Source organism: Phodopus roborovskii, unplaced genomic scaffold (genome assembly GCF_943737965.1).
Source record: "Phodopus roborovskii unplaced genomic scaffold, PHOROB, whole genome shotgun sequence".
NCBI classification, from domain to species: domain Eukaryota; kingdom Metazoa; phylum Chordata; class Mammalia; order Rodentia; family Cricetidae; genus Phodopus; species Phodopus roborovskii.
This window is the reverse complement of record NW_026126547.1, coordinates 13,171,785-13,315,963: the sequence shown is the minus strand read 5'-3', so window position 1 is coordinate 13,315,963 and position 144,179 is coordinate 13,171,785. Positions and strand designations below refer to the sequence as shown.

Sequence of the window (144,179 nt, the reverse complement as noted above, 5' to 3'; positions counted from 1 at the left end):
AGGAATGGAACCCAGCAATCTGCACTCTAGCTTTCTCCCTCCTGTGATGTTTGAGATTCACTGAGGGTATTGTTTTTCTTCTCCACAGTGAAGTGTGGACATGGATTTGTTGTGGGTTTTTGTTTGCATGTTTGTTTATTTTTCCTCCCTTCAGCAGGGTTCATCCAAAATGATGCATTAAATTATTATTTTGTTTCTTCTAGGTGGAGATTCTTTGCGAGCACCCACGTTTCAGAGTGTTTGTGGATGGACACCAACTTTTTGATTTTTACCATCGTATTCAAACATTATCTGCAATTGATACCATAAAGATCAATGGGGACCTCCAGATCACCAAGCTGGGCTGATGTTTCAAACTCTATTTCTAATATGATCAGGTGCCACAACTCCATGACTGTCTGAAAGAAGTGTTCTAGCAAGATCTGCAGACTTACAAAGAAAACAAAAGCAACAGGCAAACGTCACTATCTCTTTCTCTGCAGTTTAAGTCCAGAATGACAACTTCATCTGTGGTTTGCCCAGAGGCAGAAAGCTCACAAGAAAGACACCGAGCCATTATGCCCACAACAAAATAGTACATTTATGCTGGATTTTATTCAGACTACACTAAAATGGATTTGTGATTTGGTAACAATTATTCATCATTTCAGAGCAAGATGGTATTTAGAAACAAAAGTGCTAAAGACCTTAAAAACAACAACGGTACATCAAATTGATACATTTCTGCACTACAGTGGAATTGTGTAGCACAACCGACATTTTAGTCAGGGTATTTACATAGAATGTAGATTGTGCAAGGTTTGGTTTTTAAATGTTTTCTTGGGGGTTGTTTTGTTTTTGTTTTGTTTTTAGCACAGCCTCATGTTAACTCAGACTTTTAAGCTTTCTCAGTTATTTATTTATATTCAGTGTATGTATTAATGTATTAGAGAATGAGCAATGTCTACAAATTATGAACTTAGGTCTGAGGGGGAATATTATGTATTCCAAGCATAAAACAAGTTTGAGCATATTCTCCATTCCCCTCAACTTTGACTTCTTAACATAAATTGCTATAAGTACTTTTGGGGAAATTTCACAACATTTATATAAAACTCAAGTTTCTGTCGATAATGTGAACTTTTGTTCGCAATGCTTTTTCTCCTTCCTGTGAGTTAGCATGGTATTGGCTTCCATAAGGCCAACTACTCCCTAGGTCTACATAATAGCTCATTAAGTTGTTATTAAATTAATGGAAATCATATAAGAGGTGATTGCTTAGACAACTTTTAAAATAACTATTATACCAGTTTTTAATAGTATACTATGAAATGATTCCAGAACACAGTGTAAGGCAGAAGCAAATTGCCCCAAATTACTTACTGGGAAATAATTTATATCAACTTAGGCTGTTAGCTCATTGTATAATTTTTCTTCTGAGACACTCCCCAGTTTTCCTCAGCAATGCCTTTGGAGCTTCCGAGTAGCTGATGCTGCCTCTGCCTCTGTGTTGTTCTGCAGGAAGTAGGATAAGGTGGGATCCAGTCAGATCGTCTGAGAAACTAAGTGTCAGGATTTCAGGTCGTTGAGTTCAGCCAGTATTGTCCGTGCTTCCTGCGAAACTTCTTCCCCACACTTGCAGAGCTGATGAGATAGAAGCCGTCTCTGGTGGTAGGCTGCAGATTAGTGATGTATCTGCAAGGGTAGGGATGGTTAGAGCCATAGGAGTGTGTTTGACACAGCATTGGTCCTGGAGAGAGGGGCCCTAGGCATTGCTTTGCCCAGGTAGTGGAGGAAGATAGGGGTGTGTTTATATATAATTTAGGTTTTGTTTGTACAGTGTGTGTATCTTATTAGAGCATCCCCTTGACCCACTTTGCTTTCAAGGTTTTTTATACAACATGCAGAGGCACTGGAGTGGCCATGTCATCTTCATGTGTCAAGAATGTAGACAGTGTTTCAGAACCAAAGTCAAAGATAAATAAAGCAAACTGAAATAATGAATTTTTTATAGATGATATATTTGGATCCTTCTCAACTTTGAAACTGTTTAGCACAGTTCCATGGTGTTATATACAAAGACTTGTCCACCGAGACCAGCTGCATCTTCCAAAGCTTTATGTACCCGCTGGCTTCTCAGCCATAGTCAGCCATGAGAGCTGTTTCAGAGCTCCAGGTATTTTTTTAAGCCTGTGATAAATTTCTCATGGTTTGAAAAGCCACTTTTGAGGAGTGTTTACCTTAAAAAGCAACCTGAAATATATTTGTAAGAGTTTGGATTCAACTCATGTAGTAAACACCCCCCCACCCTCCAGAGGGTACTTCTGAGTGGCCAAGCATGTGTAATTCGGGGGAGTGGGAGCGTAAGAGATTAGAAGTGAATTCTTTCTGCCTGTCAGCTAATTCATCAGCAGCCAATCCCTCAGACTGGGTGTGGTAAACAGTGTTAAACTATGGTCATACAGGTCAGAGGGGTCCTCTGACTAGCCTTCTAGGATTCCTCTACGTGGTGTGGTAGGTTCATTTTGGACTAGCTAAATAAATAGGGGACACACCTATTGGCTAGCTAGAAAGGAGGACAAGTTCACACTCTCCTCAGCCTGAGAGGGCTAGTGTGGGAATTTCAGGACGGAAAGTGCATTTTAAGCTTCAGGGGGAAAATATTTGCATACATAAGGAGTTATATCCACCCGGAGCCCTAGTTTTGCAATAACTAAAACCAAGGGATGATAGTCAGGCTCTGGGGAAATAAGCAGGCTTTAGACAATCTGCAGCAAAATTGGAATAAATGTGTCTATCAAGTTAATTGAAGTGACTTTACGAGAAAAATTTCCAAAAAGGATTGAGCCCTATTGCCTTGAGAAAACAACCTTGGCATTTTCTGGCATTAATGTAAAGGTAATGTTCCTAGGATGACATATTTTCAAAGAAACACTTTCTTATTTACTGCGTGGTGTAAAGTGTTGTTAAATGTGTTGTTATATTATGTCACTGCTGAAAGTTATTTGCACTATAATAAAGGAATTTTCTACAAGATAGCGTCTGGGTTATTACATGCTGCATTTGGCCCTAGATATAATGTACTTATCATAGACCATATGCTTAACAGTGGTCCCTCTATCTCACATACTACGAGACCACCTGTACATGTGTTTCCCATGTTGATAAAGGCAAGGAGAATATCTCAGTGACCTAAGGAGTTTATGTTGTGGATGTCTGGGTTCTGTTTTAATAAAATATAAGACATTCTGCATGCATTGATATTGTGATTTAATAAGAATCAGGAAAAACAAATAGGCTGAATATATGTTTATTCAGGTAACTTCCACCCGTCCCTATCCCCCCAATGGGCGTGGTCAGTGCCACAGGTCAGTGACAAAGTGAATTCTCACCACGCACTGACCTTACTATTTGGCACAGTTGTAAAGGTTAGTTTGTAACTATTTCATCAGGACACAGATTTATTGTTTCGTCCAGGAAAACTCACTTATATTAACTTTGGTCAGGCAGCCACTGATCTCTTTTGCTATAGCTTTGTATTTTCTGTAATATTGTAAATGGTGAAGTCACACAACATTCAGCATATAATCTTAGAGTTGGTTTCTTTGAATTTGCATGATGTGTTTGAGCTGTATTCATACTGTTTGGTTTTCTCCTTACATTGCTGAGCAGTATTCAACTACATGTACACCATGTAGTTTACTTCACTCTCCTTTAGGATTCGGTGGCTGTCCCTCCTCTCTTAATTTCCATCCTCCCCCACCCCCATAGCGTGGTCAGGTGTTGCTGTGTAGTTCAAACTATCCTCAAAACTTCAGTCCTCCTGCCTCAACATCTCAGGCTGTCCTCGGGTGTTCTGGCCACAGCATGCCAAGTGAAGAAACAACGGGCACTTTATATATCTTTCAAGCAACAAGACATTTTCTTTAGTGTTCTTTCCTGGGGTCTGAATGATTAGGGAAGGATTTGGATCATTTGGCTATTCAGCCTTGGAATGAAAATGGAAAGCTAATAGAAAAGCATGCTCAGCTTGGTTACCAACAGAGTGACAGACTCTCATGCTGAACTTAGGGTCTCACTCCTAAGTTAACAAAGCCCTTCCTTCACTTTTTCAGAAGGCAGAACCGTGAGACTTGCTGCTTGCTCTGTCCCAACTGACCAGCGCAGTTCAGTGCAGGCAGGAAGAGGGCTGCTAAGGTGACATGATTTGCTGAGGCTGCTGCAAAAACAGAGGGGCTTCCTCTGCCCCTCCTGCAACCCCTGCCAGTCTAGAAACGTCCTTGGGGGACATTTTACCAGTTTTGTGACCACATGTTAGATGGTCTAGCAGAGATCAGTAATTAGAGCCTCTAAAGTCTACAACCATTTAGGGCTGTCATTCATTCAACAGGTGTTTGTTGAGCTGTGTCAATTGCTGCTCTAGACTCTTAGATCCTTCAGTGAGTAAAAGAGACCCAGGTGGTTTTAAATGTTCCTGTGCTTAGTCACCCAGCATGTCTATCCTCACCTCCAGGAAACTATCTGTGGATCTGGTGGTGTCCAGGAGTTTGCATTTCCAGAACAGCATCTTCCAGGTGGGCGGTCTTATGCCCCTGAGGAACAGCTCTTCTGGAGCACCCAGACTCACCTAATCAGGCTGTTGGCCTTGAGTTCCCACCTGCAGCCTGTGGGCTGCCTTTCAACAGGCTCCCTGCTGTCAGCTCTGCCATGGGCATCATGTGGCAAGCCACATTCTTGCTATACCCTCTCATCGCCAGGGCTGCCTCTTCATCAAAAATGCACGGTAGTAAAAGGAAATTTGCCTTTCCTGAAGGAGTTGTCCTTCCTGTAAAAGACCTTCCTTGTTTGGGTTGGGTGAGGACCTAGGTTGATGCTGGCATCCACTTTAAGTAACGCACACCCTTGCAAGACTGAGACCCTGGAAGAGCCTCACCACCCTTAGAGTTTCAGTTATTCACCGTGAAGCCTGGATGTTCCATAAGGTGCTTGCAACCTGAAAAGAAGCTAAGGGCAGAGGCCCAAGTGCTTTTCATGGGACCTTGGAATCAATTCAAAGTCTTCATAAGAAAAGGCACCTGAGTGCACACTACTCCCAGCAAGACTGCCTCCAGCTGCTTGTGTCTTAATCACCATGCAATTTCACAATGATTTTCCCTTTAAAAAAAAAAAAAAAAAAAAAAAAAAAGTATCCTGTATAAAGCAGAAAACTGCCTTGCAAAACACACTTCATAATTAATTAAAACGGGTGTGTCTAAGATGCTGAAACAATACCAACCTAGAGAACAAGAGAAGAAATAGCCAGTGACTTGTTCTATTGCTTTGATACACCCTTCCAGTGCCCAGAAGGAGACAGTGGTCAGGCGAGCAAACCTGGGAAGGAGGCGCCATTGTTTGATAGGGTAACACAGACAGGCTCTAAATAATAGGCCCTGGGAAATAGCAAGCCAGCCACAGGCCTTAGGCATGATGTGCGGGTTTGAGACCTTTGAGGTCTTTCAAGTTTTCAGGACCTAGACCGATTGCAAACACTGGCTAATAACTCTGCACCTCCCTGTCTGCCAGTGTCTCTCCTCCTTTCTTCTCTCTCCACCCAGTTGCCCAGGCCACAGCACCCAGATGGTCTCAATTTTAAAGCATCAGAAGCAAACGATCAAAGCTAACCTAAACAGCTGTTCTGAGCAGAGGAGGAGGTGGTCAGTCTGTGGTCAGCTCTACCATTTGAGTATTCGCCTGAAATCATTTGAGACATGATTTCAGGCGAATACTTAAAATTAACAGTCTCCTCTTACCCGTGTGGGAGTGGGCACTGGCAATAACATGTTTGGTGAGCCAAAGGTGGCTGGAATAAAATGTTTCTGATAGATAAAACCAAAGTTTAAAATAATCATGACACCGATTTCTACATTAATCATATTTTTATAAAGAAACAATGTAACACATGTGATCATCATGACTTTTAATTTAGAAATTAGCCAAGGGCAGGCATGGAGGCACATACCTGTAATCCCAGTGCTTTGTGGGGTCGAACCAGTAATAAGGGTTCAAATCTGAGGCCAGCCTAGGCTATTTCTCATGGAAATAAAATACACAACAACAAAACCCAAATGTCACCAAGAATCCAACATAACCTAGCAATATTGGGTAATATTCAGGATGGTGCTTGAAAAACATAGGGATTTCTCTGTGCATGTAGAATGAGCATATATGTAGGTGCACATGTAAAGGCTGGAGGCTGACTTGCAAAGCAAAGACTTTACTCACTGAGCCACTTCCCTAGCCCCTATTTAGGAATTTTTTCAAATGTAAATTACTATAATTATTATACTACTAGAAAACAGGGATTTCTCCTAATGAAATAAAATAACCCGTAGCACAGTATTAAATAACATTTAATGTTGGAATAAAATGCTTAACCAGGAAGAGAGGCACAAAATAATGAGGTCCTGCTGAAGCTAAATTTTATTGAGTATCTTCATGTAGTTGTGTGATCTGTTATTATTCCAAGTAACCATTTGTTTATCACTGACTTGTTAAGTCTTCACACCAAGAAGGAATCCTGTGTGGTCTAAGTCCACGGTCTTCCACTGGAAAAGGTTGGAAGTTAGTTACTGAGGTTCCTTCAAAGGCTTGTTTAAAATACCTAGCACCATCTTTACTCTTGGAGGTATCTTGAGAATCCCCTTAAAATCCTTCAAAATAAGTATAAAAATTTGTAATGCACTCTACCAAATTGAAAGAGCAAATACTGAGCCGGGCGTTGGTGCACATGCCTTTAATCCCAGCACTTGGGAGGCAGAGGCAGGTGGATTTCTTTGAGTTCAAGACCAGCCTGGTCTACCAAGCTAGTTCCAGAACAGCATCCAAAGCCACAAAGAAACCCTGGCTTAAAAAAAAAAAATACTGGCCTTTTCTGTTGGTTGTGCTTTTAAAGTATGTCTGAATACTTAATTCGTACCTATGGTTCCTCTCTCGTGTAAGAGAATCATTTCTAACATATAAGTGAAGCCCTTGCATAAGAGGGCCCCATGTTAGACAGTATGGGTGATAAAAAGAGATAAAAGACAAACCCCATCTGCCCTTGAGGATGTGACTTAACTGGAAATGTGCGGTATAACATGTAAGTAAAGATTTATGACCACACACACTTAGAGCCAGAACAAACAGAACAATGCATGCTCTGAGGGTGTGGGGGAGGGAGGGCGGGACATAGAACTTTCTGCAGAGTGGGGTGATCCAAAAGGGCTTTGGGGTCTGAACAACTCTGGGGACTTCTGCAGTCACTGGAATATAGTAACCTACCACTTGATCTTTGGGGCCAATGGGTGGTGAAGTTTCCACTTCCCAAGAGAGATTTCAGGGAGGAACTGTATTGGTTTTGTTTTGGTTTGTGTTTTGGGAGGGACAGAATTTTACTTGGTATCCCAGGCTGATCTCAATTTTTGATCCTCCCCCTGCCTTAGGCTGTCCAGTACCAGGATTACAGATATACACCACCATGCCCAGATTGTATGTGTTTTTATTTTTTTGTTTTGTTTGTTTGGTTTTGTTTTCCTTTGTGTACTGTTTAAGTATAAAACACGTAAGTTCGGCTAGAAAGGTAACCCCTTCTTTGACTAAGCCTTGAGCTGACATCGTCTAGGAGGAATCACACTGTGGGTACATGTACCACGCTCATGAGTCTGTTCCACCTATTTAGTGTGAAAACGGCTCACCTAGAAAATGTACTGGCACCTGTGCACAGGTCACCTGTTGTTCCTCTAAAAGAGCTAAGAGTCTAAGAAAAGAGATGCAATTCAAACTGTGCTGGAGCAGTTGCTTCCTAGCTCTTATAGAGCAGCCCTCTGGCTTCCTTCAGGGTTATAGGAAAATTTGAAGGTACAATTTGTGTGTCTTACACATCACCCCTAACTGCAAATCAAGTCCATCAGTTTGTGTTCAACCAATGAAGCAAACTACTCTAAAGCTGGGGGGGGGGGACTGGAGCAAAAGCATAATACCAGATACCCTGAGAGCCAACTCCAGCTGGGATGTAGCTCAGTTGTGTAGAACTTGCCTAGCGTTTATAAGGTCATTGGTGTATGCCTTAGGGGAAGAAAGAGATTGAGGGGGCACTAGACTAAAACACACTTGCTAAATGACTATATATATTTGCTGTTTTGCCCTTAGTAGCTAATCAATGAATGGGACACACCTGCACCATTTATCCAACGAAGATAATTTTCTTATTTTATAGGAAATCTATTCTATGTGCTTGCTTCTATACAATTTCATCTTAACACCACTATGGTGACTGAGAAAATGTTCTATAATCCACCCAGCCTAATATAGTGGCCACTAAGCTTTTAAAATGTGGCTAGTGTGACAGAGTGACTGAGGAATTGAATTTTTATATTTTCCCCTGATGTTAGGCTTGCTAAGCTCATGTTTTGACTACTAGACCCTCTGCAGATAGCAGAGGAAGTTTGCATTTTGTACCTATAATGTTTAGTATTGGCTATTGACTTGATGACTTAGAAATCAAGGGCACAGACCTGGAGAGCACTTGCTGATCTTGCAAAGGACTTGAGTTCGGTTCCTGACATCCACATGGTGGCTCACAATTGCCTGTAACTTCAGTTCCAGGGGATCTGATGTCCTCTTTTGGCTTCTGTAGGCACCAGGCACACACATGATGTGCAGACCTTGATACATGCAGATAAAACACATACACTAAAAAAATTACATGTAAGTCATGTGGAAGAGACGTACCCGTGGTGTGCCTGGGAGACAGTTCTCAGCTCCAACCTAGTCACAGAATTCATTATATGACAGTGTTGTTAGAGGCAGTGGAGAGTGGGAGATGGGACCTTCAGAGGAATTTGGTCACTTAAGATGTTATCTTATGGGCTGTGGAGATGGCTCAGAGGTTAAGTGCATTGGCTGTTCTTCCAGAGGTCCTGAGTTCAATTCCCAGCAACCCCATGATGGCTCACGGTTATCTGTAATGAGATCTGGTGTCCTCTTGTGCATGTAGATGAACACGGAGGCAGAATGTTGTATACATAATAAGTAAACTCTTTAAAAAAATAAAAAGATGTTGCTATCTTACCTGGCCCTTCCTATACTGCCATTTCTCTGCCTCCTGGCTGCCCTGCTTTCTCTGCCCTTATGGAATGTCATATCTGCAAAGTGAATGACTCCTATCCTTTAAGTTGTGACAGTTAATGTTGGTTCTCAGCTTGACAGGATCTGGGCATGTCTGGGAGACATTACTTTAATCAAGTCAATAGAAATGGCACCATCCTGTGGACTGGGGTTCCAGACTACGTAAAAAGAAGAATGTAGCAGAACTCCAGCTTGTATCTGCCTCTGCCTCCAGACTGTGAATGCATTGTGACCAGCTACCCGCTGCTGCTGCTCACATGGACTGTGTTCCACACACCCATGAGTCAAAGTAAAGCCCTCCTCCCTTCAGATCTTCTGTCAGTTACTTTGTCCCAGGAAGGAGACAAAACCAGGACAATAGTTCTCCAGTATTCTGGTCATAGCAACACAAAAGTGTTGAAACAAACCTAAGCCCTGCTCCCCTTCAAACTAGGAGGTCTGTATACTTTATAACAGCCGATGGAGGCCTGTTCAGACAGACATCTTTGTGTTCCTGGAAGGAAGTCGCTTTCAGGGAAGAAGGAGAAGGAAGAACCCTTACTTGCTCTACTGAGGGGTCTGACGAGTCCCCAAGTCCCCAGGACCTTCTCAAGCTTGTCTTTCTCTGTGAATCCACCCCCTCCCCCTCCCCAGACAGCAGCAGCATGGGAAGCATTGGGTGTGCAGTTGCATGGCCGGCCACACCTCCCAAGCATCTCCTAAGTGTCAGGAAAGATGTCACCTTGGCAACTGTTTCAGTACCTTCCCAGTCTGTCATCAGCACCTCTCTGGAGCTGTCATCAGCAACACCATATCACCACCAAAACCCCAGAGTTGGGGGACAGAGACAATGGATCCCAGGAGGCTCGGGCCAGACAGCCGAGCCAAAATTCCAAGCTTTGGGTTCAGCGAGAGACCATGTCTCAAAGAAGTAAGGTAGAAAGTGATAAAGGAAGACATCTGAAATCCTCCTTTGCACACAGGTTTACACACACACACACACACACACACACACACACACAGAGAGAGAGAGAGAGAGAGAGAGAGAGTTCCAAGTATGCCCACACACCAACTGTCTGGTAATGTTTTAAGTAAATTTATGGGTTTTTTTGTTGGACTTCATTCATAGCTGTCTTGGGGTTGAACACACCTGGACTCTCTAAAGGATAAGTTACAAATCTTCTATAAACTACCCTGCATTTCCCTAAGACCAACCTTAAAGAAATATGCAATATTTGTGTCGAAAAGGCTAACCTATTCCCATCCCAGTTACATGAAACAAAAAAGTGTCACTGATCACTTTATAGAAAGAACATGCGTAATGACAACATGATGGAATAAAAATACTGGACATGGCTTGTCTTCCCTGAGTACCTCTGCAGTTCCTAATATCTATTAGTGTCCTGTCCCAGGCACCTCCAAACTTTGTCCCAGTGCCCTTGTATGTGGGCCCCTGTAGCCTGTACAAGCACTCCTAGGGATCTTTGTAAAGTATTTACATAAGACTCATTTTTCCCTACAGGAAGGGTGTCTGCCCTAAGAAAAGAAAGATGCCCCTGCCTTACCTTTGAGAAATTGCCTCTTCCTTTCTTAAAAATTTAAGGCATCAAAAGGTGATAAAGCCAGGACAGATGCCAAGGAGAAATTCCAGCGCCTTCTAGTACTTTCTGTCCTCATGCCCAGGTTAATGCTGTCCCTTACTTAGCAACATCTCAATTCAAAAGATGCTACCCTTCACTGTCAGTGTCCCCAGCCTCTTTGCTTGACTAATGTGGGTCTCTATCCCTAGACATTCATTTCTCTGAGAGCTGCATCCTGAGCACTTAGCAGGGTGCCAGATACTTACTAATGATTGAATGCTTGTTGAATGAATGAATGAATGAATGGCAGCCAATCCCAAATTTTAGCTTCTTAAAACAACAAGCATCAATTGTAGACATTCAGAGCAGCTCAGCTGGAGGTCTTACCCCAGAGGCTCTTGTGATGTTGCAGTGTAGCTGTCACCTTGGGCTGCAGCAGTCTACAGTTAGGCAGGCAAAGGTTACAGACTCACTTCTATGGCTATTGGCCACAGTCTTCTCTACAGTATTGCCTGAGTGACCATAGAGGTTGACCCAGGAGTCAACTGCGGGAGATGAGAAGATGGACCTTCAGAAGCCACACTGCTGTGATAGTCCATTACTTACTCAGGTCAGCAGTACCCGGCTGAGAGGACGCTACATCAGAGTGTGGGACCACGCGGCAGGCCTAGGAGCTGTCTTGGAAGCTGGCCACCATAGGTGTGGCTCAATTTTGACACATTCTTTACACACACTTGGAATTGCCAAAGGAAGCGTGCTTATGGCTGCTGTGCTTTCCTAGATACATCCAGCCTGCTGTTGCCTGGGAAACCAGCATCCTCTATAGAATGCAGTCCCTCTGGGGTGAGTATATCCAAACCCTCAGGGTATACTGAAAAAAGAGACAGAAATTCCCAATAGGCCTAATATGGTGTTTTATCAAAAACTATATCAAAATCTCAAAATTATCAGCAGAGGATAGAAACTGGATCCCTCCTGGGAACCTCAAATAAGCATAACTGTACTTTGGAAAAAATAACCTAGTTTTTTCAGGTTATCAAAATATATAAGTACTCTTGAGAAAATATGTAAAGTGAGCATTTCTCTGTCTTGAAGTTTAGTTTTTATTGTTCTAATGGAATTGAATGGAAAGGCCTAGAGCAGAGTCTATTACTAAAATGAGGCAGAAGTCACTCTAAATCAAATGTACACATGTGGCAAGCAAGTAGCACAATTAAGTGAAGTGGACATACTGGCAGCTGCCATCCAGACCTAGCCAGTGTTACAACATAAGAATGTGAGGCCTTTATTATTAAACGCACGCGCGCGCGCGTGCGCGCGCGCACACACACACACACACACACACACACACACACACACACAATGTTACAAAAAATGTTAACTATGTAGGTCATCATGGACCTGGATCTGGCCTATCAGCTGCCATTTTGCAACCTCTGCCATAGATGAAAGATCAGATGGAAAGCAACCAGATATTTGATTGGGTACTGGGTGCTGGGAGTAGGGGTGGGAGGGTCTTAATCTCCTCAGCCTGCTGAGAAAATCTTCCATGGTCCTTTCCACAGACTCTATCCCACAGCAGGCAGAAAGTGGGTAAACATGGCAAGAAAGGTAAGAGTCTGGCAATCAGAGGGCACAGAAGCTGGCAAAGACATCTTGACAAAGCCCCTGCCGTTGGACCTGCTTGTCACTTTCCGCAGCGGCCGCCCTTCCGTAGGTAAAACAGCAGGTTGTTACATGGCATCCCTCTACAGGCATAGTCACCCAGAACCAGGCCTGGTGTGGTGCCCTGCACCTTCGCCCTTAATCCCAGCACACAGGAGGCAGAAGCAGGCAAGAGAGTCCTGGGAATCTGAGGCCAACCTGGTCTACATAGTGAGTTCCACTTCAGTCAGAGCTATAAAATGAGATCTTGTCTCAAAAAAGTAAAATCTGGAATGTCTCATGCCATTGACTCGTCAAGTGGGGTACTTTATTTATATTTCAGTGTTTGTTGAGTGAAGTCATTGAGTACAAAAGAAAAACATGGTGACAGAGATTGTGATTTGACTCTTGCCACTTGTCAGCTGTGTGGCCACTGTTGATCAGTGTTGAGCAGTCTAGCGCTCTGGTTTTCTCATCTGCAATGTGGGGTTGCAAAACTCGTTACACAATGATTGCAAGGATGAAGCAAGTTATCTCCATACGACAACTCATCACAGGAGAGTTCAGTAAGGGGTCGCTGTCAGAACCACAGCAAGGTGACAATCTCCATGGTTTATAGTCTAGTCTGGTGTGTGCAGTGTGTGGGGGAGGGTGTGTGAGGGTAAAGTACTGCAACTGAATGCCAAGCCTCATACATGCTAAACAAGTGACCTGCGTTACATTACCAACCCCTGATATTTTCCACTCAGGACCTATACTTAACAGTTCTCAGTCTACCTGATAACTCCATGGGCTCTCACACTCACAGGAGAAAAAAAAAAATGGGTGTAGGGAACTTGAATGACATGTCTGTGCTGGAACTTTGTACTGTCTATCTGGGGACACTCTGGTGGGCACCAGTACCGGTAGGTGCTGGGTCTCCCAGACTCTCCAGTGGCATTGAATGGTGAGCTGGTTAATACTTTGATTTCTTGGGAGCCGTTTACGAGTCTGACCCCACCCCAGTGTTGGATAGAAGAGCTTAATTAGTGGCTGGGAAAAGAGCAGTGACAGGGTATCCTCATTCCAACAAGCCACCAGAGAGCATCGGCAGCCACAAGCAGATGGAAACAGCCACTTAGGCCCTAATGAGCTCATCGAGCTGTGATCCTAGGGATCTCATAGGGCCTTGCTAATTGCCACATTTGTTGTGTTGTTGTTGTTTGTTTTGCTTGGCTTCTCATTTGTTTCAAGTTTTTCTCACTGGGCAGGCTCCTTTGAAGAGCTTGTCTCCACTACCTGTAACCCCCACACATCCTTTCTGATGAGAGCTCAAGGCTCATTTGGAGATGTGAAATTAGGAGGCCGCCTCTGGATTTCCATACCTTTCGAAATCTACCAGAACAGCTTTCATCTGGACCCAGAGGCCTTTTTCAATCAATTCTCGAACCTATTAAAATCTATTTTGCTTCAGGGGAGAAAGGGGCCAGATTAGCACTCTTCTACAAAAAGTCACTCCCTAGTTAAGTAATGAGCAAAGCACAAGGCACTCTTAGATCAGGGGGTGTGAGGTACAGTGCCCTGCATATGAAATTTCATCTGATGCTCATGAAAATAAAACAGCAAATTGGCCCTGTTCACATGACAATGGGTTCAAGGCATATTCTATCCCATGTAACTCCATGGCCTAAAATACATAAAACTGTCTATTTACTCATTGTGTATGATGGATGTGTCTGCTGGATAGAGTCAAACACCAAATAGATAAGCCCTGGGTGACTGGCCATTTGCAGTGAGTAGAGACCCGTGTTTCAGCACACCACCACCCACAGCCAATGCAGGGCACAATGCTCCCTCCCAGTCAAGTCCTAGATGAGCTCTGTGTTCCACCTGTGCAGAGTACACAGGAAATATCTGGAAGGGCAACATATTACCCCTGAGGGACTGGGACACAGATCCAGGTCTGAAGCAAGGGACAGGCTGACAGGGCCATCAAGTCTACTCTGCAGCACATCTGACATTGTGATTTTACTGATGAGAAACATCCACGGAGATGAAGCTAACTGCTTCCAATCACATAGGTATCCAGAGCTGCAGAGGCCAGGGCAGGGGGAAAGCCAGAGGCAGGAGAGATAGGGTGATGTAAGGAGGGCTGGGGGAGAGGAGTTGGTCTTCCAAATATACAGTCTTTATCAAGACATCCCAGTTTAGAGGGTAGTGGTGATAACCCATCAAGAAAATGAATTTGTTTCAAAGACATAGGGCATGATTTCCATTGTCATCTCAACCATGAAAAAAAGAAAACAAAAAACTAAGGCATTGATGAGGTACAGCTTTGGCTTGCCCAGAAAGACTTGTGCAGAGATTAGCTAAAGTACCAGACTGAATAAAGAAGGAGGAGGAGGGCAATGGAGTGCTAACATTCCCTTTCCTCTGTCCCAGTAAGATGTGGGCAAACAACTGCCACACTCCCCACTGCCGCAGAGCCACCAGCCTCCACACCTGCAGATGCCATGTGACTGCCATGACGATTGCATGCTGTGTGTCAAAGCCAGCCTCTCTGCTAAGGTTACAGCCCTGAGAAAAGTAGCTAACCCTGAGGAAGACAGCCCACAGCGGCAAAGCGATGCCGAAAGGACGGCCCCATTCCACCTGGCTAAGATCCCTGCAGAAGAGAACAGCCGAGACACAGCAATGCAGAACGTGGAAGCCTTAGCAAGTGCCTTTTGGAGCATCTGGGTGCTTTAGGTGCTTCTGGTCTGCAGAGCTGCTTCTAGCAGAAGATCTACAGAAAGGAAGCAGGTCACATGTCATCCCTGGCACCTCACACTAGCATGACTATCACACTGGTTCTGTGACGGTTAAGCTTGACTGTCAACTTGATGGCGTTTTTGTTTTGCTTTGGTTTTTTGTTTTTTTGGGTTTTTTTGTTTGTTTGTTTTTTGTTTTGTTTTTTTGTTTTGTTTTTTTGTTTGTTTGTTTGTTTTTTGAGACAGGGTCTCTCTACATAGCCCTGGCTGCCCTGGTACTCACTCTGTAGACCAGGCTGATCTCAAATTCACAGAGGTCCTCCTGCCTCTGTCTCCCAAGTGCTGGGAAGAAAGGCATCCGCCACTACGCCAGCTGGATCAGATTTTTAATCACTGTGGATATAAATCTCTGGGCGTGTCTGTGAGGGGTTGTCTAGATCAGACTAAATGAGGTATGGCGATCTACCCAAACTGTAGACAGCACCATTCCATGGGCTGAGGTCCCAGACTGAATACAACATAGAAAGGGAGTTGACACCATCACTCTGCTCCCTGACTGCAGATACAGTGACCATCAGCCTCCCGCTCCTTGCCACTATGCCTTCCTACCCGTAGGCTGTATCCCCTCAGACTGTAAGCCCACATAATCCCTCCTTCCCTTAAGCTGTCCTTGTCAGGCATTGTGCCACATCAACAAGAAAAGAAACTACTACATGGCCAAAAGCAGGTGTACCCACTGCCTGTTCTGCAACAGGCCCTGACTTAAGATGATGGCTCACTCATGGGGCCTGGGGTTCTCTACATTATGAGGAAATATCCATCTATGACCGAGGAAGAGTGAAGGTCCCTAAGAAGCCTTCTAAATTAGTTCAGCAAATGTGACTATGGACCTGAAAAGGCATAGAGACCCTAAGGATGGGGTGCTGGGGTTTCCCCAAGTCTGCCAGGGATGGGACTCACATCCTGTGTGGGGTCCTGAGAGGTCTGTGTAGCAGGGGCCCAGTGCATGCGTTTGGCCCTGGTTGGCAGCAATGGGTCAAACAGCTGTGCCAACCACAGACTCACAGTCTGCTGCATCTGCTTGTGTCTCTGGGGCTGAGCAGAATGAATAGAAAGGACAGAATTCTGGGGCTTAGCTCTCCTACCCGGGTGGGATCTGTGACTCTTTAAGAATTGTGATATTTGTCCTCACAGCCAGACCATCCACTCTATGCTTTTCCTTGCTACTTACGCTCCCAGAAGGCTGGCTTTTCATTTCTTCCATTAGCTGAGTGGTAATTCATCGGTAAGAGTGCCAGATGGTAGTAGTCTCAAGGCCAGAGGTAGCCAAGAATGGCACAGCCCGCTTCTGGTAACTTTTCTCCCTCACCTCTGCCCAGCTCCCCTGCAAACTCATTATGGATGACATGCTACAGTTATAAACAACCATTGATGTCACAGAGACTTCAAAGAGCAAAGGCATTCCCTTGCAGCTTCCTGTCCATCTTGGGCCGGCAGATATGCTGGCTTACTATGCTCACTGGAATTTCCAGCATCTGCACAAGTTCCTGGTGCTGGGGACCCTTCGTGAACAAGTCTGGAGCTTTAGCCAGCAGTCGGTGTCACCCACGGTGCGATTCATGATGGTGGGGTGAGCTGGTATGGGAAGGAAGGGTAAGGCTATTCATCACAGGAAAGGTCAGAGGTGATGATTAGGAAACTGATGCTTAGTTTTCAAACTGCTAGTTTCAGGGGCTGGGAGAGATGGTCCAGCAGATATGAGCACAGGTTGTTCTTTCAGAGGACCTGAATTCAACTCAAACACCCACGTGGTGTCTCACTGAGGTCTGTAATTCTCATTCCAGAGGATTCCTCGCTGCTTTTCCAAACTCTGTAGTCACCAGGTACACACATAATGTACAGAAATACATGCAGACAAAACACCCATGTACATTAAACACACATACATGCACACACAGCACACACACACACACACACTGTTGGTTCCACACTATGAACTAAGGCAATTCATACATGCTGTGAATAGTTTCTGGCTTCAACTAAAAGAAGCAGCCTGGCTCTGGGTCATAGTGAATGTGCTCCGGTTCACTATGTGAATTGTGCACGAAGCACAATAATTTGATTTTCTTTCCAATGATGGTTGCCAACCACAGGCAACCTGGTCATCCAGGGCTTTGAACCAAGCAGGATGCAGATCCACCCTCCTCCCTAGCAGGAAGAAGCAAAGCAGTTGCCATCTATGGCTTCAGATTCACGTTTGCACTCCACTCCACAGAGCTTCCTGCAGCCATCGTGTCCTGAGGCCTTTGACCTCAAAGGCTGTGTAGAAAAGGTACTCTGCTTGTCAAACAATGCTTTGAGGGCTGAGAGGGTTGCAGGCCTTGAGTTTCCCTTTCTCCTGCTCCTCATCTGACCTACAAAGGGCAGCTTGTAGTTCTAAAAAGGCAACTTAGATGAAAAGTAGGCTAACCATGTGCCTACCAGCAGGCCTCCTCCTGGAGCACTAAGATTCTAGACAGGAGGCTCGCCAGGACACGAACTGACAAACTTCCTAAAAGCATTTGATGCAGTAGAAGAGAGCTTTTTTAAAAAGTCAGTTTTGAAAAGGTAAACTCCCCACCAGCCCTGCATCTCTGCAGCCATAGGGGGCTGAGGGATGCTTGAGTATGTGAAGCCCTGAGTAGATGAGGGTATATTGTTGACAGCGGAAAATCCAAGGCCTTGGTCCCATGGAAACTGGCCAAGCCATTAAGGCTTGAGACTGCTAGCCCACAGAGACCTCCACAGAAACTAGCTAAGCCTCCTGTGTGTCTTCATTCCCTCTCTGCCCCTTGTCAGGGTTCCAGGACCCAAGCCATGCAGGTGTCAGAAGGCCATGCTGAATGACCACCTGACTAAAGGTGTCACAGAGGCTGAAGATGTGGCTCAGTAGTTAAGAGTTTCAATTCCCAGCATCCTTTGCATCTGCAGCCAAAAAGAGAGTAATAAAAGCCCATGATAAGCTCACTTTCTCCTTTTTATTCTTACTTGCTAATTTTATTCGTGTGAGTGTTTTGTCAGCATGCATGTCTGCACCATGTGAGGGCCTGGTGCCTCTGAGGCCAGGAGAGGGTGTTAGATACCCTGGAACTGGAATTAAGACAGTTGTCAGCCACCATGTAGGTGCTAGAAACTGAACAAAGGTCCTCTGTAAGAAGGAACAGTGCTCTTAACCACGGAGCCATCTCCAGACCCTCTCCTTTTTACGTAGTCTGGGATCCCAGCCCAGGGAATAGCACCACCCACAGTAAGCTAGTTTCCCCACCTCAATTAACCTAATTAAGATGTCGTCCACAGGCAGGCCAGGGGCCCCTTTCCCAGGAAGTTCACAATCATTTCCAGGATCTAGAACCCTCTCTGGGTATTCTCTCTCCAGCCAGCAGAAAAATAAATATTGAACAACAGTGAGAACTTTCAGGAAGTTTCTGAAGGGCCAGACCTGAAGGTGGAAGCTCATTCCTGACCATTCCACAGGTTTAGTCCCATGGTACTACTCAACCATAAGAAGCTGGTGGAATAGTCTACTGACAAGTGGAAGAGGAAGGAGGAACGGGGCATATGGAGTCACCCTTGACACTGTGTGTCACAGCCCATTCCCTTGTTCCTGTTTTTACTTGCCTCTAGCCTGCTAGCATTTAACCAAAAAATATGGGACTGATAAGCAACACCTAGGGGCAAATCCAGGTCATGGTCTGGTTTTGTTGTTTGTCAATTTGTATATGTGTATTCATTTGTGTGTATGTATGGATGGGTTCAAATGCACATGTGTGCTCCAGCATGTGAAGACCAGATACTAATGCTGGATGTTTTTCTCTGTCATTCTCCACCTTAGTGTGTGGGGGGTGGGGGGTGGGGTCGAGTCTCACACTGATCCCAGAGCTCACTGATTCAGTAAGATTAGATGGCCAGAGAGCTCCAGGTGATCCCGAGGGTCATAGTATCATCCTTGTAACACTGCTTACAGAGACTTCCTGGACTTGGATAGGATGAAGCGTGACAGCCATCCTCACAATTGCAATCCCAGCACTAGAATGCCGAGAGTTTGAGGCCAGTCTGCATTACCTAATGAGACCTTGTCTCTAAATAAATAAATGCATTGTGTGAATCATGCTATCTTTGAAAATTCAGTAATTATATGTAACAGGACATTTAAAACAATTACTATATTGCTCATTGTTATAAATATAATGTTAGGGCTAAAGAGATGGTTAGGTTCACAACCAAAAATATAAATATAATGTTATAAACTTTGATATATAGTTAAGATATATCCTGGAGTCTTTTTTTTTTTAAAGGAAAGGGAGGGCTTGGGAAGAATAGACATGCCTCTTTTCACAGAGGTTCCCATGCCACATAACAATATCATCCAACTCCCAGTGGATTGAGAAGTTGCCAAGCCCTTCTGAGAGCATGATTTTGGTTTCTAAAAGAACTAACACCTCCCTGGCCCTCTTGGACTCTGAAAGTGAGTTTTCAACCTTCCAATTGCCTGAATTAGGCCATAGCCCAGGCCACTTGGCAGATATGCCTAGCACTATGAGGCAGTACAGCCACAGGAGACACCGGGGTTGGGGCTGCAACCACCACAGGTACCATTGGGGGCCACATCTGAAAGCGCAGTTCTCATCTCTGAAGCAGCTAACCTTTTGCTCCTGGCTTACCAACCCTATTCCTCCATGCTCCGCCATCCCCTGAGACCAGAGCTTACAGTTGCTCTGCCAGGACGGGAGTGTTCCCACCCTATTGCACTCACCTTAAAGAATGAAGTGTGAGCTTGTGGAAATGGGGCCTTTGTCTTCGTCACTCATGGGCCTAGAATAGTGTCAGGCTCTTAGCAAGGCTGTCTGTTGAATGACTCCTAGATGCTTATCTGTGTCTGCTTTTGCTTCAATATCCTGCACTTACTATGTCTTTGAGAAAGAGGTCTTCTTTTCATTTTTTAGACCAAAAAATAAAAAGGTCTTACTCCTCAAGTTGGTCCTTTATTTATTCCATTCTAGAGTTCTTACCTCATTTACCCTATTATGATGTCTTGTGTTCCCATAGTGTAGGCTCTGCTCGATCACAAACACTGTACACCACAGTGAGTCTAGAGCAAGGCCAATGAATAGGGATTAAAGTCTGAAGACCTGGACCATTCAAAGATGTGCTCACCGCCCATTACAGGTATATTGCTCAATGTAGAAGCTGGAGGAGGTGGTCTTGGATGAGGAGAAGCTTCTAGGCTTCAGGGAAAAGTTCAAGAAAACCCAGATAATGGGGCACACATGTCAAACATTTGCCTTGGATCCAATCTCCTCTTACAAGAACAGATGCCCCTTCCCACCCATGCAGTGAATGACCACTGACTTTCTTACACACAGAACCCCACCCATATTTGTGAACTAGCACAAATTCCATATCCAGTGGACAGCCAGCAGGTGACTCTTGGCTAGAGTCTTGGACATCTACTTACCTCACAAAATAGCAATAATGGAGACAATTAACTGTAATGCAGAGAACATGGACTAAATTCTAGAGCCAACTAAACAGCTATGCAGGGACTGGTGGCTCACATCTGTAATCCCAGCACTGGACAGGCTGTGGAAGGATGTGAGTTTTAGATCAGCCCATCGATGTTCTGCATCAAAGCTGGAGAAAGAAACATAAAATAAGTACAAGCTGTGGAGCTGGTTGATTAGTTCTAATACAGCAAACAGTACACAGGTTTGCAGGTCTGTACCTGGGGGCTAGCCTTTTCCTCCATGTCATTGGTAAGGTTAGGCTGTCAAGTGTTGAGACCAGGCTATACCCCCTACTCCAAGTTACTCCATACTGCATAAGACATTGTGCTTGCTTGCTTGCTTGCTTGCTTGCTTGCTTGCTTGCTTGCTTGCTTGCTTGCTTGCTTGCTTTTTCAGGCAGTGCCTTGCCCTGGGAGACTTTGATAAGCAGCATTGAGTCCATTTTTAAAAAGGAGAATAGCCCCACAAAATGCGCCGTCGGGCACCACCTAGGTTCAGACTAATAAATGACTTACTTATTCATGGAGGTAGAAAGGAAGCCACCTTATGAATTAATCAAGGTGAACTAAGATTCTGAGGATGCATAGTTGTATTAAAATTGTATCGCAGTAGCCAGGCCCCAAAATTTATCAGACACAGCAAGGAGAGGGTGTAACTTCCTTGCTCAGAACATAACATGAAAGATTATCTAACTGTAGGCAGAACTTTCCTGTCCTACAGTTGCTCTCAAATAAACACAGTGAGGCTTACATTAATTACAAATGCTCGGTCAATGGCTCAGGCTTGTTACTAACTAGCTCTTACAACTTAACCTATGTTTATTAATCTGTGTGCTACCCCGAGACTCGGGCTTTTACCTCTATCCCATTTTGTGTGTCCAACTCATTCTCTATCAGTCTGGTGATTCCTCTGACTCCGCATTTTCTCATCCCGTCATCCTCAGTTTGACTTTCCCAACTAGCTTCATCCTGTTCAGCTATTGACCAGCCAGCTTGTACCTATATTTGCATAGTGTACAGAAGGATCATTCCACAGCATCTAACACTGTGATGACATGGCCCACACCAAGTATCATCTGATACCTAGCGTCTATGTAGAGAATAGACAAGCAGAGAACTCCCTGACAGTCTGTGGCGCCTCTGCTCAGTTTGGGCTCTCGCTGTATCCACTGCCTGCCTACCTGCATTTCACATGCCTGGGCAGGGACCTGAACTCACTGTTCCCTGCTCTAGGACCCCAGTTCAGCCTTTTGCCTCATAGCTAGACCATGACTGGGACATCTCCATCCCAGCAGCTCCCTTCCAGCATTAGTCTGGCTCCTTGTTTTATCAATACAGAATCTCACAGCAGTTTTTTTTTTTAAGTATTTATTTTCCTTTTTATTTATGTGTCTATGGGAATGATGCCATAAGTGTGTGCATACCCATGGAAGACAGAAGAGAGCATTGGCCCCTCGGGATATGGAGTAAAGCCCTTTGTGAACTGCCTGTGGGTGTTGGGAACTGAACTCAGGCCCTCTGGAGAAGCAACAGTCACCTTTAACTAGTGAGCCATCTCTTCAGCTCCTTGGCCCTCTTCTAAAATATCTTAACCCTGACTCAACCTCTAACCTGTATTCATTCTGTAACCCACATATACACATGTAGATATGTAGATATATTCACTGTGTGCTGTGTGACATCATTAACATTGGAATAAAAGAACATGCCTTGCCTTGGCCAGATTACAAAGGTAAGTGGAATTATGGGCCGTCATTGAAATCACTGAATCTTGTGAATTTATTGTTATCCAATAAATTCTGGCATTGTGGGAAAGACACAAATATGCTTGTCTGTGTTTCTGGGATAGCACACTCATGATACCAAGAGAGACTCATTTCTTGTGAAGATTAATCAAGGCATTAGACATCGGGACCTGAGAACAGGGTCTAGACCCTGAACCCTGAATCACTAAATCACAGTTGAAAGCAATGCAAGTCTTAGATGAGAAACTGGTTTGAGTTTTATTTTATTTTCCTTTTCAAATCACTTTCTCTTGTGAAATTATGCTTATCACATATTCATTTTTGAGGTTGTAATTAGAAGGACTCCCTCTTGGGAAAAAACATTAGTCTTTAAAAACATATTGTCATTAAAGTTTAGATCTTTCTCTCTTTTCTCTCTCTCCTCTCTCTGTGTCTCTGTCTCTCTGTGTATTTCTGACTCTGTTTTTGTCTCTCTGTCCTCTCCATTCCCAAAAACACTTCCCTCAGTAGTTCAGCCATGGGCCATGACAGAAGAGAATTTCAGGGAAATTACTTTTCTTGTGCTCTGAAAGCAGGCCTCTACTTTGTCTAGTCTCTACAAGGCTAGGAACTGTCTGGCCATCTTGTTCATCTGCCTTGGTGAAGGGCTCAGAGCTGCAACTGCCAACACAGCCTCGCTGCTCATGAGCATCTCCATTGACATAGCAGAGGCAACCAAGCCTGGAGTTCCTGATTCTTGGTATAGAGCCAAGAGTTCTGGGCCTTCAAGTTCCTAGTCAGCATCCCCTCACCCCCTACCCCTGGCATAGGCCATGCTCCTCTATAATTGATGGCTGTCACAGGCTCTTGGGGAAGAGGGGGACTGAGACACAGAGAGCGAAGGATTCCTTCCTAAGAGACTTGTTCAGCTGATGTGAGGTTTGGGTAGAAATTATCTTTGGCATAGAAAGAAAAGCAGCAGGTAATCCGGTGAACGCTCAACGATTAAGCAGGTCAATTTGCACGGAGGCTTGAAGCCGAAGCCAGCCTCATGTGCTTTCGTCAGGGTTGATTATCGGATAAAAGCAATTACCTGCCTGCCGGGGCACACATACTATAATGGAATGAATGTGCTTTTCTTGCATCCCAGATCTGCCGCTTCCCAGAGAAGTGATCCTGAGCCAGGCATGTCGGCTGTTAGGCTCAGATTTCCTTTGTGAAGAAAAGGACTCATAAAACCAGACTTACTGGGTTTGGGGGAGTGATTAAATGAGATGAAATATGGAACAGGGTCTGAAAATTGCTAGGCATGGACTAGGTCCTTATTACCAGTTCATTAGCACAGTTCCCTTGTCGGTATGTTTCTCTTTCCTACTGCCTCTTAAGAAAGCTTGTGGAATGGGAAGGAAAGGGTACCAAGGAAAATCAGTGATGGACCCTGGTGGTGGGGGAGGGGCACAATGCCAGAAATCTGCTAGGGAGTGCTCACAACATTCAGAAACCAGAATCAGGTGGTATTTTGTGCTCCTGCAGCTTCTTTTTCTGTCTGCTCAATGTCTTTCTCCTAGAATTAATTTTCTGTTGCTGTATAATAAGCCACCCTAGAACACAGCAATTTCAAGCAATGTCCATACTCTCTCAGTTTTGTGGGTCAGGAATTTGGATGACACTGAGCTGAGTCATCCACCCCAGGGTCTCAGACAAGGCTGCGATTGTCACTCAGGGCATCCTTCAGCTCCCAAGTTGCCCCAGGTGGTTGGGGGTTGTTGGCAGGACTGTCAACACTTGTGGGGCACTGGATTGAGGGTCTCAGTTACTAGCTGGCTAATGTCTGAAGGCCCAGTCTCTTGTCAGGTGGGCCTTTCTCATCCCTAGCTCACAACACAGGAACCGGCTTCATCGGTATGAGCAAGATGAGGTTAGAGGTGTGGGGGAAGAACATTAGTTTTCAAAGATTAATCTCAAAGTGGTATGTCATCACGTTTCCTTTATTCTATTCATTAGAAGTGAGCCAGCAGGTCCAGCCCATGCTCAAAGGACCACATGGAAACCTGGATCCCAGGAGGTGGCAACCATTGAGGCCAGTCTTGAAAGGTTCACTGCCCAACTGTCCTTTCTGATGAATGCAGTGCTCCTGTAAAGTGACACGTGGCTCTGATGGGACTGCCCTCCCTAATGCCTGCCACCCTACCCCAGCCCCACCCTGGGATGGTGTGTGACCCAGGGCACACCAGCATCACACACCCTCTTGGCACCATAGATGTGACCCAGATGAGTAGCCACATGTTCCTAAGCTTGACCATTTGGAGCCTTTCCCTGAGGGTTTTAGAAGCAGAAACACGGACAGACAAGTTCACTCTTCAATCTGAAATCACTAACACTGAATAATTATACGCCTGTGGTTTCCTGTGGTTATGTCTTCCCCCAGCCATATAGATGAATTCCAGGAGCCATTCAGGCCATCGTGTTCTGAAACAGAGGTGGATTTAAGATAAAAGAGAGAACACAAATAACAATGAACAGTAGTTATTTTAGGGTTTTTTTTTTCTGGTCATAAAGATTTGTTCTACATTTCACCTAATATATCTCCCTTTTCATCTGAGGTAGTTTAGCATAGGTTCTATCAATTTTAATGGAGAAAAGGGTGTTTTTTTTTATTAATTTAGCCATAGTTTTGTACCATAAAGTCTAGGAGATAGACTAAATGATCATTGAGGTTGTTTTTCTTTCTAGGTTTCAAGTTCCAAGACTCTGATTTAAATGTCTAGTTCTTAGTAAGAACAGAATTCTCAAGACAGGCTCCAAAGCAATAAAGAGAAACCCTCGTCTCAAAAAAAAAAAAAAAAAAAAAAAAAAAGATTTCTCCCAAAATGAGGGAAGAACGAGTGTCTGAAGGATGAAGAACTCAGACACGAAGATGAAAAGTGCAGTTTTCTATGCACCTGACAGCATTTCCAGACTCCTTTCCATACCAGCTGTCAACTGTGAGACCTTAGGGAAGTGAGCGAGCCTCCCTATGCCTTTGTCCTATCACCCACACCGTAAGAGTAATATAAGCCCCCTTCCGCGGGGCCACTCTAAGGGCTGAGTGAGTCCATACAGCGAACGCACCAAGCGTGGCACCTGGTACGTTTTTCTTTAAATGTCTTTCCTTGCCTTTCACATGCAATTCAAATATCAACTCTTCTGAAAACCTTCCCCAAATGCCCTTTGTGTCTTCACTCCTGGTCCACTGAATCTCTTGTCCACCATTCCTGAGTCATCATATTTTGTCATTGGGTTTCTGGAGCCCAAAACCATGTCAAATAAGCTGAAGAGCGGACAGAGGAGGACACGCCACACCTATCAGTCTCACCACCTCTCTGAGCAGTAGGGATTTTGTCAGTCGAAACTCTGATGCACGATGGTGATGCTGCCTCTCAAAAGAAACCACCAGTTGCTCAAGCTAAAACTAACAATTCCATGCAACTGGAAGGGCGAGCCGTCAGCAGGCGAGTATAGAGCCTGTGCCTGTGTTAGCGGGTGCGGTGCTGCCGCTTTGGAAGCTGACCAGAGACAGTAAACAGGCCGGTTGCCTGGGTGCATAAACACAAAACTCAGTTCCTCCCCACCTCATCCTAAGACACTACAGTCATAGCGTCAGGGACACCACAAGTGACTACTTGTCAAGTACAATGGCGAGGCCCTACCAACCCCCAAACACAGAAGTAAAGAGTTAGAACGAAGGTTAATAGGAGGTTTCAAAGTGTAGCCTGTCGGTAGAGTGCTTGCCTCCTGTGCACGAGGCCCTCTCTGCACACAGCTAAACAGTACAGGCATTCAGAAAGGACACCTCAGGTGAATATACGCAAGGGCCTGTGTTAAAAGAGGAAACATTTCACCTCTTCTGAGACCACATTCAGCAGCTGAAGACTGGGTAACAGCCAGCTGCCACGCAGGACATCTAGAGGGCATTCTGCTAAGCTGTTTGCTGCCGGCTGACCATGTGACGATTCATTTCTTTTCCTTTTTAAAGAATTTTATTTATTTAATCTTTACCATGTTTTGTTAACATGTATGGCTATGCATCGTGTATGCAGTGTCCAGAGAGAGCAGAAGAGGGTGTCAGGTCCCTGGGACAAGAGTTACTGATGGTTGTGAGCTTCCATGTGGGGCCTGGGAAATTGAACCTGTGTCCTCTGGAAGAGCAGCCAGTGTGCTTAACCAGCCCCTGAACCTCATTTCTTTTTTTTCTCACCCCCCTTTGTTTTTTGGAGACAGGGTTTCTCAGTGTAGCCCTGGCTATGCTGGAACTTGCTCTATAGACCAGGCTAGTTTCAAACTCAGATCTGCCTGCTTCTGCCTCCTGAGTGATGAGATTAAAGGCATTCACCATCACTCTTGGTACATCTCATTTCTTAATAGTACAAATATTTATCATGGGGGCAGTGTAGAATGCTTTTGGAATCTAAAGAGAATGAAGAAAACAAGATGCATACCCGGCTAGGGCAGTATGAAGTTTTCAAAGTGAATAATAAAGGTTTTAAATGAAGTTTCTATTACCCTGTGTTGTTTATAATTCAGCTCTATAGCATGGTAAGACTTAGGGACACAACGAACAGTCTCTCCCAAATGACTAGAAATTAAAAAGCAAAATGTCCTTCTTCTAATCCCTCTTCCTTGCGCATTTGTTTCTCTTTCTCCTCCTTTTCCTCCTTCTTCACAAACTCCTGTGTGTGTGTGTGTGTGTGTGTGTGTGTGTGTGTGTGTGTGTGTGTGCTCGTGCACGCGGGCGCCTAGGTTGGCCTGGAATTCACTATGTAGCCCAGGCTTGTCTTGAATTTGAGATTCTCAGATGTTAGAATTATAGGTTTGTACCACCATGTGTAGCTGTTGGTGACATTTAAGCTAGGGACTCCCATGGTAAGGTGTGACCTCTAGATCGTTTAGGACCAATGTTGAAGGTAACATTAGAGAAAACAGAGGCATTGATGAGATAGAAGATAACTACAGTGTCATATTCTAATGACTATTGATAACAATGGCGCTATTAAAGAAGACTTGATTCTATGGGGGGAAACAGCATTCTATGGGGAGACGTAAGATAAAAAGCACAAGGAAGGACAGTATAGCGACCCTCAGACTCCAAACACTTGCCCAGTTGTCAGGGCGGGCCACAGAGTGGGACGCCAATGGGAGCCGTTGTTGCTCCCATGGCCTGCCATGGGTCAGTTTCCAGCTACATCACATAAAGTTGTGTGCATTGTAGCTTGTCCTTACATCAGTCTGATCTGATTTCTCCTACAAAACTCATTGGTCTCCCTCAGAGGCATCGGCCTCTTCCATACCAGGCAAGTTTCTTAGCCTGGAAGCCTGGAGAACACAGGGGTTGTCATCTTCTGGAGCTGTGTGCCCTGTCCTTGGGGGTCTGTCTGATTGTTTCACAAGCTGAAGGCTTTGACTCCATCTAAGAAAATTTTTCAGTTTGTTTGTTTGTGGCGATGGTGTTTGCTTTTTGAGACAGGGCCTCACTATGTAACCCCGGCTAGTCTGCAGACCAGCTTAGCCTCAAATTTAACAGTGATCCGTCTGCCCCTGCCCCACCCCTGTCCCTGCTCCTGCCTTTGCCCCTGTCCCCTGCCCCCTGTCCCCTGCCCCTGTCCCTGACCCTGCTTCTGCCTCCTGAGCATTTTTATTACAAGTATGCACATCAAGGCCAGCTTAGCTTGGGGGTTGTGTGTGTGTGTTGTGCATGTATTCACACCTTTCTTAGCAAAGGTTTGCAGTATTAAAAGATGTTTTGAGAATTCCTTCCCTGGAGAGACATAAACAACGTCTACCACTCTCTATGAGCTCCCACCAACAAACCAAAGTATAGTTCCACCAGATCTCACTAGAGAACCAGTGTATTTTCTGGGCTTCCTCACAGAGCATGGATGACAGACTACTGACAAGACCGGGGACATGCTTCTGGAAATCTTCCTTCATCGAGGATCATGGTTTCTCCGAATAGGTGGAGCTCTCTGCCACCCACCCCTACCTCACTTCACCAGTTTAGGGTAGAATTGCAACAGGAGGAAGCTATCAAAATCTCAGGCAATGACACCCCCCTCCTCAGAGGAACAGTCACCAGGTCAGCTCCCAGTGGTCTCTTATAAGCAGACACAACTTATCTGATGAAAGCTGAGGCTGTTTTGTTAGGAAGACAAGAATTCACACCACAAGATTGATTTATAATTGGGATTGGGATGCCTTCCTAAAACACCTGTGGTGCAAGAGTTCAGGCGCCCCCTGCTGGTTTGATTTTGACCCTGCAGCCTCTTGTCACAGAGGCTTGCGTCCCAGTGAATAGCATGCGGAATTTCACAGGGACAAAGTTGGGCTCACCCGATCCAGAAAATGCTCTTCCTTTCAAAACCAATAACGACTGTCCCTGTTAGGATGAGCATGTTCAAAGCTCACTCCATCACTTTCTGCCTTTCTCTTCCAGTAGATCTTTTGAAAATATACTAATATGTTCATTTGTGGAACATTGATTGGACCCTGCTACTCCAGTTCTGAGCCAAGAACCAACACTGGACGTGAATAAGCAACACTCACTGTGCTTTGGGAGGCCAGCATACATGGAGCTACCTTCTTGTAGGAGCTAACTCTACAGTTACACTGGCCGTAGACTAAGGCAGAACTAGGCTGACCCCTGCAGGCGGGAAGGTGTGCTGAGCATCCAGAAGGCTTCCCCTGGTTGGCATTGCTCTCCTGCCAGGCACAGGACAACCTGACCTGAAGACATCTGCATGTAACCTCCCGGTTGGGAGCATCTGCTTTCCCTGGGACCTTAACAAGAAAGAGCAAATTGTCAGAGCTAAAAGGAAACCCTGGGGTGGGCCCTGATGTCTGTGCTTTAGCAAGCCTCCTCAGAAGAGTTTGAGGCACCTTAACTTTGAGACCCTTCAGTGCATCGTGTCCTCCCGGCAGCCCTAATTGAACTTCACAATTGGGCTTCACAAGACAGCCTCCGTTAGATTGAAAGCACATTTCTGAATGTGCCGATTCTGTCCTCCTTACCGCTGCAAAGGAGAACATGAAGGTTTGCCCAAGGCAGTTTTCTCCCAATATTTCAAATCTGCTTCAGAGGAAAGTGGAAGCGAGGAAAAGAGACCTCGCTGTCCCCGGCTGCTGACGGTGGTTCTCAGCTCTGACCAGCTGCTCTGTCTGGGCGTCTGCTGCTCTCCCTTGGGCGGACAGCTAGATTACCACAGAACTGCAGGCCTGTCACTCTCTGGCTCTGTGGGCCCTTTGCCTAGTGTTCTTTCTGGGATTCATGTGACCTCCAACTTTTTCTTCTTTGTTCAGTCACCTGGCTGCCACTCACTCGGAGATGGAACATGGAAGGCCAGCTGTGAAAAGAACTTACCAGGGTTTGTTTTTAAAACCTATCTCCAGCATTTAAAATGCTGTCAATTGCAGAGAGCTAGGGAGTCACTAAAGACCAGAAGCCCTTGAGGATAGAAGTCTGTCCCTGGTGAGGATGAATGTCTGTCCCCGTAGCCCAGTCATAGGTGTTTTCGGGTAAGTACAGGGTCTATTCAGCAGGCTGCAATGAAGGGAATATTCTGACACCCACCACACCCATACACAGCATTCTTGACTTTCTAGCAGGAGAAAAGAATAGACCCTCTATTGATATCAGTGCCTTTGTGAACATCATCAAAGAACTGGACACCAAAAGTACGGTTGTACTTGGAAGACGAAGCTTCCAACAGAAGTGAGGACACACAGTAGGAGCTGTTCACAGAGCTGCACTGTGTGTGTTGCGTCGGCCACGGACAGGCTTTCCTCTTACAGGGTCAGTCACTCCTCCTTCCCTTCCTTAGCCATGGTGGGGGGAGCACAAGGGGGAAACCGTGCCTTCTCACTCAGCAAATTTCATCTGATGAGTGCACAGAGGAAGACGTGGGGGACAGGCTGTAGAAGAAGCCCCTTTCACATTTACTCTCCGAGAGCTCTTAGAGCCTGTCTCACTCATCCGAGCTTCAGCATGTAGGCACTGTGGCTCGATTTCAGGACTGGAATTGAAAAGGGAAAGAATCCCGCAGTTAGCGTGGGAACAGGAACCTGGGGTGTGACAGAAGTGGCCATCATGTACACACAATGCGTATACACAGAGTGAGCCCTGCCCTGTTTCTGGATATCCTTCCAACAAGAGTCCAGCTCATCCATCAGAAAGAATGAGAAGCGAATGTTTCTAGAAGATAAACTCCTTTTGGTCCTTAAACAAATGGCTATCCTACTGGGAATTAACCATCTAGGAGTGGGCTAGGTACAGGAGAAGGATGAGCTGAAGAAGGGAGGGATGTATAGGCTCCTAAGTAATTGGGATCTACACCTACACCTTGGCTCTCTCGGAACCCTAGGGATGTGTCAAGTCCTCTGAGGGGAGGGGCAGGGGAACATGTCTAAGGAAACTGGACCGAGTGTGGGGACACAAAGATAGCATAGGGGTGAGACCTGGAAGTGACCTTGTTTGATTGCTCTGTGGATTAGGGCTGTTTATTCATTCCATGAATATCCATTGTCCTGTAAGTGTCAAGGGTGCTCAAGGCTGAAGAGGCCACAACCAGACTAAAAGAGAAGCCCTCTTTTTAAAGCTTGTCTCTAGACAGGATGGGAAAACAAAACTACAATACCCCGTAGCAATGAAATCTCTGAGCTTCAAATGCCTGTTAGTATGCAAACCTAATGGCTCCATGTGCACAAGAGCAGGGGTGCCAAGGGGTCAAAAGTAGAGCGCAGAAAGCAGGAGCTGTGGGAATGAGGCACAGAGCGGGCCAACGTGGGTCCTGGTGAGAAGTTACTGTCTGAGCAGATCCGAAGATGAAGAACATTCGTTTCCTCAAAGAATGTTCTAGACCAAAGAGTAAAATAGTCTCATGCAAAACTACCTATGCAGAGCATTGCTGAGTTCCTAAAATTTTGAGAACGTTCCACAAACGTCATCTATTGTTAATTTTACACCCAAGTACAGCCCCGCAGCTGCATGGGCTAGGCAAATGGCCGTGTTTAACCAGCATGCTCTGAGCTGGGGTCTTCTCCAAATGTCTGGCTCTGGGTAAGGTGCATGGCTTTTGTTTGAACTTGAGCTAAAGGGAGGAACCTGGTAGTGACTGAGCCCTCTGCCCCGCCGCAATGTGGCTGCGATGAAACGCTGTGACCAAAAGACAAACCAGGGAGGAAAGGGTTTATTTGGCTTACACTTCAGCAGCACTCAAGAAGGAAGTCAGGACTCAAACAGGGAAAGATCCTGGAGCTGATGCAGAGGCCATGGAGGGGCTCTGCTTACTGAACTACTTCCCATGGCTTGTTCAGCCTACTTTTTTTTTTTTTTTTAATGTAGAAAGTTTATTGGGAGATGGGAAGGGAGTAAGAAAAGGGAAAGGAAGGGAGAGAAAGGAGAGAGAAGAAAAATAGGCGGGGGGGGGGAGAGCAGCCCACCTTCTTATAGAACCCAGGACCAGTAGCCCAGGGATGGTCCCACCATCTGGAGAGGTGGCTCAATAGTCAATAGCACCAGCCTGCTTTGCCAGAGCCGTGAGTTCTGCTCCCAGCACCTACATTTGTGATTCATTTACAACTCCTGTTCCAAAGGATCCAGCACCCTCTTCTGGCCTCCTTGGACACCAGGCATGCACATGGTGCACATACATACATGCTGGAAAAGCACACATGTACATAAAGATAAAACATATTCGAAGAAAATAAAGTGATATAGTTTTCTGACCTGAGCTAATAATGTAAAATTTCTACCAATACCTGAGAAAAACAGAAGGCAGAGACAGAAAGGCAGGAGAGAGGCCTGCAATGCAGAAAGACACAGAACGGTCTTCCTGACTATAGTGAGGCATACGTCAGGGTTAGGAGGAGACAAGTGGGAGACAAAAGGCCCTGGGGTCAAAGAGGAATCTGTACCAACAGGATGGCGCTGTAGAAGGTTTTGGAAGTTTCTACAAGTGAAATGCAAGTGGCTCTGCTAACGAGAATAGCCCCTAAGCATGTGGCAAGAACAACCAGCTCCAGTGGAGGTGGGGCAGCTGGCGCCATCAGTCAGGGTTGGCACACAAGGCAGAGCGTACTGTCTGTCGAGATGGCTGTAAAGAACTAGGTTCATTTCATTTCTTGTTTCCTTTAGGTGCATGCTCCATGGATTAGAATTCTAAAACGTTGGGGCTGGAGAGATGGGTAAGGGCACTGGCTGCTCTTCCAGAGGACCCAGGTCCAGTTCCCAGCTCCCGCATATGGCTCACACCATCCGTAACTCCAATTCCAGGGGATGTGACATTCTCTTCTGGTCTCTGTGAGCACTAGGCATAAGCGGTACACAAACACGCGTGCAAGCAAAGCACCTGCACACACACACAAATAGAATGAAAACTAAAAATTAAGAAAGAGCTCTCTCTTTCCCTCCTCCCTTCTCTCGCTCCCTTCTCTTCCCCCAGTAAACTTTTCACATGAAAATCTTGCCTGGAGCCACGTGGTACTGATGAGAATCTCATTCACAGGGACAGAAACACAGCCAGCTTACTAAGCCATGGGAGCTCCTGCCCTCAGGACTGTGAAGGCCAGGACTGGCCTGGCCGTGACCAAGCACGAGGCAGGCAGAAATGCACGCAGGAGCAAATCCAGGGTCTGTGTCAGGGATGGGAAAACACAGTCTGCTGCCAGTGTGTTCTGTGAAGGCACAGGCAGACAGCAACAGTCTGGGACCCATTGTGGTTCACTTCACAGAACAAAATAAATCGAACACTGACATTGTTGGAGGCAGGATATGGCTTGCAACTTTAAGTGCCATTTTCTCCCAATAACTGTTTAGTGTGGACACGGAACAGAATTTGTAAAGCAGTGGTGCGTACGTTGAATCAAGCTTTGTCTGACCCTCACAGAAAGATTCCTTTAAAATCATTTTCTTAAGGGATGCTTGTTGGGTTCTCACTGTGTCTGGCAGCACTCCTGGGTCACTTAGCATAACAACTCTGGACAAAACAGAGGGTCAGCCTCACCTCATACTCTATAGTAGTGGCCAGGACAATCAATACGTTTTTAAAGTCTATGATTTAACCTAATTTCATTATCTTTTTTTAAACAGGGCTTCCCTGTGAAACCCAGGATGGTTCTAAACTCAGGTTCCTCCCACCCCAGAGTCCAGGGTGGTGGGATGGCATCTGAAGTCTATTGTTTTTGACGATGATAAATTATGGAGAATAGAAACATCCAGAATCAGGAGCAAAGATGGCTGCGATGTGTGTATTAATAACTCAGAGTCCCCATATCAAATCTAGGTTTTCAGATTTCCTTGAAAACAGCATTTAGCTAGGATCTGGCAATGTTATCCCCAGATTATTTTAGGAAACAATGAACTAGGCCTGACTAGATCACAGCTCTTCCCCTGTAACGGGCCCTACATCTCCCACTCAGCAGGCCTCTCTACATCCCTGGCCTCTTGCCTTAGATTCACCACCAGTTACTTCCTTATTTAGGACCTGCAGACCTTCAAGGCCTTCTGCCTATGCAGGAGAGGCTAGGTTATATTCCACACCTCAGTGGTTTAATTTAGCAGATTTACTTCTACTCATACAAAATCCAGGAGCAGGTGGGTTTTCAGGCCACTCTCCTCCATGCAGAGACTCCTGGATGCAGGTTGTTTACCGCCTGCAGCTCTACCATTTCAACTTGTATACTAGCGAGGGAAGCCAGAGCTTGGGGGAAAGCACTTTGACCCCTACCTGCTTGACCTTGGACATGACGGCTCCCATCACTTCTGTTGGCTTTCTATTGACCAGAAGAGTTCTAATACAGTATATGTATAGTCTTCCTCTGCATTCAGAAGGACAACACTTGGGATAGAAATGAGTTACTTCAGTCTCTCACCTGCCTTTCTGGGATAAGTCTCGGAAGAGCCGCCTGGGTATGTCTCTATGTTATGATATCACTGAGAAACCTCCCAGAGAGCTGAGCTGCCCAGCATCCTGAGTAATTATATCCAGAGGATCAGACATCCTCCATTTCACTGTCTCTACCACTGCTAATAAGTATTCTTGGACCAAGTTTCTCAGCCCAAGTAAACCTGTTTCCTTGTCTTTAATTTTAAGATAAGCCCACCCATCACACAGGGTTAATATGAGGATTAGCAGGTGTTGTGCATACAAAGGGCTTTGAGGGTTACTTGGTAAGCTCTTGACACATATCCATTGTCCTCAACAAATAGCCTGGTCACAAGTAGCCTCGTCATTATGAGACGTTTTTAAACTTTACGTTATTCAGACTGAGCAAAAACAGTGCAAAGATTCCCAGATGGTTTTTTTTTTTTTTTTTTTTTTTTTTTTTTCCTGTCCTTTTTTGTTTTTTGAGCCCGAGTTTCTCTATGTAGTCCTGATATTATCCCATGGAATGAGAATAAAGACCTTTACCCAATTTCTTTTAATTGAATTAAGAAAGCTTTCTTTTCTGTCCCCAAAGCAGGGACAACAGCAGTGGACAGCAGAGACAGGGGGTTTTGTATAGTTTTAGAAAGAACTGCAAGACTAGGGTGTTTCCAAGGGCGGGGGAGTTTTCTTGGGGGGGGTTGTTTTATTTTGTTTGTTTGTTTGTTTTAGTTATATAGGAAATGGGCTGAACATTTCAAAAGTGGAGGGTGTGGAGCATGTCAAATTCCAAAAAATTGGCCAAGACCTGGTCAAATTTAAGTTTTACAGAAAACAGGAATGAACTTATTTTGACCTTGTAATAAAATGACTTCTAATCTTAACATGGAGTCAGGCTGGCCCATCACTGGCTGTCCAAGAACTCACTCTGTAGACCAGGCCAGCCTCATACTCAGAGATCTCCTGCCTCTGCCTCTTGAGTGCTGGGATTAAACCCGGCTTCCATATAGCCTTCTTAAATTCCCCAAATGTTAATATTTTACCACAATTACATAAAAAATTCTGATTCTTTCTGCCAGGCAGTGGTGGCACATGCTTTTAATCCCAGCACTCCGGAAGCAGAGGCAGGCAGACCTCTGTGAGTTCCAAGCCAGCCTGGACTACAGAACTAGTTCCAGGACAGCTAGAGCTGTTACACAGGAAACCCTGTCTAAAAAAAAAAAAACAGAAAAGAAAAGAAAATTCTGATTCTTTTTATGTATAGTTTTTCTGAAATTTTTAAGCATACGTGACAGACATGCTAGCCTTTACTTAATATTTGTTCTTCAAAAATAAGAACTTTCTTTTATATAACCATAGTGCAACTCAAGACAGTAACAATGAAGCCATGTATTATCTAATCTGAAGAGCTTTTTCAAATTTGGCCAAAATTGCTCACCTATATCCTTTCTAGTTGCCTAGAATCTGATATAATCTATGGTATGACACATTTAGTTGTAACATTTCTTTAAATCCCTTAATTTGATGCAATGTCTCCTTTTTGCTTTTTGTAATCTTAGCATTTTAAAATCACATTTATTCGTTCGAGTGCATGTGTGTGTGTATGTGTGTGTGTGTGTGTGTGTGTGTGTGTGTGTGTGTGTGTGTGTGTAAAGGGGCAAGTGTATGCCCTGACTCAAGTATGGGGGTGAGAGACTGATTTGTAAGAACTGGTCCATCTCTCCTTCCACCATGTGGGTCCCAGAAATGGAACTTAGGTCATCAAACTTGACAAGTCAAACCCACTGAACCATCTCACTGAAGCCCTACATGTTTTTGTTTTTTCTAAGAATAGGCACTTGTTGCTTTGTGTAATGTTCCTGTTTGATGAGTCTGCTGTTTCTTCATGGTCAGATTAAAGCTATACATTTTTGTCAGACATATATATCCCAGGTGTGATGCTGTATTCTTCTACAGTCTTAGTGTCAAGAAGCCATATGCTGTTTGTCCTGTTAATGCTGAGGTCTCCTTTGACAATTTGTTTAAGGTGACATCGGTCAGATAGTTCCACTATAAAATTCCTGTTTTGATCTTTTATGTTTTGTTTTGTTTTGTTGTTTTTTTAAAACAGGTTTCTCTGTGTAGTCTTAGCTCCTGACTGTTCTAGAACTCACTATATAGACCAGGCTGGCCTCGAACTCACAGAGACCTGTCTGCTGTTGTATCCTGAGTCTTTGGATTAAAGACATGAGCCACCACTGCTCAGCAATGTTGATCTTTCTAATCAGTACCCTACTTGGAGACACTTTGAAATTTTATGAATATCCATCTTCTCATCGTGCATTTGTCCTCTGTTTTTAATTAACTAATTTTTGCAATAGGAATCTCATTTAGGGTCTGGGCTCTGCAGATAAGCACTCTACAACTGAGGTGCACCTTCAGTCCTTTTTAGGGGTGTGTGTGTGAGAGAGAGGGGGGGGTATCACCTGTTTCTTTTTCTGTTGTTTTCTTTCTGACCTAGGGCCTCACTAACTCACCCAGGTTGGCTTCCAACTCACAATGCAGCTTGAGAATGACTTGGATGTTCCATCTTCCTACATCCTTATGCCAAGAGCTATGATTACAGATATGTACCACCACGCCTGCATGTGTCTATGTGAAGGCATGTGATCCATTGGAGGTAGAGTTATAGGCAGTTGTAGGCTGCCTTGTGGTTGCTGGAAATTGAACCCAGAGACCTGGAAGAACAGCCAGTGCTCTTACCCACTGAACCATTCTCCAGCCCTGATTTTTTGAGACAGAGTCTTGCTACATAGGCCTCAAACTGATGGCGTAGACCAGTCTGGCCTTGAACTCTCCTGGCAATCTTCTAGCCCTGCCTCCCAAATGCCAGCTAATTTTAGCTTTCATTGATCAGCCTTGCCTGAAGCAATTAAGACCATGACCACAGCCAGATGTGATCATTTCCCACAGCCGTCATTCCTTCCATGTGTATTTATAAGTACTCATTAATATTAATGTATCTTAAGCCTCTCGATGGAATAGGCCTTCTGGCGTGGGATCAGGAAACTTGCCCTTAACATAAAGATCAAGGAGGAAAGTTGAACAATGAAAGGATATGTCAATATCAGAAGACTTGTGGAATGGACAGTATTATTACTAGAGGAACTGATATTCTAGTGTGAATGAATGTAGTCACCATCACCACTCACGATTTCCAAACTGGTAAATTAGGGTAAGGCAGGAAGATACAGGCTTGCACAAATTTATCCAGATAAACCATGCCTTCTAAAAACCAGTACCCTGTAGTCACACCAAGAAATAGACAGTTTCATCCTGTCTTCAGAAAGCATAGCCAAGTGTGGAGGATCATGGAGAAATGGGGCTGAGAGAAGAGGAACCTGCCTGTAGAACCTTTCGATGTCTGACTTTGATGGGGACGCGCAAACCAGATGAGAATCCTGTGATGCTACACAGATCACAGCGAAAGTCTGAAAGGAAAATCACCTTTCCACTCCCCGATGTAGTTTTGATGTAAAATAATTTGGGGCAATGTCAGTGTGCTGGCTAATTTTATGTCAACTTGACACAAGGTAAAGAGATCTGAGAACAGGGAGCCTCAACTGAGAAATTGCCTCCATAAGATCAGGCTGTAAGCCATTTTCTCAATTAGTGATTGACGGGGGAGGGCCCAGTCCATTGTGGGTGGGGCCGTCCCTGGGCTGGTGGTCCTGGGTTCTATAAGAAAGCAGGCTGAGCAAGAAGGGGAAGCAAGCCAGTAAGCAGCTCCCCTCCATGGCCTCTACATCAGCTCCTGCCTCCAAGTTCCTGTCCTGACTTCCTTCAATGATGAACAGTTATAAGGAGGAGAAAGCCAAATAATCTCTTCCCTCCCCAGCTTATTTTTTGGTCATAGCATTTCATCGTAGCCATAGTAAGACAATTAGTAACAAGTAAATGGCTCAGAATACATGGCATATTTTAATGGGATACCTAACTGGAGCTACATTTTTGAGCATTAGCAATGTGCCTAGGCCTATGGAGTAAGGGCCTATGGAGTAAGGGAAATTCCCTGTATGGGCTCTAAGAAATTTCTCTAAGGCCTTTTCATAAGGGGGAAAACCCACATGGCCATCCATTCTCCCAGGCTCACTGATCTGATTCTAACAACAGAGGCTGAGAGCCAATTCTGCCCACTCCACCGGTAGCTGAGAGGAGCCATGACCACCTCCTGGTGTGTTGCACCCAGCTTTACTTCTTGGATGGCTATTTGTCAACGCTTCTCTTCTCCTGCAGAATCCATGTGTCTCCCACTTCTCAATCTTGCAGCTCCTGATTTATAAGCATATGCCACAGCCAAGAGTGCCACATGTTAGATAAATCAGCCAAGGTCAGGCAAGATAGTTCAGCAGATAAAGATGCCTGCTGCCAAGCCTGACAGCCTGAGTTCTATTCCTGGGACTCATGTAAAGATAGAAAGAGAAAACTGATCCCCACAAGCTCTCTGACCTATACATGTACATTCTAGTATGGACACTCACACACACACAAGCATGAGGACACACACTGACACATACATACACACACACACACATAGACATACACACACACACACAGAGACATACACAGACATGGACACACACACACACACACACACACACACACAATGTAAAAAGGTCTGGACCTAATGTTTAAGCAGTTCACTGATAACTCTTCAGGAGCTAGTTTCACTTGGTTTTAAAACTCTTTGCCTCGGGTGCCATGCATCCATACCACAGGCCCCCCTGGGTGTCACAAGGCCATTTCATGCTAAGTCAGGCTTATAGATTTTTACTGGAAAAAAGCACTCACGTGAAGGATTAGTTGTTCCAAGTATCTGTTGCCATTTTAGTTGTCTAAAGCATCCTAATATGAACTTGTTTATTTCTTTAAAATTCTCACTCCCTTGATACTGTAATCTAAAGGTTGAGCGAATATCAAATGATGATCTCTGATGACTTTTACTATTTTGTTATTTATTTAAATTAAGACCATATGTCTCTAACTTTAAGAAAGATTCTTTGGGAAACTACTAATCCTGAATCAGGAATTCTTGCTCAGCTGGACATTAGAACAATAACTAACATTATATGTAAAAACTAATTCTGTATTTTCCAAACTCAAACAGAGAAACTTCATTATAATCTTCAAGCCAATCCTTCCTTATGTATTGGGGAGATCTGTCCCCTGCCCCCATGCATATCGTGCTAGAATTGTTTTTAATGTGTTAGCTATTCTCATGGTACCTATGGACATTATCAAAGTGGTTTATTTGACTTTACCTCATAGCAGCTGTCTTAGTTAGGGTTCCTGTTGCTGGGATAAAGCACCATGACCAAAAAGTAAGTTGGGGAAGGAAGGGTTTATTTGGCCTCCACTCCCACATCACTTACTGGCCTGCTTCCCCTAGTTTGCTCGGCCTGCTTTCCTATAGACCGCCAGCCCAAGGATGGAACCATCCCCACAGGCTGGGCCCTCCCCCATCAATCACTAATTAAGACTATGCCATACAGCAGGATTTTCTGGAGGCATTTTCTCAGCTGAGGCTCCCTCCTTCAGATAACTCTAGTTTGTGTGTCAAGTTGACGTCAGACCAGCAAGCGCAGCTGCTATTTTTCCTGTTGCTCTCGTGTTTTAGTAAATAATTTAGTTTTTAAAAATATCTAGGGATTGAGAACAGATAATGCATGCAATACGTTTTCTCTAGTAACTATTACTCAAAAGTCATTAAACAAAATATCGTTTGTCTTGATGTCTAAGTTAAAAATTTGGTTAGAGAGAATCCCAATAAGTAAGATAGAACCCTATGTAGATAGAGATAATGGCACAAAAATGAACTACCCAGAATGTGGAGGTACTCTGTGTTTTGTAATGTTCACTTTAGGTAAATGCTTCTTCGCTGTAAATAAATGTATATCCTACATCCCCCTCTCAAAAAAAAAAAAAAAAAAAAAAAAAAGCCAGTTTCAGCAAACAATGTAATGGTTCCAGTTTTCAAGGGGTTGAAAAGCACATACCCTGTACCTTCCAGAAAGATTTGTAAAGAAAATGAGAGATAGGTTAGCAATCAGATAAAGAAACAGTCACAGGTTTGTGTCACAGGTTTCTAAGACTGGTAAGACTGGGTCATGAAGGTGTGCTTCAAGGCGCCAGGGAATGAGAACTTGAAGATGCCACAAGATGACCGCTCTAGAAGTAGGAATGAAAAGGGAAAGAAAAGGCAAAGAACCAATGATACTCCAGACAAAACTAAGCATGAGGATGAGCACCAAGGCTGGGATCTTGTCAGGAAACTGAGCGTGGAGGTCATCTCTGAAGAAGAGAGGAGAAGAATGAGGAGCAGGGCTTGGAATGGTCAAATTCAAAGATGGCTCAGAGAAATCACAGGGCTGCCGGAAACAGAACAACCTAAGGAATTGAAAAACAAACGTACCTGGGTGATGTGACAGTCCAGAAGATGCCTCAGAATCTCTGTCTGCTTGTAACAAGCTAAGTGTCTAAGTTCGATGGAAATCTTTAGCAGAATAACTAATAGCTTCGATAACCATTAGCACACACTTTGTAGAGAAAGGAAAACTTTCATTCCATCACGCTTTCATTCCTCTTAGCTTCAGAAGTTCATCCCTTTACAAAGGCAAGCGCACTTGCACGCGTGCGCGCGCACACTCACTCACACACACACACACACACAGTCACACACACAGTCACACACACAGTCACACACACAGTCACACACACCAAGCATGAGCTCTCTTGATCTCAGTTTCCCCATCCATCACCACACCCTGTTGCTCTTTGACACACTGACTTTCTTGTGACCCCATTATTGATTTTTTCTGAACAAAGTTGCCTTTCTACTCATTCCAGTGATAGCAGCCACAGGTCTTTATTAGAGGTATTTGTGTCAACTCCAAAGCACTTACTTGTGGTGATATTTTGTTTATGATATAACAATTAAAGCTTTCCTGAAGATCAGAGTGCAAACCTAGCCACAGCCATAGAGGCCAGGCACTGGCGGCACACATCTTTAATCCTAGCACTCAGGAGATAAAGGCAGATGGAGCTCTGTGAGTTCAAAGCCACCCTGGGCTACATGAGAGTGAATCAGTCTAAAAGAAAGACAGAGCTCACACCTATAATCCCAGCACTAGGGAGGTGGGGACAGGAGTGATAGGGCTGGGCAGAGAGAGGAATCTAAGATGGGAGGAGACAGGAACTCATTGCAATCTGCTGTCATGCTGAGGACAGGATTGTCCCTGTTGATCTGAGCCTTGGTAGAGGTAAGAACTTTCTAGTGGTTGTCTGCTTTGCTTTTCTAAAATCAGCTTGAATCCCAATATCTGTCTCTGGGTTTTTATTATTTATGCTGCTTTTACTCATACCTCCATGGCCTTCTCGGCCACAGTGTGGTCAGCTAGCAATGAAACACCAGTTCCTCCTTCCTGTGCTTCTGTGGAGAGACTTCAAAAGTCATTTCCTGAAGAACTGATGCCTGTGAGCCCTGACAAGAAAGGGCATGGTTAGCCATGGGAGTAGGAAATGATTGGCAGGGGAATGAGTTTAGGGTATTGATGTCAGAAATAAGGTACAGTTGTTGGGGGCACCTCTTTCTTTCTAGCTTCTAAACAGTTTCTATGGCTTCAAGTCTTTGACAAATGGCAGCAGCTAAGCTGGTAAGCAGTGAGGAGCATTCACCTGGCCAGGGGGAAAATGACTGGGTGATGTTACCCCAGAAATCCCAGGCATAGGAAAATCCTATGGCAAGCTGCTCGAAGGGGAACCGAGAACAGAAGAGGAGAGCCATGCTTTGAGCACCCAAGAGCCAAAGTAGAATAGACAGAATGAAAGCCCCATCTTCAGGCAACCCTTCACAGAGATGGGAATCCTTAAATTTAAAGAAACAGTTGCTCAGCAGTTCAGAATTTGCATTATTTTTGTTATCAGAGGCTGGTGCTTTTTAATAAACATCTATCTTATTACATTTTGCTGTGGATTATTAGTGATACATTGTTCTTTGCTAAGTGTACCTTTTTAAAAAAAATCTCCAATTAGTGATGCTTCAAAAATTGATTTATGCAAGGAAAAAAGTAATTGTAAGTTTATGCAATTAAGAGAAAGTCAGGCTTGAAGTCAAGCTGTGTTCATCTGTGGAGCCCTGCTGGACACTTCGAGTGTGCATTGAGTCCATGAATGGCAATCTGGGTGGGCGAAGACCGGCTGGATGCTCTGGGCACATAACCTGTCCACAGGTGAAGAGTACAGTGACTATGGAGTACATGAATCGAGTGGGATACTCCTGGGAAATTAAGGCAATTAGGCAGAAACACCGCCAGCAGGTTATATATTATGTCCTTTCCCAAGTTTGGCTTTTCTCTAATTGCACTGTTTGTCTCCAAAAAACACGTGAATGGCTGCAGAGCCAACTTCTGAGCTGGGGCTGGAAGTCTGAACCAAACGTGCAGGGACAGCTTCCCTGCTGCTGCAGACTCCTTGAGCTAGAACTAAAGACCCTCCCTAGTCGCTCTCAGAATAGCTTCCCAAAGGAAGACACAGGGGAGACAATGGTTCTAGTCTCTCAGCGGTCCTCTTCACACTCTCCTCTTGCAACTCCCAGCCCCTCCCCAGAGCCCAGCTGCACTCTGGGAGTGCTCTCTGACCACAGGCTTATCACAGCCAACACCAGGCTTTCCCCCATCCTGCCAGCAAAGCATTGCACAGACATTGCACTGTTACTTAGCATGGAAACCAGTGTTTCTTAAAGTTACAGAAGAGGAGGAGAAGGAAGGGAGTAGGGGCAAAAGCACTGTGAATGGATAGGAAGAAATGTCCATAATACATCGAGTTTTTAAAAGGGAAATTTCCCAAAGCTCTATCTGGAATAAAATGATACCATTTTTCAAAAGTAAAGAAAACAAAATCTCTGTGGTCGCTGTAAGTCAGCTTCCCATGAGTTTGCTTGAAGTGCAACAGGTAGGGTTCTTTGACTAAGGTCCAAGACCCAGTCCTTGCTGGGTGGGATAAGTGTAAACACTCAACAGGTATTGCTGTAGAAACACAGGAGGAGGGGGGGAGGGAAGGAGAGGGAGGAGGAGCAAGAGGCTAGAGTCAACCCTAAGCCAGAGAAGCCCAGAAGGGTAAAGGTTGCCCAAAGAGACCAGAAGCCACCACAAGAGGAACTGTCCCTTTGGGGACATGTTATCAGCAAAAGTCCCTGTGGGTTGTGGCATGGTCTTCTCTTACGACAGCCAGTTTCTCAGCTTGGAATGTTTTTGTGTCTTTTTTGTTTTGTTTTTAATATACTGTGGAAACAAAGCTCCTTGTTGGACTTTTGGTCTATAAACTGACAGAAGAACTTTTAAAATTATTTTGTTTTAATCCACTGCAGAAGGAAGATCACAGAGCACTAGTTTACTGCCTTGAACTCCAGAGACCTCACTGAATGGTCTGAAAAAGGGAGAAAATGCTTTGAATTCAATGCAAGCATTTTCATGCAGCAAATGAGTAGTTGGTAAACCAACACCATCAACGACAACTGTTTTCTTGCCTTCTATGACTGTCTAAGACTGTCACAAACTCTGTGTCCATACAGATGTTATGGATTTATATTTCACATGGGCAAGGCTCTATAGAAAAGACTTGACAATAATGACACACTTATCAATTTATAATGAACAAGGCCGAGAACTCAGTGCCCTAGTGGATATCAGTACACAAGTCTATAACAATGTGAGACTTTCCCACCATTCCAACAGGGAGCAACAAGGGCTTCTTGTTTAATTCAATGGGTCCTCACTTCAGCTTACTTATCAGCGAAGATCAGGACAAAGAAGATGCCCCAGATACAAGTAATTTACTTCATAGAGTCCCTTTTATATAAACCAATTCCCCTTTTAGGGGAAAATACATTTACTTTTGTGTATGTTAGGGGTGTTTTACCTGCATGTATGTCTGTGCATCACATGTGTTCCTGGTGCCCACAGAGGTCAGGAGGCACAGTGGATCCCCTGGAACTGGAGTTACAGATGATTGTGAGCTGCCATGTTCTGGAAATTAAACCATGGGTCCTCTAGAATAACAACTAGCCCTCCTAACCACTGAGCCATCTTCCAGGTCCCACTTATGATTTTTTCCTACTATTATTTCAAATGTAAGCATAGTCTTTTCTGTATTTTTCTAATTGTTTGGCTGTACTGGCTAGTTTCTTGTCAGCTTGACACAAGCTAGGGTCTCTGGGGGAGAAGGGACTGCAATTGAGAAAATGCCTCCATCAGATTGGCCTGTAGGCACGTCTGTGGGACATTTTTCTTGATTAATGACTGATGTGGGAGGACCCTGCCTACTGTGGCCAGTGTCACCCCTTGGCAGGTGGTCGCTTTGGACAGTCCTCTTCAATAGGTGGCTCACACTTGTAATGCAGAAGGATTGGCACAATTGAAAACCAACCTGGGCTGGCAAGATCTTGTCTCAAAAAAAAAAAAATATTGGGCTAGAGAGATGGTTCAGCAGTTAAGAGTTAAGAAGATTTTGCAGAGAACCCAGGTTCAGTCTCCAGCACCACATGGCAGCTCACAACCATTAGTTCCAGGGGATCCAATACTTATTCTGGCCTCCACAGACACCAGATATGCATGCAGTGCAAAGACATACATGCAGGCAAAGCACTCATACCAACATATCAATAATGATATTGATAGTAATAATAAATAAAACCATGTCTAATGAACCTTGTGCGTGCATGCATGTGTGTATGTGCACATGCAAGTGTGTGTGTGTGTGTGTCCTCATGCTAGTACACATGAAGCCCAAAAGTTAACAGCAAGTGGCTTCCTCTATCATACTTTGCTTTATTATTTTAGATTTATTTATTTAGGTGTATGTACATGCTGTGTGCAAGCATACACCATGACACACATATGGGAACTATAGGACAACTTTTGGGAGTTGGTTCTCTCTCTCTCTTAACCAGGGCCCCAGGGCTGCCTTCATCTTTTTCCACACCCTACACTTGATTGAGTGATTGGTTGGTTGATTGGTTGGTTGGTTGGTTGATTTTTGAGTCAGGATCTCTCGGTGAACCTGGAGCTTGCAGGCTGGCTAGCAAGCCCCAGGACCCTCCTGTTTGCCTTCCCAACCCTGGGGCTGCAGGCACACACTGCCAGGCCCAGTTTTTATGTGTGTACCAGGGAGCTGAACTCAGGTCTACAAGTTTCTGTGGCTGGCACTTTATCAAATGATTGACCTCCTCAGCCCCAAATTAAAAAATATAAAATAAAATTGCTACTATTAACAATATACATACTATACTTTCTCAATGTTGCTTATGTATAGTAAAGGGGAAAACATACATATTAATATTACTTGAGAAAATTTGATGAGCTCTAGTAACTTGTCTATAGGGAGTTTATGATTTGTGGTTTTATATTTGGCTATTCTTATTGTCTAGAGTTGTTGTGATGGTGGTTATGGTTGCTGTACTAGAGAGCAAATCCAGGGCCTTGGACATGCTAGGCAAGCAGCCTTCCACTGAGCTATCCTCCAGCCTTGTGCTTTCTTTCTCCAGGCATCAAATAAACATCTTTCTTACCTATCCATGCTAGCTGAGACCTCCAGTACAATGCGCAATAAGACAGTGATAGTAAGAACTTCTAAAACATCACCTAAGAACCCAGAGTGATGGCACGCTCAAGAAGCAGAGACAGGCAAACCTCTATGATTTTGAGGCCAGCCTGGTCTACATAGTGACACCCTGTCTTTTAAAAATGAACTACCTAAGCTGGGCCTGGGTAGTGCATGCCTTTAGTCCCAGCACTCCAGAGGCTGAGGCAGGCAAATCTCTGTGAGTTCGAGTCCAGCCTGGTCTACAGAGCAAGTTCCAGGACAGGCTCTAAAGCAACACAGAGAAACTTTGTCTTGAAAAACAAACAAAAAGAACTATTCAAATAATTAGAATTTAAAATAAAAGACAAAGTTTACTTTAAAATAAGATAAAACATCACCGACTTAGTATCTGCGGGATGTGTTCATGTTGACGCCATTCATGATCTTCGTCCCAGGAAACAGGCTCCGTGCTCTCATACCTGTTCGCGTGGACACCTGGACAGACTTCATCCACCTGACTCAATGCTGACCACACTTACCAAATATTTACTAGAATGCCAATCCATGGCTTTATAGCAAGTAAACATTAGGTGGTTCATAGGCTCGTGTTTCCTCCTCATCACTTTCTGTCCATGGGCAAGTTTTCTCAGAAGCCAGATTGCCCTGGAAAGGCAGCTGGGTGTGGAAGGCGGTCCCAGGGAGCTCGATTGGCTCCCATGGTTCAGAACCCAGGTTCCTCTCCTGCCGACAGGGTAACAGTGCTATGTTCCCTGTCCCCTTTGTTTAATAGGCATGTACTGCAGCCACCCCTTTCCTGAGTGGGAAAGCCTATGGCATGGTTAGTCATCTGAAGGCCGATTGTGACTCTTCTGAGAGTAACACCCATTTTTTTCAGCTTTGAGTCATAGTTTGACATTCATAAGTTTGTATCATCTAATTTTAACAAGTTGGGATAAGCATCATCTAATAGATGTACACCCTTTGACCTTGCAGTTATGGTTGCAGGAAGTATTGACACAAGCCCTTAAAGTTGCACCAAGGGAAGCTGACACTCAAATACACCCCAATGCAGAATGGCTGATTAATTGGATGCTTTCATGCAACAAAATGCAACACAGACACTGACTGGGACATTTGTTCATATACCTAAGTGGAAAAATGTACTGAACTGTACTGAACATACAGCCAATAGGAAATAAGCAGGTCACCAAACAATAAGTACAGTATTGTTAAAATGTGTTTGAATGGCCAAAATGCCTGTGGTCACACATATATTTATGTATGTATGTATGTATGTATGTATGTATGTATGTATGTTTTCAAGATATTGACATTGGTAATTGCCTGTGATAATGTGTGTGTGAAATTGTGGAGTTGGACACTTGCTTTTTATTATCTGAAAAAGGCTTAACTTTTTATATTTTAACTTTTATATCAAGTAATTTTAAGGTGCAATACACAACAAATAGATGTTAGACTAGATTGGGAATTTTAAAAATGAGCCTTTATTGTTCTTTTTAGAATTTTTTTGGTTTGATTTGGTTTATTGTTTGGTTTTTTGTTTTTTTTGGGGGGGTTGGTTTTGGTTTTGTTTCATGACAGGGTTTCTCTGTGTGGTCCTGGCTGTCCTGGAACTCACTCTATAGACCAGGCTGGCCTCAGACTCAGAGATCTGCCAGCCTCTGCCTCTCAAGTATTGAGATTAAAAGCACGTGCCACCACCTGAGTTAATTTTTAATTATGTTGTGTGTGTGTGTGAGTGTTTGATTGTATATGTCTGTGCACCATGTATGTGCCTGATGCCCACAGAACCTAGAAAAGGGAGCTGGGATCACCTGGGACTGAAGTCACAGAAGCTGTCAGCAGCCTGACATTAGAACTGGGAATTGTACCCAGGTTCTCTGGAAGAGCAGCCAGTTAACCACTGAACCATGTATCTAGGTTCCCCCCCACCACACACACACTTTTGCTATTCTTAAAACCCTCAAAATATAGAAAGGAAAGTATTTATTACCCAATCCACCTTCAACTATTTTGCAAACCACAGTGATGGGAGATGTTGTTGTTAATATGCTTCTCTTTTATTCTTAAAACCCTCAAAGTATAGAAAGGAAAGTATTTATTACCCAATCCACCCTCAACTATTTTGCAAACCACAGTGATGGGAGATGTCGTTCTGTTAATATGTTTCTCTTATTGGTTAATGAATAAAGCACTGTTGACCAATAGGAAAGCAAGATAGGTGGGATTAGGAGACAAGGAGGATTCCAGAAGTAGTAGGGAGTCAGCATGTAGAGACTAGAGAGAGCAGAATACGGGTCCTACTCTCCGGTAAGATGAGACCACGTGGAAACACTTAGATTAATAGAAATGGGTTAATATTTAAGACAGAGCTAGCCAATAAGAAACTAGTAACTGGCCAACAGAATTATATCTAATACAGCGTCTCTGTGTATTATTTGGGGCTGGCGCAGCTCTGGGCCCGGATCGACAGGGAAAAAACCTTACTCATAACACCACAGTGAAGAAAGAATGATATAAAACCTGACTCGAAGCACCTTCAGAGAAAGCCGGCAAATGCCCATCAAAAGCAGACAGTTGAAATGATTAAGATTCCTTCGTTACCCAGACTCAACATTAATGGAGAATGGGGGGATCAGTTAAATCATATATTAATAAACTATATTCCCTTTCCTTACCTCCCTTCCCAACCCCTCAACCTTTTGTTCCTTTCCAATGATCTCTGAAGTTTGCTATTTAAGATTTTCCATGCATATTTTTATATTGAAAAATGGCCTTGGCTGGGCATGTAGTTCAGTTAGTAGAGTGCCTTCTCAGTACACACAAGACCCTGGATTTTATCTCTATCGACACACAAACAGGTGTGGTGTACCCATGGTATACATGCTTGTAATCCCAGGACTCAAGAGGCAGAGACAGGAGGATCAGGAAGTTTAAGGTGATGCTCAACTGCACATTTAATTTCAGGCCAGCCTGGGATACATAAAACCCAATCTTTATTTTATTTTAGTTTTGGTTTTTCAAGACAAGGTTTCTCAGTGTAGCCCTGGCTATCCTGGAACTCACTCTGTAAACCAGGGTGACCTTGAACACAGAGCTTTGCCTGCCTCTGCATCCCAAGTGCTGGGATTAAAAGTGTGTGCACCACTGCCTGACACACATTTTTAATCCAGACCTTGAGGGTGAAGGCACGTCTTTAATCTGAGCCACACCTCCTTTTGGAATACTTTGTAAGGACAATGGCATAAGGAAGGTGCTATTCACCTGCTTGCCCTCGTCAGCCCATCCATTCCTTCTTTGAGATCCCAGCAGACCAGCTGAGACATTCGGCTTCATAGGTCTAAGCAACTACCAGATTCTTGGACTTTCCATTTATAACTAGCCATTGTTGGACTGCAGCATTTTAATTAATGCCAATAAATCCATATATATTTACATACATATGAGAATTTATGTATAGAAAGATTCATCCCATAATTTCTGTGACTCTAGAGAACCCTAATTGTGTAATTGAGTACATATGTAATTGATTAAAATAACACAATAGGAAGCCAACAGAACATTGTGGAAAACCTTGTTTCTAAGCAAAAGAGTTCTGTTTTTATTGTGCAGGCAAGCTGGGGAAAACGACTGAAGTGTTTTTTGTAATAGATGACACAGTCAGATTTCTAGTATAGATAATTACTCTGGAAAAACCCCCGAGGTTGGGTTTGGAGGTGGCTGGACCAGCAAAACAACAACCTCACCCAGATGGAAAGGTGGCTTGTAGATCCAGATGTGATATATATATGCAGTGTTTTGTAGGTTCAGATGTGGTGTATAATGCAGTGATGTGTAGGCTCCCACTTCTTAACAAAGGCCGTCTCAGGAAACACATCACTGGCTGCCATACTTAACTGAAGGAGCTGGAATCTATGTGACTGTGATCAAAATTGCAGATCTGTGATGGGACTGCCAAGGATGAGTATCAATAACACTGCTCTAGGCAGAGGGCTTCAATTTGTACATCACTTGTGTGTAGTGAGATATTCATCTTGTCCGCACCTGTGGCATAGACCACGCCCATTGGGGTGGAGACAGGGCCAGAAGTGACCTGGGGGAACTAAGGCTGAGGAGGGGGCTTGGAGAGCTCTCCCTTGCTTACAGCTCAGGGACAGGAGACATCCTGGAGGCATCCTTGGGACCAGGAACCTGCTGGTATTCATCTATCTATGTTATGAGTTATTTCTCCCTGAATAAACATCTATTCGGCCTATTTGTTTCTCCTGATCCTTATTAAACATCAATACTCATGTAAGCTGATTGTCCCTTTGTCCTTACCAAATGCATGCTTGATTTTGAGCATGCTAATGTCAAGATCTCTTAGCCCTTGGTGCTACCTTTATTTTCTCTCAAGAACCTTAACTACATGATTCTTCACTTAGAAACACTTGAACATGTGCCTGTGTTAAGATCAGTACTTGAATTTTTCATGATAGACATATTCCACAAATGACAACACAGGCAGAACACAGCCAGTGCTTTGTTTTTGGCCTATTTCATTGTTTTCTCGATAACCATTTGAACAGCATGTATGCCTGAAACAGGGGGAAGTGTAAAAGTATCCTGTGGTACCCAGAAGTGTTTCCCAGGGCTGGGATCACCAACCCTATCTCCTTGAGGCATGGGTTTTACAGGTTCTCTTTCATGTCGCCTTGGCTTCACTACCTCATAAGACTAAATGCACCACAAAGTATATCTGTCATCTCACTACTAAGATGAGTTTTCTTCCATAAGTCTTCTCAAATAATTAAGATACTCTAGGGAATATCACCTAATGGATTTTTCAAAGTCACACTTTCAACATTTTTTACATCAGAAGAAATGAAAGTAATTGTTATAATAACAATGAAAAGTTTTTTTTTTTTCTGGTATAAAAGGGGAACTAATACCAGGTTGAGGAAGAATCCACTAACATTATGAATAGGGGTAATTTCCAAAGAACTTATGGTTGATACTTTATAAAACTAGTTCTCTAAAATTTGGTCCATTTTATTTAGTAAACCCTCATGGGCATGATACTATAATAAGAATGTCAATGATTTTTAAAACTTTGAAATGATGCATATTTACATAACTGAGTACAATATTCTATAGATATTCTATAGATCCATTTGATCCATTCAGTTACTTCTCCAGCATATGTGTGATGCCAGCAAAACAGAGATAAGAAGGACTGTTCTTTCCTTTTAAGGAAAACCTCCAAGTTGTCAATGTAGTGGGGCAGACTGGGGAATGAGAAACTGTAATAGGTATAAGACCAACATTGTAGGTATGCACAGGTTACTGAAAGGCTTTAGAAAAGGAGCAACAGATGGAGAAGTCAGAAGTTTCAGGAAGGGGGACTGGAGCTGTGATGGTTTCTCCTTCCTTCCTTCCTTCCTTCCTTCCTTCTTTTCTTCTTCTTCCTTCTCCTCTTTTTTCCTCCTCCTTCTTCTTCGCTATTTATGTTCTCCCACCCCACCCCTGGAGACAAGCTTTCTCCATGCAGCTCTGGCTGTCCTGGAACTCTGGCTGTCCTCTGCCTTCCAAATGCTGGGATTAGAAGTGTATGCCACCACCACCCTGTTTGCTTGTTTCTTCTTTAGGAAAAAACAGGAAAGAACAAATTCGAGAGTATCTGTCAGAGTTCTTAGTTATAAGCAAAAGAGTTCCATATTAGCTGGTTAAACTGTATGTATCAAAAGTTTAGTCTGGATACTACTGAAGTGCCACTGGCCCTGGACATCAAATAGTACCCAGCTCTGGACCTCAGGACTTCAGTCTTGTTACAACTGCTGACATCACCATCAGAGGAAGTTTGTGCTTTTTACTGTGTATTACTAGCTCTGAAATCAAAGTCTGGGCTGGAGATGACATACCCGTACCAGCTCTCACATTCTTCCCACCGATTCCTCTGTAATGCTGCTCCCTGGAGGGAAGGTCTAAAAACTCTTGTTTAGGATTCAGCACTCCACCATCATTTATTCTGAGAAGCCATGAGTTTGAGAAGGTTTCTCTAAGGATGGATGTAACATTTCTCTATGTACATAAAAATAGGTATTTGGAAGGCACTTTGGTACTGTATCAATTTAAGTGGCAGTAGTAAATTTCTTGCTAAGGCCTATGTCTTACCCAATCATGTGCTTTGAGTAGATTTGCGGTACCAGGCATGGGTTTCTTCTTGTCCAGTGGGATAATTTCCTGTAGATGGGGGTGATTTTCTTGTGTAGAGTATGCCCCAAGTCTAAGCAGAGTAGTTGGTTGTCCCTATGGATTCTTTCCTGTGGAGTGGACCTCCTTATAACAGTCATATTACTATTAGACAAGTGGGCTCATCTTCCCTGGCAGGTTGGTAATGTAGAGTTCATTGTGTAAGGTTTTGACACCTCTTCTTCCCCTGCAGTCTGAACAGCATCTTCTAGCACCGTGAAAGCTAGCTAGCAAAGAGGACATTTCGAGTTCAGTTATAACTTGATTTCTCTACTGCCTTACAACTAAGATAAGTGGTTATCTTCAGCTACTGGGTCTTACCTAGTTCTGTTGGGTAATGAAGGGGACTGGGACTATGAGAGCCTGTATTGTTTTGGAGGTCTCTTGGGTCTCCCTGATCAACAACTACAGAAGAATCATGCCTGGAACTGGGATTTTTGTTTAGCAACCTACAGGTCTTGTGATCAATATTATCCAGTTATTCAGGGTATATCTCGCTTCCCTTTTCTTAAATCATGTTTTTAATTGGGTTACAAGGGTTCCATATGGCTCTTTCATATGCTCCCCTCTTCCCCTCATCTTCCGTATTCCCCCACTCCCTCATTGCTTCAACTTTTCCACCTCCAGTATTCCTGTTCTCTACTCTTGTTATATGTAAGTTCTGCTACCCCAGCATCCACCACAATGACCCCTTTCTACTTTCCTCATTTCACAATTACTCCAAGTTAAACACAAAAGCTAAAGAGTCAAAGCTGGAATCTACATATGAGAGAAAGTAGGTGGTGTTTGTCTTTCTAGGCCTAGCTTATTTTATTAGATTTTTTCCAGTTCCATCCATTCACCTGAAAGTTTCATAATTTCTTTTTAAACTATTATTATTTTTGTTGTTATATGTGTGAGCACATATGCCATGGCATGCATATGAAGATCAAGGGATAATTTGGGGGCTAAGGTCTCTCCTTCCACCTTTATGTGGGGTCCCCATGGAGGCCAGAAGAGGGTTTTAGATACCCTGGAGCTGCAGTTACAGGCAACTGGCAACAGTGAGCAGCCCGGTATGAGTGCTGAGAGCTGAACCCGGATCATCTGGAATAACTGCTAAGCCACTCTGCGGCCTTGATATTGAGGCGTTTTATTTCTGTGTATGTTTTAGGAACTAATCTCCTGTCAGATGTATAGCTGGCAAAGATTTTGACCATTCTGTATGTTGTCACTTCACTTCATTGACAGTGATTTTTGCTGTACAGAATTCTTTACTTTCATAAAATACCATTCATCAAGTGTTGGTCATATTTCCTGAGTGACCATAGTGCTGTTCAGAAAGTCCTTTCCTATGCCTATATGCTGAAGTGTACGCCACAGCTTTTCCCTCTAAGGGTTTCAGAATATCAGGTCTGATGTTGAGGTCCTTGATTCATTTATAGTTTTTACAGGGTGAGAGATAATTTCGTTCTTCTACTTGCTGATATCTAGGTTTCACAGAGCTGTTTATTGAAAATACTGCCTTTTCTACAGTTGCTACTTAAAATCAGGCATTAATTACATGTGTTATTATCCAATTTTTAATCTATATCTGTTGTGTGTCAGTAGCATAATGTTTCTATTATTATGGCTCTGTGGTATAACCTGAAATCAGGTATGATAGTACCTCCTGAAGTATTATTTTTGCCCAGGATTTCATTGCCTATCCTTGGTCTTTTGTGCTTCTGTATACATTTTAAGATTGTTTTTTCTATGTCTCTGAAGAGTGGCTCTAGAATTTTTATTTTAGCCGCATTGAATCTGTAGATTGTTTTGAGTAAGATGGACATTTTTATGATATTAGTTCTTCCAATTCATGAGCACTGGAGGGGTCTTTTTATCTTCTAATGTCCTGCTATTTCTTCAGTTTTCAATGTAAAGGTATTTCATTCCCGTCATTATATTTATTCCCAGGAATATGCGTTATAAATTGGATTGCTTCCCTGATTCCTTTTACAGAATTTTTGTCATTGTATATAGGAAGTCCAATTGGTACTTCCACTTAAGTGGTTTACCTCTCCTGATAAGTTCTGCTGTCCTCCTAATGAAAGTGTATTAGCACTGCTCCTTACTGAGCAGAGTAAAATCCCACTGTATTTGTACACATTAGACTGTTTAAACTAATTACAATCGATTCAAGGGTTCCAGTCATTATTTGTTTTCTCTTTTCTACATCTTTAAAATGCTTTTCAAGATCACTGTTCAAAAGTTCTGCTCCAGGATGGGAAACACATTATTTGACAATGATTGTCTAGGGAATGTAATAGTTTACAAACAACTAAATCCATGCCTCATCTGTATAGGTATTTTAAAATATTTTTTTCTTTACAAAAATAGTCTAGCAGAGAAATAGAAAGCACAGTATGATAGGCACTTGTGTATCTATCACCTAGAATCAACTCAATAGTAGCTAGCATTTTGCTATATTCATTTTATCTCTGTGTATACATGGGGTCTCCCTCCCTGAGACATTTAAAATTTAATTATAGATACAACATTTCAAACACTTAATGTGGGTATATCACTGTACAACTCCATAATTTTATTAATATACTTAAAGATTAACAATATGTTCTTGGCTATACTTAATGCCAGCACATATTCAGATTTCCTCAGTTGTCCAAGTACCTTTAATAACTAGCTAAAGGGCCTAAGAGTTAGGAATGCTAGAGGTTAGAATTACAGGAGGCATTATCAGCAGCCCGAGGATGTTCTATGGCAAGATTTCTCGAAGCTGTCAAGACTGACGTTCTGGATAATTCTTTGTTATAGGACTGGCATTTTCTCTGCATTGTAGGGTGCTTAGGCTGATCCCTAACTTCTACCCACTAGCTCCCAGCTGCACTTCCACACCAATTGTGATACTTGAAGATTTCTTCAGACATTGCTCAGTATCACCAGTTGAGGAGTGAGGGTGCAAGGTTGTGTTAAAATGACCCCTAGTTGAAAACCACTAATCTTGAGGAAGATACGACAATAAGGTTTTCCAGTTTGGGACAGATTCTCGAAATTTGTTGGGATATTTTACATACGTTATAATGTTCACCTCCTCTGGATAACAGGTCTGCAAGGTAGGGTCCCTTCTTTGATTTTTGAAGTTGGGGAAAGTTTTTAGTAAGGTTATATGCTATTGCTAAGGTTCAGGCTTGACCTATTCCATCTCAAAGATAATTCTTTGTTCATAGTCCAAGCTGTTTCTTCTTTTGATAACAAAACAAACAAAAATGCTGGAATAGCAGCATCCCCTGATTAAACGCAGAAGTATAAGGGGCATTATCAGCTCTGGGAGGGAAGAGGGTCAAAATGGTTAGACTATCCAGAGGGAACAAAGAACTTCGCCAGTAGTCTTTTGAGGTCTCTGGTGTCAGTGACTACTTAGAGAAGAGATGGCCATGAGAGAAGTTGAAAGAACATGCATTAGATTCCAGACACTAAGGAAAACATGGTAGGCCCTTAAGGTGCAACATTGGGGCAAATCTCCTTAATTAATTATTCTAATTCATGGACATTGAGTTTTCTACCTTCTAGTGTCTTCTATTTCTTTCTCTGGTGTCTTAAAGTTTTTATTATAGAGGTATTTGGTTTCCTTCATTAAATCTAAATATAGTTGGGAATGGTGAAAATATACCTATAACTACAGTACTTGGATGGTGGAGACAGGGGAATAAGATGTCAAGGTCCTCCTTGGTTAGCAAGTTGGAGGCCAGCCTGAGCTACATGAGACCCTGGTTCAAAATAAAAAGTAAAAAAACCAAAAACCCATCAATATGTGGTAACATTTCCTCAGGTTTTCAGGGTTTCTGTTTGCTTGCTTGCTTTGTGTGTGTGTGTGTGTGTGTGTGTGTGTGTGTGTGTGTGTGTGTTGTTTTGTGCAAGTGATGCAAGTTTTTCTACCTAAGGTATGATTCACAGAGTCTTGTCCCTGAATGAGCTTTCAAAAGCTAAAGAAATTTGAGTGACTGAGATGTTAAACAATCGTACCACAACATAACACTTGGCTTAACAGGCATATAGGTATGAAAATAACTATTTATGTTATGATGACTTTTTTTATAGTCTGAATGGGGGGGGGACAGAAATACAGTAAGTTGACCAGGCTCTTTTTTATTTTCTTGATGCCAAATGTAGGACAATGTAGTCATCATGTGTCTAAAAGATAAGCAAAAATGTTGTCACTGTCTCCAAATGCAACCAACTTTAAGAAGAAGATTCTCACAGACTAGCCATTTAAAACATTTAGTAGTAGCCAGAAAGTGGTGGCTCATGCCTTCAATATCAGCACTCTGAGCAGAGACAGGTGGATCTCTGTAAGTTTGAGGCCAGCCTGGTCTTCAGAGAAAGTTCCAGTACAGTCAAGGCTACACAAAGAAACCCTGTCTCAACCATGCTCCTCCTGCCCCTAACACACACACACACACACACACACACACACACACACACACACACAAGAAAAAAAATATTAGGCAGAATTTCCTTTTGAACTATAATGTCTAAGTATTGAGAACTACACATAATATTCAATTACTAATAGATTTATTGTGCTCCAAAGTCATTTGAACAAATAGCTACTCAACTTCCCTGGATTAAAAAAAAATAGGTATACAGAATTTGCATCTTCATTTACCTAACAAAAATAATCATTTGGTAATCATAGTCTGTGAAATCAGGGAGATGTTTTCCAAAAAGTATGACTATCTTTTAATGTTTAGATCCACTGTTTTAAACATTTTTGATTGGTTAAATTCTTTGAAATTCATCATTCAAACGTTTTCTTCGAATCTTACTTGTTGTTTGGTAGAGCTATCAAGTGAAAACAAACATGTTTGTCTGAAATCAACTGCCAGTTTTACGTGCAGTTTTTTGTTAACTTTCTCTGTCAAACATCTACAGTGACATACAATTTTTTTCAAACGTTTGCTAGAGCTATACCAGCAGGGGGCGAAATACAAAAGGAATATATTTGACAAGCAATATAGATTTTTCTGATTTCAGTGACTGGGAAATAACAAAAAAAAAAAAAAAAAAAAAAAAAAAAAAAAACCAGCATAATCACAAAGCACTTTGCAATTTAAAGTGATTCAGTCTCCGTTATCTTGCAATGACTGAACTATAAAGAGACAAATGCGGGTCTATTTTAGTTCTTCAAGTTAATTTGTGTAGAACATTGTAGGGGCAGGATAAACCATGATGAATTGCTATTGTCCTTATCTTTCCCGACATGTATAATTCCTCCACTCAAAGTCCTGGATAGGTCTCTGTGATGACGGGTGTTTTCCGTCCTTGTTTCTCTGGGTTACTGCTGAGCTTTGCGGTTTTGGAACTATTTTAAATAATTCAGCGTGGGCAGAAAAAGAACCCGGCAGGGCTCATGATTTATAGGGTAGATAGAGCCCAGGGTTCACTGTCTCAGACAGAAATAATAATCCTGCAGCCTTGTAGTCTGAATTTTACAGTGGCATGTGTTCTAACAGATTCATGATAAAGGGCGAGGAAAGGTTATAAAACGAAAGATCAACTTGCTCAGGACTGATGGAAACAAAATCTCTTATGAACTCTATTAATAGAGTCACCCAAACGCACAAGTAGATTTGAAAGATGTATGAAAAATGATCATCTTCTCCAAACACCGACACAATTCTGGACTGATTTTGTAGAAGACGATTTGCTAGTTTGCCTGCTGACTTCTCATCTTAAGTAGGACAATCCCTTCTCATTTGTTAAATAACAGCTTCCTCTTCTGTTGGCTTACAGAAAAAGAGGAAGAGAATGAAAAGGCCTTTTTTTCCGGGCTCAAAGGACGAGCTGATGCTTGTTGTCCAGCCGGTTTTTTAGTGGCGACCTGGTTCTGTGTTTCCATACGTCTGCAGTTTTATTCCAAGCCGCTCCCGGGCGCAACGGTAAAGTAACTGGGCTGAGAGGAGCTCGGATCGGGCGCTGGGAGCGCCGCCTCCGAGGGTCGGGCGGAGCGCGGACGTCCGCAGCCCACACTCCAGTGAGTCCACAAAAAGGCAGTCTGCCCGCACCCAAAATGGCGAACGTGGTTCCACGCACGGCGCCTGCGCACGAGTAAGAATTGTGTGACACCAATTCCCCTGGAGTGTCCTCCCCCACCCCGGCACCCACCAGCGCCCGGCCCCGACCTAGCCACCTGCGCCCGGAAGTGACGTACGACAGCAGCGGTTCCCCGCTGCATGATGGGAGAGTGTGTGGAGTGGGCGGGGGTCTCCGCGGAGGAGGAGGAGGCGGAGGCGGCGGCGGCGGAAGAGGGCGGAGGGTAGTGCGATGGGGGTCCCGCGGCCACGCTGAAACTCCGGGTGGGCGTCCATGGCGCCGCTGCGCTGACAGGGCCGGGAGCAGCCTGCCTTCCGCCCTCGCCAGCTCAGCGTCCGAGTAACCGGTCCTTCCCCGGGGAGCCAGTTCCTCCCCGGGCCGCCGAGCCATGCCCATCGCGACCGTCCGGGACGAGCCAGGTGAGTGCCGCCCCCGCGCTCCCCGGGCGCGGAGGAGCCGGCCGGCCCGGTCGCCCCGGCCTGGAGCACCTGCCAGCGCCGGCCCGGGTGCGGGCCTGCGAGCTCCGGCGCGGGCTCGGCTCTGCTCCGCGGATGCGGAACGCCGCTGGCAGCGCCCGGAGCAGTGGCACGGCGCTCGGCATCCCGGGCTCGGCCGACGACAGCCAGCCGTGCCCTCCCGGCCGCCGTGGCCCGCCCTGCCCCTCGGCGTCCACCTGGCCGAGCTGCGCGCCGGAGCTCCCTCCCGGCCGCTGTGGAGAAGTTTGGGGCTCCGCTCCGGCTTCCTCCTTCTCCCTCCTCCCTCGTGACAGGTGTAAACACTGTCTGCCTCGCGGAGGCCCGAGGCCGGCGGCTGCCGGACTGTGCCGCCTCGGGGGCGGGGGAGGGTGTCTGAATGCCCCGACCGGCAGACTCGGCTCGGCCCGAAGCTGTGTCCCTTGCGGAGAGGACCTTTTCGGCACTCCCCAGGAAATGAGCTGCGTCTTCGCCCTCATTGCTTTGGAAAGTTGAGCCATTATTCTTTAAGCGCTCGGTTTGGCAGGTGCTGCGGGGTGCAGGGGACAGAGGTTGAGCAGTGGTGGGTTCTTTCTCCCTTTGGAAACTGAGATGAGTTGGGCCTCCCACTGCCCCCCACCTTCTTGGTTTATTCAAGTTATAGCGTGATTCCCTTTTGAATCTGTTGCGGCCGAGGAAAGAACTGACTCATACATGTAAATATTAACGGGGGAGGGGGTGGCGTCAAAGGAGCGGTGGTTCTGTTTCAGAGTTTTCACTTGAAGTAAAACTTTTACCCATAAGCTTCTCGGCATAAATATCTTCCACGAGGCACATCCTCATACTCTGAGGTGGGTTTTTGTTTGAGGGTGGGTGGTGGTGGGGATGGGAGCTCGGGAACGGTTTAAATCCGATTTTATATTTTAACTGTTGCTTTCAGTTAAACTATTAGATAAATATATGCTAAACTCTAGGGGGAACTCTAATGCGTTGATCTAATGAGCCTAGTTTACCTACGGTTCATCAATTTCTAAATATTGACATTTGTAGTGATAATTTTTAACAGCTTCCAGGGGTCTATTTGTTAAAACAAAGTATCCTTAATGCATGGAGCTATCTCACACGAATAAAACGTTAGATCCAGATCAAAATTTCTAGTCTACCAAATGGCACCTACTAGATTATTAGATCTAGTCACTCTTCGTGTATGTGTCAGATTTAACCTTTGATGTTTAGAGACGTTATTTTAAACCACTAAAACCCCTGAAAGATGTTTAGTGGGACTCAGATAATACATAGGGTGCTTGAGCTTGAGTGTTACCTGATCTTTTGACCTGGAGGCTATAATGAAAACAATCCCATGTCAAGCAAAAATAAATCCATAATGCCATTGATAATTTTGCAACATCCTATTGCCTATGAAATCTCATAATCTAGGTGATTCCATTATAGAGCATTATTTTACATTTTAATTTGTTTATAATTAATAAAAGCTAGATGCAATAAATAGTGAAATTTGAATGCTGACGTTTTATTTTTTTCTGAAACTGAACACGCAAAAAAACTTATTAAATAGCATTTCATTGAAGAATTGTCTCCCCAACCCTCCCCTCAAGTCTTATAATAGTAGTCTATTACGTATTTAGATACTTAAAAGCCCTCAAGAATTACATAAATTAATGTTTATATTCCAATTTAATGTCACCAACAATTTGTTTTTGGTTTTTGAGTCAGAGTTTCATGTTACTCAGGCTAGCCTCGAACTTCTACTGCATCTCAAGTGCTTAGATTATACAGATATATCCCATCATGCCCAGCTTCCAAAAATTTGTAAATTAAAAATAAAGGACTTTTCTTTTTAAGCACTTTCAGATCCTCATTATGTAGGCCAGAAAGACTTTACTGCCTAAACATTTTTTTTTTTAACTGTAACTTTGAAAATATTCAGCAATTATGTATTTTACAAATGACATTTTGGTAACTTTTTTTCCGTGTGTGTGTGTGTGTGTGTGTGTGTGTGTGTGTGTGTGTGTGTACGTACGTACACAATCCCGGTCTTTTGGCAGCTTTGTATAATAATTTCTACACTGATAAGTGCGCTTTCTATGAGCTAAATACTTGCCCTTTTCTGTTTGTTTTGTGTTACTGAGGCATGAACCCAGAGCTCCATGCATTCTAGGCAGGCACTGTACCAGTGATCCCCATCCTTAGTCCAGCAAGATACTTAAGAAATGTTTTTGTGAGTCAATGAGATGGTTCAGTGGGTTAAAGGCACTTGCTGCCAAGCCTGGTATGACCTGAGTTTGATCCCCAAGACCCATATCATGGAAGGAGAGAACTAAGGCATGCAGATTGTTCTCTTGACTTCCACATGCATGCCATGGAAGACATATACATGTGCAGATGCACACGTAAATAAGTAAATGCAATTTTAAAATTCTAAATTCTTTCAGAGAATGCATTAAGTTTTTAATCCTCATGGGAACCCTATAAGGTAGTATATTGTGCTATCCCCATTTTTCAGAGGTAACTGGGGCACAAAGATGGTAATTTTCTTAAGGCAAATCACTGGTAATGACAAGGCAAGATACAATAGAATATTTATGTAGTTTTAAAAAATACAGTATACCACTGTTTTTCTAGAATTCATGAAGCATGTATTAACAAGTATAAAAATACATGGGCAGGGAGTGTTCTGCTCAGTGGTAGAACACCTGCTTAGCTTGTGTAAGATCCTGGGTTCAGAACTAGCATTGCACAAAAAGAAGTGGGTAATAAACTCCAAGTAAGTATAAAAGTTAACCTCTGGAGACCTGGAGAGTGCTAAAGGGTCAGAAGGCACCTTTGATGTTTCAGATGTATCGTTACTGTTTGACACATAACTTGGTTACAGTAAGTTAAGTAAGTTGTAACACATTTGTGTTAACAGTTGTGTAGTGGGTGTATAATCATTTCTTTTTCCTAAGCTTTATTTTATTGCTTGAAATGCTTTACAGTAAAATAAAAAGTTTAAATATTTCACTTCAAAACAAAGTGTCACTTTTTTCTTTCAGCAGGGTTTCAGAGGGAAATAGTGAAACAATGTTATTTTGTATTGACTTCATTTTAAAGAACAGGAGCTGTTGTTACCTTTAAAATGCTTAAACTAAAGCTTTTCCCAGTTTCCCTGCTATAACTTCAGGAAGAGTCCCGAAGAGGAGAACAGATGCAATATCCTGTCTTACTCTTGTTGACACTGCCACTCCTTGCAAATAGCTAACTTAAAGGCAAACCTTTCCAAGATAAACTGCTAAGACACTAAGAATCTGGATGTTCAGAGCTTAATTTACAAGAGTGATTAGTTCCCAGAGGAAAATAACATGGTAAATTAAGGTCAATTCTCTGTGTTTTTGTTTTTGTTTGTTTCTATTTAGGTAACTATAGCATCTTGTAAATAATCAACTAAATTATCTGCTGAAGCTCTTCGTGTGTTCTTAGAGTAGTCATCAAGTACCTACTCTGTGTCAGGCCCTTTTCCAGATCTTAGGGATGCTGAAATGGCAAACAACAATAGAATCTTGCACTCAGAACTTTGATTTCTTGTGTATGTGCATGTAAACACATTTGTGTTTAGGAAGGCAGATATAACAATAAGGTAGCAGACATAATGAAAAAGTTGGTTTATGGGGTAAAGGAGCATTACTTTTTACTTTAAGTCATGGACTAGATGGCAATTATAGGATATTGATGTGTCTTGCTATTTAATGTATGGTGGGGTTGAAAGCTTAAAGAGAACCAGGGGGAAGAATGGTAGATGCAAACGTGTACCCAGAATATTGAAAGGACAGCAGCAGGTAAGCACAGTGTTTCTGGAATAATGGGCAGTAATAAAGTTAAACAGGATGTCAGATCAGAGATAGATGATTGAGCAGTGTTGGAAACCTTTTGTAAAAATTCTAGAGACTAGCTTTTTACTGTGTGTAGTGGAAGCAATTGCAAAGTTGCCAAGGGAAAATGTCAGATAATATATGTTTTGCTTTATTTTGTTTATATTTTGTATGTGTACGCTGTGTGCCTGAGGATGCCAGGAAAGGGTGTCACATTCTTGCAAGTGCAGTTATGGATGGTGGTAAGCCATCATTTAGGTGCTGGGAATTGAACCCAGGTCCTCTTGCAAGGTCCTTGTTGCAAGAACAAGTGGCTTAAATCCCTGAGCTAACTTACCACCCATTTATGTTCTAAAAGAATGTTAGAACTAAGAATGCAATTCAGTGATAGAGTATCCTTGAGGATGTATAGTGTATGGGTTCACACACACACACAATCTGCCTTGAGACAAAAGGATGTATGTACCTGCTGTACAGGTAGGTACCATAGGAATGCAAAACTAGAAGCAGAAGCATTCATTGAAGAACTGGGTACAGTGATACAACTCAGATACAGTGTCCAGAACTGATAGTGTAGCGGTAATAAGAAGTGGCAAGACAGTGTTGGAGTTGAAACCCATAATTTGCTAAATTCAAAGAAGTTATGTAGCAATCCTCTTCTAAAAATTGAAGTTAATGCAACCAGTTAGCTTATTCTGACACTTCAACCATCCTACTTTCTAATCAAATTCTAGCACTCATCTTACGATGCCTGGACAGGGCCTCCATGTATTTTTCTTAATGGTAGCCATTTTCTCTCTAAAACCCTTCAGAAACTTTCTCACCTGGGCATGGTGCTGTACGCCATCTCAACACCCAGAAGGCCAGCCTGGTGTACATGTAGAGTCCCAGGCCAGCCAAGACTACATAGGAAGACCTGTCTTGAAGAAAGAAAATTCTTTTTATCCCCAGAGCATCTAATCATTTTCACCATTTCTTCTTTTTCCAATCAAGTGTGAGTTTTTCTTGGGACTCCTGTTCTCCACACTTTATCTCCGTTAACACACACACACACAGTTGTAAACTGATCACCCCTTCTCATATTAATCCCCTTTATTAGCCTTAAGTTTCATTAAGGTTATTGTTACTCCCTTCCTCTGTTCTAGCAGTTTTGTGTCTAATAGATACTCAGTGAATAGTTGGTTATATTTTTATGCTTAAAGCATACAAGAATAAAAAGGAGCCACATTAAAAATACAAACAAAAATACAAAAAAAAAAAGCAAACAAGGAAAAAAAAAAAAATAAACTGACCTCACAGTTTTGATTTGGTTTGGATTTTTGAAATGGGGTCATATTGTGAACCTCTGGCTGGCTTGGTACTTAACTGTGTGACCCAGTGTGGCAGGCCTCCTTCCTCCCCTCCCTTGTAAAGGAATTTACAGGCATGTGTCACCATACTTAGCTCCTGATCGCCCACTGTTAGTAACTTGTATATATCCTCCTGAACATACATATATGTGTGTGTGTGTGTGTGTGTATGTATGTATGTATGTATGTATGTTTATATGTCTGTGTATGTTTTTCACCAAAATGAAAAACAAAACAAAACAAAAAAAACTTTGCTTAGAGATCAGAGGATAACTTTGTAGATAGCTGAATTTTCTCCTTCCACCCTTTCATGGGTCCCAAGGATAAACTCAGGTCACCAGAGTTTCACAGCAGCCCCTTTACCTACTCAGCTGTTGTTGTGGCTCACTAAAGGGGAATTTGGTGCATACTGTTTAGATCATTTTGCTTTAAATCACCTATACCAATATTCAAGGCCATATTCAATTTCTTCCCCAGCTCATCCAAAAATATACAGCTGATTTGATGAGATAATTATTAACCTCATGTTATACTTATCTAGTTCTTAAAATTATGAAATTATAGAAAAATATGGAAAAGTAGAGGGGAAACTGGTATGCTTCATATGGCAGGAATCCATCTGTTTAATGTCTGTCACCAAAATAAGACTCAAGAATGTGATTAGAAGGAATACTGTAAAGGAAATGTGTCCTGGCCTCTGTGAGTGAGAGAGAGAGAGAGAGAGAGAGAGAGAGAGAGAGAGAGAGAGAGAGAGAGAGAGAGAGAGAGAGAGGAGAGAGAGAGAGAGTTTGGTTTTAAGGCAGACTCTCTCTAAACTGGAGCTCACTAAGCTGCAAACCTATCCTCTGTCTTCACATCATCTGGGCTGGGGTTAGAGTGGTTTGAACATGGCTCCAAATGGAGCTTCTCAGGCCTGTGCAGCGGGCACCTGACCCCTGTCCCTCTTCCCTGGCCACTTTGCTTCCAAAAGAAAGCTGCTAACATTTGGTTTCCCTCCAGTTTCTTGTTTGAATCACATTGATTTTTTTTTTTTTTTCCTTTTCTTTTGTTGTTGTTCTGTTTTGTTTTTGAGGCAGTCTCATGTAACTCAGGCTAACCTCTAACTTGCTTTGTAGCAAAGGTAACTTTGAACTTTGAATCCTTCTACCTCCATTTTGAGTGTGTGTCACCTGCTCAGTATATGTAGTGCTGGAGATCAAACACAGGGCCTCATTTGCTGAGCAAGCACTTTACCAAATAAACTATGCCCTGGCCTCTTTATTTACTAGCAGCTTTCCCCATGTTACTGGTATTTCTTAAAATATGATTTTTCAGTGGCAGTGTAGAATGCCATCAAGTGAGTTTTAAATTATTTTGCTATTTCTCAACAATTGAGTGTCCTGTTTTGTTGTTCTTTTTTGGGTTTCTCGCTCTCTTTGTTGTTGCTGAAGTTGTTAATTTGATACATGCTGGAGTTATTTGGGAAGAACTTCAGTTGAGCAAATGCCTGCATCAGACTACCTGTGGTAGGCAAGTCTGACTGGCATCTTGATTAGTGATTGATGTGGGAGGGCCCATCTCACCTTTTTGATGTCACCCCAGGCAAGTGGTCCTGAGTCATAAGAAAACAGACTGAGCAAACCTTTAGTAGCAGATCAATAAGCAACATTCTTTCATGGCCTCTACATGAGTTTCTACCCTGAGCTCCTGCCCTGACTTCCCTCAATGATGGACTGTAATCTTAAAGGTGAACTAAATTTTCTTCCCCCAAGTTGTTTTTGGTCATGGTGTTTATCACAATTGAAACTTCACTAGGACATTGGATTTTCTGTTCCTTGTGTTACAGAAGAGCATCTAGGTGAACAGGTTTGTACAGAGCTACTACCTTTTGTTATTTTTCATTAGATCAAGTCTTAGAAATAGTTACTAGTCCCTCTCTACAAGAAAAAGTGTATTGCTTCCAAAAGGTTATAATAAAACCAGTTCTACAAATGGTGGCTGAGTACCCTTCTCCTACAGGATGATCAATAAATGCACATTTTTTAAAAGTGTTTACCTGAGCTGGGTGAGGTGGCACAAGCCTGGGAAATAGAGGGAGAAGGGTCATGATCATCCTTGGCATCAGATTGAGTCTTTGGCAACATAGCCTACATGGGTCCTAAAAACAAATAATTTATCTGATATATTTCTTAGGCACTTTTGCAATATTGAGGAATGTTTGTGTAATTTAAAAAGATCTTTTTGAAGGGGACATGGCAGCTCACAAATAGAAATTTGGTCATTGTGCTACTGAGATGGCTTAGTGGGTAAGGGCACTTGCTGGTAAGCTTTATGGCCTGAGTTTGATCCTGGGACCCACAGAGTGGAAAGAGAGAATCAACTCCTGAGAATTGTCCTCAGCTTCAAATTATGCACCATAGCATGCATTCATGAGCACACATACATTAGATAAAGAACAAGCAAAGAAAAAGTGAAATAAAAAAGAGAAACTGGAAAAGAAGGAAAGAAAACATACTTTTTAATACTTTGGATTAGAAGCAATTTCTGTTTTGTAAAATCAATTTAGGGGTGATGCCCAACTTTTAAGAAAATGGGAAGTGTGGTATGGTACATGCCTATATGCTCGTGCTTGGGAGGCAGAGTCATAGAAGTTTAAGGCCTGGGCTACATGAGGCCCTGTCTCAGAAAAATAAAAACTAAAAAGAAGGAACAAGTGAAATAGAACTAAAAAAAAGTGTGTGCAGAGAGTGAATTCTGTTTTTTGTTCCAGGAATTAGCCCCTTGATTGGTTATCTAATACAAAGTGGCCAGCCCTGAAATCATATACACACAAGCAACAAAAATGGACTCAGCATATTGTATTTATATATTTTTGTATTTCTATTTCTGTAAATGTAATTATTTAAAGAAGGGCCATTAAAATTTGGGGGAGATCATTGAAAGGGTTTAAGGGAGGAAAGGACAAAGGGAATGGGGGATATAATTATATTTGATTAAAAAATATATTTTAAAAAACTTTCTTAGGTATCAGTGTAAGATGTACTCTGTGGGTCATCATTAGAAAATGCTGTGAAAAATCTTGTTTATATGGCAGACTAATTTCTCATTCACTTCTAAACGTAGATATTTGGTAGGATTCTAATAACTTTTCTCCTTTAGCCTTTGGTCCTTCTCCCTTTCTATCTCCAGCAAAAGCAAAACTTTTAAACAAATACATTTAAAAAAAAAAATCAACCAGTTAGAAATGTTTGCTGTAGAATTCTTTCCATAGTTTCCATGGAGTTCTTGGTACAGAGAGTCTGCCTGGCTGTTCTACACGCAGGTACTCTGATAAGCACTATTGGCAAAGCTTTGGTTTTGATAATCTCCCCTCAAGAATGTCATTGAAGTAGTGTTTCCATCTATGGATTATATATGTATAGTTTACTTATGGTTTATTGTATAGTATGTATGTATGTATGTATGTATAGTTTATTGTTTATAGTTTGTTTATAGTTTATTTCCTGCTTTCCTTCTGTACTGCATAAATGCTGTTGCTTCAATGGAGGAGGGCCAGAGAACAATTTAAAGTCAAGCTAGTATTAACCTGGAAAAGAATTTGTAAGATAAATCTGCTGTTACTTAGGTCATATTTTAAGGCCATATTTGTGAGTTTTAGATTATCTAGGTTATTGTCTACTTTCTTTACTGTTAGCTAAGCGAATAATCTTGTAGATATTTACTGTTGTGTGGAGAGCAGATTGTATGAGAAGGGGAACAGCCAAGGACTTGACAGTTTTCTTTAGTTATATACTGTAGTGATGTCTTTATTCTTGAAAGTCACAAAGTAGTTCATGATTTTGGGAAGTGTTAGAGGTTTTTTGTTTGTTTTTCTCACAGTATTCTAGTCTTGTGACGTTTAATGTATCAGTCTCTTGACTAAAATGTGAATTTAAAACATGCAGCAAGAAATTTCTTTCAAAGTTATGTCAGCCATTCCTGTCAGCTGGTTTCCGAGTTGTCTGTAGGAGATTTTTCATGAAGTACTAAAGAAAACTGCTAGAAGCAGAAAAAGCAAGACCATTAGTTGGCTTATCCAGTGTGGCATCATGCTTTGGTGACACTGGTTGACACCTCCGTGCATGCTGAGTAATTGCTTCAAATCAAATTCATGTTAGCAGTTCTGTTGAATAAAAACATGAGTCATTTTTGTCCTTTAGCAGTTTTCCTGTATAGCTAGCGTGTAAAGCACTACCCCTGACAAGATACTTGTTTCTTCAAACAGGCTACAGCACACCCTTTCTCATTCACCTCTTCTCAGGCCAGCATCCATCATCAGAATACACTTACCCCAATTAACCATGTGTGTTTTCTAACTTACTTGGTGGACCATTGACAGGCCAGAGGCCAGGTACTGAAATGTACTTCCTGTGAAAGCAGTCAGAGTGAATGACCCAGTAAGAACAACATGTATTCATTCCCTATTTTGAGGTAGACCATGAGGATGGAGAAACAACAACAGAGGACTGTGACCATGCAGCATTGTCGTGGCTGAAGCCAGCAATTGCTGTCTTGAGGACTTGAATGGAAAGTTTGGATGTAGAGGCAGTCTGAGAGGCCCCATCAAGAGGCTCTGTGACAGGGGAGGGGTTCAGAAAAGCACAGGGGCAGTGCTTTGTTGTGTTCTGATTTGTCTTCAGGATGGAAGAGTCTTGAATGTTTGTGAGCTAAAGAGAAAGCATCGGTAATGATGAGGAAATAAATTCAGTCCCTGAGCACAACTGGGAAGGAAAGCAGAAAGTTCCAGGATTGTTTATACACAGGATTGTGGATATAAGTAAGGTTTTAGTGAGGAGGCGTGGAATCGAGCTAGCACTCTGTCCTTTTTAAAATGTTTTGTCCTTGTAAAGATTCTGGGATTATGAGGGTAGAGAGAGTTTCAAGGTGAACTAGTTTGCAGAAAATAATAAATTCTCAAGTATGGTCAGTTAATATGACAATTTAAATGTAAAACAAGCCATACTATTTGTTTACCTTAATTATTATTTGAAGCCCATCCAGATACAAAGAAAATACATTATTGTGGGTGTACATGCATTTAGATGTTCAGTTAAAGGAATTTTTCCCCCGGTGCTGGAGATGGAACGTAGGGTCCATACGTCTCTAGCCCAAGTAAAATGTTTTAGAGGTTTTTTGAAAGCCAGATCTTATAAAGTGATGTTTAACTGGTATTTAACAAAGCAATTAGCAGTTCAGCAAATATATGTAGCTGCTCATGTTATAATTGGCATTGTCTAGTAATATTTGTACTTTTATGTGTTGCCTTTATTGATATTAAAAACAGGATGATCAAAACTTTATGGTTACTTTGAGAAGTCTTGCCTTTTCAGACTGATAGTCTAAAGATAATTTGTGCTTGCTTTCCCTAGAATCAATTTTGAAACTGGTTTGCTTCTTGGTATTTGTGTTGGTTATTCTTTGAATTTATGAGATCATCTTTCTCTTTCCAGATTAATGTGGATGTTTCCAGGAACTTTTTCTGAATGATTTTGATACCTTTTAAGAGGAATTCTTTTATTTTCTGTCGCTCATTTCTGAAATATTTTAAACCTCATCAAATATTTGATTAGTTAATTCAGTTAACTGAGATTATTTTTTTAAGCTTTTGTTTCTTCATATGTGAAATTAAGATAATTTCTCCCTCACAAGAGAACAAGGACTAAAATGATGCTATATGCCTATAGTCTCAGCTGCTCTAGAGGCTTTGTTGAGAGACTGTCAGTTTGAAGTCAGTCTAGAAAACACATAAGACCACATCTCCAAAAGAAAAAAAAAAAAGGTTAAAAGAGATAGTTTATGAATGTTTTCCACATAATATTAGAACATAGTAAACTCTTAAATACTAACTCAACACTGAACAGTCCGTAATCTCAGGGTTAGGTAACCTGATGCAGGAATATTGCTCCAAGTTTGAAACCAGTTTGAGCAAGATCCAAACTTGAAATACAGGCACACATACATACAAACACACATGAACACATATGCATGTGTGCACACATACAAACAGGAATGAAAAATACATGAAAGTAATAATAGCCAATACATCTTTTAAACTACTGCATTTTATTTTGCAGTTGATGACCTATCAACATGCCTGATATCTTAAATTCTTGGTTTTAAGTTGGTAGGCTAATTATGAGATCTTTAAAACACTTAGTTTGGCAGCACTCTGGAGGCAGAGGTAGGCGGATCTCTGTGAGTTCAAGGCCAGCCTGCTCTACAGAGCAAGTTCCAGGATAGGCTTCAAAGCAATACAGAGAAACCCTGTCTCGAAAAAAAACCAAATAAACAGGGTTAGGGTTTAGGGGTTAGGGTTAGTTTGGATGCTCAGTGGGTACTACAATGCTTCTGTGCAAGCATGAGTACCTGTATATGACTCTCTGGAACCCACATGAATGCCAGACTCATTATTGTGAATCTGTAACATGGGACTCCTACAAGTTTGCAGGCACACACAGTGGAAAAATAGCAAAGACACACATACACACATGTGTACTCTGATATTCATACATAAATGACACAGAGGTCTTTTGTTGTTTTTGTGTTTCTCAAGATAGGTCTCACTATGTATCTCTGGGCTACCATGGAACTTACTCTAGACCAGACTGGTTCTCAAAGATCCTCCTGCCTCTGCCTCCAGAGTGCTAGGAATAAGGGCATTCACCACCACCACCCTGCTGACAGAGGTTCTTTTCTTCATAGCTTGGTTTGGGGATTGTGAAATTTTGCTTGAATAGCATTAAAATTTGTACACTGTGTTGAAGAGAGTATATTTTTAGGTATCCTCTCTTGTTTTGCTAGGATACGTAAAGCTAATTGCCAATAACAAACCATCCAAAAAATAAAAACCATCATTTTATAGACAGTTAACATTAGACCCTTTTATTTATTTATTAATAAGCTTATGTGTATGGGTATTTTGCCGCGTATATGTCTACGCACCGTGTGCCTAGTGTTTGTGGAGGCCAAGAAAGGTTATTGGGTCCCCAGGAACTGGAGTTACAGACAGTTGTGTGCTGCTATGTAAGTACTAGAAATTGAACCTGAGTCCTCCAGAAGAACAGCCTGTGCTTCTAACTACTGAGCTATTTCTCCAGTCCCAATGTTAGAGCTGATAAAGTGTTGTGACATTGTGACCATCTAGATATATTGAAAACAGAACAATAAACTACAATTCAAATCTTCATGAGGTGCAGGGAAAGAAGGACTCTTCTCTGATTCTTAAGCAAAATGGAATGTAGATGGTACCGGTAAATTAAATAGCCTCTTCAGATTGCTGTAAGGATAGTGCAGTAATGATTTCAAGGAATTTGAGCTTCTGTAACACAAGGCAACATTTATAATGCAAATGTATTGTTAATTACTTATGATGAATTTTAATTCATTTTTGTGAAGAAAATACAGATTTGTATTGTTACCAACCAAATTATTTACCAGGTGACTGACTATAAACCTCAGTCACACCAGATGAAAGAAAGGCAGTGACTTTATGTATGGATGATCCACTAAATAATACTTGCGAGTATAACTTAGGCTATCACATAACTTGAGAAAAAGTGTTTTTATTTCTCTTTTTCCTATCACCATTCTTTAGACATTTTAGTTCCCACCATAGTGTCAGTAAAAGAAAATTTGGAATATAAGGCCCTGAGTAAAGCTGGCTTGCATAATATAGGTCTTGTGTGGTGGTTTGAGTAAGAAACATTACACCATAAGCTTGGATATTTCAACACTTGATCTGCAGTTGGTGACACTGTTTGGGGAGGCCTTTGGGAGGTGGAGCCTTGCTGGGTGTGGTGATATGAAAGAAAATGGCCTTCAAAGGGAGTGGCACTATTAGGAGGTGTGGCCTTATTTGAGGAAGTGTGTCATTGTGGTAACTGGCCTTGAGGTCTCTTTTGCTCAAGCTTCCCTTTGTGTGACTTTCAGTCAACTTCCTGTTGCTTGAAAGATGGAGGGCTCTCAGCTATTCTTCCAGCACCAGGTTGGCCTGCATGCCACCATGCTCCCCATCGTGATGATAATGGACTGAACTTCAGAACTACAAGTGAGCCACCCTCAATTAAATGTTTTCCTTATAAGAGTTTGCTGTGGTCATGGTGTCTCTCACAGCATTAGCAATCCTAACTAAGACACTAGGAGAAGTATCTTAACAGAGGTGAACTATGAGTGGCAATGGTCTTGCTCCATCTGTTTTTCCCCTCTGCTCTGTGCTTGCCTTTGAAGATGTGAGCTCTCAGCTTTCTGCTCTGCTCTGCCCGAACACTTGCCTCTAGCTGCTGTGACTGACTGCCTGCCTGCTGTGATGGACTCATCCCTCTGGAACCATAAGCCCAATACACCTTCTTCTATAAGTTGCTTTGGCCATGGTGTTTTATTGCAGCAACGGGAAAATAATGTACATGTGGACTTGAAAGGTGATGCCTATGTTGGTACAACTGGGTGGGTGCTCTGTAATGGATAGAGTTTCTCCTGGTGAGCAGTGTGGAATATATGCATTCAGCTTCTGGGGAGAAGGTGCTCAGCATTTAATTCTGGGGGATTTGTAGAGGCTGTCTTTAGAGATAACACTAACATTAAGTGTTAGCCCAAGTATGTTTAAGGAGACAATAATTGAATGTGGATGAGAAAGGAGCAGACTATGCAGAGTCTGTATCCTATGTATAAGAAATCCTTTCTATTCCAACCAGGTACCTTTTTATAAGCTTTTGTTCTTGTGGTCTTTCTTCTAAGTGGATAGGAGCTACATAGCCAGTTTACTTCAAGACACTCATGAAAACTTCTGGCTTGTGTTTGCCTAATCCTTTTCAAAACATCTGTTTTAACAAACTGTTACTTGTAAACATGTGAACTTCATCCTTTAACCTTGGTCTTCAAAATGGATTTTTCATCAGGCCTAACCAAGCTTAAGATATTGTATGGTTTACATATGTAAGCCAAAATCACATGTTTTTGAGGGACTGAGTATAAAAATTAGTAGTAAAGTCAACCTTCTTGTATCTTCAGTGTGGTTAAAAATATTTTTCTTAAGGTACTTGTTCTCTCAATGACCTTCCAAAATCTAGTCACATGAATGTTTTGCCAACTAAAAAACATGGACTTCTCTGTTTGTTTTTGTGATGATTATTTGAGAACACACTTGGTATAAATGTGATGCTAGTTGATAATTTACTGAGTACATAAAATCTGCCAGGTACTTAAAAATTGAGTATAGTTTTAGTAGGTTTTTTCAAATAACTTAAAAGTATAATGATTCCTTCCAAAGTGCTTATATGACCACAAGAATTTTAATTTGAGCCATTCTAGTTGATATGTAAAGGTATCTTGGTGTGGTTTTGTGCTTCTTTATTTGAGGCAGAATGTAGCTATGTTGCTTAGGCTGGTGTCAAATTCACCATGTAACCCAGGCTGGCCCTCAGCACATAATCTGTCTTCCTATCTTTGACTCCCACATGCTGGGAATGCAGGTAAATGCTGTCAGTCTAAGTGCTTGTTTGTTAATTGTATGTGTGTGATTGGGGTGGGGTGGGGGATACATATACTACACATGCATGTATAGAGAATCTCCTCCCTCCTTTATGTGGGTTCTAAGAACCAAACTCAGGTTGCAAATACCTTTACTTGCTGGGCTATCTCACAGGCCTCTCTTACTATGTTTTTTTTTTTTTTTTTTTTTTTTTTTTTTTTTTTTTTTGAGACAAACAGCCCTAACTGTCCTGGAACTCACTCTGTAGACCCAAACTGGCTTCAGACTCACAGAGATCCACTTGCCTCTGCCTCCTAAGTTCTGGAATTAAAGACATACTGATTTGTTGAGCTCATTGTTAACCTCATGTTATATATTTCTGGTTCTTAAATTATGAAATTATAGAAAAGTACAGAAAAGTAGAGGAGAAACGGGTATGCTTCATGTGACAGGAATGCATTTGTTTAATGTCTGTCACCAAAATAAGACCAAGAATGTGATTAGAAGGAATACTGTAAAGGAAATGTGTCCTGGCCTGTGTGTGTGTGTGTGTGTGTGTGTGTGTGTGTGTGTGTGTGTGTGTGTGGTTTTAAGGCAGACGCTCTCTGAACTGGAGCTTACTAAGCTGCAAACCTATACTCTGCCTTCACATCATCTGGGCTGGGGTTAGAGTGGTTTGAACATGGCTCCAAATGGAGCTTCTCAGGCCTGTGCAGCGGGCACCTGACCCCTGTCCCTCTTCCCTGGCCACTTTGCTTCCAAAAGAAAGCTGCTAACATTTGGTTTCCCTCCAGTTTCTTGTTTGAATCACATTGATTTTTTTTTCTTTTATTTATTTTATTTTATTTTATTTTTGAGGCAGGGTCTTGTGTAACCCAGGCTGACCTCAAACGTGCTGGGACCTTTAGAGTTATACATGCAGTTGCTGTAGCATTTTCTTTACAAAGTCAGTCTGTCCTCTGCTTACCACATTGTCATGGCAGTTTTGTGTTCTCATATGACCATTTGGCTTTAAATCAAGCCTTGCTACCTGGTAGTTTAATTGTTCGCCTAGAAAATCTTTTTAAATCACCAAATAATTTAAGCTAATTGTTGTCCGCTTTCTCTTTTCTTTCCTTTGTCTCCCAAAGCTCATTGTGCCTCTTAATGTTAGTTAAGGTCTCAGCTTACAGGTTCAGTAGCTCCCTTTTCCATCCCGTGTCTGACCTGAAGCCAGAAGCCCTTAAGCAAGTGCAGCTTCTCCTGGTGAGAGATTAATACCAAGATGTCTTCACACAGTATGCTTTGTTGCCCTGGCTGCCAGTCTGTGGCTGACTGCAGCTTGGACTTTGGGATCATTCCTCTGACTCCAAACCTTTAGGCCTTTCTGGTTTATATAGTCCAGGAGGTATTGTGCCTTTTTAAAAAAACAAAAACATAAAGGAACAATTTAATTTTGTCTGGTAAGTGGAAATGTCTTCACAGAGATATTGGTATATAAATTCAGATGAAAGGTTTTACTTAAGTCTTTTTTTGTTTGTTTTTATATTTATTGATTATTTGGAACTCTCCCATCATGTTCCCCATTGCACTCACCTCCCAGTCTTCCCATGTCCACCCTTCTGCCCCATGACCCTCCAAGAAAAAAGTCCATTTTGTGTTTGTTCATATATTCACTAGAGCACGGTCAAATTCCTAGTTTTGCCTTGCATTTTTAATTACTGTTCCTTCCCTCCATTAACCTCTAGCCTTAGAACATGTGGTTTCCTGAGAAAAACTTTTCTGCTGAGGTATCTTTCCCCCTGCTTTGACCACTGTTGGTATACTCCGTTTACTGCCCATAATGAGACTCTCGTTAGTGTGAGAGTCTCATATGTGTTATTGTGCTTCCACTGTCCCTGACTGCCAAGACAACACCCCGTGCGTTTACTTCCTTCTGAAATGTCTTGGAACAAGCAGGCATAACAATAGCAAGTGGAATGCCCCCATCCCCACCCCACTTACTTGCCCAGGCAATATATAGACATTAGACGGCTGGTTGGTAAATCATCTGTTAGGAAGGATGAAGAAACAGTGCTGTCTGCCAGGTACAGCATTGAAATAGCTCCTTTACCTTTCCATCCCTGCTAAGCGAAGCATGGGTTAAACCCCCCTATCATCAGCATTCAGAAGCAATGGATTATTTAATTCAAACATAGTTTTTACATTCATTGTACAATTGCTGCTTTAATTAATATAAAATTTCTTTTAACTATAGTTGACTTGGACTCAGCATAATTATGTGAGAATGTATGAATCTTCTCCACACTGCCTGGTGGCATGATCTTTCTGAAAGCTTCAGAAGGGCAATGAGCCAGAGCCCAGACCTGCTAGACAGGAAATGGAGCGATGCTTATTCTTTCAACAGGGTGACTCCGGGTTGAGAAGTATAGACATTTCTGTAATCTGGAAGGCCAGTCGAGTTTATAACACCTAGAAAACAGAATACCTTGCCAAGATGTGACAGGAAGAAAAACTACTATTTCCTGTGTTGTTACCTTGGTTACAAATGTCCTGGTTCAGATTTTTGTGTTTGTATTGACAACTTATTTTAAAATAGGCCTGAACCAATTAATGATTGCATTTTTAAGCAGTGAAAGATTCTGTAAAAAGCAATAGTTTGTCTATAAGCAGTTTCTGCTAGAAACATCATACATTGTTCTTTAAATATCAAGTGTTGCTGGGCATGGTGCCAGATGTCTGTATTCCCAGCATGTAGAAGAAGACTTAAGTAGGAGGATTGCCATGAATTGAGGCCAGCCTGAGCTACATAGCAAGGCAGTCTTCTTTAAAAGAAAGGAAGGAAGGGAGGGAGGGAGGGAGGGAGGGAGGGAGGGAGGGAGGGAAGAGGAGGAAGGAAGAAAGGAAAGGAAGAGGAGGAAGGAAGGAAGGAAGGAAGGAAGGAAGGAAGGAAGGAAGAAAGGTAGGTAGGTCCAGCTCAGCCTGGTCTGCTAGATCCAGGACAGCCTCCAAAGCCACAGAGAAACCCTGTCTCAAACAACAACAAAAAAGGGTCCAGCATAGGAAATGATACATTCACTTGTAATATCTTTGGCAGCTTTAAACAACCTAAATACACACTTAACCCTAATAGGTTCCAGTATCACACTCTTGGCATCTTACATTTCTAAAAGCACCTGTATACAGATGTTCTTAGCATCGTTATTATTATTCTGTTTATAATAGAAAATACTAGAAACTACCCAAATGTTCTTCAGCAGGTAGGTGGTTGCACAATAGTACACCTGTATAGTGAAATACTACTGACTTGTGGACAGATGCGGTAACAAGGGTGTGAGCCTCAAAAGTATTCTATGGAGTAAAAAAGAAGTCAACTCTAGTGGGTTTATGATGCCATTTACCTAACACTGTGGAGCTGGACCTGGTAGTGTGGTCTGAAATACTGGCTGCTCTTGAAGCTGAGGGAAGATGCTCTAAGCTCAAGACTTCTCTGGGCTACAGAGCAAATCCAAGCCCATCCTTGTCAACTTAGTGAGACCCTGTCTCAAAAGTGAGAGCTGAGTAAGTTCTGTTATAATGTTAAAATATGCTAACCAGGTCCTGATTTTGCTAATATATTAGAGATGTTCAAATGCCACCAGTGCTAACTTAAAAGGTACATAGGACTCCATACTATTTTTGCAACTTTTTAAAGTCTGTTATTATTTCATATAAAAACTTCTATATCATACATTCATGTTTATGGAAGCATTATTCACAATAACCAAAAAGACGTGGCCAACCCAACAACTGACTGACAAACCGTGGCATATACATACAGTGGAGGATTATTTAGCTGCAGAAAGGAATGAACCCTGAGGTGGACTCTGGACTCTGGAGACTTTGTAAAATAAACATGAAGAATTGCTGTTTGGTGGATACAAAGTTGTTTCGGGAGATTCTTGAAGGACCAGGTTTTTAGAGATATAGTAATGCATGTATTTAAATATGTCATCTTATTTTTTTTTAATATGTGTTTTGCCTGTGTGTATGCGTGTGCATCATGTGTGTGCCTGGTGCCTGAGGGAGTCAGAAGAGGAGGTGTCAGATCTGCTGGGACCGGAGCTGTGGATGGTTGTAAACCACTATGAGCGTTCTGGGAACTGAACCCAGAACTCTGCAAGGGCAGCCAGTGCTCTTAACTGTTGAGCCATCTCTCCAGCCACTTAATTTATTTTTAAAAAAGATTTATTTGTGTTTTATGTGTCTGTGTTTAATAGTATATATGTGCAGGTGCCTGAAGAGACTGGAAGAGGATGTCAGATCCCCTGGAGCTAACAAGTGATTGTGAGCTACCCAACTTTGGTACTGGGAACTGAACTAGCCAGAGCTCTTAAATGCTGAGTCAAGTCTCGAACCTCCAGTGTTTTTTATTTGTTCATTTTATTTATTTTCATTTTGAGAGCTGGGGAAATGGCACAATGTGTAAGACCTACTCTACAAATATGAGTGCCCAAGTTTGAATTTGTAGCACCCACATAAAAAGCCAGGCATGATTATGTGTACCTATAATCCCAGTATTGGGGTGCAGAGACAGGCAGATCCCATGAGCTCAATGGCCGGCCAGCTTAGCTAAGACGGTCAGCGTCCAAATCAGTGAAAGACATTGTCTTAAGGCAATAAAGTAGGGAGAAAGGAGGAAGAAGACACCACCCAGTGAAGTGCTCTGGACTTGTGAGCATGTGCAGGTACATGCACGTGGCACACTCGACAAGAAAACAGATTTATGTGTATCTTTTATGATTCCTTTCTTTTAAAACTAACAGAAGGCCGGGCAGTGGTGGTACACACCTTTAAAACTAGCATTCAAGTGCAAAGGCAGGCGAATCTCTGAGTTTGAGGCCAGCCTGATCCACAGAGTGAGTTCCAGGACAGCCAGGGTTACACAGAAAAGCCCTGTCTCAAAATACAAAAACAACACAACAAAAAAACTCCAACAGAATACCTCAGCTATTGTATTTTCTCCTTTATGGTGATCTCATAATGAAAATAATCTCGGATAAATATGCTACCATGGATCTTTTTTTCTGATTTGTACACTTCTATCATGTAAGGCTTAATGGCTGACTAGTCCCTGACCTGAAAGTCACTTTCAGTCTGTCTTTAATTGGAGGATTAAGGCCATTTATAGTCACAGTTATTGCTGAAAGATATATACTACTAACTCCTGTCATTTTGTTGTTTTCTTCTGGCTATTTTGAATAATCTGCACCCATTTCTTTTTCTCTAAATTCATATTAAAGGTTTGTTGGTTTATTGAATCAATCATGTTTAATTGTTTTTTCTAATTCTCAGCTTATTTTATTATTCTGGTGAGGATTATTATTTCTTTCATGATTCTATTTATCCTCCTCCTCTCTGTATATGGTTTAAAGGCCATGAATTTGGGTTAGGCTTATCTAGGGAGGTCTTTATCTCACCTTTGATTCTAAAAAATAACCTTGCTGAGTACAGTAATCTTAGTCAACTGTTACTTTCTTTCGGGACTTGAAATATAGCATTCTGTACCTTCTAACCTTTAGATTTTTTTGCTGATAATTTTGCTGTTTATTCTGTTGGACCTCCTTTTTTTATAAGTGACAACACTTCTGTAGCTTTGTTGTTGTTGTTGTTGTTGTTGTTGTTGTTGTTGTTTTGAGATGGTTTCCTTGTGTAACACCCCTGCTTGTCCTGGAACTCACTCTGTAGACCAGGCTGGCCTCAAACTCACAGAGATCCACGTACCTCTGTCTCCCCGGTCCTAGGTTTAAAGATGTGCACGACCATTGCCTGATTTATTATTTTAATTGTTCCTTAATTTATTGAACTGTTTTATTCTCTGTGAGTTCACTGATCATTTTTTAAATTAATCTTTTTAATTATTTTCCCATAATTACATTTATTTTATACAGTAGTTCATAGATTTAAATTTGGTTACTGGTGAAGTATGAATTTTTACAGAAACATTGTCTTTTTTATTCATAATTCTTAGTTTTTCTGTGTTGATATATGAGCATCTGTTGAAGAGACTATCTCTCACTTTTGTGTGAGGTCTCCTTCGTGAGAACGTCTCATGAGGGCTCAACCCCAGTACTGTGCAGAGGAGAAAGCAAGCTGCAGTAACAAGTTCTACTTGCTGTGCTAGATCCCCTTCCCCGTCCCTGAAGCCAGGGCTGTGGGCCTGCATTTCTGCTTCTTCTGTGTGCTTTTTAGTTTTCCTATTTCTTTTTCATTCATAGTCATATTCTCTTTCTCCTTCCCCACCCTCCCTCATCTTTTTTAGGCAGGATCTGGCTGTGGTCCCAGTGGGTCTGGAACTTCCTATGTAGTCCATTCTGTCCCCAAACTTGGAATCTCCTACAACTACATATATGCTTGGATTGCAGTTGTGGGTCAACAGGTCTGACACTGTTGGCTCTTTCTTGATTCCTAGAGTTCTTTCTTTCCCTAAAACATAGTTGCCCTTTCTCACTCACAGAACTGGGCAAAATAGTTTTATCATCTCCTCCCTGTCCAACCTTTGCTTTTAAAAAATGTATTCATTGTGTATTATGTATGAGTGGTTTGCCTCAATGTTTTGCTTGCATGCATGTGTTTGTGCTTGGTACCCCGGGGATGAACTGCATCAGATCCCCTGGAACTGTAATTATGGCTGGTTAAAAACTACCAGGAGGGTACTGGGAATCGAACCTAGTTCCCCTGCAAGAACAACAAATGATTTTAACTACTGAAGGTCTTCAGCCCCTAACCTTCGTTTTTAATGTTGGACCTCATTTGTTGGTATTCACACAAAGAATCAAAATAACCATGGCAGGTTTAGTTTAAAAATTAAGTGCATAAAGTACTATAAATTAATGAGTATGGGAAAGCATGTACAATAAATTTACTTAGATCTTTAAATTATACTACAAAATAAGTTTTTTTTTTTTCTTTTCTTTTTTTGAGACAGGGTTTCACTGTGTAGCTTTGGAGTCTGTCCTGGAACTTACTCTGTAGATCAGGCTGGCCTCAAACTCACAGAGATACGCCAGCCTCTTCCTCCCTAGTGCTGGGATTACAGGTGTATGCGACTACCACTTGGCTACAAAATAAGTTTTAAATTTGTTTCTTTTAATGTTCTTTAAATACAGAAGTAGAGGACAATAGAAGTGAATGTTCATAATTCTTAAACTTGTATGATAGCAAAATGAAGAAAATTGCAAATGAAAAGATTGCCTATTGATTTGTTATTATAAAAGTGAATTTGAGGAAATCATTTTTCAGATTTTTTTTTTAAAATAAACTTGAACAAAGCATATGACCCAGCATTCATATTACTGGATAGCTTAGAGAAGTGAAAACTGGGATTCTCAGAGCAATCTGCACATGTTACATGTATGTCCTGCTCATGATTTTTTTCAATCTATGGTAAGGTTTTGACAGTTTAACCATGATAAGTCAAGAAACATATGCACTGTGATTGTTGACTGCGTTATCATTGAGAGAACGTTGGTAAAGTGTACGTGTGAGAACCCTACAATTCTCACAACATCTACTTCAAAATTAAGTTATCCAAAGGTCAACTTGGGCCAGAAATACATTGAAAAGCAAAATGAAGCACATAGTTAATAGCAATTATTAGAGATAAAATAATTGTTTGTATGAATAATGTTTTGTACACATGAGCACACATATGCGTGTGTGTGTATGCATATATATATATACACATATATATATATGGAGGAAGAGAGAGAGAACTCACACATATTTATCTACTAGGCAAGCAACAGAGTCCTCAGGAAATTTAAACAAGAATTTTTTAGAAGATAGAGTACCTGAGAGAAAATTTTATAGGTGTACTTTTATAATTATATGCCCAAGATTTTCTGAAATCACAGCCAGGTAGTAGTGACACACATCTTTAATCCCAGCACTTGGGAGGTAGAGGCAGGAGGATCTGAGTTTAGGGCCAGCCTGGTCTACAGAGTGAATTTCAGGACAGCCAGGACTACACAGGGCTATCTTGGAAAAAAAAAAAAAGGGGGAAAAGATTCTCTGAACTTCGAAAATTTCATTGTTCTGCCAAATCAATAGATCATAACTGCAATTTCACCCAAGACAAAAATAGTGCTTGCCTAAATGTAAGAACCTGAGTTCTGTTACAGAACCCAATGGAGGTAAAGACAGGTGTTCCTGAGGCTAGCTAGCCTAGCTTACTTGCCAAATTCTAGACTGGTTAAAAAAAAAAAAAACCAAAAAGGTGGGTGGAGTCTGAGCAACAGTATGTGAATTGCACCCAAAGGCACTTGTGCACCTGTAATTACACACTCATATGCACACATACAGAACAGAGCAGTAGTTTTCATTGTTTGGTGGTGGTGGTTTGGTTTATCGTTTGATATTTCGAGAGTAATAATCAAGTTGACTAGCTATATATCTGAGGGTGACATTGATCAGCCTGCATGCACTTCCTAAGTTAGCATGCCCAGATAACTGTGTACTGTTTTAAAACAGCTTGAAAAACCTTGTCATGTATAATCTGTCTTCTCAACAACAAACGCTGTTTCTTTTTCTTTTTTAGGCATAAATTAATTATTGGAAACTGCTAAATAATGGAGCCAGACATCATTCGAATGTATTCTTCATCTCCCCCACCACTAGACAATGGAGCAGAGGATGACGATGAGGACGAATTTGGGGAATTTGGTGGATTTTCAGAAGTCAGCCCTTCTGGTGTAGGCTTTGTTGATTTTGATACACCAGATTATACTCGTCCTAAGGAAAACTTTGTACCTTCAAACCATTTTATGCCAATTCATGATTATTCAGAAAATGTAGATAGCCTTACAAGCTTTAAGTCCATTAAAAATGGTAATGATAAGGATATCACTGCTGAACTTTGTACTCCTGTGAAAAATCAATCTGATGTTGTACTTTCTACCACCAGCAAAGAGATGATTCCATCTAAAACTTCAGATCCTTCCATCGATGGCATGGAAAGCCCGGGGGATTTAAATAAAGTTGTGGTGCAGGGACCAAACACTGGACAGCCCAGAAGTTTCTCTCCAGGAGATTTTAGAACTGATCCTAACATTGTTCATCAAACCAAGCAGTTAGAGAGCTGCAACGGTGAAAAGCCTCCTTGTCTGGAAATTCTAACAAATGGGTTTGCAGGTTTAGAAACTGTAAATCCTCAGGAAACAGATGACCTGGACAGTGTGGCTGATTCAGAGGGATTGAAGCCTCTTAGCACTTGTGACACTGAGTGTGGTTTAGATTCTACAGCTAGTCCTGCTAAGGAATTTGCAGATTTTGCTGCATTTTCCCAAACAGAAAGGATACAACCAGAAGAAATAGAATGTGCAGTTGTAAATGATGGTGTTGCACAGAGCATTCAGGAAAACAGCAGAATCAACAGAGTCAGTGAACTAAATTCCTTGAAGGGTATGTCTTTGGGTAGAAGCTTTGAGGATAAAGGAGTTACTGATGGAGAACATGTTTCAGAAGTGCATGTAATAATTGACAGAGGTTTCAGTGTTGACAAACAAGACCTTCAAACACTGCAAAAGAATGAATTTTTAAATTCAAGAATTCAATCTGAGACTTGGAGTTTGGTAGACTCAACAGAAAATTCAGACACCATTAGGAGGGACCAGTGTAAAACTGAGGAAAATGATTTATTTGCTTCTAAATGTGCTGACCTGTGCATGGAGTCTATTAAAACTTCTGATGCTAATGAAGTTGATTCTTCCAAAGAAAGAAATAGAAAACTTACTAATTCGGAAAGCCCAAACCTTGATCCCACAGAAGAAAATGTTTTGGATGATTCGGCTGCAAGCATAAAAAGTGCTGACAGTGGTAACGGCTTTGTAACTTGCCACAATACCACTGAGGATGATTTTGGTGACTTTGGTACAGCCAGTGGCACCACTCCACCTTTTGTTGCCAGTACTCAAGATTCAATGAGTGATGCAGCTTTTGAAGAGTCCTCGGAGCATTTTCTACATTTTAGTGAACCAGGTGATGATTTTGGAGAATTTGAGGATACAAATGCTGTTTCTTGCCAAGAGGAAATGATATTTACTGAGTCCAACCTAAAACAGACCTCTGGTAGTTTATCAGAGGAAGATCAGTTGGCAGGAAAGTCTACTGGGAAAGACAGTGGACCTGACTCAAAACTGGAAAATGGTCAGGACAGTGAATTTGGAGATTTTGATTCTGTGCCAAATACTCAAGACAGCAGTAGTGCTTTTCAAGACTCAGATGATTTTGCAGACTTCAGTTCAGCTGGCCCTAGTCAAGCTGTGGATTGGAATGCTTTTGAAGATGAACAGAAAGATGGTTGTTCTTGGGCTGCCTTTGGAGACCAGCAGGCTACTGAATCCCATCATCGAAAAGAAGTCTGGCAGTCACATAGGACAGACGAAAATATTGATACTCTGGGGACGCCTAAGATGCACAATGTCTCTTTAGCAACTTCCAAAGGAACAGTTGCTAGTGGCCATTTGCAGGATTCAGCCACTTCAGTTCAGGTATTTACTAATTTCCTCTATTGCATAACATGTTACTTTCTAGGGAGACTCCTAATACAGCTTTAAAAAATTAGCTAAGTATCTACTAACGGGGATTCTGTGTGAGATATGATATTTGCTGGCTAGATTTCTAGATTAGTTAGAGTTTCCACAACCTTTTGAAAAATTGTAAAATTGCTATCCTAGGGAGTTTCTTAGTTAACAGAAATTCATCAGTTTAAATTGATGATTAATGTTTGTTTTAAATATAGCCATTTTTCCTTCAGTTTTTATCTTTACAGTGGTTTTTTCAACAGTCAGTTAACTATGTCTCTTAAAAATAAGCATAGTTTTGATTACAGGAGAGAGCTAATGGAATTTGAAAACTCATAATTTAACAGCCACAAAAAGATCCGGCATGAAATAATGTTTAATCTTAGAAGAAGTAACTGTGGATTAAGTTATTGTGGTTATATTTATTGTTTCTTGTTTGTGTGTATATGTGTTTTTTGTTTTGTTTGTAACTATTCTTAGGGAGCAGATAAATCAGGGAGAATATTTTTACTACTCAGCACCTGTGTACAATTCTTTCTGGTTCATACTCTAGTCAGAAAAGATTCATTAATATTTATTATGATCTAAAATAGTCCCTGTAGTTGTATCTTGATATTATTGTTTCCCAGTCCTGAGTTGTACTCTATATTAGTTTTTACCATTACTCAGCCCAAGTAGTGAGGAAAGGGACATTTTGAGGGAAAAAACAAAAACAAAACAAAAACAAATCACTTTTTTATAGAAGCGATTGGTGTGGGACATCTTGTCCTTAGGCTTGTTTTTAATACTATTTTTTCAGTTGTCTTTTGCTAAAAAATCCATTTCAACTGGAAGTATCTCTAAGGTCTGTTAATTAAAATAATTATACTTCATTGTTTTGATAGTTTTGATACATGTGATATTGCCATTTGGTATTCACAGCTTCTCACTCACTGGCTCTGAGTGTCTAAATAGTTTGTTTGCTAATTCAGTTATTACCTGGCTGAGCTAATGTGCAGTATTACTATTTAAAATTTATCATTGAGGAAAGAGTCTTATAATATAATTCTAACAACAAATTAACTGGTTTTAATACAAAATGAAGACTGTTGCTTTGACCTAACCCTTTCCCTATTTAGTTTCATTGCCGTAAAGTATAGGGTGTCCGTGGTATTAGATGATCTTTAGTTTGTAGCCTTAGAACTTTTAACATCATCAGATAATGAATTTTTAAAAGTATAACCACTTCAAATGGAAATTTCTTTCATGTTGAGTTTATTTGTACATAATTTAATAATTGAATATATATACATGTACATAGATCATATATGGGCTTCAATGGAATATGATGTGTGATTTTGTATCTTGACAGCCTCTTGAAAACTTTCTTATTTGGATATGCAGAAAGGGAATTTTGTTTTGTAAAAGTAAAATGTAAGCTGCATAGAGATAGCAAAAATACTTATGAAAACTTGCTGAGATCTTTTGACCCAGGCGTCACACATTTATTAATGGGGAATGGGATATGCAGAATCTTAGAGATAGATGCAGAGTGGGAGAACAGACTACTGACAACAGTTCGGGAAGAAAGCCGAGGTGGGGAATGGGTAACCCTGCTAGCAGAGTAGTCAGAGTGCATACAGATGATGCTGTGAAGGAAGCTGCCCTGGACTTTCCTCCCTGGACTCCAGAATCTGCTGAAAACATACATTTGTCCTACCTTGCCCTTTGAGAGATTCTATTCGTTAATGTTTTTCTAAAATGTCTCCTAGCTGCAGCAGTCTTTCTTCATCAGTCTGCTAAGTGCTGGCTTGCAGGGATGAGCCACCACACCTGGCCAGGAATCGTGATTAAACAACCAAGAAGCCCTTTCAGCAAAACAGTTTATAGCATAAGCACTGATTTAATCCTGAGCTTCTGTAAAACTAAATATTACTCAGAATGTTACTTGAGAATTTAGGTCATTGGTAAATACGAAGATTTTCTTCTACAAGGGAGGCCATGAAGTTATATTTTGTTAATAGCCATCCATCTGGTATTACTGAAAAAGGTTATTAGATGAAATTTAAGACCTTTAAGAGTGAAAGGTATAGGGCTTAGAGGTTAAGAGCGGTGATTGTTCTTCCAGAGGTCCTGAGTTCAGTACCAGCAACCGCACTGTGGCTTACAGCCATCTGTAATAAGATCTGGTGCCCTCTTCTGGCGTGCTAAATACATGCAGTCAGAACTCTGTATATATAAATAAATAAATAATAAATCTTTAAAAAAAAAGAAAGGAATGAATGAATTAAAAAAAAAAAAAAAAAGAATGAAGGGTATAGGGGCTGAAAAGATGGCTCAGCAATTGAGAGAGCTGCTCTTCTGGGTACAGAAATTCAGTTCCCCAGCATCCATGTCAAGAGATTCACAACTGCCTGTAATTTCAGCTCCAGAGGGATTCCACACCTCTGGACTCCTTCGGCACTTGTACTCATGTGTACATACCCACACAGAGTCACACATACACAAAATTAAAAATAAAAAATAGGATTGGAGAGATGGCTCAGCTGAGAAGAACACTGTCTCCTCTTCAGAGGATCCGGATTCAATTCTCAGCTACCACAAGGCAGCTCACAGCTGTCTGTAACTCCAGTTCCAGGGGATCTGACACTCTCACACAGACATACATAACAGCAAAACACCAAGGCACATAAAATTAAAATACATCTTTAACAAATAAATAAAAAATAAACTTTTAAAACTTAATTTAAGGATGGGGCTGTAGAAATGGCTTAGAAATGCGCTTGTAGAGGCTGCAGGATGAGTTCCCAGAACCTACGTGGTGGGTTCACAACCACCTGTAACTCCACATCCAGGGCCTTGGTGCCCTCTTCTGAATTCCACCGGCACCAGGCATGCACGTGGCACACATAATAAATGCAGGCAAAACATTCATGCACGTAAAATAATCTTGAACATTTTAAATAGATAAGTAAAAGTTAATGGTGTGGACTGGCAGTCTTTCATTACTGCCGTGCCACTGCCCCCGTAAGTATACTAGAACAAAAAAAATCTTCTGTTTAAAAAAAAAAAAGATATCACAAAAAGGGAAAGGAGGTGGGAAAAACATTTAGACTTATGCTATTTGAGGTTAAGTTACTGGTGTTTCACTAGAAAGTTAGCATTCTAAACCTGAATATAACAGACCTTTTTCCTCTGCAATCATCTGCTCAAGATTATGCATGTTTTATTTTTACATGCACATTTGAATTTGTGGCTGGAAATAGAAGCATCAAAATAAAGGAATTAAGGCTATATGTACTGGCTCATTCCAGTAATCCCAAGACAAGAGGATGGGGATGGGGAGAGTGGGAGGTCAAGACCAGCTTGAACTCTATAGATGGTTTTCCAGGCCAGCTTAAGCTTTATAGTAAAACCTATCTTTAAAAAAAAAAAAAAAAAAAAACAGTGCTAGAGAAATGGCCCGGTGCTTAAGAGCACTCACTGCTCTTCCAAAGGCCCTGAGTTCAATTCTTAGCACCCACATGGCAGCTCACACTGCCTGATGCCCTCTTCTGCTGTGCAGTTGTACATGCAGACAAAGTACCCATATGCATTAAATACATAGATGAGTAAATCTTTTAAATAACAAATTAGTAAGAGTTAAGATTTTGGCCTTATAGGTCTTTGTTTACTAAATGTTTGGTTGAATTGTATTTCTTCTTTACTGTTTTCCCTCTCAGAAAATTTGGCATTCTGGCCTTTAATACCAAGTAGAAATATTGTGTTAGATTTGTTCAGAAACTGTACAGAGGGAACTAACCATCTTTTCAGAGCATGGTAAATATTATAGTACTCACTCATTTTATAGTTTGAAATTAGGGGTTGATAAGTATACAAGTATAGCTTATATTTGATATCTTACTTAATATTTAATGGTGGTAAGGCATAAGGTGTCCTCTGAAGTGGAAGATTAAATTACTTGGATTTTAAGTTTCTTCTGCGTAAGATTTAGAGTTACTAATAGAAAAACTATTATAATAGAAAAATCAGGATTTCATCATAATCAAGAAAGAAAAATTAATTGGAAATAAGTCAAGGAGATTTTAACAGGTGCCGCAAATACAAGACACTTTAAAGAGATGTGCACTTCTGTAGTGGAAAAGCCAAGTCTAAAAATCCCCAGGAGCTGGTGCCACCGCTTGTGCCTCTGAGAAGCTGAGCTATACTTGCAGTACACAGAACTTGCTGAGTTTCATTCGTTTTTGTAGTAGTGCATTCAAAACAGGACCTTGTCTGTGCTAGGGATCTACTACTGAGCCCAGCTCATATACCCTTTTTATATTATGTGTCATTTATAAAATAGAGATGTATGTATCGTTTAAGGAGATAGACAGACAGACAGAGCAGATCTGATAGAACCAATAGAGTATGTATAAGAGAAAGAGGGGAGGAGAAGGGAGAAGGAATAAATATATAATAAATAATATGTATTAGAAATTAAGCTCAAAATACACAGTAAGCTGGAGAACATGAAAACTGTAGTTGTGTGAATTTGAAGGCCTGAAAACCAGGAGAGACAGTATTGTGTGTTTCAGAAATACAGTTCAGTTAAGAAGACAGGAGAAGTGGTATCTTTAGACAGAAATTCCCTGGTTCTCAGGTTTTATTTTTTTCCTATCCCATCTTTAATTGGATGCAACTCTCTCATCTTAGGGCAGGCAGTCTGTTTTAGTCAGTTTATCAGCTACTATATTAAATTTCACCTAGAAATATCCTCATATTTTACCAAATATCTGGGCATCTGATGACCTCATCAAATTAATGTACTAAATTAACAGTGAGTGAACATACCCTTCAGGATGTTTGGAAGGCTGCTAACCTGTTCATGACTAAGACATACCATAAGGAACTTTCTGTATTAGGTTATACAGGCTTATTTGCATTGATAGAGATGAAATGGCTACTACCTACAGACCCCAGGGCTTTGGTCCCTTATCTGCAGACAGAGTAGGAATGAGTCAAACATGATGTTTTATCCTCTTTAATGAATTAAATTTTCAAGGGACTAATCACTTTCACTTTTCCAGGAGTTAGTTTGGTTTAAATGAATTAATAGGTAATTCAAGGTAATGAAGGTCTCTGATAGCAAATTATATATGAGAAAACTGGGGAAGATAGAGAATAAAAGCCAGTGGTATAGCCAGTGCCAAATTACGACTTTTTTTGCAAATCCCTTCACCATAAAAATGCTTAAAATTCTGTTCTATGACTTGAAATAACAATGAGTTTATTCTTATATGTAATCATAATACTGCATATAATATTAGATATTAAAACATTTTCATGGACTCCAATAAATATTCTGGGCCATAATAACAGCTAATAAGTGTTGTGGCTTCTGTGTACCTTAGCTCCAAACATAGTACAAAAATTAAAAGCAAGTCTCTATAGTGGTGCTACTAGATTGGATCCAAGAGTGTAGACTAACTTCCCTGAACAACTTCTCTGTCTCATGACTTACACAACAAGAACTGGAGAGATGCTGTTAGTAAAGTGCTTGTAACTTCACTGGCTGGGGTGGGGCGGAGTTTGTGTAGAGATAATCAGTTCCCTAGAGCTCCAAAGCCAGCCAGCATAGCCAAATCCTTGAGCTCTCGATGAAACGAGACCCTGTCTCAGCAAGCAAAATGGAGAACAATTGGGAAAGAACGCTGAGGTCAACCTCTGGCCTGCACTGGCGCCCTCATGTGTGCACACACCACACAAAGATTTAGGGAATAGTAGTAGTACATGAAAATGATTCTGAAGATAAAGTTGTATCTACAGCGGTACTTAGCTCATTGACTTTGTATACAGTAAGTGCTCAGTAAATGTTAGCTGTTCCTGAATAACCTCAAAAACAAACTTTTTAGAAAATGGCTGTATCTAAAAGATGGCTCAGCTTGCTGAAGGTCTGGAGAAATGGCCAAGTGGTTGAGGTCATTTCATCCTCTTGGAAAGAACCTTCAATTGGTTTCCAGCTCTGTTTGGTGCCCCATGGCTGTTTGTAATACCAGTTCCAGGAATCCAATGTCCTTTTCTGATTTCTTAGACCACCAGGCATAGACATGGTACACGTACATACATATGAACAAAACAATTACACACATAAAATAAAAATAAATAAATCTTAAAAACAGTCATAGTGACATACTACACCTTCAAATCCCAACATTTAGGAGGCAGAGGCAGCTCAATCAGAATCAAGGCCAGTCTGGTCTACATAGAGAGTTTTAAGCTATCCAAGGCCACTGAGAAAAAGCAAAAAAGCAGGGCTGTTAATGCATGCCTTTAATCCCAGCACTCAAGAGGCAGAGGCAGATAGATCTCTTTGAGTTTGAGGACACCCTGGTCTACAGAGTGAGTTCTAGGACAGCCAGGGCTACACAGAGAAACTGTCTCAAAAAAAAAAAAAAAATGCAAAAACAAACTAATAAGGAAGGGGATAAAAAAAACACTTGCTGTTCTTGCAGAAGACCCAAGTTTGGTTCTTACTTAGTACCCTCCTACCCTCCTTGCTCTCTTTCAAATTCATGGCCTCTTTTTTCATTAATGCATGCATATATATATATATTCCTAAATGCATAAATACAACCTGCTCAGTCTGTAATATGTTCTTTATATGTATGTGTCCAGAGTTTGATGTTGGATAACCAATTGGTATGCTCTTCCCTGAGGAAGATTATTTCTCCCACTCTTTCTCCCACTCAGCATTCCTTAGTTGCCTGAGTTTTTGTTGTTGTTGTTTTTTGTTTGTTTTTATGTTTGAGGCTTCATGTCACTGACCCCACTCCACTCTAGTCCTCCTTCGCATGTCTGTTGTTGTCTTTGTCAACTCTGGTTTAGGCACTCCTGTTAAGACTTAGTGAGTATAGCTTCTGACATTACTAGGAGACAGTCTCACAGCAAACTCCCTGCTCCTCTTCCATAACCTTTGTAAATGTATCCATTGGAACTAGACTCTACACTGCATTTTGTTAGATTGTGGTTCTCTGTAGTAGACCCCATCAGTTGCAAAGAGGAGGTTCCTTGCTGAGGGGTACAGGGACAAATATTTCAGATGTAGTTAAAGATTATTTTGTTTTAGTGAAGTGGTGGTTGAAATCCATAACTTCACTATCCATGAGTAGCTAACTATGTTTCCAGTACTAAGCACGATTTCCTTCTTGTTAGGTAAGTCTTAAGTCCAATTAGAGAGCTATTGATTACTGCCAAGATATGCATACCTCTACTGCGCACTTTGGGATATTGTGCCATGTTGGTCATTGATGTGATTTAGTGATAGCATAGTTGGGTAGGACTGTGGTGTTTGTGTGGTGCCTTCTGGTACCATGAAAGTGAGTTCTCAGGGAGGAAACATTTCAGTTCAGCTTAGGGGCCTCTGGGCCATGCATCTCAAGTCTATGTTGCTTTTAGGAAGAGAGACTTAATGTTCTACCTCTGGGGGACAAGTAAGGGCAATTGCAATAAATAATAGCCTGTAAGGGAGTTTCTTGGACAATTTGACCAGCAACTCAAAACAGGGCTTCTCGTGCCTAGTATTGGCATTTTTGTTCAATTGTCTTTGGTTCTTGATGTAGCATTGCTAGCCCAGATGAGAAAATATCATTTAAACTGTATAAGTATTCTTACACACAGACACATATTATAGAGCTGTTTGGGGTAGATGGTTAATAGTATGACTCCTTATGATTTCTTTCAGACATCATTACTGTTATTTTACCTTCCTTCTTTTTTAAATGTCCCTCCCTAATTACAACCCCCTCCTTTCCCCCACCCTGCTCATCCCCTCTCTGTTGCCCTCCAATCCTCTTATCCTGGCAGTAGTCCCGGTTGACTTCCCTAGTTTCTGCAGTGACTCCAGGATATGTTCTCACATCTAAAGATTTGGAGCTGGGAGCTTCCAGTGACAGAGAACATGTGGCATTTGTCTTTCTGGATCTGGGTTACCTCACTCAGTATTATATTTTCTAGATCCACCCATTTGTCTGCAAAGTTCATGTCTTCTTTTTTCTTTATAGCTCAATAGTATTCCCTAGTGTATATGTACCACATTTTCATTATTGATTCATTGGTTGAATGGCATTTAGATTGTACCCATTTCTTAGCTATGGTAAGTACAGCAGCAATGAATATGGCTGAGCAGGTAAGTATCTGTGGAGTAGGAGATTGAATCCTTTGAGGATATGCCAAGAAGTGGTTTAGCTGAATTATATGCTAGATTTATTTTTTAACTTTTTGAGAATTCTCCACACTGATTTCCAAAATGGCTAGACTAGTTTGCAAGCTGGTGGGATTTCTTTTTTTTTTTTTTTTTAATTATGATAAGAAACTTTTGTAGGGCTGGAGAGATCGCTCCAATGTTAAGAGCACTGGCAGCTCTTCGAGAGGTCCTGAGTTCAAGTCCCAGCAACCACATGGTGGATTACAACCATCTGTAATGAGACCTGGTGCCCCCTTTTGGCCTGCAGGCAGACATGCTGGCAGAACACTGTGTACATAATAAATATATACATTGATTTAGTTATCAATATTGCTACTCCTAGAGCTGGAGAAATGGCTCAATGGTCAGGAGCACTTGCTGCTTCTACAGAGGACCTGTAACTCTAGATACTTGCATGTACATGATACATACACATACGTAACTCCAGCACACAGTAAATAATATATAATTTCTTCCAAAATGTTCCCATACCTTGCATGAGCCAATATTTGTAAAGCATGTAGAATGGTGGCAAGTACGATGTAACTATGATTTCTTTAAAAAAAAAAAAAAAAAAAAGTTGTAATACAAAAGGCTATCAGGCCTTTTTTGGGTCTGGTCTTCTGTTAAATTTAGTTCCTCACTTTCCCGAACTGGGTTGTACTGATTCAGTTTGCTTTACAAATGCCTTCTTACTCATGTACAGAAACTAGAGCTCAGCCCTACAAGTCCACATGTGTTAGAGTATGTTAGTAAATGTCAGTGGTCAGCCAGTCATGCTAGTACATGCCTGTAATCCCAGTACTTGGGAGAGTAAGACAGAATTCCATATTTGAGACCAGTCTTAGAAGTTTGGGCTGGAGAGATGGCTGCTCTTCCAGAGTATTTTTACGTTGAGATTGCTTACAGAGTACATCTGACTTCTTTCACAAGAATGGGTACTGTTGACTCAGGGAGGGTGCCCAAGGTTTAGGGTCTAGAGAGCTTGACTGAGGTAAACATATTACCTGTGGGTGTTGGAATTGGCTGGGCCCTAAAATAGCATAGAAGTCACTTAGACTTTTGTAAAGCACAAATGACCTCACTTGTAAGGGTGGGTTTTATGATCTAAAAACAATGCTGAGGATTTAGGGGGAAAGGTCTTGGATAAGTCAAAACAAATTCTGGAAGATAAGGCAGAGCCTGTCTCATCAGATAGCAAAGGGTCACTAGGTTGTAAAAAGACATCATTCCTAGCGTTCCAGGAAAAGTAGCTTACACCTCATTCTTTTGAAGGGGTGAGCTGCGAGTTTAACTTCCCTGGATTCTCCAGTGCCTATCTGTGTGCACAAGGCTCTTTGCTCTCCACAATGGCAGCCAACAACCTCCATAAGCACCAGGTGTGAATGTGCACAGACATACACACATAAAATAAGTGTTATTCTCTATCTTATTTCTCTGTGTTCTTTATTTCTTTTCTTACCAATATCCAGGTATATCCCTTCTGTCTCTCTTGATCTTCCTTCTCACTAACTTTATTTTTCTCTTACAGCTTATATACCCCAGCAAAATCTCTCAAGCAGTATATAAATTACAATGTGATTAATATATTTTTCAAGTGAATGATTACAATGAATACCAGAATTACAATGAATGCAAGGAAAAAGCTTGTTTTCCATATCCCTTACATGATTAAACATTTTACATATTACAGGTGAAAAACAGGTTGTCCCAAGAACACACATACATCCAACCCCAAGCAACTTGTTAAATAGATTAACAGAGTATAAGCAAGCAAGGTAATTTTCCTCAGCCAGTTCTCTTGCTGACAAGTCGACTGCATTCTGCAGTTTCAAAGAAAGGACCAATCATTTTATTATTCATCTCAAAAGGTAATCTTATCACAAATCTATTTGTATATGAAAAATAATCAGTCAGCTCTATTTTAAATCTTCAGGGTGCATACCGCTTCATAACAGTTCATTATATCAAGATGCTGAGGGCAGAAATGGGTACAAGGAACTAATCATCACCCTGTCTTAGTAAGAAAGGTACATCAGCCAGCAATAGCCAAGTTGTCATTGTTCTTGTTTCCTGTCCTCAGCAAGTCCCTTGCTTAGCTGTTAAAAGTATGTCTTTAAATTGTTTTCCAAACTTACTTTTTTAACTCAAAGCCATTAACAAAAACATCTTAACCTGAAGTCATTATTTAAAGCTTTGTTTTAGCTGTGATGCCCACCAAAACCTGTGAACACATCTATCTACATTAAGATTAAAAGAATTGAGCTAACAGCTTCTGGGTCACAACTGTTTTTCTTAATTATTAACATAAGCCACAGTCTGTACAGCTTCTCAAGAGAAACTAGCTATGTGACATTTCCTGTTCTTATTTTCTGTCCTCTGCAGCCCTTGCTTTATCAAGGACAGAGGCAACACCATATCTCACTTTACATATAGTAGTTTTCCCACCAAGCTAAACTCTATCATAATCCTTTATTATATTTATCAAAGACCCTCAATCATCAAAATCCTATTTAAGCCAACTCTCTTATTATATAAAATCATTGCTTCAGTTAAACAGTACAGCTTAGGAGGAAATCATCTTCATACTAATCCATAGATAAAAGTGCCCAGTAGAGCCAGATATTTCCATGAGGTAATCATATCACATTAGGGTGGGGATCTCCCCATGTCCATTCATACCATGCAGATACCAGAGAAAAATGGCAGTGCAAACATTTAAAGGCACAGCAGTAGCAAGAGACATTCTGGGTCCAAGCTCTCAGGGCCTTGCCTATCTGAGATTAACCCATCAGGGCCTTGCATGCTGGTTGGCCAATCTCCTGAAATCATTTGCCACTTGCTGCTTCTCTGACATGGCTACTGGCAAAATGCAACTTAAATATTTTTAAAATCACAATTTAGATAAGTTACAACTTTCAAAAGTTGGGTGATGCACCCATTAAATCAAAACTAGAAGTAGATGTCATGTTGTACTCTACTTAGAGAAACAGTTCGTATAGGGCTGGAGAGTTGGCTCAGAGGCTAAGAGCAGTGGCTGCTCTTCCAGAGGTCCTGAAAGTTCAATTCCCAGTAACTACACAGTGACTCACAACCGTCTGTAATGAAATCTGGTGCCCTCTTCTGGCCTGCAGGCACACATGCAGGGAAGACTCTGCATACATAATTAATAAACAAACAAACAATATCTTTTAAAAAAGAAATAGTTCATATAGATAGGTCAGTATAAACAAAGTTCTTTTACTCATTAAAGTAAATCCAAATTTAATACTTTACTTGAGCAACTCTAGCCTTTGTTGTGATAACTTATGATCAAACATTAATGGTAAAGAAATGGTTATTAGGGTAGTAGTGATGCATGCCTTTAATCCCAGCACTCAAGAGGCAGAGACAGGCAGATCTCTCTGAATTTGAGGGTAGGCTTTCTTCTGAGCATTAAATTGGTTGTGTTCTTGTACCTATTCTATTTACCAAGTTATTTAACCTATATCCTACTACATTTTTAACATAATTGTGCTTTTAAGAAGCAAAATAGCCAGGGGTAGTGCTTGTGCACAAATCCCCAGCACTTGGGAGGTAGAGACAAGCAGATCTCAGAGTTCAAGGACAGCCTGAACTACACAGAGAAACATTGTCTTGAAAAACGAAAACAAACAAAAACACAAAAGAAGGTAAATGTCACAAAAAATGTAATCAAAATCTTTGTTAATTTTGTTAACTACTGTCAGCAGATCCTGGTTATTGTTTATTTATTTCTCCAGTTCAGGGCTTGGAAAAGAATGACTCAGGGAACAAATCTGTCCCCTAATTCTTGCTTTTGTATATAAAGTTTTACTGGAACCCACTCATACTTGCTTGTTTAGAGATGAGCTACAAATGGTAAAGTATTTACTTTGAAATGTTGCTCAACCCTGTTTTGCCTCATGTAACAGAAGAGTAGAAGCAAATATAGTTTGTATCTAATTCTAAAGATATATAAAACTCAGTTTTAAATATCTATGTAGTTTATATCCTTTGTGCGGAAAGGCTGAAGAGAAAGAAATTGAAGTGATTAGGTTAATGGAATTTCCCTCCCTCAAATACACTGCAGTCATTTGAGCCCTTGTTTGTTGATAACACTAGTATGCCTAAGACCTAAGTTATATGTAGTATTGTTCAGCCAGTTCTATTTAGGATTCCTGTTTTCTTCTGGTTGAGTTTTTCCCCTGTCCATTTAAAAAGGTAGCAAAGATGATACAGTAAAGATTTAATTTTCTGGTAAATAAAATGTGGTCCTAGGTGAGTTTGTATTTACTTTCCGTGCCCAGGAGGGAAGTGTTCATCAGGTTTCCAATTAGATAGTTATCTGATCTCTTTCAAAGTCATGTCTGTCCGTTCCCCCTGCTGAAGCCAGTTAGTACTGTGTCCCCCTTGACAGGCTCAAGTTTCAGGAGCCTGGGGATCTTAAGTCTACTCTTTGCTTTAGGGTTCATAATTGAAAGTGAGACTTGTTCTCATCACACATAAATATAATGAGGGCGTCAGAGAACTTTGGCAGTTAGCAAAGGAGTACCCTGAGACTAATTATAAGTGATACAGTTTTTGCTCTGGTGTAGCTTCCAAAAGGGAGATTTGGCACTTGGAAAATGTGATTATGGAAATTATGTCTTTTGTTTTTCCCTAGTTACTGACTACTACAAAGAAGAAATCAAGTGTTAACTTGTTTGTGACCATTGTCAGGAGAAATTTTTATGTGGTATTTTCTGTTATCAATTTCAGTAGTATATTTAATCTTCTAACAGGCTTTAACTTACAACAGTTTGTATTCCTACTGATGTTTAAATAATAAATTGCAGTCAGTTTTAAAATATCTTGCATGTATATGAAACACAATTAAGAAAATAGAAATAAGGTTTGCACATATACAATAAATACAGTGGCTCCCCCCAAAAAAATCATTATTCTAAACCCAACAAATTTGAATTAATAAAAAAAAACCCTCAAAATGTCAAGTAAATTTATGTTTATTTTATGATAGAAGATACTCTAGTAAATGTCCAGGCTTTACCTCAAGGTAAGTAAAGAAATGGGATTTCTAGAAGATAGTGTGTAATGTAAAGAATGGTAAAGAGCTGTTGAATTTTTTATCAGTAGAAACTGGGACACTCGGGCCAGCAGGGTGGTCCTGTGGGTAGAGTGCTTGCTGCCAAGCCTGAAGGCCTGACTTTAATTCCTGTGATCCCTGTGGTAGAAGGAGAGAACCAACTCCCAAAAGTTGTCCTCTCACCTCCAGGTGTACAGTGGCATACAGTCCTGCCAGCACCACTAAACAGAAAATACGTGGGAAAAATGAGGTTCACTTGTATTTCTTTTAAGTGTATGTGGGATCTGAACTTGGGTCCTCTAGAAGAGCAGACACATTCTTAATGACTGAGCAGTCTTTCTAGAGCCTCCTCCATTTTTTTTTTTCCTTTTTTTTAATTGAGACGCCTCTGCTGCACTTGTTGTAGCAGAGGCATTTCAAAAAGGCTTTCACAGTTAAGTATTTATGTCAAGAAAATGGTTCTGATTAGCTGTGATAGCCTCCTTCTCAACTTCCTTGGTGCATATGTCTTTCTGCTTATTGTTAACTGAGTAATGGAGAGAAGATGAGCGCTGTCCGATAATTTGGTTTTTTTTTTTGTTTGTTTGTTTGTTTGTTTGTTTTTTGGTTTGACTTTTGGAAGATTATTCAAAGTTGGAAGTTACTTTCATAGTATACAACAGAGTAATAACTTTTTTCTTTGTAGAGATCTCTAACATACTAAGATCCTATATGGAAAGTACAAGTGGATGCTTGGCACTTTCCTACTTGTTACCTGCTGTAGCAACATGATTGCTGAATCATTTAGAGTAATAGTTAAAGTTGTTTCTCTCACTGTTTTCTGTACTTGAGTGGTGGTTTCCTTCCTTCTTACAGTAGGTGTGTGTGTGTGTGTGTGTGTGTGTGTGTGTGTGTGTGTACACGCTCGTGTAGGTGTACTAAAATTATGACATCATTAAAACTGAAGAAATGAAAGTGAACTTTTTGGGGGTTGATTCAGACAGCTTTACTCAACCGATTGGAGAGAATTTTCGAAGCCTGTTTTCCTTCTGTACTTGTCCCCGATGCTGACGAGGAAGTTACTTCCCTGAAGCACTTGCTGGAAATCAACACCTCACCCATAAAAACAAGAGAGGCCTTAGCTGAAAATGGGTAAGTAGTAGATGGTTCTAAGAGAACATTAGATTCTATTAGTTTCAGTTGTTCTAACTTATAAAGATTTCTCACAGCATTGTTTTACAATATATTTGAAGCCAAAAAGTCCCTGTTTCTCTGCTTCTGAGATGCTTCTTTTGATGTTTTTAAATTAACATTCTAATCAGCCAGTGTTATGTTACCTCCTGACCACATAGCCCAGGCTGTACCCAAACTCAAGGGCTTCCTACTTTAGCCTCCCAAGGGTTAAGATCACAGGTATGACTTAAGTGAGAATGTGTCACCACACATTTGCATCTTCTCAGTATATTTATATCACAGGTTTTGGTTAATTTTTTTTAATCTCATATTTTCCTTTTAACTATGTAAATACTAGGTACTGCTGAATAAGCTCTTGTTTTCTTTTACACACTGTCTCCTGAACTTTATGCAAGGTGAACATTCCTAATCTGGAAATCCAAACTTTAAAGTGCTATGGAATCCCGTACTGTGGGGAGCTGTGGGTGTAGAGCAGTTGTAGCTCACTGGCCTAGCCTGCTTGTACAAGGCCCCAGGTTTGGTCTCCAGAACTGGGAAGGGAAGAGAGGCTGAATTTTTTTTTTTTTTTTAATCCACAAATTTTTGAGCATTGACATTCAGAAAATTTATAATTATGGAGCATTTCAGAAACTCTAACTCAGGTATTCCAAAACCTAAAACACTCTGAAGCCAAAAACACATTTGAGAGCCTATTCTGTAGGTGGGGCTTTCCTGTCCTGGCAACCATTTCCCAAATAACTGACATAGAGGCTTAATACCACTTATAAATGCTTGGCCAATAGTTCAGTCTTGTTACTAACTAGCTCTTACAACTTAATCCATTTCTATTCATCTGTGAATAGAAAAGCTCAGGGTTTTTACCTCTGTCCCATTTTTCATGTCCAGCTTGTTCTCCATCTGGTTGGCGACTCCTCTGACTCCGCCCTTCCTCATCCCATCATTCTTAGTTTGGCTGTCCCACCTAACTATCCTGTTCAGTCACTAAACCAAGTCACTAAACCAATCATAGTGACATACATTCACACTGTACAGAAGGATCATTCCACAGCACTATTCATACAATTTTACTTATCAAATTTACCAGGCTGTCATCCCCTGCTTCACCTCCACCAACTCCCTTGCTCCTATTTAGAATGGTTGGTTCAGCCTAGGCCTCTGTATACCTGTCATCTTAAGACTTTCCTTAGATCCTGTTTGATGTGGCAATATATACAAGAAACAAAGTTTTGCTATATTCTGTTAGTGCGGGTTTATAAATTGTTGCTGATCTGACATTTCACAATGAAGTATCGCGATGTGAGTCTTTTCACTCATTACACTGATGGCTTGTTCTTCAGTAATGAACATTCCTTTTATAGTTTTACCTTTTCAGTTACCGTCTTTCCTTTGCCTCTGTTGGGATATCTAAATTTAATGTTTGTAATTTCAAAGTTAATTCCATTTCTGAGCTTTTTAAAAATACTTTATCATTCTCTGCCTCTGCAAGCATCCTTTCATTCTCAAGTTTTCCCTCTCCCATTCAACTAAGTCACTTGTAACTTGCTTGTCCCTTTTTGTGGCCTCGGTATTTCTGGTACAGACTTTCAAAAAGGCACAAGTCTCATTTCAAGAGATTCAGTCTAAGGAAATAATTTACCATATAATATATACCCCATAAAATACTGAAATATGGTCACTGCCAGCCTAATAATAGGACCCAAGTAGTAAAAGATATCTTACTGAAAACTGTAGGCTGTAACTAAACAAATGATAGTTCATTGGCTTAATTGAGTATTATGTGGCCATTGGCAAAATCACAGCAGTCCCTCCCTGTCCACAGGGAATATGTTCCAAGATCCCTGGAAATGCCTAAAATATTGAATAATGCTAATCTCTATATGTGCAATGTTTTATTTCTATATGTCTACAAATTCTCATTTATAAATTAAACATAGTAAGAGATTATAAATAGTAACTAGTGAGTTATATGAATGTGATCTCTCAGCACACCTTATTGTACTGTGATATGAGATGATACAGTATCTGTGTGATGAGATGATATAAGGTGAATACTCACAATAACACCTAATTAAAAATTAATGTATTGTGTCTTACTAGAATTTCCCCTTTAATATTTTCAAACATAGTTGACCACAGGTAACTGAAAACCATGAAAAAAGAAATGATAATGTCAGATAGGGTAGAAGGTGCTACTGTATATGCAGGCCGGAAAATACAATCTGAAAAAGAACTAGAAAATTTATATATTATACATCTATATAGAAAGAAAGATATATAATATAATTGCACCTTTGTTTGTGAATCAAAACTGAAGGACAGTTGGACATGGTAGTGTATAATTCCAGCACTCTAGAGGCTAAGGCAAGAGGATCCAGAGGCTAGGTCTTAGCAAACCACAAAAAAGAGAAAACTCAAATATTGAATAACTCTATTAAGATGGTGGGTGCCAAGTAATTTTATTTTCTTTTATATATTGATTTTTTTTTAAATAAAGACAATTTCTGATGTATCCCAGGCTAGCCTGGAACTTACTATGCAGCCAAGGATGAGCTTGAACTTCTGATCTTCTTTCTCCTAAGTGCTGGGATTGTAGACCTGTACCATTTCTCAGTGCTGGGATAGAACCCAGGGATTTGGGCATGCAGGGCAGCACTTAACCAACTAAACTGTAGCCCCAGCCCTTAAATGGACAAACTAGGAGGACTATTGGAGATATGGCTCAGCAGTTAAGAGCACTTTGCTCTTGCAGAATACCTAGTTTCAGTTCCTGGCACCAACATGGTGGCTTATAGTTTTCCATAACTCAGTTTCAGGGGATCTGAACCCTCTTCTACCCTCTGAACATGAGAGGCACAAATGTGGTACACACACATGCAGACAAAATACTTACACATATAAAATAAACACAATCTTTGTTTTAAGGAACAAGCTAATTCCCAGGCTATATTCCTTCATACAGAGTTTTAACTTACCTTTCTAATTACTGTCAGTGCTGGCTTTTGATTGCACAGTTGAGACAAGATTAATTGCAGTACCTAGTATATCATCAGTGTATTGAAGGTGAAGTTTATGGTGAAAGTGCTTGAGTAACCTGTTGTTGGCTTCATTGTGGCCTTTACAGTGAACTGCTGGATGTATGGACAGAACTGCAGGATATTCATGATGCACATGGCTTGAGATACCAGTGGGGTGGCTCCCATAGCAACAAGAAGCTCTTGTGCTCTTTGGGAATAGACACTCGAAACATTGTGAGTTTGCTGGAATCTTGAAAAATCCTTTAATCAACCTGTACGTTTTTTAAATTTACTATTCTTGTTTAAGCTGTGAGTATATAGCTCTACAGAGAAATGGTTAGCTTGAATGTTCATTTATTTTGAATATGGCAAAGACACTGTAATGTTCCTCTTAAAGGCAGTGGTCCTTTTATTTGATTGATTGAGATATATATATATATATATATATATATATATATAGAGAGAGAGAGAGAGAGTTTTCTGCCTGCATGCCAGAAGAGGGAATCAGATCTCATTATAGATGGTTGTGAGCTGTCATGTGGTTGCTGGGAATTGAACTTAAAACCTCTGGTAGAGCAACCAGTGCTCTTAATTTCTGAGCCATCTCTCCAGCCCAAGTCAATGGTTCTCAAACTTCCTAATACTGTGACCCTTTAATACAGTTCCTCGTGTTGCAGTGAGCTCATAACTTTCGTCATATTTGTTGATACTTCATAATTATAATTTTGCTACTGTTATCAATCGTAAATATCAGATATACATTACATTTGATAGGCAATCTCTATGAAAGGGTTTTTTGGCTCCCAAAGGGGTTGAGACTCACAGGTTAAGAACCACTGTTCTAAGTATTATTTCTTAGAAAATTTTTGTTTGTTTTTCCTTAACTGTAAAATGAAAGATTGGGCTGGGTTACATATATGCACACATGTATGTGTGTACACACATGTATATGTGTCAGTATGAGCCCATAGGAAAGCTTATAGTTTATTCTGTTCATCATTCACAGTATAATCAAACATTTTAGCATATTAGAAACAATTTCACTGTATGACGGACAAATCGTTCTCTAAATACATGTACTTTTTCCCTAATGCAAACACAGCTGTTCACTGGCAATAAGAAGCAGCCTGTTATAGTGCCCATGTATGCAGCAGGATTGGTGAGTACAGAATATTTCTACATATATTCATCTTTATTGTGTATATATTTTTTTAAATCATCTTACATAGCATGACAAAAAAAATAGTTGTGTGGTTTGAGATATGGTTTTTGTATATAGACCAGGCTGGCATAAAATTCTCTATGTAAATAAACAGTCTGGCCTTGACATAGAGATTCACTTGCCTGGCTTTGCCTCCTGAGTGCTAAAATTAAAGGTATGCATCACTACACCTGTCAGAAGGTGTTTTTGTTGTTATTTTGTTTGGTTGGTTTGGGGGTTTTGGTTTTTTTGTTTTGTTTTGTTTTTGTTTTGTTTTGTTTTGTTTTTTTGTTTTTCAAGGCAGGGTTTCTCTGTTAACATCTATCCTGGATCACTATGTAGACCAGGCTGGCCTCACAAAGATCCACCTGCCTCCACCTCCCGAGTGCTGGGATTAAAGGTGTGCAGCATCACACCTGGCTATAGGACAAGAGTCCTGGAATCCAGCTGTATCTCACCTTCATAAGGCAGCCATTGACGCTGAGCCATCCCCCTAACCTGTCTTTTCTAAACTTTTAAAAAGAAAAACAGGAGATAAAGTATCTGAAACCTTAGAGATATGTCTTAATCCAGTAATTAATTTTAAATAAAACAACATTGAGATGATGGATGTTAAAAGAACTCGACCAAATTGTAGTACATAAAAATGAGCTAGGACCTTGAAGTTTCTATTAGTATTTTAATATTTTTAATGTGTTAAATTTTGTTTTCCAGATATTCCAGGTAGTTCTGGCAAATGGGCATTTTATTTTATTCTTTAGCAAGATTCAGTCATATTTTGCAGTTTTGTGGGGAGTGGGTATGCATATGGGTGCAGGTGTGCATAGGGATCAGGGAAGGACATAGGAGTCCTGCTCTGTAACTCTCAGCCTTATTCCTTAGAGACAGATTGCTCACTGAACTTGAAGCTAGGCTATAGGCCAACAAGACCCAGCTGAGCTCTCACAGTGCTGGGGTTACAGGCATGCATGAGCAGTCACACCCACCTTTGTTTTTAGGTAGGTCCTAAGAATTTGAACACAGGTCCTCAGGCTTGCGCAGCAAACACTTAAGCACCATCTTCCTAGCCTCTCAGTCACATTTTAAAGTTTGATGTTTGTGGTTTTGGAGTGAATTACTACTAAACGAAAATGTCCTATCCATTAAACTGAAAATGTCTTGTTATTATAAGGAATAAATTGAATTTAAGGGGAAAATGTTGTAAAAACTAAAGAAAGCTGGGTGTAGTGATACAGACCTATAATTCCAGCACTGAGGGGTGGAGGCAGGAGGATCAGGAAGGTGTGCAGGGGCATCCTTTTCTCATGGCTAGTTCAAGACTACCTGGGCTACATGAGACCTTGCCTCAAAGAAAAAAAGAGAATTCAGGAAGGAATCATAAAACACTCTAAATTCTACCACCTATATTGTGCGTGTAATGTGCAACTTAATTTTTTTCTTGATCCAGTTTATTTTCTGTGAATAGGTACTAATTTTATTGGTATTGAACTGGATTTATGTTTGCAGTTTCTTGTGGAATTTTCTGTGCCCAAGCTTTCTTAACAGTTTCTGCTCCCTTATTTACCTTGCATTGTGTACTCTTCTGTTCTAGGTAAATGCAGCCCAGGACATTTTTTTTAATTTATTGCTTATCTGGACTTCTTTTTTTCTCAAGCAGTAGTATTCCAGAGGTTGTTGGTGTAATCTCTTGTTCTGAGTAGCAACTAGGAATTTCACTTGTAGTCAGTCTGGTAAGCTGTCTACTTTATGCACAGGACCTACTTTATGCACATGTGTTGCCTCAGACCATTAGCTGGCTCAGAGTCCTGTGAGGAGTTGGTGGCTAAAGCTTACACTGCATTTTTTTTTAACTTTATTGCCTATAATAGTAAAAATTTACTGTTTTTAAGCCCCGTACTAAAATTTATTTAGTGAACATAAATAGATCTTCCCACGTCTGTCTCTGTGGTTTCTGAGTGTGTGTGGTAGGGGTACATTGCATGTCTCTGTCCATCTGCTTCCCCGCCCAGGCAAGCGTCACTGTGCCCACCTTTTTTCACCTGAGTAAACATTGAACTAATAAGGGTCCTCATGCTTGCAAAGCCATTCCTTTATCCAGGGGTATCTTTAATAGCAAAAGTTTAATTATAGCTGTATATCTTTTTCCTGTGGTGCATTTTATATGAAGGAGAAGACCTGAGTAATTATTTACATTTGTAATTCTCCAACTTCATTAAAATTGATTGGAAGATTCAGGAGAGATTTCTGTGGTCTGGATGTGATGACACATGCCTTTAATCCCAGCAGTAGGGAGGCAGAGGCATGTGGATCTCTGTGAGTTTGAGTTCCAGTACAACCAGGGCTACACAAAGTAACCCTGACTCAAAGAAAAAGAAAACAAGAGAAAAAGGGAGAAGAAGGGGGAAAAAAGATACAGATTTCTGGCACCGCCTTAAGCTTTTTATTAAGTGGATCTGAGGCAAAGCTTGAGAATTTATGCATCTGATAAAGTTTAGGTGCTGCTAATTGGCAACCATAATTTGAGCACTGCTTGTTTAAATCATAGTTCAAATTAAGAAATTTGTCTGACACTTGTAATTACAAAATCTTTAGAAATCTACAGGTTCTGAGATTACTGACTTAGCAGCTTTGATCTCACACACTCATGCTAATAGAGTTAAGATTGACTTGTGTGTGGATATAACTTTTCTAAATATTCAAGAGCTTATCAAGTTATTTAGTTTTGTTTGTTTGGTTTCCAGAAGGACTCTAGTCCTCAGCTATGGTTTATAATATGTTAAAAGCAAAAAACCTTTTCTTGCTATCAACCTGGATTATCCATTTTGTGTTTGGTAGAACCTTGATACCAAATGATTGTTTGTTTGTTTCTATACCCATCCAAAGTATTTACCTTTTTAACTTAGAAAGTATGTTTGAGCTGGGCAGTGGTGCTGCATGCCTTTAATTCCAACACTCAGGAGGCAGAGACAGATGGATTTCCATGAGTTCGAGGCCAGCCATGGCTACACAGAGAAACTGTCTTGAACCCCCGCTCCCACAGAAGTGTGTTTGAATTGTTTTAGATCCAGGGGAGTACATAGTGTTTTCCTCTCTGAAATGGCAGTCTCTCTATACTTTTTTTTTTTTTTTTTTTTGCTAAACCCAGGAACTAAGTACTGAGACACTAGCTCAAATTTAAACATATTAAGTTCATACTAGAAGACATTGTGTTTTCTAGTATGTAAAAAGGTTGCCTTTTCATGTAATATTAGTGTCTTAAACATCATAAAGTAAAATCTTATTTAAAATGGAAGATTTGACTTCAAAACTATTTATTCTAAAATAATATTTTATATATAGTATTTTGAAAATGATCTCTTTTTCCTTTAGGTTGCTATTATTATAAACTTTGTGTTGATCCCTCTCCAATATACCTTTTTCAGGGAATGTTAGAGCCCACCAAGGAACCATTGAAGCCATTGTCTGCTGCAGAAAAAATTGCTTCTATTGGTCAGACAACCATCATGACACCAGAAATGAGCACATGTACATCTGATCCATTCCAGGTAAAATATTTGTATGTATATAAGTATGTATATAGACACATAATCACACATGCTGGCTTGTTTTCCTTAATACATGTTTTTTATCTTTATATTTGTAAAGCTTGATGATAGCCCTGTTCTTGGTTGTTAATTAACATTCTCAGAATACAGTGAACAAATTATCTGTAATTTTCAAATAAAAAGAGAGCTGGGCAGTGATGGTACATGCCTTTAATCTCAGCACTTGACAGGCAGAGGCAACTGGATTCCAGGAGTTCAACTCAATGTTTAGCTGTGGGTGTCTGCTTCTGTTTCCATCAGCTACTAGGTGAAGGCTCTAGGATAGCATTTAAGGAAGTCATCAATCTCATTATAAACGAAGGACATTTAAGGTGGCCTCTCCACTATTGCTTAGATTCTTAGTTGGGGTCATCCTTGTAGATTCCTGCAGATTTCCCTAGTGCCAAATTTCTCTTTAAACTTATAATGGCTTGCTCCCTCTATTAAGTTATCTCTTTTCTTGCTCTCCTTCTCTATTCTTTCCCCAACTCAATCTTCTGATCCCTCATGTTCTCCTATCCCCTCCCCTTGTCCCTTCCTCTTTCTCTTAGCCCCACCCCCCACCCCATGCTCCCAATTTGCTCAGAAGATCTTGTCCCTTTCCCTTTCTCTGGAACCATGTATGTCTTTCTTAGGATCCTCCTTGTTTCCTAGCTTTTCTGGGGTTGTAGATTGTAGGCTGGTAATCCTTTGCTCTAATATCCACTTATGAGTGAGTATATACCATGTTTTCCTTTCTGTGTCTGGGTTACCTCACCCAGGATGGTTCCTTCTAGTTCCACTCATTTGCCTGAAAATTTCAAGATATTTTACACTGAGTAATAATCTATTGTGTAAATGTACCACATTTGCTTTATCCATTCTTTGGTTGAGGGGCATCTAGGTTGCTTCCAGGTTCTGGCTATTACAGATATGCTGCTATGAACATAGTTGAACAGATGTCCTTGTGGTATGAATGTGCCTCCTTTGGGTATATGCATAAGAGTGGAATTGCTGGATCTTGAGGTAGACTGATTTCCTGAGAAGCTGCCATACTGATTTCCAAAGTGGTTGTTCGAGTTTGCATTCCCACTAGCAATGGAGGAGTGTTCCCCTTTCTCCACATTCTCTCCAACATAATGATGATCTCAGCCATCTGACAGGTGTAAGATGGTATCTCAGAGAGGTTTTGATTTGCATTTCACTGATAACTAAGGATGTTGAGCGCTTTCTTAAGTGTCTTTTAGCCATTTTAGATTCCTCTATTGAGAATTCTCTATTCAGTTCTGTACCCCACTTCTTAATTGGATTATTTGATTCTGGTGACTAGCTTCTTGAGTTCTTTGTATATTTTGGAGATCAGCCCTCTGTCAGATGTGAGATTGGCAAAGATCTTTTCCCATTCTGTGGGCTGCTGTTTGGTCTTATTGACTGTGTCCTTTGCCTTACAGAAGCTTCTCAGTTTCAGGAGGTCCCATTAGGAAATTCAGAAAATCATTAAGGTCATATCTCTGGCATCTCTTAATTTTAGCATTTTACTTGGTTTTATACCTTCCTCCTCAGCCTCTAAGCTGGATAGGCTCAACTTGATTTTTGGAGGTTAGATGCTTTTATTAATTTGGCTATCCCTATTTTAACAAAACAATTATCTTTCTCAAAGAACTAATTCATGTTCCTATCCTATGTATAATAGTATCTTTACCTGGGAAAAAAGTAAGTATAATGTTGTAATAGCACCTTCCTTACAGTGAAGCATGGCTAGTAATATCAACAGTATGAATGTAAATAAGCAACATGTTGATATTAAAAATCTAATAGAACACAAGTTATTTCCATAAGTGTTGTTAACACAGCAACAAAAGAGAAAACAAAAATGGTTTTCTGTATAAAACACTTGTTCTTTAAATAAGCAGCCACTTCATTTTAACATCTATCAAACTATCTTCTTTTTGTTTCTCTTTTTTTAATTTATTTTTTACATTCCACTCCCAGTTCTCCCTCCCTCCTTTCCTCCTGCTCCCCCATCTCCCCCCCCCATCTGCTCCACATAGAGGGTAAGGCCTCCCCTAGGAAGTCTAAGTCTGTCCCTTCATCTCGTTGAGGCAGGACCAAGGCACCTTTCCACTCCCACACCAGTGTCTAGGCTGGGAAAGATAGCTTTCCATATAGAATGGGCTCCACTGAGTCAGTTTGTGCATTGGTGTTAGATCTTGGACTCACTGCCAGTCGCCTCATATATTGTCCTATTCACATCATTGTCACCTATATTAAGGGAGTCTAGTTCAGTCTTATGCAGGTTCCCCATTTGTCAGACCTGAGTCAGTGATCTCTCAGTAGCTCAGGTCAGCTAACTCTGTGGGTTTTTCCATCATGGTCTTGACTCCTTTGTTCATACTCTATTGTCCCTCACTTTGATTGTATTCTAGGAGCTTGGTCCAATGGTTAGTTGTAGATTTCTGCATCTGCTTCCATCTGTTTCTGGAAGAGGGTTATGGATTGTAGGCTGGGTATCTTTTGCTTTTATGTCTGGTATCCACTTATGAGTGAATACATACTATATTTGTCTCTCTGGTTTTGTGCTACCTCACTTAGGATGTTTTTGGTTTTTTGTTTTGTTTTTTCTAGTTCTGTCCATTTGCCTTCGAATTTTAGGATGTTATTGTTTCTTACTGCTGAGTAGTACTCCATTGTATAAATGTGCCACATCTTCTTTATCCATTCTTCAGTTGAGGGGCATCTAGGCTGTTTCCAAGATGTGGCTATTACAAATAATGTTGCTATAAACATAGTTGAGCAAATGTCCTTGTGGTGTGAATGTGCCTCCTTTGTTGTGCCCAACAGTGGTATTGCACGGTCTTGAGGTAGGCTGGTCTGACAAATTGCCATACTGATTTCCACAGCGGGCTATACAAGTTTGCACTGCCACCAGCAGTGGAGGAGTGTTCCCCTTTCTCCACATTCTCTCCAGCATAAGCTGTCATTCTGAGGGGTGTAAGATGGTATCTCAGAGAGGTTTTGATTTGCATTTCCCTGATAGCTGAGGATGTTGAGCACTTTAAGTGTCTTTCTGCCATTTGAAATTATTCTGTTGTGAATTTTCTGTTTAGATATGTACCCCATTTATTTAATTAAATTATTTGGTAGTTTTGTGTCTAGTTTCTTGGGTTCTTTGTATATTTTGGAGATCAGTCCTCTGTCAGATGTAGGCTTGGTGAAGATCTTTTCATGTTCTGTAGGGAGACATTTTGTATTGTTGACCATGTTCTTTGCTTTACAGAAGCTTCTCAGTTTCAGGAGGTCCCATTTTGTTGCTCTCAGTGCCTATGCTACTGGTGTTCTATTTAGGAAGTGATCTCCTGTGCCTATGTGGTCAAATGTATTTCCCCACTTTCTCTTCTATGAGGTTCAGTGTGGATGGATTAATATTGAGGTCTTTGATCCATTCTGACTTGAGTTTTGTGCATGCTGATAGATAAGGATCTATCTGTCTTCTTCTACATGTTGACAACCAGTTATACCAGCACAATTTATTGAATATTTTTTTCTGTTTTATATTTTAGCTTCTTTGTCAAAAAAGTAGGTTTTGATAGGTGTGTGGATTGATAACAGGGTCTTTGATTCCATTCCGTTGGTCCACCTGTCTGTTTTTTTGCCAATACCAAGCTGTCTTCAATGTCAACTATCTTCTATTTGATTTACCATTATTCATTTTATGTTATGAAATTGAAAAACCTAGAGTAGTCAAACCAGTTGTAAGAATTCATTTTAGGTCGGGCGTTGGTGGTGCACGCCTTTAATCCAAGCACTCAGGAGGCAGAGGTAGGCAGATCTCTTGTGAGTTTGAGGCCAGCCTAGTCTACAGAGCTAGTTCTAGGACAGCCTCCAAAGCCACAGGAAAAACCCTGTCTTGTGAAACCAAAAAAAATAAATGAAACCAAAAAAATGAATGAATGAGAATTCATTTTAGGCTGGGTAGTGGTGATGCAAGCCTTTAATCTCTATAAGTTCGAGGCCAGCCTGGTCCACAAGAGCTAATTGCAGGGCAGGCTCCAAAGCCACAGAGAAACCCTGTCTTGAAAAAAATAAAAAATAAAAAAATAATAATAATAATAAAATAATAAAAAAAAGAAGATTGCATTTTAGTGCATAAATCTCCCAAGGCATGGTAGTGCATCCAGTGATCACACTTGGAGGACTGAATAGTAGTTCGAGTTCAAAAACCAGCCTGCCCTCACAGAGTCAGTTTAAGGCCAACCTGAGCAATGAAACTAGCCCCTGTCTCAAAAAGGAAAAAAAGAAAGAAAATCCTGATTCCAAGTAATTTCTTTTGTTTGTTTGGTTTGGGTTTGGTTTTTCAAGGCAGGGTTTGAGACTAGCCTGAGAAATTTATCAGGACCCTTCCTCAAAAATACATTAATTTGGCTGGAGAGATGGTTCACTGGGTTAAGAACACTTGCCTTGCAAGCATGAGGACCTAAGTTTGAATATTGCTCTTGAAAAAAAAAATGTGGGTGTGTCCATTCAAAGTCTATAACCCTAGCGCTGTGCAGGACAGATAGGACTTGCTGACTGGCAGTGTAGCTCCAGATTTGCTCAAATACCTGACTCAAAGGAATAAGGTAAAATGAGATAAAGCAGGATGTCCAGTCTCTCTCTCATTTTCTCTCTCTCTCTCATTTTCTCTCTCTCTCATTTTCTCTCTCATTTTCTCTCTCTCTCTCTCTCTCTCTCTCACACACACACACACACACACACAAATATCTGATAATCAACACTTTATAAATGTACATCCCAGCCAGGCATGGTGGCATATACTTTAATCCCAGCACTCCAGAGGCAGAAGCAGGAAGATGTCTGAGTTTGAGGTTAGCCTGTCCCAAGACAGCCAAGACTACATAGTAAGACCTTGTTTCAAAAACAAACAAAAAAGTATGCATCCACTTACTGGTCCACAGTTTCTTTTCTTTTGAGATCAGGAAACTTGTGAAGAACTAGGGGCTTTGGAATATATACCTTCTCATTTTCTATATCATGAGACTAGCTAAGTTAGTAAAAATCACATGTAAGTAGTTATCATCTTCAACTATCCAAATTCACTTTTAATGTAGTTACTTCTCTGTTATATTGCATTTTATCTGCTAGTGTTACGTGGCTAGTATTTAAAAATAAATGTAACCACAAAAAAAGTATTTTAAATCCTTTTCTTGAAATCTAACATTTTAAAATAGAACATAAAAAAGATTGAAATAGAAACAGTCCATAAAATTGTTTGAAAATTTAAAGATACTCCATTTTTTGGATATAATTTTTATAATGTCAATAAGCATACTGTTTATAAATTGTGCAATTTCAGTTTGTGTTAATATTTGTAAGTAACCTGAAATTGTATATCATCCAAATTTGTCTATAGGTACATTGTTGTCTTACTGTATTTTGGGGGTTTTGCTTTAAGGATTCTTTGCTAATACCTATACTGATAAATTTTGATTTTTTTTTTTTTTTTTTTTTTGTCTGTTTGTTTGTTTTTGTTGTTTCCACTCTAGGAGTCTCTCCCACCCGTCCAGTTTGACTGGAGTAGCAGTGGCCTTACTAACCCTTTAGATGGTACGTCTCTCCGTAGAGCCTCTAGCACCAGAGCTAGAGTTAAGAAAGCTACACAGTTCAGACAGACTTCTCTCTGCTGATTCCCTCTTTTGTTTAAACATAACTTCTTATTCTTATCTTTGGAAATTCAGGCTTTCTTTCTAAATAGTAATTGCTCAAGACACCAGCCATTACTATTGTCAACAGTATTAATACCTAAATATTGGTAGTAATACCAAGGTAAAGTTTTAGTTCCTTTATCTTAAGTCAAAATTAGATAGTTTAAATGATATTTTAGCTAAGACCAATTTATTTGAAGTTTTATAGCTTTACTTTGTGAGATCTTCTTGAATACAAAGTCTTGTGAGTAGAGGTTGTTTCAAAGCATAAAGCACAATTAATTATTCACTTAACCAAAACAGTGTAGATAAATCTGTATTTATTGACTTAATGTAATTTTCAGATTCAGTAGCATTTTATAGAGTACATATGCAAATGAAGATGAGCGATTTTCATGATTATTTTTAAATTTATCTCCAGATAATGACAGGGCAGTTCCAGAAATCAGTGGTTTTTCTTAGGTCTTTAAAACTCTGAAAGGAGAGTGACTTATGCAAGTCCTGTAGGATCTTCAACACACAGTGCTAGTTTTAGAGTCCATGCTATGGGTTTTCAGTGAACCCTGAGTTACAGTTAGTTGCTTCTTAAGCCATTTGAGCCATTGTCTAGTATATCTGTTAACTGCCATCTCAGTGGCGTTTACCATGCCGTTGCCTGAAACACTCTTGCCAGCTTTTCCTTGTAGCTAGGATCCTAGGACACCTGAAACCATCAATTGAATATCCTGCTGAAGGAAAGCCTGGATGCACCTTTTGCTATTGTCTGTCTTCAGTCAAATCATCATGCTTTTTATTAACAATTTCTTTAAAAATGTATACTATTTGTGATGACTGTGGCAGAGTTAAAGGGGAACAGTACAGCTTGTACATCAGGGTAGGACAGTTAGGCCATCCATATTGTGTTATTTTAAGTAAGTCAATATATTTATTGGCGCATGTCCTAAAACTTACAACTTTGTCATTGTTTTAAAAAGCATTCATTAGAAATCAGAAATTGTTCATAGGAACTAATGTGAAAGATCAGACATGTAGTGATTTAATATTGGGTTAAGATTAAGTATTGTTTCCCTTTAACTAGTATGCCTTCCCTGGTCTTTCTGATACCTTTCAGTTTTGATTGAAAGAACTGACTTCTAACTAAAACCTAACAAAGTGTTATTATATTCTTTACCATGTACATGAGGAAATATACATTGAGTTAAATTGTTACTTTAGTTATGAAAACCTAATACTGTACACATTGTTTTAATGTTGATTTTTAAAATGTGTAATGACTACTAATTATAACCTGCATGTTCAAGTGTGTGTCTTACCCCTTTTTACACATAACCCCTCCTCCCTTGGCTTACCTTCTGTGTGGCTGCCTACCAACATGGTCACTGAATTCCAAGCTAGTGGAGGTTCCACTCTTCTGAACCTTGATTTCTTTGGGCCCGTGGATGACAGTAGCTCTAGCAGCAGCACAATCCCAGGTCAGCAGAGTGTTTAAGCACAGTTCTGGTTATTTACTAAAAGCATGACCACACTTGACTTTCCTATAAACAAGGAAACAGGTAGATTATATTCTCTCTAATACTTTTCCTTCATCTATCTTACTTTCTAATATCTGATTGTAAGGAACAACTCATGTGAAATACATTTTTAGGAATACTTTCTCGGAGGGTAATATTCAGAGCTGGCGTGGTTTCTGTAGTAATAAAGCCCTACTAGCTTTAGACAGCTACAGATGTTTTGTTTTTCACCCCTCTAGGTGGACCATGTATTTATATGCTTATTTTGAAAGCATATTCTATAAAACCATATGAAAGTTAACACTGGTTTAGAGAAGGAAGGATGGTTTAGTACACAGAGATGGCTTCAAGTTATAATGTCTATAATGTAATTTTTACAAATTCTAGCATTTTAATTAGTTCTTATTAGTATTGCTAAATATATAATTGAATCTAAAATGTTGGAATCTAGCATGTAGTTATATAGTTCCACATCAAAAAAATTACTATTTTTAGGTAGCTCTTAAGTAGAAAGCATACTGTTAGTATACATGTAGCAAAAAAAAAAAAAAAAAGTTAATAGTAGAAAGTAATTGCTATGAACCTAACAGCTAAAAATTAAGCTTACTAGTACCTGTTAATGTTCAGCCCTACGTACGGATCATTGACCAAAGGACTAATGTACTTTGTCATTTTTCTAACTAAATAAAAGATGGAAAGTATAATGGCATTTTAATGTTTACATTTTATTGAATATTTTAATGAGTCCCTGCCATCCCAAGTTGTGATCTGGTAATTATTGATAATCAGACAGCTACTACTGGGGTTCTGTTCAAATGCTAACTTCTGGAATGCATATTGAGGATTTCCTTCTGTGCCCAGTAGTGGCCATTTTTGTAGCTAGCCTGGGTTCCTGAGAATTGGGGGGGGTGTGGTGTTTGCTGTGAGTCTATTAGGTAACCCAGCCACCCTCTTCAATAATTTATCAGCCATGATGGTATGTGAAGGAAAGCAACAAAGTCTGCTAAGGGCAAGCCTGGACTCAGGAAGCCCTTCTCTTATATCCAGCTACTGCCACAGGAGAGCCCAACAAATCCTAGGGTAGAATGGCAAGATTCCTCAGAGTTAAGATCCCAGTGTTCAAAATTCTTGGGGGAATAAGAAAAAAAAGGTCTGTATTTGGTTTTGCTACTTACTTAAATTTGATATTTTACTACTTAAAGTTCTACTAAGTGTATCTGATTTATGGAACAGCCTGGAGGAGCTAAACTGACAGTTCATGATACTTACTGGAGGGAAAGGAGAGACTGGGAATTATCCAGGCTCCCTCTCAGTCTGTATCATAATTAAAGTGAGGTCAGTTTTCCTTTGAGGTGCCTAAAACTTGATTTAGATTTTAAATCCGCATATATTTTAAATTCATTTTTAAAAAGTATTGAGAGGAACACCAATGACCCAGTTGCTTAGAGAAGTAAAAGACTTCCTGATAATTGGGCTTAGGGTGCAGCCCCAAGTTTGAAATGTCTAATGCTGCAGTGGACTCAAGCACAGCATGGTCCAATGCAGTCTCTACCCTGTGAAACCTTTAATACTCGCAGTTGCATCAGCATGCTCTAGCTGCTGGGTAAATTTGATTGCAATGATTGCTTTGGTTTTTTTATTGTTATTCAGGGTCAATCCCTTCCTTAGTGTTCCACCTTTACACTTGTTTGACCTTTCTTAACTTGTTTATGGGAAAGTCATTTTATCTTAGCTTGCTGTTGACTATTGTGTGTGATTCTTAGGCGGGCATAGAACTTGGATGGCTACTTTAATTGTGTAATTAAACTGTGCCTCATTAAGGTTCTGTTAAAGAAAAAAATTCATTAAAAAAATTCTCTCTAGTTTTCTAGATAATTGCCTTGTCTCTGAAAACATTAACTGTAGTTGTTAGAGATCTCAGTCATTTTTTGGTTTGGGGGTAGTCTATGGAAGGGGAAGAATGTTCTGGGGGGGTGGGTAGAAAGGTGATTTCCCCCCCCCCGTGGTCAGCACTATTACTTTCAGTGTGCTACTTAATCTGATATTTGAGTGTCGAGGGTTTTATAAACCCATCAAAGATTCTCCTGGCACTCCCTGGCTGTCAGTCAGAATGCAAGTGTTCTGCATCATATGGACACCTGACCTTCTATATTGTGTTACTTGGAAGGTAACCTTCACCAGTGGAAAAGAGATAGTTTGGGCTCATTTGGCCTTTTTCTAGACATCTACAGTTTTATCCATTTTAGCTTTGGCCTGTGTGCTTATTATGGAAGAACAAGTTTTAAAGTCTGTCTCGAACTTGTATGTTAATGAACTGTTAAGAACTTGGGAGTCAACATGCACCTTCTCTCACCTCTCCCCTGGTGGGCTTGGTAACTGTGGAAGCAGTTTCTCGTTTTTCTATAAACGGCAAAAATCCACACTACTACCTGTGCTCTCTGCAGAGCTGGTTCACCAAGGAGAAAACTTGTTCATATATTTATTGTATTTTTTGCCTAATCTTATAGGCTTTTCTTAAAAAATAAAATTGAGCTAAGTATAGCCAGGCACATCTGTAGTCTAGCTGAGGCAGGAGGATCACCTGAACTAGGGAGTTCAAAGCCAACCAGAGCAATATTGTAACGCCCTGTCTCAAAGGAAAAATAAAAATAAAAAATTGAAGAAGCTACCAAACATTTTTTTGTAAGTGATGCTTAACTATAGCTCCATCTTAGCTTCCCTTCTGTTGCTCCAGCTTGCTATCTAAATGAGACTATACATGTATAACTGGTCCTGGAAATAAGCATTTTCATCATGTCCCAAAGTAGAGCCCCACTCTCTTTTCTGGAATTGTTGTCTCTCCACCTTTTACTTGAAGTACATGCAGTATATTGTTAGTAATAACTTGATGCCCTGAGTATTTTTTCACATCTTTAGTCACAGTTAAGATAACTAAATCATTTTCTACAGTAGAGACTTTATGTTAGTCTCCAAGTCTCTGACATGAAAGAAAATACTGGAGTTACAAAACAAAACAACAACAAAAAGAGATCAGAGCAAAGTTCAAAATGAGGTTCATTGGCCAATTTGAAAATTGAGACTGTTGATCTGGAGAGATGGCTCTGTTCCTCCAGAGGATCTGGGTTCAACTCCCACTACCAACATGGCAGCTCACAACTGTCTGTAACTCCAGTTCCAGGGGATCCAAAACCTTTACACAGACATACATGCAGGCAAAACACCAATACACGTAAAATAAAAAATATTTTTTTTAAACTTGAGAATATTGGAGGTCAGGTGTGGTGACTCATACCCATAATTCCAACATTCAGGAAGCTGAGGCAGGATAATTGTCATGAGTCAAAGCCAGTGTAGACACTACAGAGTTAAGACCCCATCTCAAAAAGTGAAAATATCATAGCATGTTCATTCTATCTATAAACACTGATGATGTATCAGAATAAATATAAAACTGAGTGATAGATTCTTGTAGCATTTGGGAGCCATCAACTACATACAGCATTTATTCTAAAATGAACTTTTATGTGTTCCTTTTATAGATACTTCAAAGCTTACCATTTAATTAAAAATAAATAAGTAGGGGGTTAATTGGCTCAGTAGTTAAGAGCACTGGCTGCTCTTATAAAGGACCTGGGTTCTGTTCCCAACATCTACATGATTCCAGGAGCTCCTATATCAACATCTGGCCTCCTCTGCATGTGGCATGCATGTGATATACATACACAAATGCAGACAAACATATAAAATAAAAAGTAAACACAGATAGCTTAGCAGGTAAAGGTGCTTGCTGCCCAAGCCTGCTACCCTGAGTTCAAGCCCCAGAAACCATGTAAGGGTAGAAGGTGGGTACCAGCTGCACAAAGTTACCTGGCATCCACCACTTGTGGCGTGTGTGCCCTCATGCAGGCACACACAGTATGGCTTTTCACATTCAGAAAAGTAGTACATGATCTGACAGTGAGTGCTTATGGATGTGAATAGGTATTGCTGTTAGGTTTTGGATTGTGGCTCACTGTAACCCACGTGGCTTGCCCTTACTCACTGTCATTCTGTGCTGTAAGGTGTGGATCCAGAGTTGTATGAATTAACAACTGCTAAGCTGGAGACCTCCACCTCAAGCCTCAAAGTGACAGACGCATTTGCGAAGCTCATGTCTACAGTGGAGAAGACAAGCACGTCAACCAGGTAAACCTGCTCTGAACTTTGCCCTGATTTTATATCCTGGTTTAAGCATCCACAAGCAAAGCATGCAAGTTGAAGTGTTTGTGTGTTAAACTGACTTCATATGTAAAAGCCAGTAATGGTGAAGCCTAGAAAACACCATCAAATTAAGGTTCAATGATAGACTTTATTGAAGATGGACAGATGAAGTTTTCTCCTTCCTATACTCTCCACAGGGACCACACAGGGTACCATGTTTTCTTTGAAGCTGAAACAGTAAAGAAAAGACCTTTTCAGAACTTTAGCTAATATGCACCCTAACTTGAGGCATCGTGCACTCCTTTACCAAACTTATGGGGGCCCTCTTCAGGAGCAGTTACCTCCTAGTGTAAGAACCAGAGACAGGGACTGCCACTTGAACCTTGTATTTAACTGTAACACAGTTATGCCATCCTTAACCTTGACACACTAGGCATCAGATAAGCTAGTTCTTAGTGGAAGGGAGTTGTTCCTGCCAAGACATCACTAGTGCCAGGGCAGATGCGAATTGGTTAGCACTCTTCTTTGTTTCCCAGATCATCCATCTGCACTTTCAAGAGGGATATTCATGTGTCAGTTGCTCACCTTAGGAGTTTAGAATTTCCTATTGAATAATGACACGTGCCACTTAAATTTGTCTTTTAAGTTAATTCTTTCATAAGAAGCATCTATTTCACCCTTTTTCTTGTATTTTTTTTTTAATAATTGTAATCTCTTTGGGGTTTTGTTTGTTTTTTGAGACAGGGTCTCTCTATATAGCTTTGGCTGTCCTGAAACTTGTTATATAGGCCAGGCTGGCCTTGAACTTAGAACCACCTGCATCTGTCTCCCCAGTGCTGGGTTTAAAGGTGTGCACCACCACGCCTGACTTACATGATCATAGTGTCTTTTAACATTATTCTCTATAGATGTTCCATTCAACAGATAGCAACAATTTTGAAAAGCTGCTGTTGCTGGTCTCATGACTGTAGATGTTGCTAACTCTGCCAGGAAATAGGTTTGGAGCATGTAGGTGCTTTTGTCCACGGATTTACTCATCGCTGTAATGGCCCTGCATTGTCTTTGCCCTGTTAAATGGACTTTTTGCTAGTTGTATCTGTTGTGGGATTTGTGCTTTTATCTTCAGTGACTCCCTTGATGTTTGTGAGCCAGGCCTACTGCTTCCTTGCCTTTCCCCTGCAGATGCGCCACCTCCCCACAAAGGACTTCCCAGCTAAGAAAACTCATCCTCTGCGCCAGTAGGGGGAGCTCTACCCACGTTGTTAGCTGTGAGCCTTCCTTTTTTAAGGATCCTTGACATCCACTGTATCTATTGCCCAACCTTTGTTACTAAACTTCTCTCTCATCTTCTGAACTAAAAGAATAAACTAAAATTGTAGCACAAATCTAGGAGCCAAGTTGTAGCTGCCAAAGAGATTCTCTCTAATAATATCTGACCATTCTGTTGTTGAGGTACTAGAGAAAAAACCAGAGCCTTGCTTGCATACTCTAGGCTGTACCACTGGGCTGTTGCCTCAGACCCACTTAAATAAATTAATTAAACTGAAAACAAGCTGCCAGCTTTGGATTTAATTTTGGGCAGTATTTTGTTCTTTGAAAATAGTGAGAAAAAAATACCCATATCTTAGTACTTAAGTGTCACTGAGGAGTTTGGGTGTTTTGTTTTTATTTTTGTTTTTGCAGGGGCGAGTGCTGTCTCCTTTTTATTTTTTCCCCAATGCTGAGATGAAACCAAAAGTCTCATGAACAATAGACAGATATTTAAAGCAGAGTGTCAGCCCCAAACGATTCTTAGTTGTACAGAGAAAAAACAGGCAAGTGGCATGTGAGATTTCAAAAGGCTTCTCAATACCTTGAGCTTCAGGATTTACTTCTTTTTCTTTTTAAGCAATGGTTAGCAGAAGTATCTTGGCTCTTGGCATTACATAGAAGGGTGAGTGGGAAAGTCTGATGGCAAGTTATAGAGTAAGAAAGGGTTAATGCAGTGGTTGAAGTGGCTGTAATGATAAAGCCTATAACTTCAGCACTCATAAAGCTGAGGCGGGAGGATCATAAACTTGAGACCGGCCTAGGCTACAAAGCAGAATTCTATCTCTAAGAGCAAAGAAATGTTGTTAGGATAGAAGAGAACATTTGAAGTGGAACAATTCCCTTTTCCATTTCCAAAATCATATTTAGTTAGTGTGGGTGATGGGTGCTGGAGCCTAGTGCACATGTGATGTCAGGAGAAGCCATGGGCGTTGGTCCTCTCCTTCTACCTTGTGGGGTTGTCAGGGTCCTTGACTGACTGAACCCTCTGTTAGGCCCTCATACAGTTTCCTAAGAACCTTTGAAGAGTGAGGAAACAGGATGGGTCTTCTCTTCCCACGGACACAATTTCTCACTTCACTTCTTTTCTTGGTTGTTGTGGTGGGTGTTTTGATGTGCTCTATGTCTGACTGGGACCAGTTTGTCCCTCCTTAGGCAACCTGGTACCTACACTGGAGAAGCCAACACTTTGATGTCAAACTTTGAGTGAACCAAACTGGCATAGCGTACTGTAGGCATGTGCCACTGTGTCTGGCTGTGGCGGGCTTAATGTTCCCAGGGCCCTGCACATGCCAGGCAAGCACCGCACCCTGATCTGCATCACCAGCATGTCATTTGTAAGGAAATCCAAGTTCTTAGTTTGAAGATTGTTCCATCTTCTTGCTCAACTGTCCTATTATGGAGAACAGTTATTTCCTAACTTAAATTAGTGTGTGGCAGCTGGGTACCAGCTGCACAAAGGCCACTGACTGACAGTTGTACAAGCCAAAGAACTAGTAGCTAATGGGAATACTTTGGGGTTTTCGGTTTGGGATTCTATTGATTTAGTTAACATCAGAAAATCTTTTTTACATGTGTGAATTCACTAGTTTTTAATAGATTCACAGAGCTTTGCAACTGTCATCATTAAATTAACCCAGAAAATGTTTATCACCTTAAGCCTAAATTTCCTGTGTACATTTGCCTATCCCATCGAGTGGTGTGGATATAGACTTTCTGATTAGTTAGTGTTTTTTTTTTGTTTGTTTGTTTGTTTGTTTTTGTCTTGAGTCAGGGTCTCTTAGCTCAGCAGTAGCATTTGCCTAGCATGCACAGGTCCTGGCTTTGAGCCCTGGCACAACATGGCAAAAAGTGTGAAGTGGGGGTTGGAAAAGGAAAAACAAGCAGACTCAGGCTTGTCTCAAACTCAGTACTCTTCAGCCTCCTAGGAGTTAGATTACAGATGTGCATATCATACTGGCCTTGAACTCCTGATCATCTTGGCATTCACCTCCAGATTGCTGAGATTGATGTTCTATATTCCCACCAGTGACAGGAGCTTTCCAATTTCTCCACATTCTCTCCAGAACGTGTCTGACTTTTGTTGTAGCTGTGCCAGTAGGTATGAAGTGGTATCTCCTTATTGCAATTTGCATTTCCCTGCATCTTCTGATGTGCTCATTAGCATCCCTGCTGATAGGATGTCTTCCAGGTTGCTGCTTTAGATTCTCTGCCTATTTTCAGTTTGATCGTTGTAAGCTTTCCCTGTAACCTACAAATACAGTCCTGGGATCTGGAGAGATGGCACTAGCTGCTCTTCCAGAGGACCCGGATTCAATTCCTAGCACCTACAAGTCAGCTCACAACTGTCTGCAAGTAGTTCAGGGCTTCCGATACCCTCACACACTCATTTAGGCAAAACACTGATGCACATAATATATAAAAAATAAATTATATTTTTAAATACCAGATCTTTCTCAGATATATAATTTTCAAATATTTGCTACTCTGTTACCTTTTCAGTTTTTATACCATGTTTTGACACTCAAAAAAAAAAAATGGGTTTCATCAAAATGAAACTTTTTTCTTTTGCTACATGTGCCTTAAGTTGAAGAAATGGTTGCCTGATTCAAAGTTAGAAGGACCTTACACCTAAGAGTTTATAGTTTCAACCCTTATATGTGGGTCTTTAGTGCATTTCGGTTTGGCTATTTTTGGTTGATTGGTTGTTTCTTTCGAGACAGTTTCTCTGTGTAGCCCTGGCTGTCCTGGAACTTGCTCTGTAGACCAGGCTGGCTTCACACTCCGATCTGTTTGTCTTCTGACTCCCAAGTGCTAGGGTTAAAGGCATGCTTCACCACGCCTGACTTTCTAATGCATTTTAAATTCATATTAATGTGGAAGGCAAGGCGGGGGAGGCCTATATCCTGTTCCCCCCGCCCTGCCCTGCCCAGGGCTATCCAGTTGTCCTAGCAGTTTTTCAGAGTTTCTTCGCCCTTTTGGAAGGTTTTGTCATGTCTGTGTTTTGGGGGGAAGTGAATTGATCGCAGGCCATTCTGGACTGTCATTTGTGTGTAGTCCATTGATAAAAGCGAAATCTCAGCTAAAAAGAAATAAGATCAATACAATTGTTCTTAGATTCTCAAGCATGTGCTTTGTATTTTAACAACAGTAACTGCAAATAGATGTACAAACTTAAAAATTGTAGGAACTATTAAGTTCCTCTGAAAGCCATTGGTCATGCCTAGAGCAGTTGTCACAGTTGTCTCTTGGTTAAGAACTTTCCTTGTCCTTCTCTCCCAGACCCCCAAACCCACTCGCCCTTCACAAATGGGAAAGTGTCAGGCTGACCTCTACTTACCAGTGTTTGCTGCAAACAATGTTCACTGAGTTCTTTATTCTCCCAGTGTTCTGTAAACTGGAAATTATAGCCAGAGGCTTGCAAATACAGGGTAAACACTACCTGGAGTGCCGCAGAGATCTCCTAGCACATTGAAAACGTCTCACACCCTGCTGACTGCATGGCCACAAGCTGGCCATTATACTCTGCAGTCTGTATTAGTGATGGATGCTAAGACCTGAGACCGAACCTAGGAAGCAAGACACTTGTGTGACTTTGAAGTGGTGCAATTACCTACTAGTTCCTTAAGCATCTAATGATGTATTACCATTAAGTGCAATCTAAAATGTAAATTTCTTTCTTTCTTTCTTTTTAACTATAGGATTGTCATTGTGTACTTCCAATTAGGACTAGGTTAAATATTGATTCATCTGCTAGTAATCAATAAAGAAAGAATTGGGCTTTCTGTAGTCACTTTCAAATGATCTTTGGTCTGAAATTGATCTGTGTGACTGTAATGGTCCTTTCAACATAGTTAACAACCTAAATGGCTTGGATGGCATTGTGCACTATTTAGGCACATTTGACACTCACTGGGCATTTTCTTCAGCTTTCCCACAAGTTCACCAGGAATTTTTGTTCATCTGAGCTATGCTTCAAGCTACTTGTTACAGAGAGGGGAGTTGTGTTATATAGATATTATCTACAAGGTCCTCTGTGAGGTTTAAAGATTGCCTCCCTGGTTCCTGCCTGTACCCAATTCTCATTCTGCTGCCTGCATCCCAGCTTGGCTGAAGGCTCTCTCTTGGAATTCCCCATTAGGTTATGGAAGCCTGAGGTTAAATGACTTACCAGGCCTTGCACCACACCTTTCATGTTGAGGTAATTTTGGTAGTTTTGCAGCCAGCAGGGGAAGTCCAGGTGGGTAGACTGTTACCAAGGCCTTAGCACTCTACTGGTGCTTAGTAATGTTTGAAAATTGTGGCTTCCTAGAGGCTGTCAGCCTTAACTAAAGCCTTGAGCCTATACACATGTACATATGGATGTCTGTGTCTGTCTTTATGCTTGATTTCATGGACAGCAAAAAAGCCACGTGCATTGTTCTTCATTCAGCAGCTAGCAGAGGAAAAGCCGGTCAGATACCCCAAAACTGCTGACTGCATGCCTTGAGAGGGCATTTCTTTCCCCAGTTCATTAACACACTTGTCTCTTCTCATTGGCTGATAGGAAACCAAAAAGAGAGGAGCACCTAAGTGAGGAAGCTGTGAAGGTGATCGCCAGCCTCCCTGACTTAACCTTCATGCATGCCAAGGTGTTGATGTTCCCAGCCACATTGACGCCTTCCACACGCTCCCAGGAACAGGCAGACGGCTAGCTGGTTGAATTGAACAGTTTCCAATACTTTCCTCCATCCCTTCCTACCATCAAAACATATCTGCTGTAATTTAAAAATAAATAAATACAGTCAAGTTCAGCTGATTTGTCGGTAAGGCACACTAGAAAGGTATACATAGTAATGTATATTTATTTACATACTGAAGTCCTAAATTTATATTAGAAAAAATGTAAATAATTGGGGATGAACATTTTTGAAGATTTATTCTTTTGTGTTGCTGGGGTGTATACATTTATGTCTTTGTGAAATACACTGGTGGTATCCTTCTTTAAAAAAAAAAAAAAAACTTTTGAAATAAAAAAAAAGAAAATTAAAAACTCAGATCTCTACTGTCTGTGAAATCCCCTTCAGTCTTTGCCCACTGCATTGACCACTCTTAATTTTCTTACTGTATGCACTGTTACTTTTACAATCACAAAAGCTCAAATCCCTGTCTGATTGTCAGTTTTGTATGTGATAGTTTGTGTCAGGCCTGGCTTTTGTTAACTTTTCTGGGCTCTGTTTTTAGTCTTTTCAATCTGGCATATTGCTGTGTGACCTTTGCAGAGGTCATCGCTGCTCTCTGGTTGTGGGGTGTGGATCACTGTCAGAATTTGATTACAGGCTTGAACGAAATTGTGCCTGTCTTAATTAGTGTGATTTGGAGAAGGACCAAATGATATGTCTTAAAATGAAATTTGTTAGAAATCTTTCTGTTCTATCATACCATTATTTTTTGAGGATTTTGCACAATGTAAAAATGACATAATCATAGATTGCTATGGTTTAGGCTGTATATACAGAAAAAAAAACTGTGGGTTTTAAATGTTTGGGGAAATTCCTATGGAAAAAAGAGAGACATGTAGAAGGGCCTCTAACAAGGTAACGTGCATGCCCAAAGGTTTTAAGATTTCAGTGTGTAAATTTCCTTTTAGCTTACACAATAATAAAATAATTTAAAAGAAATTTAGCCTTTTATCTTTGTACTTTAGCATCTCAGGGAAAATGTAATGCATTTGAATGTGAGGTTTTATTCAGAATTAATGAGTTTCGTTCCAAATGAAGTGATTTGGTAGGATTTCTGCCTGGTTAAAATGAAGAATTAAAATCTGGTCTCTTAAGAACTGAATTCATGAGGCTAGAGAGATGGCTCAAGGATCAAGAGCACTTGTTCTTGCAGAAGACTGAGATTCTAGTAACATGGTGGCTCACAAACATCCATAACTACAGTTCCAGGGGACACGACCCTTCTGACATTGGAGGGCACCAGGCACAGTTATGTTAATAGACATACATGCAGACAAAACATACATACACAGAAAATGTAATAAAGTAAACTAAAAAGTTCTAGGGCCAGCTATCCTGGTTTACACCATAACAAAAGAGACTGTCTCAAACAAGGTAGAAAGGCAACAACCCTAAAGATCTGCAGTGACACACAATGCCCCCCCCAACGCACACATGCACAAAATAATAGGATCAGTGCTTTTTAATAGCTGAACTATTTTTATGTGTACAACATGAGCTCATAAAAGAAATTCCCATAACTCATTATAGCATGTCTTCAGAATATTGAGGTAGTTAAATAAGAACTTATAGGGCCATGCAGTGACGGCCCATGCTTTTAATCCAGATAGAGTTCTTTGAGTTCTAGGACAGCCAGGGCTACACAGAGAAACCCTGTCTTTGGAGAGAAAAAAAAAAAATTGTAGGGAGCCCTCCAGAAAATGTTTGCATCAAATTAGGTTGAACAGAAAATTCCTAAAAAGTAATTTGGAGTTGGGAGGTCCTAGATACATGGTATGATGCTTAAGAGCACCTGTTGCTCTTGCAGAGGGCCAAGGTTAGCTTCTCAGCAACCACATGGAGGTTCACAAACACCTGAAACTCCAGTGTCAGGGCATCCAGCTCCCTGTTCCAATCTCTGGCACCAGGCACACATGAGTTGCATATGTGTACATGCATATGCACACAGAAAAATATGTAAGTCTAAGACAAAAGTTGTTTTATAATATTGTCATTAGAGATTTTCCAGAAAAAAAGTTACATGACATACTAGAGAACAAGTTGTCAGCCAATGGGAGCCTACAGTCCACTAGAATGTTCTAGTGGAAGACTTGACATTGGCAATGTCCTGGTTGCCAGGTAAGTATGGCCTAGAGTTGGCAGATGCTCCAAGTCTCTGATATTTCAGGCATTAAAATAAGGAATTGGAGCTACTGTACAATACTATCCTCAAAGCCAGGGGACATATCCATGAGTTCAGCTGAGCCATGCTCACCAGACTGTTGACCTCTCTCACAGAATCAAGGATGGGAAGTCAAGGGCCCTCACCTGAGTACCCAGCCAGTTGTATACAACTTGGCCCTGACTGCACATAGCCTTTGGGTCTGGAGGAAGGTTACACTGTGTAGTCTGAAGATTAGGGGAAGTGGGCTCCATCTACATAGCCATGAGGAAGCCATCATCCATACAGGATGACAACATTTCCAGTGTGACTAGGATCACTGTGCTTCTACTGGTAGCCTCTCACCCATCCATACCATGTAAGTATGCCGCATAAACTCATTAGGTGTATGGAAGGAAGGGACAGATCTGGAGGCGTGCTGTGTCATTGGGACTTTACAAGGAGGGGGTGTATGTTGCATAGTCTCCCTGCCCAGGATGAACATAACAACAGGAGTGTGGTGGCAATTTTAGTTGTAAACTTGACTACATCCAGAATTAACTAAAACCCAAAAGTGGCTGGGTGTACCTATTAGGGATTTTTGCTAAATTAAATCATGTGAAGTAGGAAGACCCTCTTCTAATCCAGATCGTTGAAGTAGGAAGACACATCGTTAACCCAGATCTTTTGAGGTGGGCAGCCTCTAATCTGTATCACACTGCTGGAAGCCTATATAAGAACATGAAGAAGGCAGCTTCTGCCCGCTTGCCCTCCCCTCCCCTAGCAAATCCATTCCTTCACTGGTGTCAGAGCCTACTTCTTCAGGATTCCAGCACAGACTGAAGGCCAGCAGACATCCAGCCTCGTGGACTGAACAACTACTAGATTTTTTTGGACCTTCCAATCATGGGCAGCCATTGTTGAATAGCTGCACTACAGCCAGTAAATCATTCTAATAAGTCCTGACTAATATAAGGGGCAAAATAACCAAAACTATGGGGGTATAGAACTCAAGCATGTTTGACATACATAATGTCCTAAATTTGACCCCAAGCATGTATGCTTGTAGACCCCATTCACAGAGAGAGCGAACGGGAGGAGAGAACAGAGGTGAAAGCAACCTTAGGGACTCTAGGCTTTTAGGGCTGAAAGATGAACTGCTCAGTGCTCCCCCAAACCTCTCCCAGGAGCTCCCAGAGCCAGAACACATATGGGGCTGAGTGGCTACAGAATGTCCTGTTCAATAAAAGCACTCTGTTGCTGTAGAATATTAAGGGTCAAGAATGAATCAGTTCTCATAGTTCAAGAAATTGAAGCATAAGTAAGGAAACTGACTTGTGCACAACATCACAGCTATATCCTGAGGCAAGACCCAACCCCCGGCTCTGTGTACACCTTCCTGTGTGTTCCCTCAAAGAAATGGCCTGTGTAGCCTGAACCTGCGCAGGGCTCAGGAGCCCACAAGCTGCCCCCACACACTCGCTTTGTTGCTGTCACTGTCGTCATAACCTTCCTGTTGTTCCTAGCTGTCCACTTGTATTGTTGGATAAACTCATCCCTCTTCCCCACATATCTGAAGGTCACTGCCATGTTCCTCTCTCACCAGGTCTCCCCTGACATCCTTCTCTGAATGTCACTGTGTTCCCCAGGCTGGATCAGGTGTCACTCCACCATGACACGGGCTTCAGGTTTATTCTCTTTCAGACACTTAACCTATGCTAAACTTCTTTCCCTAGTGAGGGCAATCTGCCTCTTTAACTCAGGTAGGTGAGGCGCACCGCCCCCACACACTACCATCAAGTCAGACGTTGTCATCTTATGTCACTGAGTTCTTAAAACCTAAATGCATGGTTTACATTTATCTTTTTCCAACCCTCCTATGTCCATTTTAGACACTTTCAGTCAGCCACTGCCCCAAACTGTCATTGTACCCCATTGTGTGCCTCAAGAGGTCCGGGAAGAAATAGTCATCTGGTTAGGGTGGCACACAGCTGTAACACCAGCTCTCAGGAGGCTGAGGCAGGAGGATCAGGAGTTGAAAGGCAGTTTGTGCTACAGAGAGAGATTAAATGGGTAAAATGGCATCCACTCAGGCTCAAGGATAATCCATATCACCTGTGGCACACAGTGAACACTAAGCCAGTAATTTTTATCATTATTCACTCGGGCCAGTGTTCTGTCACTACAGATGAGGATAAAGATAACAGTAGACAAACCCAGATAACTGTCTACTAAGAATAGTAAGCCAAAATGTTATCCTCCTTTCCAGGGAGCTAAAGCCAGCCTTACAGTGTGTGTCATGTTTCCATTAGTCACCATTTCAGCTACCTTAAACTCTGAGTGACAGTGTGAACCATGCTCTTAGCTCCTCACCCTCCCTGTCCCTCACACACCTCAATGGGGTCTCCTGGTCTCTCCCCCATCAAAGACCAAAAGGGCCAAGGCTTGAGAATAAGGAAACCTGCACCCACCTCTGAATGTGTTACTCTAGCCTTCAACTTGAGTCTATTTCCTCCCTAGGTCCCTCAAACAAAAAGCTTCCAAAAGATCAGGCATGGTGTACACACCTGCAATTCCAGCATTCAAAAGGCAAAGGGGAGAAGATTCCAAGTTTGAGATCAACCTGGACTACACAGTGAGATCCTGATTCAAGCTATCAAATGCAAGGAGGAGAGGAGGAGGGGGATGACGGGGAAGAGGAGGGGACCAGTCCTAGTGTTCTGGGTGAAGCCTTCCTGGCCTCTTGTTGGGTTGCAGGTCTCTTGGGCCAGCCTTATTGGAGGCCCAGCACTCCAGCTTTAGTTCCCATGTACCATGTGTGACATGACCCACATCCACTGTCCTTGCTAGCCCTCCCTCAGTGAATCTACTTCTAGTTCACCCTTGTCCTCTTCCCCTGCCTTACCCTTCATCCTATGGGTCTAGAGTCCTATCATTCACACGTCTTACATAGCTACATCCTCACAGGGCCCATCCATCTTACCTGACTGCCACTCAGCCTCCAGGTGACACATCTTCGTCTTCTTCCTCCCAATCTCATCTTCCACTATGCTGACAGAATGTTCTTTTCCTAGAACGAGTCCTTTCTGAAGCCCTCTGAATGAAGTCTTATCTCACGCATTGCCCAGGTCTGGGCTCTGCCTCGTCTCTACACTGTGGGCTCTTTTCTGGCTACCAAATGCCCCAGCAGCTGGCTAAAACCATACCCTTACCCAGGAAAATATTCATTCATTAGCCAGCATGGTCTCTGGAAACCTTTTTCCCACCCACACTGAACAGACTGGCCCTTCCAGCATCCCAGGATTCATTGCAAACCCTCTGACCACATAAGACTTAAAGTAAAACTAGTTACATTAATTAAAGACTATATCATGAAATGCAGTTCACCGGCCACCACATCCCTGCCCGCTCATATCCGAACACATGGTTCCCAGCTGGCAGGGCTAACTTGGAAGGTTCTAGAAACTCTGGGAGGTATGAACTGAGGAAGTAGGTCACTGAGGGTGGGCGGACCTTGTATGCTTATATCCTGGTCCCTCACTCTCTGCTTGCTGGTCCACAGTGATCTGAATAGCTGTTAGCACATACACCCACAGCAACAAACATTACCACACCTTCTCTACCGAAACGAACCTTGAACCAATGTAAACCTTTCTTCCCTTGGGTTGCTTCCACTCAGGGACCCACAAGACACATTTAGTGCACTGCTGGTGGGATACCCAGACTGGAACTGTTCTGTGACTCCCCCAACCCCATCCCACTGAGCCAAAAAGGAGAGCCCTGCTCCCAGGTCCCGGCAACCAGAGCCTGTCAGTCAATACACTTGTTAGTCTCAGAGGAACGAGACTGCGACCACCTCACTTCCCGCCACAAATACCAGGAACCCAGGGGTGTTAGCTAGTTCTACACCAAAGTGACACAAACTAGAGCCACTTGGGAAGAGAGAACCTCAACTGGGAAAGGAAGGGAGGGAGGGAGAGAGAGAGAGAGAGAGAGAGAGAGAGAGAGAGAGAGAGAGAGAGAGAGAGCCAGCCAGCCCTTGGGATGAGATTGGCCTATGGGCAAGCTTGTGGGGCATTTCTTGATTGATAGTTGATGTGAGAGGGCCCAGCTCACTTATGGCTGGTGCCATCCTCTAAGCTGCTGGTCCTGGCACTACAAGAAGGCAAGCTAAGCAAGCCATGAGGAGCAAGCTGGTAAGCAGCATTCTTCCAATGGCCTTCAAATTAATTCCTGCCCTGATTCTCCCACCATCCCCCACCCAAGTGACAGACTGTCATATAGAAGTAAAATAACCCCTTCCCTCTCCAAGTTGCTTTTTGGTCATGGTGTATTACCACAGTAATGGAAACCCTAAGACAGCAGCTCTGCAAAGAGACTCCAGACCCAGGTACCACGCTCACAGGACATCAGTAGGGACACCTGAGTCCCCAGCCAGGCCAAGTGTGGCTCACAGTGCCAGCTCTTGGCTCACCAAAGCTTGAGATTCTTGAAGGAGGCCATCAGTAGATGTGATAACAGCTGTTAAACTCTAGTTGACACAGATGTGTGCCCAAAGGCTAACAGCACAGGCTGCTGAAGCCTGGCAGCCATTGGTTACCTTTACTATGCTCCCCTGTTATTTAAAAAGGACTTCCTCCTGTGTTTGTGTTGTCAGTAGGCAGACAAGGAGGGCTGGGATTACCCGAGCCGGTGAGATTCTGAGAATAACCCTCGGATCCCAAGTCCAGCGAGACCCTGCCAGAGTAGCTCCCTTGCCGCCAAGGGGCTGCTCCATTCACTGCTCTTTTCTGCTGCTGCTGCTGCTGCTGCTGTTTTTATTCTGGTCCCTCTCCCATCTACACCCCTCTTCCTCTTTGTAACCACTCTTCTGGGCCTCTGGTCCCATGCGGCATCGGTTAGAGCAAGAAAGACAGGGGTTGTTGTGTTGCTAGTCTCATTCACAGCGTTTGCTGTTGGAGAGTTCGGAAAGAAAATGCCTTAGTCAGCAGCCTGGAATGCTCCACTCACACTGCAATCTGGACACTTCTTTCCTGCCCAGGTTTTTTTGGTTTTGTGGCTACAGACTAACATCTGTGAGGCAGACAGGGCTACATGGGTCCTATGTCACAGACACCTGTTGAAAGGATATACTGGGGTAGAAAATCTGGGCACAGCCCACAAGGGGCAGCTGGTATTTATCTAATACCAGCCTCGACCAATAGGAAAACAGGAAAAGGATGGACAGCCCAGCGCTGAGGGCCTGCTAGCTGCACGTGCTGGCTGGGGCCCTGCTCCTTTGTCCTGAGGCCTGCTGAGAGAGCAGACCTCTCTACCTCCCCCTGGTGAAGGAGAGTATCTGCCACCAGCTACACACCATCTCTACAGAGCAGTTCCCAAGCACTTCCATAAAAGGCAATGTTAGCCAATCTGCCAGTTTGGGGATTGTGAAAGAAAGGGCATGAGCTATTGTTTTAAATAATCCAACATGTGGCCAGGGAGGGGACAAGGAACAGGCCTGGCTGGAGCGCATCCCTGCATCAGAGACAACTCACAGACCCGGATGCCTAAAGTTTTCCTAGGTCTTTGCTCACAAGCAGACACCTGCCCCAGGACAAAAACAAAACAAAACAAACAACAAACAACAAAACCCTTGAGTCCGGGAGATGGTGGTGCAGGCTTTTAACCCCAGCAGCACTTGGGAGGTGCTGTGGTCGTCCACATGCTCATGGCCAGACAGACAGACATACAGACAGAAATAAATAAATAAATGTAATAGGAGAAAGATAACATGAGAATATGACTTAGACAGCTTGCTGGGAAGCCCACAATAGACTTATTCAAACCCCCAGACAGAAACCATTCCTTGAGCTTCAGCATTGCATTAATTACCCCATGCTACAGGCGAGCACCCCAATCGATACAGGTCAACACACCAACACATACAAGCATACCAATCAACACAAGTGAGCACAGTAATCCATACAGGTGAGCACACCACCGCTGGGCAGCTTACTGTGCTGAGGGCCAAAGAGGAGTCAGAGGAATTCAGAGGCCCCTCGGGGAAGGGTGACCAGAGAGGATCAAACAGGGACAGTGGAGTTCTGCCAGGCCCTGAAACAGGCACCCAAGGGGCTGCGTCAGTGTGAACTGAGATCCCCCTTCTACAAGACATGGGTTATTTTCCCAGAGACACAGAATGAGGCTAGTACCCAGTCTTGTACTTCCTGTTGTGAGCCTGGCCTTTAATGGCTGAGCCATCTGTCCGACCCCAGCACCCACTCCCATTCCCTGCTATACACCGAAGTCTCCGGCGGTTCCCTGAGGAAAAGCTTCCTGTGGGCAGAGCAACAGGGTTGCCAGCTCAGCCCCTCTATGGGCCTTGCATTATCCTTACTGCAGGCACCTGTTTCCAGTCTTCCAGCGATGGCTTCTCCCATGGGCAAGGAAGATGCCCACAGTGCCAGGATGCCAGCCACGAGAAGCCTGGGCCCGCTGGTAGCTACAGACTACTGTGGGCAATTATGAGACAGCTCACCTGAGCAGACCTCAGGAAGCGGTCACTAAACAGTCTAAAGATGTCCCCCAGGGCCACTAATACTTCTCTGTACAATTCCAGGGGGTGCCTTCTCAGAGCCAGCAACAATGATGGTTTCCCCTTCTAAAGCTGCAGCATGCTATATCACCATTGTAAACAGAGTTCTTTTATTATTATTATTATTTAATTTTATGTAACAAAGTCCAATTAAATGAAAACAAACATTTATACACAATATTTGGGAATTTGGGCGTCATTCTTTCCAAACTACTTCCTGCTGGTAAGGGGCGCTGTCATGGGGGATTCGAAGAAGATTCAGAAATCCTGGCTGTAGTCTGTAGGGGTAAACAGAGTTCTTAATTGGTCTAAATAATAAAAACCCGGAGTCAGATATAGAGGAAATGCTAAGAGATTAGAGAGAAGGGAGGGAGCAAGCCACAGCCACACCTCACCTCCTAGTGTCTCAGTGGACCAGAGAGTGAGTTCCTGTTTCTCCCTGTTATACCTGTTTCCACACGGTCATCGCACTTCCTGTCTGTTTATACAGACCTCCAGACCTCTATGGTTAGCTAGTGGCAAGCTCCATTCTTTGATCTTTAGACAGATTTTATTTGTACAAGGAAAATATCACCACACACCATGCCACACAATGGCCTTGGACACTTTTGAACAGGTCAAGTTCTAACTAATCAACAACTCAGAGAGACAGGCCAACTCAGAGATGTTCCCCCAGTGCCAGCTTCCGTCAATGGTACATTAACTATACAGAATCCATCATGCCTGAGGGGGGAATGCTGTCTGTAACATGCAACCACTACTAAAAAGCCAAGCCATGGCAGACCTTTCCGAGATGTTCTGTGTGTGTTGTTCATCTGCCTACCGCTTTAGGGTAGCCTTTCCTCTCTGTATCCAGCTGATGACCCGCCTACCTCTGCTTCTCTAGACACTTTAGGGTGAGTGAAACATGTATGAGTCAACCCCTAGGCTCTGCTCATTGGTCCAGAAGTAGGGTTTGGCCCAAGTACCTTTAAATCACAGAAGCCTGAGTTCAAGGTTGATGGGTGCAGGGATGAGTCTTGGCTAAAGATCCTCTTGTCTAGATTCAAAACAGATAACAACAACAAAAGTCCTTTTATTCACTGGGTGGGGGTGAATGCCTTCAATCTCAGCACTCAGAAGGCAGACACAGGCAGATCTCTGTGAGTTCAAAGCCAGCCTGGTCTACAAAGTGAATTCCAAAGCAGAGAAACCCTGCCTCAGGAAAAACAACAACAACAACAAATCACACTTTTAATGGCAGACTTGCAAACTGGGCAAGAGTCCCATGTATTCTGGGACCAGTTGCATCCTTGCCTGTGGCATTGGGTATTTAGCCTTTACCTGGATTCTCTGAGTAAAGGAATATATGCATGTGAGTTATGTTTTCAAGCTTCCTGGAGGGGCACTTACAACAGATATTCTGGAGTACTTCTTTGAACCATCAGGATACTTTATGGGGGATTCCTTTTATGCAGGGGGCTGGGGACATGTTGCCTATGGGTTAGATGAGTTAGAGGCTGTCATCGGGCTCACAAATTAAAATGCAGCCATCTTGAACATGTTTAAAATATCTGTAGGACAGTAAATTCAAGTTGAAAATAATGTCATTGGTCCAATCCAAGAAACATATTTGTATGCTTCCAAAGCTAAAAGTTCCCAGACTTTATACCCAGGAGCCTAAAGCCTGGTGGCAGTGTCTAGCTTGATCAGGGCTTCCTGAGGTCAGCGGAGAAAGGTGACAGTGGCTATGGTAGTGTGAATGTAATTGGCCCCCATAAGATCATAGGGAGAGCACTATTAGGAGGTGTGGCCTTGTCGGAGGAAGTGTGTTACCATGAAAGGGGGCTTTGAGGTCTCATATATGCTCATATATGCTCAAGCCACTCCCAGTGTCTCAGGCCACTTCCTGTTGCCTGCGAATCAAGATGTAAGACTCTAGACTCCTTCTCCAGCACCACGTCTGCCTGTGTGCCATCATGTGGTACCATGGTGAAAATAAACTAGAAACTGTAGCCAGCCCCACTTAAATGTTTTCCTTTATAGGAGTTGCTATGGTAATGGTGTCTCTTCACTGCAATAGAAACCCTAACAGGACAGTGACATACCCAAGTCAAGTTTCAGTTTCCAGGGTGAGTCTCCTGTCCAACTGGATTTTCCAGCCTGTACATTGCTCCTTGTCCCTTCATTCTCTGGCAAACATTTCTGCCAACCCTCTGGATAGTGGAGGGGTTCCTGAGGCTTCTGTGCTATCAGCCCTCGGGGCACTTGGGGTGGCTAGCAAGGGGTCTTCAGCACCTCTGACCCCCACCCCCACAGCTGCTCTTCCTCCCTGCACTTCACAGCCCCAGCCTGGCTGTGACCTCAGCTCTCCTCCCTGGCATCCTCTGCCACTTACACGGGGGTATTAAAGATGGACAGTCTCAAATCAGACTGTTAAGCAAGGGAGGCTGTAAGAGCTGGGAGGATTCTCAGCAGCCCATCCACTTTGCCAGAGACACAAAGGGGTAGCCACCAGCGAGGCCTTCACCGGAACAGAATCCAGATAGGTGGCTGGGCTGAGAGCCTGGCAGGAGATGGAACCATATGGAACCTTTATCTCCCATGGGGCAAGGGCCATCCTGTTGTCTGAGGAGTAAGGGCTGGAGAGATAGGGAACCGGTCAGCTTCTCGAAACGAGCTGAGGGCCCCTCGTCTTGCCTTTGGCTTGGCGCAGCCAGCTCTCTTGGCAGTTGGGGAGTGCTGCTGCATTGGGTGGCACGTGCTTCATCCACAGTTTCTGCAGCCTTCTTCCCAGTACATCAGATGTCACACCTAGTCAGGCAGCACTCATGGGCCCAGCACTGGGGTCCCTGAGCCCTTGGACCTCCACCCCCCCCCCCAAGCCATGCGCTGGCTGTCACTGCTCTGAGAGTTGTTTTGGGATCAGAACAGCATCATCCCATGGACTCCAGCACAGACCTCCAGGATCGGCGTCTTGGCCCTCCAGTAGTTCCTCACCACCCTCTGTTCTGCAACCACAGCTGTCTGGGAGGGTAACCCAGGCCCCTTAAGGTTAAGGATCCTATATTGTGTGCTGCTGATTGGCGAATCTGGGAGAACCTGTCCCCACAGGCAGTCCTGAGCTTTATAGAAATGGTCTTTCCTGGACAGTGACTAGTAATGATGTGAAAACGGAGACGGATGTTCTCAAAGGACTGCCCCACTTAGGACCTGTTTAGACTAAACCCTGAGCTGTTTACAGTAGAGCTGTAACTGGCTGCCTCTGGTCCCGGGACTCTGAGGGGCTGCAGGACAGAGCTGGCCATGGCCTTACAATGTCCTCCACAGCTTCGTGAACACCTACCTCTCCAAGGAGGCTTAAAGATACCATTCCACAGGAAGAAACGACTAGAAACATGTGAATTTTAAAAATAGATTGCCTATGGCTTTTCCCTGCAGAGTATTCTCTGGTGTGCCTGCTTGTTTGACTTCAGTTTTTATTGGCATATATTCATTATACATAGTAGTGGGTTCCATAAGGACATTTTCATACAAATATATAATGTACTTTCACCATGCCCTCTCCTTACCTCCCTTCCTTTCCCTTTTCCACACCCTGGTGTGGGACATCTGTACACTGCGTGACAATATATTGCTGTGATTGGTTTAATAAAGAGCTGAATAGTCAATAGCAAAGCAGGAGGTAGAGGTGGGACCTCCGGGCAGAGAGAGGAAGTAGGAGGAAATAATCTAGGTACAAAGGAGAAACCAGGAGACCCAGAGAGGAAACATGAGGTACAGTATGGAAGAGAGGTGATACCAGGTAATGAAAGAACATAGAATAATATAAATGGGCTAATTTACGTTATAAGAGCTAGTTAAGAACAAGCCTAAGCTACAGGCCAAGATTCCATAATTAATAAGAGATCTCCATGTCATTATTTGGGAGCTGGCCAGTAGCATCCACTCAGCAGTGAAGAGAACTTGGTGGTTTGCAGGGATAGTGGGAGAGAGGGTATTAGCTCTGAGCACCCACGAGGAGACTCACAACCCACTGTAACTCCAATTCCAGGATCTCACACCCTCTTCTGGCCTCTTCAGACACAGCATGCAGGAGGCACACGAACATTCCTGCATGCCAGCGCACACACATATAAAAATAAATATTATACAAAATGCTTTCTTGGGTTGCTTCCTTTCTTCCCTCTCTCCTCCTTTCTTTCCCCTCATCCTGCTCTCAATTTGGAGACAGCCCAGGCTGGCTTAAGACTACAAGTTAGACTCCCTTAGCCTCTCAAGTGCTGCGATTCCAGGCTCCTACAATCACACTCAATCCAAAGGAGTCTTTAAATAGTAATCCTTGCAGTAAGACTTAATACATGTCTGTCTCTATAATGTGCTCACTACACCATCGATGACCTAGTGGCCACATGCAGCTTGGGGCCAGACATCTCTTGTCAGTAGTCTATTTGCAGACAACAGCCTTGGAGCCTTGCTGCTCCTACCCCAAGGTCATAATTCTGATGATGGAATCCAGATGCGACAAGAGATCTGAGGCAAGTCATTGAGGTGTCTCAGTGTCAACTCCCAGGTAGCCCTTTCACCTGCCTGTGACATCACAGATGAGACGGGCCTGCAGATAGGGCTTTCTGGTAGTGAGTGGGTGGGTCAGCGTGGTGAGGGCAGAACCGCATGGGGCAGGTGGAAGACGGTTTAACAGCACCAGTGTCTGTTCAGAGCTAACTGTCCAAACCTCATTTCTACCCAAACAATCCCCCTGGGAGTGTGTCCTGGGGGAGCAGTCTCATGAGGATGGTTAGGAGAAAAGTGGACGCCACAGAAGAGAACAGTTGTGCAGCCATCAGAACTCCCTGCCTGGGCCTGGATGTGACTCAGTGACAGAGTACCTTCCTAACACACACAGGCTCTGGGGTTGATCCCTACAATGGGAAGAAACGGGGCTGGAGAGACAGCTCAGCAGTTAGGGGAGTTCTTGCTCTTGCTGAGGACCCCCAGCCCCCTACAGGGCAGCTCACAACCATGTATAACTCCAGTTCCAAGAACCCAGTGCCCTCTTCCGACCTCTGCAGTTACCAGGCAGTGCCCAAACGTAAATACAGGTAAAACAATACATAAATAAATCTTTTAAAAATTAAAAGAAATGAAGTACAATCTCAGTATTTCTGAGATGAGAGATGGACATGCTAAAGGTGAAATGCATCATAGGAAATGATAATGTGTAAAGCCTACGGTGCCCACACTGTGAAAATAAGTTTTACTTGTCTACAGAAATCTATGAGTGGACACTGCTGTAAGAAGCTGAGGCGGGAAGACCACTTGGGGGCAGCTAGAGCAACATTTGGAGACCAAGCCGACTCAAAAATAAAACCAACTGAACAGAAACCCCAAAGACACATTTTCTGGCCCCTCTCTACACCCCACCCACAGAAAGGAGATAAAATACAAGTGTTGTGACGCTGTGAGGGCAGAGGAATACAAGGCAGAGAAGGAGCATGAGGCAGGCTCTCGGGAGACTAGCCCTGCCATTCAAACCCACAGGGCAGGACACAGGAAGGAGCCCAGTGTCTGATGCAAGAGCTGAGCTGGCTTGGCTTCCTACACCTGTGAGGTGGGCGGGCATCACAGGCTGGGAACACAGCTCAGCTGGCAGAGCTTGCCCTAGCAAGCATGGAGCCCTAGGTTCAGTCTCCAGCGCCCCACAAACCTGAGCACAGCAGCGCCCATCTGTAATCTCCATACCCAGGAAGGACCGGTTCAAGATCAGGGGCTGGGAGGATTGTTCAGTCAAGGTCAGATCCTCAGCACCCCACAATGTACCTGTAATTCCAACACTGGGGAGGTGGAGTCAGGGGAACCAGAGAGCTCCAGGCTAAGGAGAGACTGTCTCAAAATGTAAGGTGGAAAGCACAGGAAAAAATAGGCAAATCAATCTCCAGTCTACACACACACACACACACACACACACACACACACACACACACAGAGAGAGAGAGAGAGAGAGAGAGCTAGAAAGACAGACAGACACAGAGAAAATCAAGGTCATCTTCAGCTAAATAGCAAGTTCCAAAACAACCTGGTATGTGTGAAACTTTGTCTCAAAAATAAATTAAAATAAAATAAAAATAGACTCATGAGCAATTAATGTCAATGGAGACAAATGATCCCTGGCACAAAGCACAGGGCTGTGGCGACAGGTCCAGAGGTGTTTGAACTGAGCAGGTGGGAGATGGGGCGAGCAAGACGGCGACTTGGGTGGAGAAGGTACAGGTGGAGGACGTTGTTTCCCGGGGCTGAGGCTGCAAGGAAGGTTAGATGGACACACCCTGAAGACCTGCAGTTGCCATCCTCTGGCTTTAAGACCTTAAGCAAGGTCCAGGCTGGAATAGCATAGGGACAGCCTGGTTTCCTGGGACCCCAGTCCCATGCCCAGGAGGGCCCTGCACATGCACGGAGTGGGAGAGTACAGGAGAGGAGTAGATCCTTGCCTTGGGTCTCGGGGAAATGAGATTGTCACGGGCCCTTTAAGAGAACTGGAATCAGTAAGTAGCCCTGCAACTCAAGGGATTCTTTCATACCTGGGGTGCACGTGTGTGTGTGTGTGTGTGTGTGTGTGTGTGTATGCATGTGTGCATGTGAGTGTGTGTATGTGCATGTGAGTGTGTGTATGTTGTACATGTATGTGCATGTGTGTTCATGTGTATGTGTGCATGTGAGTGTGTGTATGTGTGTGTATGTTGTGCATGTATGTGCATGCGAGTGTGTTCATGTGTATGTGTGCATGTGAGTATGTGTGTATGTGCATGTGAGAATGTGTGTGTTTGTGTATGGGTGTACATGTGTGTGCATGTGTGTGTTCATGTGTATGTGTGCATATGAGTGTGTGTGCATGTTGTATGTGCATGTGAGTGTGTGTGTGTTTGTGTATGGGTGTACATGCTGTGTGTGTATGTGCATGTGAGTGTGTGTGTGTTTGTGTATGGGTGTACATGCTGTGTGTGTATGTGCATGTGAGAGTGTGTCTGTATCCTATCCTGAACAACCCCACCTCTGTGACCCAGACCTTACTTCTAACTCCACTTCTCTCTCCTACAGAATCACATCCGGGACACAGCCTGGAGGAAGCGCTAACCCTGAGTCTAGACAGCCACGGGTGAGAGCACAGCTGCCCTATCTGCCGGTGGGTACCACAGTGGGCAAACTCCTAAAACCCGCCTTTCCCTTCCAGATGAGTGCTGCTGTCTGCAGCAACACCTGTGCTGTGAACAAGTACTTTCCCGCCACCTTTCCTGAAATCCTGCCTGCCCTGTGGGACTGGGGAATTTGCAGGGGTGGCGGTGGTGGTGACGCCGTGCTGTGTGCCCTTCCTTGCAACTCTGCTGCATGTTTTTCACACAAGCAGACTGGGTGTTCAAGAATGGAGCAGAGATTCTGCAATGGAAGTGCTAGGACCCAGACAGCGGGAGAAACTGAATTTTTCAGAGCAGTTCTCACACCATGGCTCCAATTAAAAGCCTAAGAATGCTTCACAGACTACTAGTGCCCAGGACCCTCCAGGGGTGCCCCGGGATGAAACCCTCTCCTTCCTTGGTTTTAAAAGTCAGCTACATGATTATCCTATGCCAGGCCTGAGAACTACCCATCTAAAACTAAACACTTACATTAAATAGAACACCCACCAGAAAGCTAGAATAAAACAGGCTAATAGGCAGTTGGGAACCCGTTGACCCCAGTGAATAATTAAAGAATGCTAAATAAAACAATAATGAGATAACATTTCATGTATCAAATTGTCAAGCTTTTTTTTTTTTTTTTTTTTCCTAGTGATAGACTATTCCCAAGAATCTGGGAATCATAAAGGTGTTTTCAGGCATTTTTCTTTTTGTTTTTTAAGGACGGGATTGGTTTCAAGTCCTATTTATGAGAATGAATGTCAATAATTTTTTCAGAGGCCAGTTTGGCACACAATTTTGACCTGTCAATTTCTCATGAAGATTCTAGACAAGATCGCAAGGAGCAAGGAGCAGAACAAAAGTTGTCATCACTGTAGGAAGAGAATTCTTTTGTTCCTAACATCTGATATTAGAAGATCAGGTCAATGGGTTGTGAGGCTCCATAGACCAGAATGCCACAGTCACTGAGTGACACCCAAGAGGACAGTGTGCAAAGTGTGTGCATCAGAACTCAAAGAGATCTTGAAAACACATACACCAAGCTTTACCCATGCACACCTCTGACTAGAACAAAGACATGTGCCTTTTATTTTTATTTCTCTGTTTTCTAGGACATTCCTACCAAAGACACATTTGGATTTGTCAAAAGGGGAAACTTTTTTTTTATTATTTAAAATGTTACTTGTTCCTTTTGTTCCTGGAAGATGATGATCTACACATTGGAGCAATGAAACCCCAGATAATCCCCTGCCCAGACCTTCTCGGCTTTGCCCCTCGTCTTTGACTAGAAGATGGGTTTATTCCTTCCCCAGGCCTTTTTCCATATTGCTGGGCTGTGAGGGAGGTGGAGCTGGGGACGAAGGGGACCCAGGGGGCTAAGAAATCCTGGCTCCAGTTCTGTTTAGCCGTGTGACTTGGGGTCATGCCTCCACCACGGGCCTGTGTGTGCACTACTATAAAAAGGAGTGAAATCACTATCCTTCTGGGTGCCTGAGAGATAGTGCAGTGTAAAAGTCTCAGCCTGTGGCCAGGCACTGGACATGCAGTAGATGCCATCTGATTGATTTCAAGAGGTGTGCAGGTCACACACAAGAGTGGGCAGCAGTGGCTTCCACAAACCCACCTGATCCAGCCTGGGAGGGAGGCTGGGGACAGAAGCCAGGCAGGCCCCGGAGTCACTTCTCCAGTAGGGCCTTCCTGGATTCTGGCCTACGGGAAGCCAGTTGATTAGAGCTTCTGACATGAGTGCCTTCTCTAACCCTCTATCCTTCTCCTGACAGATGAGACACATCTCACCACAGGCCACTGTCCCCTACAACAAAGTGGCCTTGGGAATCCTAGGCCAACTCTTCTTGCTGACGCCCTGAACCCTATGTCTACTCCATGCCTTCAAGGACCTTGCAATCAGCCCAGAGAAAGCTGCCTACCAAGATGGCCTAGCTCTAGACAACAGAGGGAGGTCGGGAACAAGGAGTTCCCCCAAAGCCAAAGCCTTTTCCAAGTACATGGGTGCCTCAGAGGCCATGCAGAACCCTGTACACAAATTGGAATGTGAAATGGCTGTATTCTAAAAGTCAAATTTAGAAACCAGAATTGCTGACTCAGCCTACTCTCCCCAGGCTGGGACTAAGGTCTTCCAGAGAGTCCTGCTAGCTCATGCTTTCCCAGGCTATATTGTAGGCTGTGCCTCTGCGATTCCCAAGCTCCCTTCTCTGAAACTAAGGAGTTGGCAGAACACATGGGCCAACCCCAACTAGGGGGTGAATGACTGACTCCAGTCCACTTTTTTTTTTTTAAAAAAATAAGGTAGAGAAAGAATAAAACAGCCATGAATGTGCTAATGCCAATTAGAAAATAGTTAAGTCCTGAAACTTCATCGAGCATCTCACGGGTGATATTCTGCATCTGCTACCCACAGCTAACCCAGAAATTAGGCCTGCAGTTCAGCTAACTATGTATGAATGAATAAAAGACATTGCCACACATCTCAGATAAGGTGTGGGGAGGCAGCAGGAACCCTGAGTGTTGTGTCTCCACACCCACAGAGAGTTAAAATCGCTTGTACTTGGTGTGATTTGACAACTCTGTGAGCCGTGAAGGCAAGCACCTGCAGATGGGAAGCACATTTTAAAAATGAAATTAACCAAGGAGGAGGGGCAGGGGCAGAGCAGGGTGTTCAGCTCATACCCCAGGCTGCTCTTCTAGAAATCTGCATCGAGATCACAGCCTCTGCTCAGTCAGCTAATGAAGTAACACCTGTCAGGCCTCAGGTCTCCCCCTCCAGCTGCCTGTCACACACACACAAGCACACTCACATGCAAGCACTTACTGACATGCACACACACAAGCATGCATACACACGGGCATCCATGTACATAGGCACGCAGACTCATATGCACACATGTGCACAAAAGCATGCAGGTACACATGCACACATTCACATGCACACAAATGCACTCACAGGCACACATGCACAAATGCATGCACGCACGCAGTCACATGCACACATACCCACACATAGTATGTCCCTGTTCTAAGCTATGCTGAGTGCTCAATGCTTGAACCAATTAGAATTTATAGACAGTCTCGCTAAAGAGAGACAGCAGGGATGAAGAGATGGTTGAGAGATTAAGAGCACTTACTGCTCTTGCAGAAGACATTAAGTTCAACTCCCAACACTATCACTAGGCAGCCCACAACTGCCTGTAATTCCATCTCTGGAGAGATGGGATGGCTCAGAACTCCGTTGGCTCCTATACATGGCACACATACATGTGCACACACACATAATTAAAATAATAGAAAAAGAATTTATAGGCAGAGAGAGGGGGGAAATAAAAAGAATTTGTAGACAATATATTTTGAACTTTTAACTTCTTCCTGAAATCAGGGACCCAAGAATTCCTGAGCTCAGCCTAGATCTTGTGTTATCTTAGCAAGAGCTACCAGTGGCTTTAATACTCTGTCTGAACTGGACACGGCTCCGGGGCTCTGGGCTTCGACCTGCTCCTCTCCCACCATGGACTCCCTGGGCAGTGTGTTTCCCAGTGTGAGTGGGGTAGGGCCCAGGATGACAGACCATCCCTTCACCCCAAACAGCATTGAAGGAGAAGGTGTGCCTCTGTCAAGCCAGCAGGGTTGGTATTTTTCTTCTGGGGAAAGGTCCCCTGTTTTGTGACTCAGATCCTGGGAATCTGGAAGTCTGTTCAGCTCCAGCTAGAGTTGTGATCCCCAGAGCCCTCACCAGGGTTTAAGTGAATGTACTTGGGTTTCTTAGCTTTCCCCCGCCCCCCAATTCCCCTCGGTGGACTCCTTTTGTCCTTGCTAAATCCCCTCCAATCTCCCATCCAAAAGCTGGCAGATCCAAGTGGAATCCAACACCAAAACACTCACACAAAGGCTGGGATTAATAGCTGGTTTGTCTGGGCACAGATGTGCAGCAGATTGGGAGGGGCACATTTCTCCTGTCACTTGAGTCAACTGGCCAGCTGGCTCTGCACTCAGGGGCTGGGAGAAGAGGGAAGAAGTATGGCAGGGATTCCCCTTCAGGGGACCTCTCCCCACTTCCTGAGCTGCTAACTTTTGTGGGTCGCCTAGCTGGTGACTGTTAAGGTCTGCTCTGCCTTCCTAGCCCTTCCAAAAAGTTTCTGGACTCAACTCCGGTCTTCCAAAGCCTGGATGCTGACGTGGGCCACAGCAATCCTCCAAGCTGCCTGAGAGCCAGGCAAGCCCCTGAGTTCTCAGGACATTTGCAGTTTAGGTGGCATCAACGTTCCTAGAAGAGGCGAGGACTGAAGCTGAATGACCGACTGGAGGGCAAGGATTAGGGAAGAAGAGCGTCCTCAGGGACTTCAGGAGAAGTCAGCAGGTCAGAGACGAGGCATGGGAAGACCCTTACATCTCTAGGGCACTGGGAAGCCACGCTGGATGAATCCCAGAGCAGGACTCAAGGAACATGTGCTGAACAAGGAGGCGGGTTTTGTTGTTGCCACAGAAACAACAAGGTGTTGCAGAGCCAGTTCCTACCCAGGCTTCTCACCTCCAACAAATCTTTTCTGTGAACGGCCCATGCTACTGTTCGGCCACTCCATCTTGGAGATTACAAATGTAGTCCTCAACATGTAGGACAGAAATATCAGATACCCCATTCTCTGTCAGGCTGGCCAGGCTCCGTTTCTAGCCAGAAAGCTAGTCAGAAATACAGGAGTTGATTTTGGGTTTTTGTAGGACCTGTTCTTCACTAGGGGGTGCAGATAATATTTGGGGTCTGTAGTCCATGTGCTCTCT

General features: G+C 42.0%; 2 protein-coding genes across 4 annotated transcripts in view; both read left to right on the top strand.

Annotated features, from left to right (window-relative positions):
* The window catches only part of Lgalsl (galectin like), a 7,894-nt gene extending 4,881 nt beyond the window's left edge, over positions 1-3,013 (top strand). For both annotated transcript variants that reach the window (XM_051200666.1, XM_051200665.1), the window contains exon 5: positions 204-3,013. In XM_051200666.1, coding sequence (XP_051056623.1) covers positions 204-347 — 144 coding nt within the window. In that variant the 3' untranslated portion in view covers positions 348-3,013. The remainder of the gene's footprint in view (positions 1-203) is intronic.
* A 55,411-nt stretch (positions 3,014-58,424) lies between these two features.
* Positions 58,425-124,465, top strand: Aftph (aftiphilin). 2 transcript variants are annotated; one of them, XM_051200622.1, is made up of 10 exons: positions 58,425-58,574; positions 81,864-83,814; positions 98,113-98,264; positions 101,428-101,554; positions 102,423-102,479; positions 105,944-106,066; positions 111,628-111,688; positions 113,178-113,258; positions 117,359-117,482; positions 123,352-124,465. In XM_051200622.1, exons 2-10 carry the CDS (start codon positions 81,895-81,897, stop codon positions 123,497-123,499), a joined length of 2,793 nt encoding a protein of 930 aa, XP_051056579.1. In that variant the 5' UTR covers positions 58,425-58,574; positions 81,864-81,894; the 3' UTR covers positions 123,500-124,465. The 2 variants fall into 2 exon arrangements, with proteins under 2 accessions (XP_051056579.1, XP_051056580.1); XM_051200623.1 differs by lacking the exon at positions 113,178-113,258.
* The last annotated feature ends 19,714 nt before the right edge of the window (positions 124,466-144,179 follow it).

Excerpts from the sequence above, each read along its gene's own strand:
- Aftph (XM_051200622.1), top strand. The coding sequence starts at position 81,895 with ATGGAGCCAGACATCATTCGAATGTATTCTTCATCTCCCCCACCACTA. Across the intron at positions 98,265-101,427 it reads GAGGCCTTAGCTGAAAATGG|TGAACTGCTGGATGTATGGA; the intron begins GTAAGTAGTAGA and ends TGGCCTTTACAG. Across the intron at positions 102,480-105,943 it reads CCATGTATGCAGCAGGATTG|GGAATGTTAGAGCCCACCAA; the intron begins GTGAGTACAGAA and ends TACCTTTTTCAG.